This window comes from Cryptomeria japonica, chromosome 11 (assembly GCF_030272615.1).
Source record: "Cryptomeria japonica chromosome 11, Sugi_1.0, whole genome shotgun sequence".
NCBI lineage: Eukaryota > Viridiplantae > Streptophyta > Pinopsida > Cupressales > Cupressaceae > Cryptomeria > Cryptomeria japonica.
This window is the reverse complement of record NC_081415.1, coordinates 465,886,069-466,030,247: the sequence shown is the minus strand read 5'-3', so window position 1 is coordinate 466,030,247 and position 144,179 is coordinate 465,886,069.

The following is a 144,179-nucleotide window of genomic DNA, read 5'->3' as shown; positions in this document are numbered from 1 at the left end:
GAGGATAAAGATTTCAAAAGAAAAGCATTCAGTTTCAGCTCAGTACAAGGAGGCACTACCATCTCATCAATCGGTTGCTTTTAGGGCTTCACTTCTATAAGTCCTTTCTTTCTCATTCTTTTTTTAGTTTTTTCTCTTTGCTTGCAAACACACAACAAATATTGATTGTAACTCAAAATTTTCATATTTTAGAAATATTTTCCAGATTTGTAATAGTAGCAAGTCTTTTTTATTGAATAAAAGAAGCAATTTTCCTCCTTCTATATTTCTTGTCTCATCTTATGATGAATTATTTTGATATAATTGTTGTGATTTGTCTATAAATCCTTCAATTTTGTCTTGTTCATATTAGAATGTATGCAATAATGATATGTTTAATGCAGGTCATGGATTATGATTATAAACTTTAATGTGTGGGAGTTGTGAAAAATAAACATTTTTCCTTCAAACAAGCATTAGAAATCTTGAATCCTTTTCATGAAACACTTATGTGTTGAACATCTTGTGCTCAGTTGTAAAGAAACATCTTTTTGAAACAAATTGTGACTTAGGGCTGCAAGCAAGTCTTTTCATTTAGGTGTATCCCTCCTTTAGAGTAGTATTTTCAGTTTTAGAAGAAAGCTTTCTATCCTTTTTCCCAGATATCCATAGTTTTTAGGAGGTGTTATAAGAGAACAAGCTCACTCTATAGATTTGTAGCTAGGCATTTCTCCTTTCTCATAATTTATTGCTTTAGTATGCATGATTTTTTCTTTGCAGATTTTCCATGCTCTCCATATGTTGCAAAACACATTGGATCATAGTGGAATAGCACTAAAGTTCCCAAATAATATGTCATGAATATGTAAACATTTCCATTTTCTGGCACTTTTGAGAGAGGCATCTTGTATGTTTCTTCTAATCAAAACTTTCCATGGCTCCTCACCTTATAGTGCCTTAACAATCCATTTAGTAGCTAGATTAATTCCTTACTTTCTAAGGTCTTTTAGACCCAACCCTCCTAATTCCTTTCTCACACAACACTAGTCCTAGGTAACAACATGTTTCGTTTATTTCCCTCTCCCATCTAACCAAAATAATTGTCTAATCAATTTATGCAATTTGTTCACTTGATGGCCTAAAAAAAACTAGGTCAAGGCTTAGTAAATAGAGTAGAAGGAGATGGTTTTTTGACAAACTTGAAGTCTACTAGCCAAAAACAAGTAATTTCTATTCCAACCTTTCAATTTCCTTTCAATTTTAGGGAACATCTAGTCCCACGTTTTTGGCAATGAGGGAGAGATAGAGAATGGGATCCCTAGATATCTAATGATTTTATTAGGGCCTCCCCATTGCCATCCAAATATATTGATCCAATTTGAGGGTTCGTCAAACCAACTAAGAAGGATAGATTTGGCTTGAGAGACTTTGGAGCCAAAGGATTTACAAAATAGATTAAGTCTACTAACCAAATTACTCACATTATCTTTACTCAACATTGGGAATAATGCTATATCATCTGCAAAATGGATGTTGAGAAGAGATGTATAGTTTGATAATTTAATACCTTGCAAATTTGGACCAATTAGGCTAGTTCTGAGAGCACAGTATAATCTTTTGTGGCGAATGCAAATAAGGTTGGGGCCAATGGACAATCTTTCTTGATGGATCTTACAAGGGGGGGAGGATTTTGAAAGTTGCCTATAAGATGGTGCAAGTCTTATATGATTCAGGAAATCCCATAACTTTCAGGATGGTTATGATGAAGGACCACTCTACCCAATCATAAAATTTTCCAAAATCAAGTAATAGAAACCCACCTCTTGCCCACTCCTCTTTGCCCAATCAAGACTTTCCCAGCTAGTAGGTAAGTTCTCAAGTATATATCTCTTCTTAATAAACCCTTTTTGGGTTTGGTTTACAATAGCATGCAAAATATTAGTGAGCCTCCTATCCAGCAATTTTGCAAGGATTTTATATGAGATGTTCAGAAGTATAATATTTCTCTAATTCTTAATATTACTTTTATTCCCTTCCTTAGGTAACAACTTAATGATACCTCTATTGATCTTCTCTCCAAGAGATCCTTCTCTAATAGCTTCCTGATAGACCTCAAATAGGTCCTCTACCACCAATTCAAGATTATATTTATAAAACTCTTCTGGCAATCCATCTTCTCCTAGGGACTTGTCATTATGAAAGGAGAGAATGGCCCTGCTTATTTATTCCTTGACAATGCCTCTACAAACTTCCTTATTCGTATCTTGGCTAATATTATTTAGAATGATTTCCCTAAATATATCCTATGCTTGTTTGCAAATAATTTCTTCATCCTTAGCAGTGAAGATTGTTTTGTAATAGTTTAGAAAAACCTCTTTAATTTGTGCATTATTATGAGACCATTTGTCTTTGTCCTGAATTGGTCTAATAACTTCTATACTTTGCTTCTATTTGAGGATATTGAAGAAGTATTTTGTCCCTCTATCTCCTTCCATCCAATTCATCCTTTCTCTAGCTCTTGCCCCTTGATCTCTCTTACATTGAAATTTTTGAGTTTATGTTGGACCATCTTAAGTTGGTTGTTCAGATCATTGTTCCATTGGTCTTCCTAAATTCTATTTTCCACTGCTATCGATTCCTCTTGTAGCTTACATTCCCTTCTCCTATTTTAAATAGCCTTCCTTCTCCCTATAGTTCTTGGGAGCTTCTATCTATTTCCAATTAATAAATTCTAGTATGATCTATTGTCCTCTCTATTATTCACTACCTTTGTAATGATTCTTAGGGCATAAGTGTCATCTATATAATCTTCCTTTTTTAACAGTTCAGTGTTTATCTTGAAAATACCCCTTTTAGTGATCACTCTAGTGGGGTTGTTTCTCTTGAACACAATAGTGGCCTTGATGGGGTGATGATCAGAGAGTGCTCTAGGTTTCACTTGTACATAGTTATTATCTATGTTACTGTCAAAGAAAAAGTTCTCTTTGGGCATAAAACCTATAGTTATTATCTATGTTACTGTCAAAGAAAAAGTTCTCTTTGGGCATAAAACCTATCCAATCTACAATACACTTTCCTTTTTGTCTCTTGGTTGCTACACCATCTGTGCTAAATCCCTTTACTCTCTTTTTTTCACTTTCTAGTGGATTAAAAAGTTTGAGCATTTTCTTCATCCTTACCCAAAAAACTCCTCATTACGTTTCCATCCCCATGGATTACCACCTTTCTTATCCTCTTTGTTCTCTATCATGTTGAAATCTCTCCCCACCACCCATGGTTATTGGGAGATTTTCATTCATCCATTGCCAAAGGGTAGTTCTACCCTTGTGGTCATTTAGAGCATACATTGAACATATACCAAACTTAAAATTATCTTGTACAATCTGCACCCATAGGCACTTATTGTAGGGAGAACACCCATGATTTTTAATATACTTGCTCCAAGAACTACGATTCCCCCCTTCCTTTCCTCATCAGATGTGTGGAAGAGTCTAGCCTCTTTCCAAATAAAATTCAAATTGTTGATTAAGTGAAACCCCATTGCCTTGACTTCTTGGTGAAGTAGAAATTTTATGCTCTTATTTTGATTACAAAGAGATCTAATTATATATTGTCTACCAGGGGACTCCAATCTGTTGATGTTCCAACTGATATATTTGATCATATTTGAATTTGGGTAGGCAATTCATCTTTTCCATTTTTACGCAAATTGTTAAAACATTTAGGAAGTTCAATCCTTTTCACTCTCTTACCCTCTTTTATGGCATTGTTTGTTCTACTTACCACTTTTTTCTTTCTCCTACCCTTTCCTAGTATGATTCTCTTTCATTTCCCACCTTCCTCTTTGCCAAGAGTCAGAGTGAGAATAAAAAAGGCAATATGTATCAATTATCATATCTTAATCCTCACTGTCTATTAGCCCATCCTGTGTTTCATCAAGTATGTTGAGTCAGTTAGGTTTGAGGGAAGGGCAATATCATTATTAAACTCGAAATTAATAATGACCACTGAGGAGGATTTTACCTCTTTAGTTTGAGTTTGTTTTTCAGTATCCTCCTTTAGTGTTGTCCAACTGTTTTTCAATGTGTTCACATCATCAATTTGGCTTGGTTTCTTAGTGTAATGCCCACCAAAATACCCTAGAGAAATATCACTAACTAACATGCTAATAGAGATATATATTTTTTAAACATCATCTAATGCATCACATATAACTAATTAATCGCATGCATTAAACGACTAAATACAAGATATACACAACGTCATCTTTCATAACATAATTACAAAGCATAATAGGCAAGCAAAAATGAACACAATACATCAAATGTCTTTCCCTAGGGTATCTCGATGCCATTACTTAATACAACACTAAGAACGTAACATCACATTCCTTTCCATAATACAAATTTATTCAATCATCTCTTCCTATCTTCATTTCTACAATGCATAGAGAATCATTCATCTACTTAAACTATCAAGAATGCATCCTAATATTATCCAATTACCATTTAAAGCTATCTATTAACACTTATATAATCATAATTTCAAATAGCTTCTTTCCATCAATTACCAATATCCAAGATACATAAAGAAGTATGACAATGGTTACAACATTATCTCCTTATTACAAAATTCATGATCAAAATCTATTACAATCTTTCATTACATACGAAGACAAGATCTCGTTACATCAAATACATAGTTTTTTTTCTACAAATAAAACCATCTCATAAGTCCTACTTTAACAAATGCCAAGTGAATCATAATACATCAATTTGCCACATGAATCCATCCATATGCTAGAGAGATATTGAATCCACATCCACACACAAGAGCATACAAGAAGATGTTGACCACTAGATGTCACTAAGAGGGGGGGTGGGGGGTGAATAAGTGATTTCCAACCTTAGTCCTTTTCTAACCTATGTGTGTAAACCGGTTAACAGATCTAACATAAAGCATACATACCGATTAGATGGGAGACTAACACAAATGCAACCACACATAAAAGGAACATCACATAACACCATATGTATGAGGAAAACCCAAGATGGGTAAAACCTCGGTGAGAAATGTTGTTGGAGACTACTGCTCCAATCCAACCTCACAATGGAACATTCAGTTGCAACATTTAGGGCACCAACCCAAGGAGTACTACTCCTACTTTAGGGCACCAACCCAAGGAGAACGAACCCCTGTTTTAGGGAACCAACCCAAGGAGCACCAACCCATGCACCGAGCTCCAACTCAATGATTAAAATGTCATATTTCAAAAATAAAAGTTAATACCCAGTTACAAATGTGTTATGTAACCTCTGCAATCTTTCTTTCGGTTCTACTCTTCTCAACTAGTCTTCCTCTTCTCTTCTCTCTATTAGTTCTCTTCTCACCTTTTCTCTATAGGAACCTTATCTCTTGCTACAACCCACTCTCTGCTGCACCTTACTCTCTGTCGCAACTTTTCTGGTTCATCCTCTTCTTCTTTGTCGGTTCACTTTTCTCTCTGCCACACTACTGTTATCCACCACTGGTCTTTGATAACTTGGTTAGATGTCTACCATCTGATTCTTGTCAATTCTCAACTTGTCTTCTCTGTAATATTTTGTAACTCTTCTCTGCCGGTTTAGTCACAAACCCGTGTACTCCTTTGTCAGACTCAATGACCGGCTACCGGTTGCCTCATTGTTGTCAGTTGAACTCTTCAACCTGTTTCTCACTCACACACACTCAGTCTCTTTTCTGATTCTCATTGAGCACTTGATTGATTTCCTCTCTTCTACAGTAGCAACACTTTCTCATTCAGCATAAACATACCATATCTTTGGATCACATACTTATAGCTAGATTTTCCCACCAAGAGGTGAGTTTGAACATTGGCACGCTAGGGTTTTCACCACACACTGAATATGCATCCAATCTGATCTCTGATCATTGTGATATATCATATCCAATTTTATATCATGTCCTTGATCAATGTTCAACACTCAATCAATGAGCATCACCCATCTGTTTACCTTGCAAACCACGTCTCCTCTCTTTTGCCGTCTGTAGCATGATTTTCAGCCTTTTGTCTGATTGATCACATGTGTGATGCGGTTTCCTTCACCCTCTTCGATATGTAAGATCAGTCTGTATAGGATCTCTATTGTTTCCTTGATCTCGAGCCGCAATCCTTTTCTTTTCTTCCTTGAGCTTCGCAGTCACCATTAAATGTTGGACCAGTCGCCAACGACCTCACTGACACATCACATTGACCTATGCATGCATTCCACTTCACCTCCATGTGGCCCCTTTGTTGACATCCACCTTTGCTAAGTATTCTATGTCAGCCCAGACAAGATCACCAACCAACCACACAACCGGGTTCATCTACTGGTTCACAGACCCTGTTGGTTATACCCTAACCAGTCTGCCTTCAACCTTGCACTTTGCTTCTCTTCTGGTGGAGCACCTAAACTGGTTAACACACATGCCAACCTACCTCATGATCACCTTCATTAGCTGGGAGCCTTCTGCATCCACACTTTATCGACATTACTAGTGGACATACTTACCGGTAAACACCTTGCTGACATCATGTCATCAATCTTCAACATACTCCATTTGTATGCAACTCCTCAATCTTGCCTTCTTCATTCAATAGATTGGTTCTGCTATTAATATGTTTGTCAAAGTTACAACCATATCCTTCAATATTTATACCGACAACTCATCATTGTCTTCCTGACTGATCCGGTGCATATCTCTGATTTCATGCACCTAAGGCAAATTAGTGTTTCACCGATTCATCTGGTGGGAGCCTTCATTCACTTGCATTCTACTCTTTTGTCCTATCTCAGAGGACTATGATGCATTATATTCATAATAGGGGATAATCTCCACTTACTAGTGGGAGTGGATCCTTGTCATCTGCATCTTGCAATGCACCAATGTGGCTTCCCTTTTTGAGTAGCATATCTTCAAATAGGCACATGTGATCCAGTTGGGGCATATTTACTACTAGTCATCTCTTCAAATGGTGACTACATCTTTATCTGGTGGGTGTCCTACCATTTCACACCCACACAGCATATTGGTGGCCTGCACATACCTCATCTCCGATGTTGATGTGATCTAGGTAACATTCCCCCTCTTCATCACAATCAACCACCCAACATCTTTCTCTCTTGTTGGTGACAACCATGCACTGCCAACATGTCTCTTACTGGTCTACAGTCCTTATGTCTTCAACATAAGTCAACACTAACTTGTGTACTGGTGACTTGCTATTCTAGATGACATCAATGGCACCATTTCCGGTATTCATCAATGCCAACACTTCTCATTAATCTCCTTACCGGTTGTCATCCTATACCAGTTGACATCAATGACAACACAATGCCAACAATCTCCCCCTTTGGCATTGATGTCAACACATGTAGTATCCGACATACTACATATTCTTTGTCCCCCTTTGTGTGATTCATGGATACTCACACATGTAGTATGCGACATATTATAGAATCTCTCTCCCCCTTTGACAATAATGGAAAAGGGTACTGACAGATTTATTTCTCCTCCTTATCTCTATCAGGCACTGACAATTTTCTAAACAACTTTTTCTCAACCGAATGCTCCTCATCCTTTGACCATCATACATTTCATCCTCTCAAATCACAACACTTGAGATGGAGGGCTCAACCACCAACTGACACTAATTGTTCAACAATCAAGTGTATATATAGACCGAAACCCTATTACATATACAAGTCTGAAACCAATTGAAGGCACATATGTCAATGAATACAACATACCTTCCGCTCAGACTGCATCAAATCCCTTTGATATGCAGTAGTTATTCTAACCCCAATTTGTTAATATCAAGTGTTGAAGCTAACACTAATACCAATTGTATCTCTTCCAATACCAACTGCATGTTCTCCTATGTAGGTAACGTTCCCTCTTTGAAGGCAACACTCCCGGTGGTCCAGTTGTGATTTTAGTTGGATAGACATTGAAATATCTCACAACCCCAAATACTTCCAAGGACTCAAACATACCGGCACAACCATAGACACTTGCGGACCCTCTGTGTTTAGCAAGTCTGATACTAGTCAAAAAATATGACTGTCAACTCCCCTTGAGTCATGCATCTCAGGTCCTCATTGTCGATCAGGTCCAAAAATGAAGCCAAACTGCACCATATACCGATTGAGTTGTGCATATATGATCAAATGATGATCTTTCAACTCCATTATAACCATCAGAGTATATGACATGATTCTAGGTGTACACAATGCCATACAATATCATTGTCATGCCATAAATCAAAACCGTTTATCCCAAAAAGGATGCATGCATACATAATCAACAACCGGACCACTATATGTCATTTGGGTCTTCTTTAATACCACCTGAGACATAAACTCCTCATTCCATGCTACCCAGGCTAGTGCAATAATCTCGAATCTCATTGTCTTACATAACCTGCAAGTACCTGTTAGCATACATACCGGTAATATCCAACACATATCGGTTTCTTGTACTGGTCCATCATCACTACCAGAGCACCTACCTGTAACTCCTATCTTCTTGTGTCGATTTGCATATGATCCTAATTACAATTTTTTCAACCATTGGCACATACAATAGTGATCCATCTTTCATTTGTAGATGTGTAGTCAAGGCAACCACTACACACACTTACCATCTCATGTCCTTCCTTTATACCGACATCAACATGTCCTTCCATTTGTCCTCATCCACTAAGGAGGTGAATGATATGGTCAATGTGCTACTCCCCCCAAGGTCTTTCATCTCCTTTAAGCCTTAGAAGATATCACCTGTGCATTGAATGCACAGTGTCAGTCCATGGTTGCATCTTCTTGCTTCTTCCTCCATACCTGCTTGATCTCATTCTTCCTCCCATTTTTAGTCTTGGGAGAAGGTGTTACCTTCTTTTTCTGGTTGGTCCTTGCTTTGTTGGATTCTTCCACATGATTGGAGACATTGTTGTAGAAGCAAATAGTGTTCATGCCAATGCATGATTGGGGAACCTTCTGATATATTGGTTTGCTCCTCCTTTTCTGATCAAGCCATTGTAGCCAGCTATCGGTCTTCATGGATTCCTTGATTGCATAGGAACACTTCTCCTCTTGTATCCTGCAAGTCTTTGTTGCTCATATACCCTGCAACTGCTTCTATAGTGAGCATGATTGTTCAACTGACTACCATAGGAATGAGAATTCTTCCTCCTGCATTCATGACTTCTATGACCAAAACCATTTCCTTAATAATATAAAGTATTTGCATAACTGAAAGAGGGGATATGCATGTTTCTACTCTTTAAAACTTTATGCCCATATATAGGATATCTATGAAAACCTAAATTGTTTTTCCTAGATCCCTTTCTACATTCTTGTGCTCTATGGCCATATCCATTACATGCAAAGCAGTAATTGGAGAAGGAGGACTTATTACTTACAAATTTATTTTTCCAAGCATGAGAAGATCTTACCGGTTTAGTATCTCCATTTCTGCTTCTCCGGGGATGGATTTTGGATTGTCCACTCTGCACCTCTTCCATCTGATCTCTTCTTTTCCCACATTTGCTTTATCTTGTGGGTGGTATAATTTCCTTGTCTTCTATCGGTAGGAGGTCTTCTTTGTTGTCTTCTGATTTTCTTGCTTCCAGTGAAGTTGCCTTCTCCCATCTTCCCTTTTCCTTTGGGATCTGCATTATTGCTCTTTCTTGCAGCACCGGTCATCATCCTTTTCTGCATGTCTTCACCGATTATGGTTAGATCAACCTTCTTCCTGGGAGCATCTCTAATTATGAAGGTTTGACCCTTGCCATTTCCATTTGCAGAGACAAATTTAATATCTTTGTGGGAGGTCTCCTTTCTTGTAGAGCACTCACTGGTACCACATCCTAATCCATCGGTATCCTTGGCATGCTTTTTCTTCTTCAACATTTTGTCTAAGGCATCACTGCTGCCATCAAATCAGATTCTTACCTTAAGCTCATCCTAACATTTCTCAAGGTCATTTTGGAGAATCTCCATTTCTCCTACTAGTTGCTGATATTATTTACCCTTGGCTTCTAGCTCAGATGCTAGATCATTACATCGACACTCCTTGGTGTCTTCTTGTTGAGTCTTTAACTCTGAGATACATTTCTCAAACTCTTCCAGGAATCTGATCAATCGGTTTTGTTCCACAACTGTAGTATTCTTAAATAACTTGTATTCATTCCTCACTCTACTAAGTTCTTTGAGTGCACTTACAAGTTCCCCTTCAAGATCAACTTTTGCTTCTTCTTCTTCTTCTTCACCTTCACTATCACTGCCAAACACATCTCGTCGGCGGGAATGACTTGCATGATCATTCTCATATGTGTACCTTTCATCTTCTAAATCTTGAACCATGAATATGTGGGTTCCTTCTTCATCACTATTGTAGCTGCTAACAGATCTTCCTTCATCATCTACAAATGCATGAGTTGCATTTCTCATCTTTTCTTCACAAACCGGTTTTGCAGTGGTAGGGTCATTTCCATAGAGGTTCTTCAATCTGTCCCATAGGATTTTTGTCGATCTGCATTTGTCCATCTATGAGGAGACATCATCTAATAATCCATAGAGTATAGCCTTCATTACTACATCATTACACTAGTTTCTTCTTTCCGCATTTGAATCGGTGGGAGGATTGACTTTACTAGGGCAGTCATTTACAACCAACATCCACACATCAAACCCTAAAGAGGATAGATAGACTTCCATCCTACAACTCCAAAAAGAGAAATTTGAACCATCAAATATAGGAGTAGGGATTGACACAAAACAAACCATGTGTTCCAATACCATAATCTACCTAAACAAGAGAAATCTTATCAACAGGGAACCCAGACTCTCATACAAATTGTTGAACACTAGATTTCACTGAGAAGGGGGGGGGGTGAATCAGTGATTTCCAACCTTAGCCCTTTTCTAACCTATGTGTGTAAACTAGTTAATAGATCTAATATAAAGCAGACATATCGATTAGATGGGAGACTAACACAAATACAAGCACACATAAAAGGAACATCACATAACACCATATGTATGAGAAAAACCCAAGATGGGAAAAAATTCGGTGAGAAATGCTGCTAGAGACTACTGCTCCAATCCAACCTCACAATAAAATATTCAGTTACAATATTTAGGGCATGAACTGAAGGGGTACCACTCCTTCTTTAGGGCACCTACCCAAGGAGCACTAACCCCTGCATCGAGCTACAACTCAATGATTATAATGTCATATTTCAAATAAAAAAGTTAATACCCGATTACAAATATGTTATGTAACCTTTGCAATCTTTCTTCCGGTTCTACTCTTCTCAACTGGTTTTCCTCTACTCTTCTCTCCGTCGATTCTCTTCTCACCTTTTCTTTGTAGGAACCTTATCTCCTGTTGCACCTTACTCTCTGCTACACCTTTGCTGGTTCATCCTCTTCTTCTTCTTTGTTGGTTCTGCTCTCTACCGGTTCACTTTTTTCTTTGCCACACTGCTGCTATCCACCACCGGTCTTTGATAACTTAGTGAAATGTCTACCATCCAATTCCTACTGGTTCTCAACTTGCCTCTCTACAATTTTCTGTAACTCTTCTCTGTCGGTTTAGTCACAAACCGGTGTACTCCTGTATCAGACTCAACGACCGGCTACCGGTTGCCTCATTGTTGTCGGTTGAACTCTTCAACCCATTTCTCACTCACACACACTCAAGTCTCTTTTTTTATTCTCATTGAGCATTTGACTGATTTCCTCTCTCCTACAATAGAAACACTTTCTCATTTAGATGCAACAAACAATATCTTTGGCTCGCATACTTATAGCTAGATTTCCCTGCCAAGAGGTGAGTTTGAACATTGGCATGCTAGGGTTTCCGCCATGCACTGAATCTACATCCAATCTGATCTCTGATCCAGTTTGATCTCTGATCATTGTGATATATCATATCCAATTTTATATCATGTCCTTCATCAATGTTCAACACCGAATCAATGAGCATCACCCATCTGTTTACATTGTGAACCACGTCTTCTCTCTTTTGTCGCCTGTAGCATTATTTTTGGACATTTGTCTGATCGATCACATGCGTGATGCGGTTTCCTTCACCCTATTCAATCTGTAAGATCAGTTTGTACTGGATCTTTGTTGTTTCCTTGATCTCGAGCCGCAATCCTCTTCTTTTCTTCCTCGAGCTTCGTAGTCGCCATTAAATGTTGCACCAATCACCAACGACCTCATCGACACATCACACCGACCTGTGCATGCATGCCACTTCACCTCCACATGGCCCCTTTGTTGACATCCACCTTTGCTAAGTCTTCTATGTCGGACCAGACAAGATCACCGACCAACCACACAACTGGGTTCATCTTCTATGTTATACCCTAACCGGTCTGCCTTCAACCTTGCACTTTACTTCTCTTTCGGTGGAGCACCTAAACCAGTTAGCACACATGCCAACCTACCTCATGATCGCCTTCATTATATGAGAGCCTTTTTCATTTGCACTTTGTTAGCATTACCAGTGGACATACTTACCGATAAACACCTTGATGACATCATAACATTAATCTTCAACATACTCCATATGTATGCAACTGCTCAACCTTGCCTTCTTCATTCAATAGACCGGTTTTGTTATTAATTTGTTTGTCAAAGTGACAACCATATCCTTCAATTTCTATACTAGCAACTCTTCATTGTCTACCCGGTTGATCCAGTGCATATCTATGATTTTATGCACCTAAGGCAACTTAGTGTTTCACCGATTCATCTGGTGGGAGCCTTCATTCACCTTCCTTCTAATCTTTTGTCTTATCTCGGAGGACTATGATGTATTCTATGCATAATAGGAGATAAGCTTCACTTACCAGTGGGAGTGTATCCTTGTCATCTGCATCTTGAAATGCACCAATGTGGCTTCCCTCTTTGAGAAGCATATCTTCAAACAGATACATGTGATCTAGTTGGGGCACATTCATTGTCAGTCATCTCTTCAAATGGTGACTGCATCTTTATCCAGTGAGAGTCTTGTTGTATCACATCCACATGACTTACCGGTGGCCTACATATAATTCACCTCCGGTGTTGATGTGATTTAGGTAACATTCCCCCTCTTCATCACAATCAACCACCCAACATCTTGCTCTCTTGTTGGTGACAACCATGCACTGCCAACATGTCTCTTATCAGTCTGCAGTCCTTATGTCTTCAACACTAACTTGTGTACCAGTGACCTTCTATGCTAGATGATATCAATGGCACCATTTCTAGTATTCATCAATGCCAGCACTGCTCATCAATCTCCCTACCAGTTGTCATCCTATACCGGTTGACAACAATGACAACACAATGCCAACAAAAGAGCATCCCAATGGAAGAAGGCATCAAAATACCCAACCATGTGGAACCATAAGGAACCGCCCCCACGTGCTAGGAGATGACACAAGATCCTACACACACTCTAAATCTAGGTTGACACCTAACAACCAAGGACATAGACATACTAACAACCACAAGGAAAGGCGACCATATGAACAATATGCCAAACACATCACATGGCAAAATCAAAACACAAGACACAATATAAGCATAATACATGACATAAGAATCCAGAGGCACCATGACAATAAGCATAGGTAACTAGGATCTACATGTAGGGAAGAGTGTCATCACATGCTATCACCAGCAATAAAGGATATCCTATAACTCAGTCCCGATATCTATGATACACATGCAAAACCATCTCAACCTTTGAGAAAATCAAGGGAGTTCAATTTATCCAATTACCAGATCTTCCCATACCTCACTACGGTCTACACTAGCACTTCAAGCCATGAGATGGGGTACCACATATACATTTCTTATCTTATTAAGATGAGTTACTACTGCCCAAGCTACCTATGATTAATTTATTATTTTATCACTTGATTATTACAATAAACTCCCAATGAGTTATCCCAACGGTCTAGACCCTGACTCCTCACACAAGGAATCCTAGCATTTCATTTGTCATGACCTCGACACACTCATGAAAGCCCACTCTCCGTAATCATGCTCCTAGCCCTTAGGGTATCATCACATACATATACAAGATCAAAAGGGCTCACAAAGCATTATCCAAATAACCAATATTCCATTCATAATAATAATCATCAATAAATGCATAACCAATATCACAGCTTGTACATACAATCATATGGCAACAATGTCCACAATATCAAATAGAATCCAATAAGCCCAACATAACAACAAGGCATTATCTTCTTGCTTAATCACATAAGAATACAAATAATCAAATTTATCCAATAATGCACAACAATGACAAAAATGAAATCCTGGTTCACCATAGGATGCTCAGACATCTCAGAAAAAGCCTTTGGACTAACAAAAATACCAAATTGAAAGCTCAGAAATGACCCAGAAATACAAAAACCAACTCAAAAACCAAATAAGATAGTTTAGCGCATTCGCTCAACAGAGCAGTGCATCTAAAAATTAGAACAACGCATTTGTTAGATATTTTAGCGCATATGATTAGTAGAATAGCACTTCTAACAACTGGTACAACACATATGAGGTATATAGTAGCGCATTTCCAAAAATAACTAGTGCATACACTCTAAAGTATAGCGCATCCACTTAGAATAACAACGCATTCACAATATCCATTAGCACAAACATGAGGTGCATTAGCACTTTCACAATTCTAGCGCATATGTGCAAAGGACCAACACATATAATATGCAAACTTAGAAAAATGGATATACAAATTACAACAAAGTCTGAGAAAGCTCTAGGTATATGAAATGACTCAAAAATTGGCCCAATTAAGGCACAAAACAAAGTATAAGCTCAGGCAATACACAAATACAAGGGATATCTAAGTCCCGATACAACATGTGTTTCCACAGCCAGACACAATGTGACTTCCAACAAAGCAATAGGAATCAAAGTTCAAAGGAAATGTGAACCCATAGCCTTCCATAATAATAAATCACAATCTCAATAATTCCTTTAGACATCAACAAGACAAGATACCATGACTTCCAAACATTCATAGCATTCATGGCATTACCCAGAAAATAAATATAGCCATATCCAATAACAAGATGCAAAAACCATCTCCATGAATCACAGTAATCAGAATTCATAAAATACAGTAATTTTCCCCAAATATAATAATGACAATAAACTATGCAAAGAATCTAACACTATAATCATTCTTCCCATTCCCGTAGACAATCTTTCACAAACAATCTTTTCGGAAATGAAATGCGAAGGCAGGCAAAATCTCCAACCTGGAATAACAAAGAGATGGCAAAATAATCTACAGAAGAGCCATTCCAATCACAATCTAGCCAACCAAGCAAGCTCCAAGGAAAACCAAAATCTAGATTATTCAATCGCAAAGAATTTCCCCAAAAATGACCAACCCCGACAATGCTTAGAAACTCAATAAATAGGGCATCAAATCCAACCTATAGAATATGTCGACCGATAAAAATATCTGTTAAAATATATTTCATACCAACCCTCTCAAAAAATCAAGGCAAGAATGTAAAATAATATTTAATTAACTTACCCCCAATATACTCAGCCAATAGTAAAATAGGGAATGTAGAATAAATAATTAATTAATAACCCAAAGTGGTAAAAAGGGAAAATAATAATATAATCAACCAATAATTAAATAAACCGAGGCACAATAAAATATAAAGGCCCAATTAAATAATCCAACCATAGGATCCAAATAATAAAGCCACAACTATATAAATAAATAATAAATAATAATGATATAAAATCATTAATTAAATCTAAATCCAAAGGATAACATTAACGAATAATAATCTCTCAATAATATTAAATATTAATACCAATTATTAATTTACTTTATTATTGTAAACTATATAAACCAATTAATTTATTAATAATTTAATTAATCAAATATCGCAAGTCCTCAAGACAACTCAACACTAGACACCAACCACAACTCAAATTAAGACACTGACTGACAAGGATATCAACTTAAACCTAGAGTATAGAATGGGATGTCATGTCATCTCCAATCAACTTGCCATTGGGATGAAGACACGCTCAGACCTATGAAGCTAGGTGGAGTCAATGTTTAGTACCTGCAAACCTATCACCACGATTACATGTACAACAACATATGCAATAACATATATGATAAATGATCAGGCAAGTGAAGAGAATAACAACATCATATCATGCTCACAATGAGTGATATGACATCGTCTCTATCACAAATACACTAGTAATACAGTCACGACAATCATAGCATCAACTCATCCAACATAATCATAAGGTGAGGTTAGCACATAGCATGAAACCATCATATCATCATAAGAAAATACAAATCTCACATAAGCATATAGATCATCAAATAAGAGTCCATCATAATAATCCATGAATGTCAACTACAAATACGATAAGTCTATCATCAAAAAGTATCCAAGTCATAGATAAATCCATAAACATCTATCAAAAGCATCATAGAATAGTCTATGCTATATCGAAATAGTCTATCGATGCACAAAAAGGAAAGATGAATTAGGGAGGGGCACTACACTCAGTTTCTTTCTTTAGTGCTATCTCATTTTATCTAATGTGTTCATAGTGTCTAAAGCATCAATGAAATAATTTTTAATTCTCTATCTAAGCTTATTAAATTCTTTTAGTTTATATAGTACAAGCTCTTGAGTTCTTTTTTTGTGAGAAATATCAGTTTTATTATTCAGTTTAGTATTGTCTTCCTTCTTAGAGTATTATTCATTTTTCACCCTCTCTTCTTTAGGATAATTTTTGCCCCTATTTCCTTCTAAGGGTTCTCTCATGGGAGCCAGTTGCTCCTAATTTATCTTGTTATGGAGATAAACTTTCTTTGTAGATATTTCTCAAATACATCTCTAGTGGAGTTTGTTCATGAGAGCCACCATTAGGAGAAAATTGAGCATCCATCCTATTGAAGGCAACACTGAGGTGGTTGTTATTAATTTTCTTGTTATTAGGAATTTTGGGACAATCTTTTTTGTGATGGCCATCAGATTTGCACAGAAAGAAAGAGTTGAGGCCTCCAAGAGCCTCAATGTCACATCTATGGACTTGATCTTCCATTGGGAATTCAAGTACCTCAAGTATTTGAACTTCCTCATTAAAATAAATCAAGATTCTAGCATTCGGGTGGGGCAATGTTGATTGGGTATGTTCCATTTGCAGGGCTTTCCCAATAGGATTTAATAATTGGGAGAGAAATTTCCATATATTTTTTTAGACATTCTTCACATTAATCCATCTAGGGGTGGAGCAGAAGAGAATTTCATTTTGTGAGATGTTAAGGGACCAAGCAATGGCCTTAAACAATGATTCACCCACATTCCAATACTTTTTCTCCAATATTCTTTCTTGCATATTGTGCTTTTTAAGAAAAAAGATGAACAAGCCTCTCTGAATCATTTTGCAAAAGGATATGCATATTCCTAATTTGATCTTCCATAAAATATTGAGCCAATTGTAAAAAAAAACCTTATAGCTAGGAGAGTAAATAAAATAGCCACATTTTTAAGCCTTGTCTCTTCTTTCTAAAGAGCTATCGACATTTCTTCATTAGGGTTTACTCTCAGTACCCTAGGCAAGAGAGGGTCCTTACATCATTTAGCCTGGGCATCATTGGATCCTCCTTGATTACCTAGGGCCCGTTTACTATCTCCTCCAAATCCCACATGGAACATTGCTTCTTTCAATGTATCTTTTGGCTCCTCTTATTGTAGGGCTTCCTTGAATGTCTTACCACTTTGGACTTCTTCATTACATCTAACATTTGATGCATTTTTTAGGGAACTCTTTCCCCTTCTTGTCACCTAAGGATTTGTTGTCCATATGATCACTCAAATGGGTAGAGAATTTGTGTAGGATATCAATCACTTGAAATGGGAGGTACACACACCATACAAATACAACTCAAAAAATCAAATAGGACACTAAAACTACAAAAAAAACCAAAAATAATGACAAGGAAGACTAAAGAATCAACACAATAGTCAAGGAAGGGTACTTTTTACGATGAAAAAAAACCTCTGCAATCCATGAGGGCAAGGACAACCTTCAAGTTGCAATGAAATTTCATGTCTTTGAATCATGAGAAATAACTATACGCATCAAAACATTTCTCTTTTTTCATTATACATTGTAATTTTTGGAAAGAACACATGTCTACCCACATCCACAATACAACTTTAATGTACCATGGAAATTTCATATTGACTTATTAGTTAGCTTAAATGGGCAATGGGGATTTTGTATTGATTTATGACTCATCATTAGCAATCCAACAAAATGCACTTTTCCAACTAGGATTAGTTGGTTGACTATTTTACAAATAATAGGTTTAAGACTTGAAAATATTTCATTATGTAATTTGTACATGGGTTAATAGTTTTAAGGGTGAAAAATTGTATATCCATGTTTCCCTAAAAATTATATTTTTTACACATACAAGTGGGTTTTGGGTCCCTCTTTAGTACCATAGGTCAACTCCAAACCATTTGACCATTGTAAAAAATGAATGCATTTTTGCAAAACACATCATTTAAGAGTGGTTTAAATGTGCCAATAGAAGTTTTCTATTCCACACACCATGGGATCAAGTCAGTTGTGTCAAAAAATAACATGGGTGGATGAATACTACTAAAGGACTAGATTCATTCCCTTAGTCTTCTGATCCTTCTAGGCTATATTGCATTGAAGTAGTCTCTTAAGAACATAAAGTGAAAAAAGTTTCCAACTTTTTCTACCTATTCTCTCAATTCATGATACCTAGGAATTTATTATTTGCACATGCAGATGGACATTAGGCCCATCTATAGTATCATATCTGAATTTAGGTCAATTATAAACTATTTGACCATGTCAATAATGAATACATTCTTAGATCATCAAAATAAAAATGTAACGGTGCACTCTAAAAGGCTTGTCATAGTTATCTAACACCTCTAGTCCACATAATTAAGGCTCTCATTAGTAACACTATCATCAAACTTATTTTCTTCTCTAAAGAAATGAGGTATGAAGTAGAGAAAATGATATTTAACATTTTCCTCACTAAAATATAATCCTCAATTTTGCACCCTAGCTTTGAATTTCCATTGAGAATGTATATAATAGATTTGGAGTCTCCCTTGATCTAACTATTATTAATACTAATAGATAAAGGTAGATTCCCCAACACACAACAACCACGTTTTCTTCATTATTGGTTTTGATTCCAAGACTACCTAAATAAGAAACAATTAGATCACCCTTAATATTTCTAATAGCTCACCTTCCCCCCAACAACACCTAGATTTCGTTTTGAGGCCCTATCAAGATTTTTTCAACCATCCCTCTAAGGGGGTCTTCCAAGTAGTAGACTTCCTTAATTAATCCTCACTAGGGCCTCCATTATTGCAACTCTCTTTTAACTCCCTAATCTTTGATGATCCTTGTTTCTTGGGAAGAAGGAAATCATGGATGATTTTATATAATATCTACATCTACGTATTCTACCAATGCGCTCAAATTCATGAATCCCTTCTTCTAGCGCCAATATATTGATAGGTTGTTTGACACTCTAAGGAAATACAAAACACAATGTAGCTCTCCTAAAAGGAAATCAACTCTCTCCAAGGTATACATTAGTGTGACATTTCCATACAAGATAACTCAATGACTATTATAATATTATTCCAATTCAAGGGGCTTGTGCTGTTTTTAGGTTTAGCATTAAGGATAATATTTCTATAATAATTGATTGTGATTTTGAGAAGATAGATCCCTTGTAATTAATATTCCTTGAGCAATAAATACAAAATTAGGAATAAAAGAAGGCGCTACAGTTGAAGGAAAATCAACCTTGAAGAAACATGAACCAAATGACCATATATATGTATAAATAGAGTACACACATTCTCACAAATTTCAATTTATAATATATTTCATTAAGAACTTGGTAGGTACATTTGAGTTGTAAAAATGGATCAAAACAACAGTCATGTTTAGATAACCCAAAAATGAACAAAGAAAACAACTAATTTAGTCTAATAATAAATAATGAAAAATGTTTTCCAATCCTTAGTTATTGTGTCAACTAGTCTAATTTAATAGTCAATCGTTCATAAAAGTTAATTTCAAAGCCCCACCAACTTGGTACCCATATTAGATGATAATTTATAACCAATGGCTCATGTTTAAGCTTCATCTTCATATCATAATGGATTTGGTGTAGGGAACCTCTTCTTTTCACAGTGTTTTCATGCCATTAGGGGTGTCTAGTGTTTTTTTTGAGTTTACTTGTGTTGCCATAGTGGGTTAGATCTCAAGGATCACCCTATATGTAATAAAATGCCTTTGTGTGGTCAATAACCTCTCAGGTGCACATATAAGCCTAGAGGTCTATTAGGCCATGTGGGCTTGAATCATGAAATTTTGTGTTTATGATACTAGAATGTTGTCTTAAGTGTTTTAAAGGTTAATGGTATCCTTAGATATGTTTGATAAGGTTTAGGTGCTTAGGAACCCAACATTGCAAAAGTTGCATACAAGTTGTCATTGTTGTCAAAGCAACTTTTGAAAATTTGTCGGTTGGGATGTAACTTCTTTCCAACGGTCACAACCATTTAAAAGTTGGTTGTGGTCATTGAGAGGAGCCTATTTGTGCTGGTACAACTGATGAGAAAGGTTGGTTAAATGCATAGAATGATTTGGAAAAGTTTGGTGGAGAGTATGAAATGAAACAAATCTGATTTTGCCTTAATTTTGTTACTTTTCCGTACTGTCTGTACAGAACGTTGAATGATTTTGTAAAAATTTGGCTTGGTATAGTAGAAAATTGAATAATATTTCATATGAATCTGGTCTGACCCCTTGAAGTGGTGTTTGGAAGGAGATATTGACAATTTTCTTCTACAGGTTCAAAAACCCTTAATTTCCCTAGGGTGGTGCAAAGATGAGGCCCTAACTTGCAATCTAGTCATTGGGTCTCAATGACCTTTGGTAGGATGCAAGTTAGGTGGGTGTATTATGATATTCAAAAGGGGCGAGATCAAGGGAGTTGGATTGGTAATTTTACCACCAAGGCCTAGCCTAAACTTTGTAAGGGTTTAAACAAGTACAATCAAAAATTGATGGATTGCATGATGCCAGACATTAGAAGGAGTTAGATGGTTTAATTGGTACAGTCAGACATTAGATAATACCTTTGAAGCATTGGATATTACTTGTGGATCCATTCCTATACATTTCCTTTGTAACCCAGGCCTAATCTGATCAACTAGGTCTGTGACCCAAATAGGTGTCTAGGTGTGCTGGAGCAAGTTGGAGATCTGGTACTTTGGAGTCTGAGAGAAGTTCCAAAAGGGTATTTGAAACTATAATTATAATTTACCAGTATAATATTCTGTCGGTGTAAACTGGATGCCGGTGTGAATGAGCCTTTTTGTATCTACCAGTGTCGGTAGGTGAAGTCTATTGCGAGTAGGTGAAGTTTATTGCCAATTGAACCTATGGAACCTTATTGCCAACAAGGATAAGAAGGTTGTGGAAGGTCTTGTGAGACCCTAAGGGCATAGTGAAGGTGTTTTCCAACCCTTGTGAGGGATAAAGTTCAAGTTTTGGTTTTGGTATGAGTTGAGGCCTTCATAGGCTTGAGATTGTGAGAGTGAAAGGTCAGAGAGTGTGTGGGGTTTGCCACACTACTGTTGAAAACCTCTGCATCAGGTGGTATCAGAGCTCTATAAGAACCTTGGGAAGAGTTTGAACCATGGGAGATCAAATAGAGTGACAAAGTGAAGAGGAGATACCCTCTAGAGTTACCAATGTAGAATTGGCTAGGATAGTGAGGGGGCAAATAGCCGAGAACAAAAGGATGGAAGAAGAACTAGCAAAGTTGAAGAAATATCAGGCTGGGAAGGAAGTTGGCTCAAACTCTGAGGAAGAAGAAGAAGGATAAGAACAAGGAGAGAACCCAACTGTACCTGCAAATCAAAGGCAATTCACTGAAGCCCTTAAGAGAGTAGGTGGAAGAGACACTAAAGCAGAATTACCTATGTTCCAAGGGAAGATAAATCCAGAGTAGTGCATGGACTGGATTGAGGCTTTGGAAAACTATTTTGAGTATGAGGAGGTGGTAGAGAACCAAAGAGTAAAGGTGGCTAAGTCAAAATTGAAGGGTCCCTCCCTTAGTTGGTGTATTGTCCTACAAAGGGAAAGAATGGTGGAAGGTAAGAACCCCATCACTTCATGGAAGAGGATGGTGTCAGAAGTTAAGAAGCAATTTGTCCTTGAGGATTATGAGATAATTCCACATAAGAAACTACAAAATATGAGGCAAAAGGATTTGGATGCTAGTGCCTACACCGAGGAGTTCCACAGAATGACACTCAAAGCAAAGATACCAGAGAGAGACACAAAAGTTAGCAAGGTACATGAATGGCCTTAAGTTCAACATTCAAGATGAACTCATTTTGTTTAATCCTAAATCAGTGCATAAGTGTTATCAAATGGCACTTAGGATTGAGGAGAAGCAAAAGAGGCGAGGAGAACACCATAATAGAGGAAGGGGTACAAATTTCATAGGTAAGGGCAGATTCAATGGTAGAGAATCATACCCTAAACCCCAAGGAGAAACAAGCAGTCGGGAACATGAGGGAGAATCAGGGAACAAAGGTAGTTTTAGAGGGATAAGAGCAAATGGAAAAGGAAGATTTGGTGGGAAAGGACCTAGTGTTTTCACCGGTAGGTGCTTCTCTTGTAACCAAGTGGGGCATCAATCCTTTAGGTGTCCAGAGAAGCAAGGGAATGGTGGTCAAGGGGGTGAAAGAAGAACACATTTGATTCAAGAGGAAGATAGTCAGAGCATGACCTCCTACCACACATCAACTTCAAGACCTGTAGACCCGGAGCAAGCAGAGCTCTTGGTGATAAAAACAACTCTCTTGAAGGAGCCCATAAGAAAAGAACTACCTCAGAGGAAGTCTCTTTTTAGAACCACCTGCAAGGTACAAGGTAAAGTTTGTAAGGTCATTGTAGATTCCATATCCATAGATAACATGACTTATGTTGAGATGGTCACCAAGCTTAACTTGCAAATAGTGCTTGATCCCTATCCCTATAAGGTATCTTGGTTGAATAAGGGACAACAAGTGTTGATTAGTGAACAAGTTTGGGAAGATTTTTCAATTGGTGAATATAAGGATAGAGTGTTGTGTGATGTGGTAGAAATGGATGCTTGTCATTTATTACTTGGTAGGTCTTGGAAATATGATGTGGATGCTAGGCATGAGGGTAGAAAGAATGTCTACACCATCACCGAAAATGCAGAGAACTTTACCATGACCCCTCTCCCGGATGACAATAAGGACAGACACATTGTGACTAGTGTCATGCTAGTAGATGAGAAATAATTCATGAGGGATTTGAAGGAGAAGGATACTCCTTGCTTTTCCATAGTTGTCAAGCCTAGGGATGAACCTTAGAAGCATCCTAGGGGCCATTATGCAAAATGAAAATTTGGGCCTAAGGAGGTTCGGGATCTACTAGATAAGTATAAGGGAATTATTGCAGACAATACCACAGATACCTTACCTCCTCAAAGAGAAATTAGTCATTGCATAGAACTTATAGTAGGTGCTACCCTACCTAACAAGGCAGCCTATAAACTGACCCTTGAACAAAATGCAGAAGTTGCTAGACAGATCCAAGAGTTACTTGAGAAAGGGTTCATTAGAAAGAGTATAAGCCCATGTGCAGTTTTGATAGTGCTAGCTCCTAAGAAAGAAGGGACATGGAGGTTGTGTGCAGACTCTAGGGATATCAACAAGATAACAATCATATATAGGTTCCCAATGCCGAGAATATAGGATTTGATGGATTGTCTAGGAGAGGCCAAGTACTACTCCAAAATAGACTTGAAAAGTGGTTATCACCAAATTAGGATCAGAGATGGAGACCAATGGAAGACAACATTTAAGACCAATGAAGGCTTGTTTGAATGGATGGTAATTCCATTTGGACTTTCCAATTCCCCTCGTACCTTTATGAGGTTAATGAATGAGGTTCTTAAGCCCTTTATCAATAATTTTGTGGTAGTATACTTGGATGATATATTGATTTTCAGTAAGGATAAAAATGAACATCTGATGCACTTGGATTTGGTATTGAAAAGGTTGCATGAGAAGCAGTTGAAGGTCAACTTGGACAAGTGTGTTTTCTTGTAGGAGGAATTGGTGTTTCTTGGATTTGTTGTTTCCAAAGGTAATCTAAGAATGGATCCATCTAAGGTGGAGGCAATCCTCAATTGGCCCACACCTAAATTTGCAAGTGAGGTAAAAAGTTTCCATGGCTTAGCAAGCTTTAATAGAAAGTTTATAAGAAATTTTAGTGGGGTTAGTACTCTTATGAGAGATACCATCAAGGGTGGAAGAAAGTGTCAATTTGCTTGGAATGATGAAGCTAACAAGTCTTTTGAGCACTTGAAAACAAAGATTGCAGAGCAGCCCATCTTAGTCCTTCTTGATTTTCATAAGGTATTCACTATTGAATGTGATGCATCTAAAAAATCTATAGGAGGACTCTTGAGTTTGAAGGGTAGGCATGTGGCCTTTTTCAGTGAGAAGTTAAATAGAGCAAAACAAAAATATTCAACCTACGATCTAGAGATGTATGCTTTGGTACAATCTCTCAGGAAATGGAGACACTATCTATTACCAATGGAATTTGTTGTTTATACTGACAACCATTCTTTAAGATTTTTGAACAGGCAGGAGAAACTCAATCACATGCACATGAAATGGATGGAGTACCTTCAAGCTTTTACATTCACTATCAAGCACAAGAAGGGAGTGGCCAAAAAAGTTGTAGATGCCCTTAGTAGGAGGAACTTGGTAATCCAAGAGATTCAATTAGAAAGCATGGGAATCGGTGCTATGAAGGACATTTACCAAGAAGATGTAGATTTCAAGGAGGCTTATGAGGCCTGTCAAGCTATGAATGAAAGGCATCATACTGATTTTTCTGAGTATATGCTTCAAGAAGGTTTACTTTTCAAGGGTAGTCAGCTTGGTATTCCTAATTTCTCAATAAGGGAGAATATTGTCAAGGAAAAACATTGTGGGAGTTTATCAGGACATTTTGGACTTGATAAGACACTTGAGCTGGTTAGAAGGTTTTATTTTTGGCCAAGAATGCAATCAGATGTGAGGAAATTTGTTTCAGAGTGTGTGGTGTGTCAAAGAGATAAAGGTACAATTTTAAATGAAGGCCTCTATACTCCTTTACCCATCCCTACCAAACCTTGGGATTTGGTTAGTATGGATTTTGTCTTAGGCCTTCCTAGGACTAAATCAGGCTATGACAGTGTCTATGTTGTGGTAGACCGGTTTTCAAAGATGGTACACTTCTTACCATGTAAGGTTACATATTATGCTTCTAATATTGCAGGTTTATTCTTCAAGGAAATTGTTAGACTTCATGGATTACCCTTGAGCATTATCTCAGACAGGGATTCTAAGTTTTTAGGACACTTTTGGAGAACTTTGTGGCATAAGTTGGGGAATAACTTGTGTTTCTCTTCTGCTTATCACCCTCAATATGATGGGAAGATTGAGGTAATAAATAGGTCCCTTGGAAACTTGTTAAGGTGCTTGACCAAGGAGCATGGAACTACTTGGGATACCATTCTCCCACTGGTAGAATTTTCCTATAATGACTCTGTGAACAAAAGTACAGGGTTAATTCCTTTCCAAATTGTGTATGGTACACATCCCAGGGGTATTCTTGAACTTAGAGATGTGAATAATATTGATAGAAGAAGTGCTTAGGTAGATGACTTTGCTGAAGTCATGAAGGATACACACCAACAAGTCAGAGACATATTGATTCATACCTCTGAGAAATACAAGCAAGCAACATACCTCAAAAGGAGAGATGTTAAATTTAAGGTGGGAGACATGGTGATGATTCATCTCAACAAATCAAGACTCCCTAAGGAGAAATACATCAAGCTACTCATGAAGAAGATAGGTCCTTTCAATGTCCTTTAAAGATGTGGGAACATTGCATACAAAATAGATGTACCCTCGGATGTGGGATTGTCACCTATATTTAATGTTTCTAATATATATACATATAAGGGTGTTGTTGATGATGTTTGTGATATAGGTCAATCTGCTTCCTCTATTGAAGACATGATAGAAGGACTTCCCACACAACCCAAACCTAAAATTGAGTGTATTTTGGATCAAAGGGTCACCAAACAAACAAGGAGGAAGACTTATTTGGTATACTTGGTCAAATGGAGGAATAAACCTTTAGAAGATGCTACATGGATGACCTCCAAAGCCATTGAGTGGACATGAACCAAAATTGTAGACATCCCCACTCAAGGGACTTGAGTTTCTTTAACCTAGGGAGTATGGTGCAGAGCACCTCTTCTTTTCATGGTGTTTTCATAACATTAGGGGTGTCTAGTGTTTGTTTTGTTTTTACTTGTGTTTCCATAATGGGTTAGATCTCAAGGATCACCCTAGATGTAATAAAATGCCTTTGTGTGGTCAATAACCTATCAGTTGCACATATAAGCCTAGAGGTCTATTAGGCCATGTGGGCTTGAATCATGAAATTTTGTGTTTATGATCCTAGAATGTTGTCTTAAGTGTTTTGAAGATTAATGATGTCCTTATATATGTTTGATAAGGTTTAGGTGCTTAGGAACCCAAAGTTGCATACAAGTTGTCATTGTTGTCAAAGCAACTTTTGAAAAGTTGTCGGTTGGGATGTAACTTCTTTCCAACTGTCACAACCATTTCAAAGTTGGTTGTGGTATTTGAGAGGAGCCTATTTGTGCTGGTACAACCGATGAGAAAGGTTGGTTAAAGGCACAAAATGATTTGGAGAAGTTTGGTGGAGAGTATGAAATGAAACAAATCTGATTTTGCCTGAATTTTGTTACTTTTCCGTACTGTCCGTACAAATTGTTGAACGATTTTGTACAAATTTGGCTTGGTATAGTAGAAAATTGAATAATATTTCATATGAATCTGGTCTGACCCCTTGAAGTGGTATTTGGAAGGAGATATTGACAATTTGCTTCTACAGGTCCAAAAACCCTTAATTTCCCTAGGGTGTCGCAAAGATGAGGCCCTAACTTGCAATCTAGTCATTGGATTTCAACAAAATTTGGTAGGATGCAAGTTTGGGGGGGTGTATTATGATATTTAAAAGGGGCGAGATTAGGGGAGTTGGATTGGTAGTTTTACCACCAAGCCCTAGCCTAAACTTTGTAAGGGTTTAGCTAGTATAGTCAAGAATTGATGGATTGCATGATGCCAGACATTAGAAGGAGTTAGATGGTTTAATTGGTACAGTCAGACATTAGATAATACCTCTGAAGCATTGGATATTCCTTGTGGTCCCATTCCCATACATTTCCTTTGTAACCCAGGCCTAATCTGATCAACTAGGTCTGTGACCCAAATAGGTGTCTAGGAATGCTGGAGCAAGTTGGAGATCTAGTTCTTTGGAGTCTAAGAGAAGTTCCAAAAGGGTATTTGAAACTACAATTATAATTTTCCGGTATAATCTTCTGCCGGTGTAAACTAGATGTCGATGTGAATGAGCCTTGTTGTATCTGCCAGTGTCGGTAGGTGAAGTCTATTGCAGGTAGGTGACGTCTATTGTCGGTTGAACCTGTGGAACCCTGTTGCCAACAAGGATAAGAAGGTTGTGGAAGGTCTTGTGAGACCCTAAGGGCATAGTGAAGGTTTTTGCCAACCCTTGTGAGGGATAAAGTTCAAGTTTTGGTTTTAGTATGAGTTGAGGCCTTCATAGGCTTGAGATTGTGAGAGTGAAAGGTCAGAGAGTGTGTGGGGTTTGCCACACTACTCTTGAAGACCTCTTCATCAGGATTCAAATAAGAATGTAGTTAATTCTTGCAACAAAATTCTCCTAATAACAATTCTCTTAATTTAAGAACATCTTTTTTGATAAGTAGGTGGCATAAGTTCCCAACTAGGTTCATTCTCCTTTTGAAATGTCTTTATGTAGCATGATTCTTTTCAAGTAATTCCTCATGTGGTAGTCAATATCCTAAGATAGGTTCATTGGAATCTCATGTGGAATATTTTACAATAGAAGGCACCCTTCACATTTCTTCTTACATGTTGCACAAACTTTGAAGCTCCTCTCATATAACACAAGTTTAATAGTGTGTCCCCTATGGTAACATGTAAAATTATTCATGTGAATTCGATTTACCGTGATATCCATCCATATTGAACCTCATCATTGATCAATATTTACTAACACAACAATGATTGTACATCTTCTATTATCCTTATTACATGATTTTTCAACTTCGTCACTCATTGGGAAAAGCCTCCTAGTCGAAAATTTTATTTATTTCTTGATAGTAGAACATATAAGAATTGTCAATTCCTCTAAATGTCGTTATGGACTTTCTTAAATATCTCTCCATGTCAAATAATAATCATATATAAGTGAGGGGCTTATTAGGAGAGGGAGTTGAAATAAAACAAGTGTAATAAAAATTAACTTGTTATTTTTACAATATTATCATGTTATATTTTCTCTCTTTGAAATCTTCTCCATAAACTATTTTCATGAGTCCTTTCTAAAAATAAAACCATGTCTTTGATTTAGATACATCATGTGTTTCAAGCCTACAATCACACACAAATACACAAGCATCAAATTCACTATACAAACATGAAATAAATGATAATGCTACACTACTCTCAATTCATGATAATACAGACGTTTTAATCCAAAACAAAATTATAATTCATAGTGTTGGGACTGATTAAAATTGAGTCAAGTTTTGAGGCCCACTTCAAATTTTTGCTTTGCATCTCCAAATAAGTCAGTTTGAATGGCCTAGTTAGCAAGGGGGTAAAATGGAGCCAGTTGATTTTCAGAAGGTAAGGCCCGGGATTCATGTCCCACACCTTTCATTTGGCCTATTCAGTGATGTGCAACTTTCAAATTTCAATTTGGATAAGTTTATGAGGTACCCAGTTTGAGGGGTGAGCTGGAAATGCATTTTAGGCACAAATGCAAATTTTATTAAGTAGCCTACTCTGAGCGATTACATCTTTTGCCCTGTTGATCTTCATGGAGAATTTCAAAATGGATTCAATTCTATGCATAAATATGAGTTAGTCTACAAAATTTCAAGTCTTGACGAATCCATTTGCTCAGTTTTCATAGCCAAATCCGTTTGCAGTTTGTGTGTTTTGGCAAGTCCCTGTTTCGACAGCTAGTTGGAGCCCTGTTTCGCATAAGTTTAAAAGTTGCCTCAGTAAGCGTCATGTCAGAATGTTTGTTCCGAGCTAATGTTGGTATAAATGATGAGCTACATTTAAAATTTCAAGCCTTTATCAATCCGTTTGATCGGTTTTCAAAAGGGTTCATTTAGCCATCATTTTCAGTTATCCGCACTTCCAGTGTTAGATCAATTAATGTAGCCATTTTTGTGAGCGCGTCGTTTGCATCATGTCAGTTTGGTGATCAAACTGAGGATTCGAAGATTTAATATGTACTTCAAGGTACCTATGTTTCAAATTTGAGGGCCTACGGAGGTCGTTTGATATTTTTAAGAAAGGCGTCATGTGTTGCCAGGACATTGACTTCATCAGGTCCGCAGTGTCGACAAAGCCAGTTGGGCATTTTCGGAAATTAATATCTCTTCGCTTGGGACTTGTCTTGAGAAACCATTTGGTAGATTTCATGCTTGCATATCAGAGTACACGCCTATCAGATGGCGAGCTCCAGAAAGGTGTTTTGACAGGTTTGAAAATTACGTCTTCGTGATTAAATGCGAAAATTGTGGCGTAATTGCCTGAAGGTTGTAAAATGCAATTTTATGATCCAAAAACGATGCTGATCGTTTCCAGAGGTGTGTTTAAAGTTCCTGAATCATTCCAGAGGTCAGTTGCATGAAATCAAAAAAAAATTTAGTCGGACCCACTTTGGGGCCCGACCCGGCTCATGCCTTTGCAGTGTTAATTTTAAAGGAAAAGTGTGGGACATCATGCTTAAAGAAAAATATAGCCAATGATGATGGAATTATGTACTTCCTGAACAAAGGGGGGTAATATTGTTGCTTCCGATGTCCAGCGGAGTTTTTCAAAAAAGTATTCTTCTATGTTGACATCAGCAAATGGTGTTCTACAGTGAGAATATGGTGATTTGATGAGGCCAAATCTAAATGGAAGCAAGCTTTAGTAATGCCTGTTTCTATGTGTCATCGATCCTTTGGAAAGAAAGTTGACTTAAACTATACAGCTCATGATAACTTGATGATGATTATGATTGGTACAAGTTCTTGTGAATTCAACAGTCTTATTTTTTGTAATTTTATAGAAAGCTCATGGAGAGAGTTGCTTCTTTGTTCTCTGGCTGGAGACTGTGTTTTCAAAAGGTTTGTATTTACCTTTCCATTTGAAACAAGGCTGGAAACCCCACGTATTACCAGCAATCATAGAAACATCTAAATAAAATGCCAATGAAGTTGAAGCCAGAGAAGATGCTGGAGGTGGTATGCAAAAGGGGGCAACATGTTTAAAACCCAAGCAAATGCTATGGCACGATGGCTGGAGATTGGGCAGGTTGAAGTCTTCAAGCATGTTTAAAACCCAAGCAAATGCTATGGCACGATGGCTGGAGATTGGGCAGGTTGAAGTCTTCAAGCAATGGCAACGTGGAAAATTGCAGCAAGTGCACATTCGGCAGGCACAAAGACATGTAGTGGGTGTTTGGAGTGAAGGATGTAGCTGGAAGGGGCATTTTGTTTTTTTTAAAAACTGCAGCATATGAAATTAGCTACTGCAGACCCAAATACCCTCCTACGTGGTGTGGAAGATGTTGCAGAAGGCCTCCCAACAGTTCACGTGGTGAAGAAAAGGGGAGGGGGGTAGATTGATGTTATAAAACAAATGCCAGAGTGCTGGGGAGTTTGGAGTGTATTAAAACAATTTCTGAGCCAATGCTATTTGCATATCAGCCCTTGCATGGAGTATGGTGTTGTGAGAGGATAAATTTTTCAAATAAAAATGAAATTGGCAAGTTAAAACCCTTGTGAAAGGGAGAAGAGGAATAAGTTTTAAAACAAATGTAATCTGTAGATGCAAACAACAATCAGATTTTCCCTCCACGTGAGCCTTTCAAGAGAATGCAAATCAAATAAGATGCCAAAGACTCCTCCTTTGCCTGAAATTAGAGGCATTCAAGTTACAAATGAAAGGCAGCCATTAAAAACTCAGGAAAAGCTTCAAAAGGGCATTCCCAGGCAAAACGTTTTGTCCCACATTGGCTGGGCGAGAGCATTTTTAAATGTTTAAATGTAAAACCTTACTAATGTAATATGTCTAAGCCATAAAGACTTTTGACGCATGGTGCCTATGGGCGCCCAAGGTGGGCCCACATGTGAGCACGGATTTCGAGGTGACAGAGGAGGTGACTGGGCAGTGACCAGGTGGACGCCACGCAGGCACACTTCCCGAGGGCAGACAGACAAAATTTTGCAAAGAAAGGTCGGCTTAACTAGTGAGCAGGTTCAAGATGGATCAACGGTGCATGCGATTTCGTGAAGGCGAGATGCTCGAACGTTAAGCCTTGCGAAGTTGCGAAAAGGGTAAATGTCGAGCATGTTGGATCAAGATCGACGGCCTGCGTGGTTTCGCAGATTGAACATTGCACGAACATTAGACCTTGCGAAGTTGCGAAAGCCAGGTGGCGCACAGGTGGCAGGTACAGTCAGCGGTTCAGCAAGAAGGTCCCGGTGAGGTGGCGCCTAGGTGGCGATGACGTGGTGCTAAGGTGGCCAAGTGGTAGTGACAAAGCAGATGACGTGGCAGTGATGAGGTGTCATCCCAGGTGGTGTCCGGTCAACCCCATCGACCAATCAGAGGCCGCCACGTGGCAAGGCATCAGAGCACATTCAAAGCAAAAAATTAAAATTAAAATTGTTTATTATATAGTTTAAGCTATATTAATAAATGAAAAATTTAAATGATGTGCACAAATGGGAATTAATTCGCCCAGGGTCTCAGTTTTGGCCAAAATATAAAGTGTTATATATCGTCGGAAAGCTCTCAGAGTGAGGAATCCGATTATGAGGTTAATTTTGATAAATGTGGGATATTTTGGAAGCAGTTTCCACGAGAGTGAAATTCAGTTAGAGAGGAGACACTTGGCAATTCAGTTGCAGATTTGATTTTCTTCCCTCCTCTTTTTATTCCCAATTCTTCTCAGTTGTAAGGGTTCCAAAAATTTGGAGAATGGCTCCATTTTTTCATGGCTTCCAATTCTGAGTATTCTTCAAGATTGTATAGAGCAAGGCTATCCTTTCAGTAATGGAGTTCAATTCTTTGCTATAGGTGTTCTTAGTTGCAGGTTCTTGTGTATGTAAGGCATACACAAATTCACACAGAAGTTGTCTCTGGATTTGTATTTTCATTATATTCAAATCAGATCCTCAAGGAGGCTGAGATTTGTTATCTCAAGGAGGTAATTGTGATTGTTTGCAGAGATTCTTCAAGGAAGAATTTAAATTCTGTAATAAATCATGAATAATGGAATATAGTGTCTGGATTTGATATTTTCTATGAGTGAGCTGAGTAATGCATTTATGCAAGGAATTAAATACATGAATATTTAATAATGAAGATGGATTTGCAGTATAAGCCTTCATTTATAGTGTGATGTGTGACTCTATTGCCCTTGGATAAGGCACTGGTCTTACAAGTTTGGGGATGTCTTTCAGATCAAACAATTTAAAAGATAAATCTGTTTCCCTTTATGTTTAGGGGTTAATGTTTTATCCGTCCAAAGCTCTATTTCACCTATTATTTGTATAAGATCCAGCCCATCTGTACGTGTTACCTAATTTGGGGAGCTTGTGGAATGGTTTGTCTGCTTATTGTTGATGCGGTCTTATGTTTGTGAATGTTGTATTTAATGCATCAAAAAGGGTGTCCCCTCCTAGGTCTAGCAGAACCTGAAGTGCAGGAGGATCATTAGGATCCTATGTTATGTTGTCCAAGCCCTGAGATGTTTCATTGATTGAGATTGGCTATCTCATAGATAGATTTGCAGGTGTTCTTGGGTTATCACTTTTGGTGAACAACACATAGATCCAAAATAAATGAATACAACTTAATCTATTGTGCATATTTATCATATAATAAAACAATTTTAATTTTTCCACTTTAAATCTTTCAATCAAATATCCCTTCCTACAAATGTTTATTCTTAATATCATGCTTAAATTGACATATCCAATGTGAAAATACATTTTAAGCTATTCATTTATGTTTTCAAATATAAGAATCCATTTTCAACAATTCATTCATTTTTCAATTTTGATATATCTAATACACGTAATCTTGATTAACTCCCATGTTTGACAAATAAAAATTTATTCATGTAAAAATATATGCCACATATGCATATTACCTTGTCCATGTAGAACCACTTCTATTTCCATTCGAATATATATGATGCCAAGCATACAACCTAGATTATGTGAGTATTTGTCTTTTTTACACATTGACCTAGACGTACATTCCTATGCAAAAAGGTGGGCAAGAGTTGAGGACGCAGCTAACCTCCACACAAAACAACAATCTGTACAATTTCTAAAATCTGCAAAACACAATGAACTTTCGTAAAATTTTCAATAACTAAATCTTCATGATCTGCATCCCTATTGTTGTAAAAATATAAATAATCGAGAGAAAAAACACTATGATTTACAGATACAGTATCATTTTGTGTGGAGATTAGCCATTGGCAAGAGTTGAATCCTCCTAGTGTTGATGAGGAGCATGGTATGTATTCATAAACGTTGTGGGAAGGAGTTAAACATCATGTACTTTATGTTGATCTAATGGCCAATCGCTAAGAAATTATTACATTGGATGGCCAACACTTAGCGACCAAACTCTGAAGTGCTTGGTTTTTGATTCATTGTTGACTGCTAAAAAATCATATGACTTGGGGTTGGTGGTAGAGCGTTGTATCGGTAAACTGTTGAAGATGTCCACTACTATAAAGAGTATCGCTGTGGCAACATTACATTGTTCTTAGTGTGTTGAGGGTAATGAATTCTATGGATAGTGTAGGGTGACTAATCTAAAACCAATCAACACTTTTTTAGCCACTACATGAGGTTTGGTCACTAGCCCGAGTGAAATGATGTCATTGCCTTGCCCACAAAAAAATCAAAAGTCTCTCCCCTCTTGGTATGTAAAATGAAAGTGATGTAGCTTGAAGCACAAGTCAAGAATTTCTCAAAGGGAACCAAGGTTTACTAGTGATAAAGAAACTTGATACAATAATGAGGAACACAGATTTGGGTTTGAATATGTGTATTGAGACTATAACAAATTAAACCTAGTTAAGAATATGTACGGATGTTTGTAAATGCTCTATCAAAGTAGGTAAATACCAATCCAAGACCAGTTAATTGCAAGTATGTGAAACCTTTCAATAAAATAGACTTGATTTATCCACAAGATATAGGCTAGTTAAAATGTAAACTTGAACTAAAAATGTGTGCACTCATTGAGATGTCTTCACTATCAATGACCCATATAATACCTTTACAACTTAAAAAGAGATTTTAAACTTTTCTTAAACAAACTAAATGTGCACGCTCACAACAAGTCATAAGAACGATTACTTAGGTATTGAAAATGTGAATTTTTAAGCCAACTCATGAGTTCCATTGAAGAAGACGTACGAATCAAAGAATAACAAAGAACCTTATGAATTCCTAATCTAAGAAAGACAACTTGAAAGACTTGACTAAAACTTACACAAGAGCTAAAACATAAATCGAGAGTGAGGTCTTCTATACAAGGAAAGGTAACTGAATCAAGAAATGTAAGATGAACTTGTAGCTTTAAACAAAGAAAGTTATAACTCTCCCATATAAGAAGACTTAATGAGATAATTAGCCAAACCAAAATCATAGTTTGATAAAAAAAGGGTTTCATGTTTTCTTAAAGAAAAGAAGACATGTCATGAAATCAATAATAGCTACCTAGCTCAAAATCAAATGATGGAGAAGTGTTTTGATTAATTAAAAATAGGTTTTTGAAAGGAACCTGGAACCTTGTTACAAAGCAGGAGAAAGATAAAGCATAAAAGAGGCAGAAAACAACAGTTCCTGATCACCCACACATAGAAGAGTTCCGATCCAAAACAAAAAGGGAACACAAGACAAAGGAAGCAACACTAGATAGCCAAAGGAAAGCACAAAGACAACACAAGGACAACTAAATGTTTCTCATAAGTTCTTCAGCATGAACCACCATCTGCTTCATATTGATCGCAAAAATTTTCATTTCTTCCAGCTCTTTTTCCTTGATATCAACCTGTTTTTGAGTGTTGGCCCTTGTTCTTTTTTCGTGACCCTTCTTCTCCATCTGATCCTTATCACCCTCCTTGCCTTTAATCTATTCAAATTTGTTAATCAGGATGTTAATATGGTCAATAGTGGCCTTAAGGATCTGGAAGTTTTGCTCGGTAATCCTCTTCACAGTAAGCTCCATCCTATCCACTCTGTTGACCAGATTGTTCAGGTTAGTATCCAGACCCTTAGCATCTCTCCTCCCTTCCAGCTCCTTCACCTTCTTTTCCATTTCTAGAATTTTACTAACCATAGCCTCAATTGCTTCAGCCTTGTTAATAACAACCATTAATTCTTTTATGTTTTCAAAGAGAGGCTTCTCGCCCATAGTAGCCTTTTTTTATCACATTAAGGTCAATCTTCAAGTCACTAATCTCTTGCCATTTCGCTAATGACCTCACAAAAACCCTTGATGCTATCATTACCAATGTCACCATGACAGTCATTTTGATTTCCCATGTTGTTCTCCTGACCCTCATTTTGCATTCTCTGTGTGCTTGGGTTCTCCCCATGATCACCATCCAACATTTCATCTTCCTCCTTACCCTTCTTATTATCGGTTTTTTCAACCTCAGTATCCTCATCAAAAGAAATAAAAATCTGCTTTTTCACCTTGTTTATCCCCTTACGGGGTCTTCTTGGTCCTTTGGGTTTGCTTACCCATACCCTTTCTCTTCTTTATTTTTATGAATTTATCATCAAAAGACTCGTCCTTAGAGTCCAAAAGGTCAAAATCCATAGCAGTCCCCTTGCTCTTTCCCTTGGTCTTCCCCTTGTTGCTGAAATCCTCAGACTCACCTTCAATTTCAGAGTAGAGATTAAACCCACTATTCTCACTTTCAGTATCATCATCCCTAATTTTTTTGCCTTTACTAATGGATTTCTCAATAGTTTTCCCCTTCAACAGCTTATAAACTAAAACCGTTAAACCCTGGTGGAGGGCATGGTCTCTTTGAGAGTCTTTCAACACTTCTCTAATAGTATGATCCATAGAGAAAGCAAGATAGTAAGGCAGACTGACCTTGTCACCATGACAAAAGTGATTAAGCAGCACAACATGATTCCCATAAGCCCTTGTGAATCTCCCGTCCAGAGTAATGTAGCTGATGGTGGCAAACAACACAAACCTCCGCAGCTTGCAAATACACTTAAGGGAATGGTAGGGATTATCCACCTTCACCAATTTCCTTTTTTCTCCATCAGTGACAAGAAACCTATCCGCAGCCTTGTCAGACACACTTCGATCTTTGTAAAATTTAATATCTTCTTTAACCATACCCATAGCTTCAGCAATGACATCTTCGTCCACCTTCTTCATCTGGGTACCAACAAGAACCTTACCATTCTTCCATTTTTTTTATGAAATGCTTAGTGACAGTAGGGGCTTCGCCGCAGAGCCTTTCCATAAAAACACTCAAGCCTCCCTCTTGAAGAATCTCCCAGACTTCATTGTTTTTCTTCCAGTTCGAGCAAGAAGCCGGTTCAAACCTCTTTTTATTACCTCCCATATTACCCTTAGTTTCACAATTCTTCCTTATCTCAGCTCTGTTATTTTCTCTATGATCTGTGTGAAGAAACCTAACAAATTTGTTGTTGTTATGAAGAACCACCCAGAATCCGTGCAAAGTAAATATGAAATGACTAATAATAAAACAAGCCACGCCGCCGTAGTGAACAATCATAGAAAAATGAGGAAAAGTCATTAGAAATTGTGATTAGCAAAGACAAGTTGCTTCATTTGGATACAGTCCAGTTCAATCATAGATTTTGCCTCACACTTGAGATTACTCTCACCATAAAGGGCAATGATTTTGTCAGAACGACAACCCAAGTTGGCAGCCCAATCAGCACACTTGTGGGCTTCTCTATATACACATGCGAAAATACACATTTCAAAAGTTTCACTAATTTCCTTCGCAGTTTTGATGGCATTGTGTATAGACCAAGAGGGAGGGAAAACATTATTTAAGCAATTTTAGGATTGAGAAGTGTTATAACAATCGTTCGAAGTTGATTTGCGCATTATGATCCTCTAATTTTAGGATTGACTTAGATGAAGACCTTAGGTTTTGTAAAATGATTTTTTTTCACTCTAAATTGCCAACATGAGTATAGATTTGATCTCTCATAAATGCTTTATAACAAGTCCTTGTATAAATACTAGGTTATTTCCAACATGCTTTCAAATAAGTGAATAAGGTTTTTTAATATAACCAAGCACAAATCAACTACATGCACTAAGATGACTCACAAATCATAGTGAAATGGTAGATAAAATGTTGATTTGAATATTACAAATTCAAGGCTTAGATTTGTGAGTACAAAAATGACTTAGGTTAAATTCACACTTTTAATTCTAATCTAAAGTAATAAATAATGAATCTAAAATTCATAATTTAATATGTTTAATAAAAAAAATTAAAATACAATACTACTATAAACCACATTTATATTAAAAAAACTAACCATTAACTATTATTGCATTTAGAACAATATAATCAAAACCAACAAAGAAATTGAGTACAATCATAAAGAGGGATTGTGGTTTGTTGGTTAGCACTTTAATTGGTTTTGACATGGTTCAACTCTTAGATCCCATAGACTATCTAGTCTCATAGGCATCATTAAAAACTTTCATTTCATTTCAAAACAGTTTAAAAATATAGAAGAAAGTGCATGCGTATGCAATTTTCACCATTATAACTATCACCTCATGTACAAATTACATAATGGAAAAAAATTCAATCTTGAACCTATCAATTGTAAAGTAGTCGACCAACTAGTTCTAGTTGGAAAAGTACATTTTGTTGGCTTGCTAATGATGACAAATAAATCAATAGAAAATCTCCATTGCCCATTTGAGCTAACTAATAAATCAATATGAAATTCTCGTGGCACATTCAAGTTCTCTTTTAGATGTGTGTCGACAACATTATCTTTCCAAAAATTACAACATACAAAGAAAGAAGAGAAATGTTTTGTCATGTTATTTCTTGTGATTTGAAGATATGGAATTTTCAAAGTCTATAATGTTAGTTTGCATATTTCTTGTGATTTAAAGACATGAAATTTCCATGGCCCATAATATTAACTTGCACATTTATTGTGATTTATCATGCATATCCATTCCTTGTGATTTTCTTGACAATAACTTGTGAAAATAAGAGTCTTACCCGTTGACTTGTTCATGGCATGAGCAATGTAAGCCACACATGCAATGTGTGAGCATTCTTTCTTGGAATTTGTTGTGTATATCTCTTGTGATTTAAAGACATAAAATTTCCACAGTCCATGATGTTAGCTTGCATATTTATTGCGATTTAAAGAACTGAAATTTCTAGTCCACAATATTAACTTGCATATTTATTGTGATTTATCATGCATATCTAACTCTTATGATTTTGTTGACAAAAAAATGTGAAATTAAGAGTCCCGCTGCTGATTGTTGACTTGTTCGCCACACATGAAATGCATGACCATTCTTTCTTAAAATTTATCGTGTATAATTATTTCTTGTGATTCAAAGTCACAAAAATTCCACAATTCATAATATTAACTTCAAATTTCTTATGGTTCAAAGACATAAAATTTCCTGTGATTAATAAACTTAACCGTTTCTTATGATTTCATTGACATAAAAATAAATATCTGCCGACTGCTGACTTATTTATAGCATGAAAAATGCAAGTCAATGGGTACCAAAAAATATGGCTGCATGTAAAGAAATTTGTAGAGTATTGGTTCTGTTCACATGAAATAAGATTGACAAGCGATTTGGATTTGTGAATGGGCTTTGCTGCTAGAATATAAATCCTCGCTGTTATTTAATGACATGTACCAAAATTTTATGTATTGGGTTGAGTTTGAGTTGATTTTATTTATTTCTATTTTAAATCATGTAAAATGTTGTATTTATATTATTTGGACTATTTAAAGACAATTCATTTTTAGATATTTAATATTATTTAATTTATTTTATAGTTCATCATTTAAGAGTACAATTAGAGTATTGTTAATATATTTATCTATTTTTTTATTATTAATATTAGTGTATTGTTATTATACATTTTAATCAAAGAAAATTAGATGATTTTTTTTATCTTGTAAATTTATTTTGTTCAATGTGAAATAATAGAATATGTGATGTCAAAACTCATTATATCAATATCTAAATTGATCACAATTTTAGATCTTATATGTGTTATGTAGGAGAAAAAAAATGGCTTTAGTAATTGAGATATGACTTGCAAACAAAAAGGAAATGGAAGTCTTGGACTCAAAATAATAAGTCAGTGGTACTAATCAAGCCGTCTATCTTTCAAAATAGTCACCTAGTCTTTGTACAAATTTCTTTAAATGCATCCTAAGGAAAGAGTCATCAATTAAAAAAAATGCAAAGATAGAAGGCTTGATTAGTACCTTTTGATTCCTTTACTTCAATTTAGTATAGGTGAAGGGGATATTGTCTAATAGATTAGGATGTAATATTAAAGATTACTTGATTATGGAAGGATTTATATGATTTGAATGGAGAAATCTATTAAAAAAGATTTAAAAAATTAGAGATTATGCTACTGTTATTTATAATCTTCAAGACTTGCTTAAAGCTTTCAAACTCTCCGTGTTTCAACAAAAAAGATGATATTTTTGGGTCCCTTGACCTGAAGAGAACCTACTCTAACACATTTGATTATTTCATTGAATTGGAAGACTATCTTATCAATTAAGAAATAGAAGAAAATAGAACAACTAACTCTTACCAAAAGTAAAATTATTTTGGTGGATTGTTGTACATGTAATAAAATCATTTTTAATATAACTTATAGTGAATGAGATTTACTTTTTCCTAATTGCTACACATTGTGTTCCTCCACTATTGAATATGCCAATCATCTTTCTTTTTTATTGCAAAATTACAAGAAAATTATGGAAAACTTGTTTAGGAAATTCAAGATTAACTAGATTATGTTGAATGAGATGGATGATTTATTGGAGGGTTGAATAGTCTTCTCCTTCTTTCCACCCAATAATATATGTAATTTGGAACATCGACATCCATACTTAATTTGGGGTGGTAGGAAAAAAATAATAATTACATTTTTAGAAACCTATCTAAAAAAGATCTTATTTTCTAGTTGATTTGTACAACCATGGTTTATTTATATTTTTTAATGTTAATTTTTTTTTTATCAATAAACGACAGAGCCAGAGAAGATTGTATTAAAAGTTAATAATATGATTTACATACAAAATACTAGTGTCCTTAGAGCTAGATATTCAAAAAAGAAGGGCAGATTCCCAGAATAAACCATATTCATCCCACAACAAAAAATGGGAATGATCTTCAAGACAATTCAATAACATCCTAACTACCTTGAGAGTCAGAGAGTATCAACATTAAAGCTACATAAAAGTTTTCATTGAAACTAAACAAAATTTCACATCTAGGAGCAAAAAAATCGTATCTTCTTTATCCATGCTTCAAATTCTGACCCTATGCTTGATCTCCAAACCGTACATGTCCACTTCCTCGCAGTCGGACCCTGCCTCTGCCTAGAACATCCATCCGCCCACAGCCCTGACCCCTTTGTGGAGCATCTCGACCATCTCCACTTGCACACAAATCATCACGCTCTAGTTTTGGAGGGAGGAAGCCATTTAATCTGGAGAAATCTCTAAATTCGTCCTCCTTTTCTTGGTTCTCATCTTCATCACCCAACAGTTTCCATTTGAGAAACTTGAATTCCATTGTTGCAAAGGCCCTATGTTGCAAAAGAGCAAGGTCTTTGAGGTCGAGGAGGAAGGGGTAATAATTGATAGTTTCTCTCAGAACTAAGAGAAGGATCATATCCCTTCGTCGAGGGAGCCCAATACCAAGGATGGCATATTTAAGGACTAAACCAAATCCACCAACACATCTTCTTCGAACAATTGAGAAGTCAAAGCCATTACCGTTGCCTTGGAAACTTGGTTATCAAACAATGAGGCCACGAATCTTGAAGAGATATGAGAATTATCCCTGGGATATTCTTGCATGCTCAAGTGGCCATGACCCAGAATTAATTTAACCGCCAAGATTACTAGCGGTTTCGAATTATGAACAATTCTTTTGAGTCTCTCGTCCGAAATTTCTTTGAAAGAAACTTGGAAGCTCAGACAAGATAGGGAAATAGGAGTATCCGCCCCAAAGCAAGAAATCGGTTCTGGGAATACCCTTACTATGAAGCCAAAAGGTTCTGGCATTTTAACCGAGGAACAAAAGAACACACTCTCTCACTAGTTAAGAGAAACCAAGAATGGAAGAAAGCAACATAAACGAAGCAAGATAGCAAAAAAAAGCCTTGACATAAATAGAAATAACTGCATTCGACATTCTCTCTCCTACCTACCATCATTTATGAGAATTGCATTAAATAATAAAACCCGAGAGGAAAGAGAACAAAAGTTCATTTTCCAAAGTTTGGATTTTTATTAAAAAGTCCTTAGTACTGTGTCGCGAAGCCAACTCGAGCTCTCCAAACTATAATATTCTCAATAATAGAAGCTTCAACTGAGGATAGGACTGATTCTAATTTCCTCGCTTTGTTTTCAAAGAGTCTCCTATTACGCTCTTTCTAAATTTTCCAAACTAGATAGGAGGGAGTCATTTCCCATAGGGGACTTAGGATACCATCTTTGGGTCTTATTGGCCACCCTTTAAAAATTGAAACTATGCCATTTGGTAGGGTCGTGATCCAACCAAGTTTAGCACATAACCATCTCCAACACTTTGCTGAAAAGGGACAATTTAGCAGGAGATGGTCAAATGATTCCTCATGGGCTTTACATAGTATGCATCTAGATGGGCCCTCAAATCCCATCTTTCTGAATTTCTCTGTTGTGAGAATTTTCTTTTTGGTTGCTAACCAAGAAAAGATGCCAACTAAGATTAATCTTGCTACTCCAAAAGAGTTTATGGGGAATTCCCAAATCCTCAGAAGCACCTTGATTGACAAGAATGTTATAACCTTCCTTGGATTTATATTGGCCTAATTTTGATGGGGTCCAAATCAGTAAATCTTCTCCCTCTCTGAAAACCAATTTCCTATCCTTTATGATCTCAAAAAGTTGGTCTAATTCATTGGAGGGAAGGGGGAGGCCATCCAGTTTCTTCAAGCTCCAACCAAGAAAGGAATTCTTCCATGAAATATTTACATAGTCCCTCACATAAATCCCCTAATGTTGTCTTAGCCAGACCCTTGTGGAATGAACAAAAATAAGACTATCTAAGCTTGGATATCCTCCCCATGAGTCTTCCTAGAATAAGCATGATGAACCATCATGGACATCCCAAGAGACAAAGTTTTCTATTAGATTCATGCACCTTAGAATACAATTCCAAATTCGAGATCCTTTTGGAGGATTATTGACTCACAAAAGATTTAATGAGAAAACCCGGTGTGGGAAAAACCTCGGTGGGATTTGTGACCCACGATATTCACTTGTTGGCCAATAAGAGAATATTACTTACAATAGGGGCCTGCACATGCAGGAAGGCCAACTGCCCAGAGCTCACTTCTCAATGGGTAGTATCACTGACTTACAATGTGGATTATACAAATCCAATATCTTGTACTGCTTTACAATAGCATCTATAATGCCTAATCCAGTACCGGTTGCTACTCTGCTTCTTACATAAACCCTTCAACCTATATTTTGCATAATAGGTTTGCCTTAATATTTCGCATACATCATTTTCTTTTCTTACTTCCTTTTTTCTTGAATGTCTACAATGATCTCTTTTATATATAAGAGTCACTTTACAACATGCCAAGTCGGCTTACAAAGTTTTTACAATAATAAACAAAATATAATATAACAAAATCTTGTTGGCCTCTATGCCGGTATACTTCCTTTCTTTGTGCCGGTGTAGAGTGTGATCTGCTGATGTCGGTGCACTAACTTGTCGATGTAATGCCTTGCCAGTGCCATAGGATTGCAAGGTTGCCATCAATGACAAAACCTTCAATCACCTACAATGTCTCATTGGAGTGTGCATATGCCAACAATCTCCCCCTTTGGCATTGATGGCAACACTCATGAGAAATTTCAAAAGTGTGTCCAAAAATTATCCAAAAATGTGTGTGCTCCCCCTGAGCATATGATTCTGTGATGTTGAATTTCTCATCCCACTACTCCCCCTTTGGCATCAATGACAAAGGTTGTCAAGATGTTAGTAGAGTTTGTAGTTTCAACCTTGTAACTGGGTAGTTACAATTTGAAATAGATCCGCCAAAATCAAGTTTATACTCTCCATAAACTTTTTACTATCTCTTATTGTTGTCTTTGTTCTCTTAACTATACCGGTGAGATGTCGCAAATGCTCTGCCGGTGTTTTCTGTCCCTGTAATAGTGCCTCAGATACTTCCTTCCGCAGTGATGCTAGATAGTCCAATCTTGGACTCAGTTTTAATCTTAGATGCTTTGCCTTATTCACTATTCTCTCTTTTTCTCTTTCTAATTTAAGTAAATCTTCCTCAAAATTTGTTATCTTCTGTTCAAAAACTGATAGTGTATCAGGTAAGTTGACAAAATTATCTGCAAGTTTATTGATTTCATCCTGTACCTTGCTCATCTTCTTGTCTATATCTATAGTCAAAAGGTTTGTCTTACAGGTGTCTTTGTACAGAGTCTTGTACTCTTTCAATAAATTACACAATTCTGGTAGAAGTGTGTCAAAATCTCTGTTACACTTCTTTATTTGCTCATCAAAGAATTTCTGCTTTTCAATTTCTACTTTATCCTTCAATGTCTCTTCTTTTATTTTCTCAATGTTTTTTGTGATATATTTACACAAGGCATCAAGTTGTCCTAAAGAATATTTATTGTCTATATTACAGTTAGGAGCAATTACCTTCAAAATTGGTATGGTATCATCTATTGCCTTATAGGCTTGTGAGCTGCAGTCTATTATCTTTTTAATTGAATCTAATAGTACCTCAGTCACATTAGTTGATTTGTAGCCTGATGATGAACCTATATTCTGAGTACCGCCAGTGGAAGTAACCAAGCTTGTATTGACCTCTGGTAGGTCTGTTTGCGTCTGCATTTCCTTAAGCAATGGTTTTTCTACTTCTCTAGTTGTTGATGGCACTGTTTCCTTATGAACCTGTTCTTGTTTCTATTGCTATTCCTATTCAGGAGCCTTTTGCTCTGTTGGTTTCTCTGTTTGTTGCATTGTCTGAGTCTGAGTCTGAGTCTCTACCTTTTGTTCTTTGTCATCTACCGGTTTCTCCTGTGTGTTATCAATTTGCTCAGCTACTAGATGCTCACTAGCCATGTCAGTCTTATCAGCTGTATCTTTGTCTACCACAATGTTGATCTTTTGAGTATCAACATCCACAGTATATAAGACTTCAGGATTAGGATTACCATCTTCTACATCCATACTTTTAGCTGCCGGTCGATCTTTTGTAGCTGTTGTTTTTGCCAGTGGAGTAATCAAAGGACGTGGGGGTAAGTTGTCTTTAACTTTGATATTAGGTGGTCCACCAACTTTACCTTTACCCTTGTCTCTTTCTTTCTTATATACCTTTATAGGTTTGTGACTCATGTATTCTTCTTTCTTTTCTTTTTCCACTAGGAAAATGTCCCATGCATTTTCTATCTCCTCAGTCACCTCATTAACTCTTCCAACCATTAAAGCAATGTGCCAGTGTGCAGTAGAAAATACTGACTGGTTGGCTTGAGCAATTAAGTCATCAATTTCTTTGGGTGAATTCACCAAATATACATCAAGTAGCTTTTCAATCTTTATTTTCTTGTCCAGTTCTATTACTGCTTCTCTCCTTGCTTCCAGTCTCTTAAATAGTTCATTTGGAACTTCATTTACTACTTCCATCAAAAATTTCTTATACATATCCATATGCAATATAACACTGTTTTCTACTTGTTCTTTTTCATCAGCTGTTAGAGTGTCATACAGTTTCTCTATATTCTTCAATTTTCCTTCCTCTGTAATTTCATTCAACAATATGTCAAAAGGGGCCAAGTCCTTGTTTGTCCTCTTCTTCTTCTTGGGTGTCAGTTTCTTCTTCTTTGGTGTAGCCTTTCTTACCGGAGATCTCACTGCTTGTTGTTTTTGTGTTGTCCTCCTAGGTGAGGGTGTGGTTGTCGGTGAGGGATCTCTTTTCCTTACAACTCTTTTGAAAGTTGCAGGCATGTCACTCTCCGAAGAAGTACCTACCAGTGATAGGTGAGTTTCGGGTTGTGGAGCTGCTAACTCATCCTCTGTTATACCGGTTTCCTTTAACACATCTTCTTTAATAGCCTTTACCTGTCTAGAACCTTTTCTTACAACTACCTCAACCTTGTTCACTCTTTTCTTAGATTGTATTTGGCTTTCAATAGTTTCTGCACTACCAAATACTTCTTCCTTAGGTTCTTTAGGGGCTTCCAGAAGTGCTTTAGCATATGTTTCGATTATATGATCATCTGTTTCATAGCCCATCTCTGTTACCCAAACTATCCTAGGGATGATTGCTTCCATCCATATCTCATCCTTCTTGATTACAAAGCATATTTCATCCTTATATTTGTCAACAATCTTTTGTGATAGTCAGATTCTTTTCTTCATTTTGGCTTTTAGTGCTTGAAAGAAATCATGGATATTGTTTTCCTTGTCTTCTCCCATATTATTGAATAGTTATGTTAACTGTTTGCCTACCGGTATATCATATCCAAGTTCTTTGTAGCCTATACCGGGAACCTATTTGGTTATATGTAGCATCAAACATACTAGCATATTTCCAAACCTGAAAGTTCCTTTCTTGTCCTTCTTAATCTTGCCTAAGTTGTCAATTAATTCATCCTTTAACCACTCACATACATCAATCTTTGCATTATCTGTGACCATATCATAAGCACTCTTAATGCATAAACTTGAAACTGAATTAAGTCTATTTGCATGAGTAGCTTTATACCCTAATATCATGCTGATAAATCTCACATTAATGTCTATTACATCATTTACTCTTAAGGACCTTTTATCAGATGTGGCACCAGTTAACTGAGTAACTAGGTCATTGGATACCTTCTTAGTTTTGTCTGGTCTTTTATCGGTGGTCGGTAACCCTGTGATAGCTTTCACAGCTTCCTTGGTGATTTTGTGAATTGCATCTAGCCAGAAAAATTCACCATGTACCCTGCTTAAGACTATCCTAATCACATCCTTGGGGAATTCAGGAATGCTAAGGATCTTTGTAAATCCTAGGGTTTCAATGATCTTATGTTCATCTTTTACATTGCCAGATTCATCACATATGACATTTTTAAACATGGTTTTAATCTCTTCATCTCCTAGTTCCTCAATGTTACAGTGAATGTAAATTCTAGGGTCTTCAGCATAAACAACTCCCTTAGGAATTTGAGAAAAAGCACCTAAGGTATCATCTTTCTTTGCTACCTCGGGAACTAATTGAAATACGGGCCTAGGTCTTTTTATAACTTCGACAATAGTAGGGTTTGCTATATATTCAATTGCAGAGGTGGATGCCATGATAAAATACCTTTTACTGCCTTTAGGATGGATCATTGCTTGAAGTGTTCTTGCCTCTTGCTCGAAATGCCTTAGCTCGGAATCTTCGCGCTCTTTGTAGGTTTGAAATCTCGTTGAAATGAAATGGAGCCAAAACCTGAATTTATAGTGTCTTTTTGCCATCTACCACATTAAATGCATGCCAGTTAAGTATTCACTTAACATTGTCTGCCGGTAATAAGTAATTTCCAACTTCTTATCTCTAACCAAGGGAATAATAGCACATGTGTCATTAGATTGCCAAACCCTCAAGGAAACTTTCTTCAATTAGATGAAGAACTTCCTGTCAGTGGAGCACTGCTCTATCCTGCCGATGAAACATCACTCTGTCCTACCGGTGAAGCATTGACTGGTTCTACTGGTGGAGGAGTATTCCCAATATTTAGATCAGCTTTTCTAAACCATTGTTTTGAGAATTCTTGCTTAACCTCTTCAACTTTTTCTTTACCTTTCAAGCTAGAACTTTTGTTATCTACCAGTGATCCTTTACTTCTACAGAATTTTGCAATATGCCCAATCTTGTTACATGCATAACAAGTTACATTATTCTTCTAAATAGCTTTCCCATAACCTATGTCGGTTTGTGTTCTGCATTGATTAGATAAATGTCCAAATCTTCCACAAACATAACATCTCACATTCATTCTGCAATTTTCAGAGTTGTGACCAACTTTGTTGCATTTTGAACATTGACCGGTGGGTGTGTTGATATTTTGATAATTTCTAGATCTACATTCATTTGCTCTATGACCATATTTATTACAGTTAAAGCATTTTCCATTGAATTTATAAGCATTGGGTTGTCTTACTGGTTTGCTGTGATCCTGAGTATTTGCTGTACCGGAGCTTTCACCAACTTCAAAGCCAATTCCAGAAGTGTCACCTTTAGGTTTTTGATTCTTCAACAAGGTGCCAAGTTCCTCTGAGCTTTTCTTGAATTTTTCTTTATGTTGATTTGCAGTTTCTAGTTCTCTTTCTAAGACCTCTTTCTATCTCATTAGTTTATTGGAGTCATTCTGAGTGTGCATCAGATCTATCTTCAACATGTCATTTTCATAGCTAAGTCTTGTGTTTTCATTTGCTGCATCACTAAGTCTTCTGGTCAATTCTTCTTCATTCTTCTTCCTATCCTCAATTTCTTTACAAAATCTCATAGTCATATCTTGCATCTCATTCTTTGTTGTCATGTTCTCTTGTTTCAGCTTGCTTATCATATCATTAAGTGATTCCTTTTCATCATTCTCGTTTTGCAACTTTTCACAAAGTTCTCTTCTCTTATTTCTTGCAACAGAAGATTCTCTTGAAGTGCATGAATGATATCCCGAGCTACCCTTAAATCATCTTCTAGTTTGATATTTTTCAATTTCTCTGCATCATAGTCTGAGAGAGCTCCTTCAAGCCGCTTGATCAGATTTTCCATCTTTACTGGTGTCAAGATCTTCCTCAAGCTGTTAGGCTTATGAAAATAGAGGACCAAGCTCTGATACCAATTGTTAGGAATCCCACAGATACTGAGAGGGGGGGGTGAGTCAGTATCTAACTGGGAACAAGTATTTTTTAACTTAAAATATGCAGAACATATTATAACAGTGTACCGGTATGCAAGAAATAATGTAATAAATAGAATTAAGAACATCCACATGAAAAGCACACCATAACACAAGGATTTAACGAGGAAACCCGGTGTGGGAAAAACCTCGGTGGGATTTGTGACCCACAATATTCACTTACTGGCCAATAAGAGAATATTACTTACAATAGGGGCCTGCACATGCAGGAAGGCCAACTGCCTAGAGCTCACTGCTCAATGGGTAGTCTCACTGATTACTTAGGTATTGAAAATGTGAATTTTTAAGCCAACTCGTGAGTTCCATTGAAGAAGACCTATGAATCAAAGAATACCAAAGAACCTTAAGAAGTCCTAATCTAAGAAAGACAACTTGAAAGACTTGACTAAAACTTACACAAGAGATAAAACATAAACTAAGAGTAAGGTCTTCTATACAAGGACATGTAACTGAATCAAGAAATGTAAGATTAACTTGTAGCTTTAAACAAAGAAAGTTATAACTCTCCCATATAAGAAGACTTAATGAGATAATTAGCCAAACCAAAATCATAGTTTGATAAAAAAGGGTTTCATGTTTTCTTAAAGAAAAGAAGACATGTCATGAAATCAATAATAGCTACCTAGCTCAAAATCAAATGATGGAGAAGTGTTATGACAATCGGTCGAAGTTGATTTGCACATTACGATCCTCTAATTTTAGGATTGACTTAGATGAAGACCTTAGATTTTGTAAAATGATTTTGTTTTCATTATAAATTGCCAACATGAGTATAGATTTGATCTCTCATAAATGCTTTATAAAAAGTCCTTGTATAAATACTAGGTTATTTCCAACATGCTTTCAAATAAGCGAATAAAGTTTTTTAATATAACCAAGCACAAATAAACTACATGCACTAAGATGACTCACAAATCATAGTGAAATGGTAGATAAAATGTTAATTTGAATATTACAAATTCAAGGCTTAGATTTGTGAGTACAAAAATGACTTAGGTTAAATTCACACTTTTAATTCTAATCTAAAGTAATAAAGAATGAATCTAAAATTCATAATTTAATATGTTTAATAAAAAAATAAAAATACAATGCTACTATAAACTACATTTATATTAAAAAAAACTAACCATTAACTATTATTGCATTTAGAATAATATAATCAAAACCAACAAAGAGATTGAGTACAATCATGTAAATAGGGATTGTGGTTTGTTGGTTAGCACTTTTATTGGTTTTGACATGGGCATCATTAAAACTTTCATTTCATTTCAAAACAGTTTAAAAATATAGAAGAAAGTGCATGGGTATGCAATTTTCACCATTATAACTATCACCTTATATACAAATTACATAATGGAAAAAATTTCAATCTTGAACCTATCAGTTGTAAAGTAGTCGACCAACTAATTCTAGTTGGAAAAGTACATTTTGTTGGCTTGCTAATGATGACAAATAAATCAATAGAAAATCTCCATTGCCCATTTGAGCTAACTAAGTGCATGGGTATGCAATTTTCACCATTATAACTATCACCTCATGTACAAATTACATTATGGAAAAAAATTCAATCTTGAACCTATCAGTTGTAAAGTAGTCGACCAACTAATTCTAGTTGGAAAAGTACATTTTGTTGGCTTGCTAATGATGACAAATAAATCAATAGAAAATCTCCATTGCCCATTTGAGCTAACTAATAAATCAATATGAAATTCTCATGGCACATTCAAGTTCTCTTTTAGATGTGTGTCGACAACATTATCTTTCCAAAAATTACAACATACAAAGAAAGAAGAGAAATGTTTTGTCATGTTATTTCTTGTGAATTGAAGATATGGATTTTTCAAAGTCTATAATGTTAGTTTGCATAATTCTTGTGATTTAAAGACATGAAATTTCTGCCACCATTATAACTATCACCTCATGTACAAATTACATTATGGAAAAAAATTCAATCTTGAACCTATCAGTTGTAAAGTAGTCGACCAACTAATTCTAGTTGGAAAAGTACATTTTGTTGGCTTGCTAATGATGACAAATAAATCAATAGAAAATCCCCATTGCCCATTTGAGCTAACTAATAAATCAATATGAAATTCTCGTGGCACATTCAAGTTCTCTTTTAGATGCGTGTCGACAACATTATCTTTCCAAAAATTACAACATACAAAGAAAGAAGAGAAATGTTTTGTCATGTTATTTCTTGTGAATTGAAGATATGGAATTTTCAAAGTCTATAATGTTAGTTTGCATAATTCTTGTTATTTAAAGACATGAAATTTCCGCCACCATTATAACTATCACCTCATGTACAAATTACATTATGGAAAAAAATTCAATCTTGAACCTATCAGTTGTAAAGTAGTCGACCAACTAATTCTAGTTGGAAAAGTACATTTTGTTGGCTTGCTAATGATGACAAATAAATCAATAGAAAATCTCCATTGCCCATTTGAGCTAACTAATAAATCAATATGAAATTCTCGTGGCACATTCAAGTTCTCTTTTAGATGTGTGTCGAAAACATTATCTTTCCAAAAATTACAACGTACAAAGAAAGAAGAGAAATGTTTTGTCATGTTATTCCTTGTGATTTTCTTGACAATAACTTGTGAAAATAAGAGTCCTACCCGTTGACTGGTTCATGGCATGAGCAATGTAAGCCACACATGACCATTCTTTCGTGGAATTTGTTGTGTATAGCTATCTCTTGTGATTTAAAGACATAAAATTCCCAAAGTCCATAATGTTAGTTTGCATATTTATTGCGATTTAAAGAAATGAAATTTCTAGTCCACAATATTAACTTCTATATTTCTTGTGATTTATCATGCATATCTAACTCTTATGATTTTGTTGACAAAAAATTGTGAAATTAAGAATCCTCCTACTGATTGTTGACTTGTTCGCCACACATGAAATGCATGACCATTCTTTCTTAGAATTTATCGTGTATAATTATTTCTTGTGATTCAAAGTCATAAAAATTCCACAATTCATAATATTAACTTCAAATTTCTTATGATTCAAACACATAAAATTTCCTGTGATTAATAAATTTTACCGTTTCTTATGATTTCATTGACATAAAAATAAATATCTGCCGACTGCTGACTTATTTATAGCATGAAAAATGCAAGTCAATGGGTACCAAAAAATATGGCTGCATGTAAAGAAATTTGTAGAGTATTGGTTCTGTTCACATGAAATAAGATTGACAAGCGATTTGAATTTGTGAGTGGGCTTTGATGCTAGAATATAAATCCTCGCTTTTATTTAATGACATGTACCAAAATTTTATGCATTGGGTTGAGTTTGAGTTGATTTTATTTATTTCTATTTTAAATCATGTAAAATATTGTATTTATATTATTTGGACTATTTAAAAGACAATTCATTTTTAGATATTTAATATTATTTAAATTTTTTTATAGTTCATCATTTAAGAGTACAATTAGAGTATTGTTAATATATTTATCTATTTTTTATTAATATTAGTGTATTGTTATTATATCTTTTAATCAAAGAAAATTAGATGATTTTTTTATCTTGTAAATTTATTTTGTTTGATGTGAAATAATAGAATATGTTATGTCAAAATTTATTAAATCAATATCTAAATTGATCACAATTTTAGATCTTATATGTGTTATGGAGGAGAAAAAAGAATGACTTTAGTAATTAAGATATGACTTGCAAACAAAAAGGAAATGGAAGTATTGGACTCAAAATAATAAGTCAGTGGTACTAATCAAGCCATCTATCTTTCAAAATAGTCACCTAGTCTTTGTACAAATTTCTTTAAATGCATCCTAGGGAAGGAGAGATCAATTAAAAAAAATTGCAAAGATATATGGCTTGATTAGTACCTTTTGATTCCTTGATTAGTATATGTGAAGGGGATATTGTCTAATAGATTAGGATGTAATATTAAAGATTACTTGATTATGGAAGGATTTATATGATTTGAATGGAGAAATCTATTAATTTTTTTTTTTTAAATTAGAGATTATGCTATTGTTATTTATAATCTTCAAAACTTGCTTAAAGCTTTCAAACTCTCCGTGTTTCAACAAAAAAGATGATTTTTTTGGGTCCCTTGACCTGAAGAGAACCTACTCTAGCACTTTTATTTATTTCATCCAATTGGATGACTATCTTATCAATTAAGAAATAGAAGAAAATAGAACAGCTAACTCTTACCGAAAGTAAAATTATTTTGGTGGATTGTTGTACATGTAACAAAATCTTTTTTAATATAACTTATAGTGAATGAGATTTACTTTTTCCTAATTGCTACACATTGTGTTCCTCCACTATTGAATATGCCAATCATCTTTCTTTTTTATTGCAAAATTACAAGAAAATTATGGAAAACTTGTTTAGGAAATTCAAGATTAACTAGATTATGTTGAATAGGATGGATGATTTATTGGAGGGTTGACTAGTCTTCTCCTTCTTTCCACCCAATAATATATGTAATTTGGAACATCGACATCCATACTTAATTTGGGGTGGTAGGAAAAAAAAAAAATTACATTTTTAGAAACTTATCTAAAAAAGACCTTATCTTCTAGTTGATTTGTACGACCATGGTTTGTTTATATTTTTTAATGTTAAACATTTTTTTAATCAATAAACGATAGAGCCAGAGAAGATTGTATTAAAATTTAATAATCTGATTTACATAGAAAATACTAGTGTCCTTAGAGCTAGATATTCAAAAAAGAAGGGCAGATTCCCAGAATAAACCATATTCATCCCACAACAAAAAATGGGAATGATCTTCAGGACAATTCAATAACATCCTAACTGCCTCGAGAGTCAGAGAGTATCAACACTAAAGCTACATAAAAGTTTTCATTGAAACTAAACAAAATTTCACATCTAGGAGCAAAAAGATTGCATCTTCTTTATCCATGCTTCAAATTTTGACCCTATGCTTCATCTCCAAACCGTATACGTCCACTTCCTCGCAGTCGAACCCTGCCTCTGCCTGGAACACCCATCTACCCATGGCCCTGACCTCTTTGTGGAGCATCTCAATCATCTCCACTTGCAGACGGACCATCATGCTCTAGTTTTGGAGGGAGGAAGCCATTTAATCTAGAAAAACCTCTAAATTCATCCTCCTTATCTTGGTTCTCATCTTCATCACCCAACAGTTTCCATTTGAGAAACCTGAATTCCATTGTTGCAAAGGCCCTATGTTGCAAAAGAGCAGGGTCTTTGAGGTCGAGGAGGAAGGGATAATAATTGATAGTTTCTCTCAGAACTGAGAGAAGGATCATATACCCTGGTCAAGGGAGCCCAATAGCAAGGATGGCATATTTAAGGACTAAACCAAATCCACCAACACATCTTCTTCAAACAATTGAGAAGTCAAAGTCATTATCTTTCCCTTGGAAACCTGGTTATGAAACAATGAGGCCACAAATCTTGAAGAGATATGAGAATTATCCCTGGGATATTCTTGCATGCTCAAGTGGCGATGACCTAGAATTAATTTAACTGCCAAGATTACTAGCGGTTTCGAATTATGTAAAATTCTTTTGAGTCTCTCGTCCGAAATTTCTTTGAAAGAAACTTGGCAGCTCAGACAAGACAGGGAAATAGGAGTATCCACCCCAAAGCAAGAAATTGGTTATGGGAATACCCTTACTATGAAGCCAAAAGGGTCTGGCATTTTAATCGAGGACCAAAAGAACACACTCTCTCACTAGTTAAGAGAAACCAAGAATGGAAGAAAGCAACATAAACGAAGCAAGATAGAAAAAAAAATCCTCGACATAAATAGAAATAACTGCATTCGACATTCTCTCTCCTACCTACCATCATTTATGAGAATTGCATTGAATAATAAAACCCGAGAGGAAAGACAACAAAATTTCATTTTCCAAAGTTTGGATTTTTATTAAAAAGTCCTTAGTACTATGTCGCGAAGCCAACTCGAGCTCTCCAAACTATAATGGTAGTTTCCTTTTCATCTTTTGAGGAATATATGATAGATTGCAGTGACCTCATCAAATCTTCTTGAAACACACCAATACTAGGTCATTTAATGATGTTAGACATTAATAACCGATATTTTAAAAAGTGCCCAACATTTTAGAAGATTCCTCCATCTATTTAGCGAATGTCTTATCAAAATAGTTGTGACTTGGCAAAAAGAAATAGCAGCTCCCAGCTCAATATCTCCAGTGCAACCCTTAGTTCAGCATGTAGGTATCCTATTTCAAAGAGAAAGACATTGTTAGGCTTAATGGGTCAATTCATTCGAATTAAAATTTGAAAATCCAAACAAAAGAAGGCACACAAAACGAATGAAAGAACATATGAAAAACATTAATGCTTGTTGCTACCGTTGGAAATACTCCCTGTTTGAATCAATAGGACCTTGAAATGTTCAAATCATCAGCTCACCAACTGATAGCAATCCCATCAGATGCAACCTTAGAAAGGACACCCGCATCAATATTAGCTTCCCTATAGATGTGCTTACAAGTAAAATTTTCAAATTTAGGCAGAGTCGCTAAGATTTTTTCAAGCAGAACTTGTAACCTCCAATTTGGGGAATTTGCAGATCTTACTTCATTGAGAGTGATTGTATATTCCCCTTCAATTTCTAGGTTCTTAATTCTTCTTTTAGAGCACTCCATGAGACCTTGCAAAAGAGCCTTGAATTATGCAATGTTATTAGTGTCTGGAGGTATAGGCACAACCAGCTTGCCTTTAATAACTCCTCTGAAGTCTCTAACCACACATCCAATTCCAGAAGTACCTGGGTTTCCTTTTGAAGCCCCATCAAAATTTAGTTTTAACCAACCAACTTTGGGGGATCCAAACTGTACTTCCTCTATCATTGCTTTTCTTCCCTATATGGAGGAAGTTTTATGCCATTCCATCTTAACCTAGTTCTGCCATCCCAATCAGTGAAGTCTTTATTTAAATTTGGAGTGAGAGCTAGTTTGGTATTAATATTCTCAATAATAGAAGCTTCAACTGAGGATAGGACTGATTCTAATTTCCTCCCTTTGTTTTCAAAGAGTCTCCTATTACGCTCTTTCCAAATTTCCCAAACTAGATAGGAGGGAGTCATTTCCCATAGGGGACTCAGGATACCATCTTTGGGTCTTATTGGCCACCCTTTAAAAAGTGAAACTATGTCATTTGGTAGGTTCGTGATCCAACCAAGTTTAGCACATAACCACCTCCAACACTTTGCTGAAAAAGGACAATTTAGCAAGAGATGGTCAATTGATTCCTCATGGCCTTTACATAGTATGCATCTAGATGGGCACTCAAATCCCATCTTTCTGAATTTCTCTGTTGTGAGAATTTTCTTTTTGGTTGCTAACCAAGAAAAGATGCCAACTTTAAGAATAATCTTGTTGCTCCAAAAGAGTTTATGGGGAATTCCCAGATCCTTAGAAGCACCTTGATTGGCAAGAATGTTATAACCTTCCTTGGCTTTATATTGGCCTAATTTTGATGGGGTCCAAATCAGTGAATCTTCTCCCTCTCTGAAAACCAATTTCCTGTCCTTTATGATCTCAAAAAGTTGGTCTAATTCATTGGAGGGAAGGGGGAGGCCATCCAGTTTCTTCAAGCTCCAACCAAGAAAGGAATTCTTCCATGAAATATTTACACAGTCCCTCACATAAATCCCCTAATGTTGTCTTAGCCAGACCCTTGTGGAATGATAAAAAATAAGACTATCTAAGCTTGGATATCCTCCCAAGGAGTCTTCCCAGAATAAGCATGATGAACAATCATGGACATCCCAAGAGACAAATTTTTCTATTAGATTCCTGCACCTCAGAATACAATTCCAAATTTGAGATCCTTTTGGAGGATTATTGACTCACAAAAGATTTAAAGTTTCCTCCGCTGCTATATATTTAGTATGCATCATTCTTACCCATCTTTCTTTGGGGTCCATAAGCATTTTCCAAACTAGTTTTGCCCCCAAAGCCTGATTTTGGATCTAAAGGTTGTGAATTCCTAGCCCTCCTGATGACTTAGGCTTACAAAGTTTATCCCAAGAAATTAGTGTTATTTTGTGCTTTTCCTCCATATTCTTCCAGAAGAAATTCCTCATTTTTTTGAATGATAAAAGAGTTTATTGCTACAAAGAGAGCTAAAAATGACATTAGATATATTGGAAGAGCTAAAATTACTACCTGAAGCATTATCAATCTATCAGCCCATGAAAGCCACTTTCCTTTCAACGAATTAACATTCTAATCCATTTTTATCTTCAAAGGATCCCAAAGGTTCACATTCCTCAAACCCCTATCAATGGGAATACCCAGATATGTGCAAGGCAGAGTGTCCTTCTTGCAATTAAAGATTTTAAGAATCCTATTTTTTATGGACAGTGGGGTGGAGAAGAAATAGATCTTTGATTTTTCCTTATTGATTACCTACCCTGAATCTTTTCCATAAGAGTATAGGAGCTCTTGGAATTGAGTTTCTTCCTTAGATTTTGTTGTGCCAAGAAGAAGATTATCATCAACAAATTGTTGATGAGTAGCAACAAAGTTAGTGGTGATCTTGATACCTTCCAATTCCTCTCTAGAGTGCTTATCTTTAATGGCTCTTCCCAAGGCTTTTGCCATTATGATAAAAAGGAAAGGACAAATTGGGTCACCTTGACATATACCTTTGGAGGATGAAAAACAACCCTCCATTTTTCCATTTATGAGAATTGAAAATCTTGGAGTGGAGATGCATTCAAAGACCCAATAAACCCATTGCTTGCTGAAACCAAAAGCTTGCAGGATTTTGCATAAAAAATGCTAGTCCACATTATCATAGGCTTTGGATATGTTCAATTTCAATATCATACCTGGTGTGTTCATAATTTGAAGAGTATGAATAACCTCCCGAGCCACAATTACCCCATCTAAGATTGAATGCCCTAGAACAAACCTAGTTTGTTCTTATGAAATAATGTTATCCATAAGGGGTTTCAATCTATTCATCATAACTTTTGAGATAATTTTGTAAATTCTGTTGCAGAGAGAAATTGGTCTAAAATTCCCTAAATGGACTGCTTTCTCTTTCTTTGGAATAAGGGCTATAAAATTATTATTAATTTCCTTTAGGATATTGCCTGATTTTCTTGAGAATTCTAGCGCCTCCACTAGATCTTTCCCTATAATCTCCCAATATTTCTTGAAGAAGCCAGTCAGGAAGCCATCTGGCCCTAGGGCCTTGTCAGAGGGGAGTTGATTTAGGTAAATTGACACCTACTCCATTGAAAATATTTCATTAAGCTTCCTGTTTTGATCATCTAAGATCACTTTTGGGATCATTGAAAAAAAATTCCTTTGTTCTCTTAAATCAAAACCATCTTCATTATTAAGCGACTTAGAGAAGAATTGGACAATTTCATTTCTTATGGCTTGTGGGTCCTCAATGGTTTAGTTTCCTTGAACCTCCAACCTAGTTATTTTAATTTTATTTCTCTGGATCCTCATAACATTATGGAAATACTTTGTGTTCTTATCCCCAACTTGGAGCCAATCCTCTCTTGATTTTTATTTTCAGAAGATTTCTTCTTTGGAGAGGATCCTCATACTCTAGCAGCAAATGCTTTTCCTTGACAAATAAGGCTTGCAACATTCCATCCTTGATAACATTTTCATTCAATTATTCTAACTGAGCTTCCAGGTCCTTTTTAACAACAAAAATATTCTTAAAATGAGCATCATTCCATTCTAACAGTTTCCTTTTAACATATTTTAATTTAGACACAAAAAAAAAGCTTAGAGCCCTCAAAGATAACTTTTTTCCATCATTGATCAATAAGATTTAGGAAGTTTGAGTCCTTCATCCACATATTCTCAAATCTGAAGGGCGGTTTTGAAAAATTTGAATCACCGTGAAGAGTAAGAAGAAGAAGATAATGATCAAAGCCAAAGAAGGGTAAAACATTGCACTCCAGATAAAAGGAAAAGGATGAGAGGTCTCCCAACCAAAAGAATCTATCTATTTTCTTTGATATATTGTTAAACCCTTGCCTTCGATTATTATAGGTGAGGATGCTTTCACCTGATTCAATCTCAGGAGACCATTTGTATCAATCCAGTCATTAAAATCCTGTTGAGATCTGCCAAGTCTGGAGATGCCTCCTCTTTTATCCTTGAAGCTTCTAATGGCACTGAAGTCCCCTCGAATGAAGAGATGTTGGTCCTGATTCTGATAAATAACCCCATCTAGATCTGACCAGAGAGGACGTTTAAAAGAAAGAGATATTGGCCCATAGATATCAACCAAAAAAAAAGAAACATTTGTTGGCAAGTGTGTGGCATTCACAAGCAACCAATTTCTGTTGGAAGCTACTCCTTCAATTTTATTAATGAAAGGTTTTCAAACTATTAGGAAACCCCCTTGACGCACCTTTTGCTGACACAACCACTTGCTTGCTACCAAGGTATTGATGACCAAGCCCTGCACCAAAGGATTTTGCTTACTAACAATCAAGTTTTGTTTCTTGTAGTATTATAATATTGTTATCTCCTAGAAATGCACCCTATGCCAAGTTATAAAACTAAGCTTTCTAGAGAAACATGGGATCACTCCAAAGTTGTGGATCACCTTTAACTCCACTGAACCTTCGGATAAGGCTGACTCCTAGTTGGTTATTACTTAAAGTCACTATTAACTTGCAAGGAAAAGGGAGGGAGAAACTGAAAATCACAAAAGTATGATTGAAAACTAAAACACTAACTAAGTGATACACCAAACTTCAAGTTATGATACTCATAAAACCAGACACTTCAATACTATGATGACAAAAATGAACTTACACATCTCATTCTAACATGCACATACATAAACATTTCATAGAAATATTTGAATGTACTTGTTCAATAATGGAAGAAAAACTTCACAATAGAGAACTCATAACATTTATCTAAATACAATCTGAAACCTGCATAATGCACCTCTCACAAAGAAGCTATGAAAAATGAGATAGAATCATAAGGAAGATGAAAACACTTCACTAATAATTTGATCAATCACATAAAAGTACACAACTCTGCAAATGATAAGAAGGTAATGATATTATCAAAATAGTCTTCAAGGTAGCTTCTTCATATATCAAAATAAATGAGTTACAAAAATATGTCAAAACTGGACAAAGGACTGTCAAAAGTCACTAAGGCTCAAATCTACATAATCAAGAACTAACTAAAAAATTAGTTACAAACATGAATATATCCTCTTCTGTCTCCCTCCAAAAATCCATGAGAATAGGGATCTCCAACAAATTAGGGTCGGATGTAACAATAACCCTCAATTCTAGCAAGTGAATCCATCTCCAAAAGTGATCAAAAAGGTTGAAATGGTCAAATTTGACCAAGTCCTCCCTAAAGGCAAGCTAAAAACACTCAAAAATGCTCTCAAAAGTGCTTTTAAAAGGTCAAAACAAACCCCCTAAATCTTTGGCATGTGTTGGCTAATTGAAAACAATTGCTCCTATATCTTGGCACACATAACCTATATGCTTGGCATCTCTCAATAATTCAATCCTCACCCCTTCTTTGACTTGAACACTTGGAAAAAAACCTTTATCCACCTCTACTCTCTACTCAACACATGAATAGTACGTACAAGTGCTGAAGCATGACTCTCCAAAAGTATGATATGGCATTTACAATACTCCTTTATGTGACACTCTTGCATTTAAACATAACAATCGCCTATGTGTTTTATAAAACAACACTCCAACTGTTGCTTACAAATGAGTGATATGCAAAAGGAGACAAAGTCTTAAACAAGTAAGGCATAAGTTATAAAACTTAGCCCATAGGAGCATTAGTTGAAGAGTTTTTTTTTTAAATACAAAGGCAAAATGCCTTGAAGGCCGAGATTCTTCTTAGGGAATTCTAACCCTAAAACATGCTTTTGTGGCTTCTAAACCTTCATTTCACATTTCTGTTATGTTCACCACTGTGAGGGTTTACTGGATGATTTATGGAAACATTCTTGCAGGTCGATATGTATCTACAAACTGAAATTTGGTGAGTTCTAGCTTATGGTTATATTTGTTGCTTCCATTGGGCTCAGACTTGGTTGTATTTCAACTCCATTATTGGCTAATAATTTTTTAATGGCATTACAATACCATCATGCTCTACTTCTAATATCTCAAAGACTTGTTTTCTTGACTATCTTTCTCTGTACTTTGACTATGTTTGGCGATTTTTCCTGAAGCTCCCTCTATGCATGGTGATAATAACTTGGCTTAAGTAGGGTTTACTGTATATGCTGTCACTTTTTGTCTCCATCCCTATAGCTTCTCTTTATAGATGTGTTAGCACATATTTTTACAAAATATTTTGTGCTATATGGAGGCCTTTTCTTTTATCATATGAGTATTTATTGCTGGTTTGCATGTGCAGGAACCTTATTAGCAGGAGTAAAGTTCTCTAAGGATCAATTGTTTCAAGAATGTCAAGGTATCACTTGGGCACACTAAGTGCATGCACTAAGTATAGACTACACAAGGAACCCAATATGGAAGCATTTAATTAGCAGAAAAGTCATTACGGTATAATCTAAGATTGTTTTCTAGTATGTATCAGACCCTGTGGGATAGTTGCGATCACTAATATTTAAGGTGGATGGCTCATTTGTTCAAAAGTGTAAAATTTCAATTATCGGCATAAGTAGTCCCAATGAAACAACATTGCCAAGCAAAAGAGGATTATTGGCATGACATATACCGATAAATCAGAGGGTAGATTCATTGAGGCACTTAAGTAATATTCAACACGGTGTGCGCTGTTGGAAAATCATACCATCATGATAGCTTGTTCCGATGAGGCAGAAGGTGGGTATTTTCTATCAGTATATATCATCTTATCGGAAATAACGAAAAAAATCTATCCCGATACCCAATGACTGAAGGGAACTAAATGCGGGTCCATCAGAGAAAAAGACCATATCAGGATAGTGCAAAAATAGTTGGCCCAATCCCCAATGACATGGAGAATAGGAAGGCGGAACTATCGGTATTACCTATACCGATAAAACAGACTTGGAGGTATAAAGCATAAAAGTGCATCAGAGACTCATCAAGACTTTGGGAGGAATAGAAAAAGGCTATTCCGACCCCCGATGAAGATAAAAGCGCATGCAGGGATATCGGTGTAAATTATACCGATAAAGTAAACATTAAGTGAGGACTCATCAGGACATCGGAAGAAGAACTTTTATGTTATGCCGAATCTTGATAGGATTGTTAAGGTGGATGGTGAGTTGCAAGGATTTCTTTAGGGTGAGCTATGCCGATAACGTGGGGGGCCTAGTCAAAATGTGGATTGGTATATTGAGATCGTCGACGCATCGGAGGGACATAAAATGAACTATGTCGATACCCGATGGGTTAAGTAAAAGAAAACCAAAGGCGAATGCATCGAGAAGTTATGTTGATGGAGCGTGAAAATAAAAAGCAAAGCCGAAACTGAAGGAGTGCCCATCGGGATAAAGTGAACCATCGGGATAGGAGAAAAATTGCTATCCCGAGACCTGATAAGTCAGTCCGGATAACTTGTGCTGATCAGAAGGTAAGAAGCAGTAAAGTCATAACGAACAACGTCAAAAATTGAATCATTAGGAAAAGTCTTGCCAATTAGTCATTGAAGGTCTTGATGTGAAAAACTAGCAAAATGGCTTCCATTAAATGCATCCATTCAGTAGGTCTGATGCCACATGAAGCAGATCCATCAAGACTGTAGTAATTAAGTACAAGATTGGACTCCTTGGGAATATATAGCTAGTGTTGCATAACAACATTTCACACAAAGTTATTGCAGAAAGTTATCAGGTGTTCATTAAAGAAATATTTTGAGTTACTGAGCATAGAGTAGAAGAATTTGCAGAGATGGAAGGGTCAAGCTCAAAAGGGAAGCGAAAGGTCATTGAAATATCTAGTAGCCCGTCAAAAAAATCGAAGGGTGAAGTCAGTGAGGCTTGAAGGAAATTAAATCTAGACATGATAGATCAGATGGGCTCTCCAGGAGATAGGTCACACAAAGATAAGGTAAATTTTCCTATTTGCAACCAGTTGGAAGACAGCTACAGAAAAATTGGAGATGTACTCACAATAGTGGGAGGGCACAAGTTGTTTCCTTTTCATTACCTCCACAGGGATGAGCCTATGCCAATTTCAAACCCATGTAGTACCAATTTAGGTAAACTCATGGTACCTAATGTCTTTGTAAATATTGATTTATTGAAGCTACTGGTAAGATATAATGATACAAACAAATGATGCATTTTGTTGCCCGACGGGACTGCTTTAGTTGACTTTGCAGTAGCCACAATTCAGGAATTTTTTGCAGTAGATCTGGAGGTGAATGTGCCCTTATCATTTGTGTATTTGGAAGAGGAATACAAAAAAATGGATACTACATACCAGGGTTGGAACCTCGCTATCCACAAAGCAGAGAAGGGGAGGCTACTAGAGGAAGATGGTCCTCCTTATGATATGACTATTTTCAAGAAATATTTACAGTATACATATATGGCATGTGGTCAGGTTTGAGGAGTTGAAGCTCTTGATGTGGCAAACATAGGACCAGTGGTTTTAGTAGCAGATATTCAGAGACATGAGCCTAGAGCTTTTGATTTTGCTTCATACCTAGTGAATACACTTCATGAAGGCTTAATGAACTTGAAAGACAATCCAGACAAGCATTTCAAGTATTATTTGTTGTTAATGCATATTATTTTATTTTATGGGAAATTTAGAGGGTTATGGTCAGAAGGTTTGAATGTAAGTAAAGTTGGGAAGAATGGACAGGATCAACCAGTTCAGTTATGGGTTTCTCTATGGGATTACAGATATGTAAATTCTCATTTTCTCAAATTTGAAGAATTCTTTTTTAAGTTGATTTTCTTTCTCTTTGGTGAGCCTCTGCATGGATCATTTTCTGAGGATGTAAACAATTTTCTTAGGCCTCATGAGCACAAAAATCCAAAGGTTAATCACAATTGGGGTGATTGGTACTCATGCCAAAACTTCACTTTTGATCCGAAGGTTAATCACAATTGGGGTGATTGGTACTGAAGCCTGCACCAGATAGGATTGCTTTTTTGGAAATTGTAAGGCAATTAAGTGTCTCTAATGCCAAACATTTCAAAGGTGCACATAAGCAAGCGTTCCTCCTCAACACACTTCATAAGTGTGGATGACAGCTGGATCAAAAATCTTAAGGCATTGTTTAGTTTTGTATTTATAGTGCAATTGATGTTTTAGTTAGGTTTGTTTAGTTGTTGTTCAACTAGTTGTTTAGGATAATGAAAGGGTGTGACCTTTCATTTGTATTTCTTAGCATGTGTATTTATAATGAGTCATTTTGTATGTAAAGGCATCTTGGATTCAGAAAAACATACTTCCTGGAAGGACTGCAAGTTATATGTATTAGGGAAGTCTATAGGAAGAAGAAGTATCTTTTTTGTGCAAACAGACTATAATGGAGTATTTTCAAGTGCTACTTATGTATGCAATCATCTCCTAAGGATTAATATATAAAGGTTCATTGTTTCTTTTTATAAATATTGTGCATACTTCTGTGTTGATGAGTTATCTTTGTCCTCTTGATAAATCTGACATTTGATTTGCTATGATGTGCCATCACATGTTGTTACATTAAATGTGAGATTGGTTTTTCATTGTTGTGTAGCACATACTGAAACATTCATAGTTGATGATTAATATTGTCTCGGGAGTTGATAATATTTTTTGTCCATAAAGTGTCATAAATATCCCTAGATAGAGGCATTGGTCTGTTATTTATATTTTAAGGTCCTGGTTGGCCATGTATTTAAGGTCCTTGATAGAGAAACATTCTTCCCAAATTCTATATGAACTAATCTTTGCATATTTCTTTCAAGTCCTGAAAGCATTCTTATTCTTAATAAATTATCATAATCATTTTCATTTCTTTTCAAAGGCATTCACTTAAAGCACATAATAAAGCATAATTGCAGCACAACAATTTGCCAGTTTTGTAATTTGCTGAGAGGCTTAAATCCACTTTAAATAATATCTTTGTGCTTGAGAGGAAGAGGTATACCCACCTAGGTTCAATGGACCCTTAAGTGCATAGGGATTTGGTCTTCGACCATCCCTATTCATTGGCCAAGGCTAGTTGGATTAGTTGAGGATTGACCATCCCTATGCAGGGGAGGAGGTCTTTGCACAAAGGACAAGAAGATCTTATTTAGTTGAGTCCCAAGAAAAGGAACAAAGGGAAAAAATCAAACATGGCATTTGAAGGATATAAGAGATTTCCTAGTAGGAGGAAGATTATTCATCTGCTGGCAAATCTGAGAATAGAGAGGAAAATCCTTTTTATAAAATAAATTCAAAGGATAATAGACATAGCCATGATGAGATCATGACTGCTGAGGAACATGAAGCAAAACAATGGGATGAACTTATTCTTAAGATGGCTGATATGAATGCCGATGATGCCAAGATGGCGAGGGCACTTAAAAGGCAACCAGATTTGGTGTTATAGAAACTTGGAATAGAGAGAAATAATATTTCAATCCCCAAGACAAACAAGGTAGGAGAAGAGAGAGATGAAACAAGTAGACAAGTAGTTCCAAAATATAGTCCCCCTCATATGAGAAGAATGGACCAACCTTTTGTAACTTATGATAACCCATTGGTAAATGAAAATAAAATATGGAGGGATGTGCATAGGGATCAAAGTGAAGAGAGGCATGAGGATGGAAGAAGGAATAGAGATAGGGGAAGTGATGTGAACTAGATTAACACAAATAGGGGCAACCATGTAGTAAATAATGGACATAATAGAGGTAACAATGGTAATTATGGAAGTGGCAATGGTGGAGGTAGGAACACTAATAATGGTAATCATAATGGAAATAATAATGGTAGTGGAAACAATGATAACAACGGAAACTATGGCAATAATGGTGGATTCAATAGAGGAATTATGATCAATCAAAGCAACCATCATGTTGGCAAGCAACCCTTAATCATTGAAAGATACAGACAATTGGATTTCACTGGTATTGTTGGTTATCTGAATTAGATCACTAGTGATTTGAGATTAGCAATCCCCAAATTCTTAGGAAATGGAGTTGATTCAGCAGAGCAACATGTAATTAATGTAAAAAATATTATCGAAGAATTTGAGATTCCTCATGAAGATGTATTCATGAAGTTGTTTGTTCAATCTTTGACAGAGGATGTAGGGGAATGGTATAGAAGCCTTCCTGATAGATGTATTTGTAGCTGGCAGGAATTTGTAATGCTATTCTTGGAAGAATTTGGAGATCACTATGATCCTTCATTTGCATCCCATGAATTAACAAGCATAAGGAAGAATCAAAATGAATCAGTTGCTGAATTTAATAAAAGATTTAATAAAGTATTAAATAGAATACCCAAAGATGTTAGACCAGTTGATTCATTTTTTATTAAATTTTATTTGAGTGCTTTTGACAACAAAACTCATTATGAGATTTTGTCTCATAGACCTGACACTTTACAACAAGCATTCAAGACAGCTGCTACTATTGAAAATAATAGGAAGGTGGCTAGGAAGGTTGCTAAGAGAGATTATCCAAAGTTGTACAACTCCGGGATTCCCAAGAAAGATGATCTTACTCAGATCATGGGCATGCTTAAGGACCTAAAGGGTAAGCAAAATCAAAATGAAAGGCCACCATACAGGAACAATAAGCAAATAAATTACAATAGGCTGAGGTTGCATGACATGCCATATAACACAAATTGGAAAGATGGAAAACCAGTAAAACCAAGTACAAACAAAGAGACTCCTGGCCCATTAAAGAAAGCCACAAACTTTGTAGATGAGTATCCATGGTGTGATGTATGCAAGCTGCCTCATGCTACAGAACATTGCATGATTGCCTAGGGCTTGATGGAAGAGGAAGATAAAAATGAGGATTATGAGCCAACTGTGAATGCCCTTTCATCTAATCCATATTGGGGAAGGAATGAGGATTTATCTGAAGAAGAAGAAAATTTTGATGTGTATCAAAGAAGAGAGAATTTGCAATATAGTATACAACAGGTTTTTTCTGATGATGATGAAGATGTCCCTGCTTTGAGAAAATTATTTCAGGAGGAAGTAGTGCCTTCTTTGAGAAATTTAACTGAAGAGGAGAAGAAAGCTTTCACTGTTGCAGCTGTGAAACAAGTGAAAAGTAATTACCATCTAAGGAATAGGAATGTAAATAATGAGCAGGGAAAGCCAGTAGGTATTTTTGCCAAGGCTACAAAATCTGGTGGAACCAATAGTAACCCAGCCAAGGGCAAGGATGCAGGTACCAAGAGAGGGATAGAACCAGAAAAGACTAAAAAAATTGAAATGCCAAAATTGTCAAGCCAGTGGAGAGAAAACAAATCAGTAAGCCTTCTTCAAACTGTGGAACTTTTATGTCTCAAGCATTGTCTTAGGTAAAAATTTCTATGCCCTTGCTTGGAGTGATGAAATTTCCAGAATATAAGGATGAGACCTTGAAAATTATATCAAATGTTGGTGATATAAGCAAAGATGCTTCTAGGTTGAAAGAGGATCCTCCAGTGATTTACTTATGCACGTCTATCACAAAAAACCTCACACAAGTTGATCCATTCTATTTGACATTGTTAATTAACAATAAAATGGTTAAGAACTGTATGATAGATTCAGGGGCAGCAGTGAACATCATGCCTGAAGATGTCATGAGAGAGCTCAGGATGCGTGTTGACACACCTTATATGGTAAGTGTTATGCCATGGACAACAGGCTTGTACCTCTAGTGGGTATTATGAAAGATGTAGAGTTCAGGTTTTTAGCTTGCCCAGATACCACATATAAGACAAACATCACAGTGGTACAAGTTCCTGCAAACTACAGAATGTTTCTGTCCAGGCAATGGTCAAATTTGGTGGGTGGTCACGTTCAGTTCGATCTATCCTATGATACTATTCTAGTAGAAGGGACATCGGTGACGATAAATAGAGAGCCAAGATCTCCATATCTCATAGAAGAGGTTGATCCTAATGAAGCAACTTGCTTTTGCCATTCTGATATGGACAACTTTCACGTAAGTATTTCTAAACCTTTAGAGATCAATAAAGTTACACAAACAATTAAACAAAATGAAAACTTAATTTGGAAATTATACTTTGATGGTGCCTGCAGTAAGGAAGGAAATGGAGTAGGAGTTGTACTTATTTCACCTAATGAAAAAAATTTAAATGCTCTTTCTTATTAGCTTTTGAATGTACTAATAATGTTGCTGAATATGAGGCCCTCTTATTAGGACTTAAACTAGAAAATAAACATGGTATTAAATTACTAATGGTTTATGGTGATTCAGAATTAGCCATTTCACAAGTTAGAGGCAAATTTGCTGCAAAAAATGAAAAATTAAGAAACTACAGGAACGAAGTTTGGGATTGCATTGAATTATTTGACGCTTTCTCCATCAATTGGACTGAAAGATCAAATAATATTTGGGCAGACTTCATGGCTAACCTGGCTATCAAGCACAATGACATCCCTTTGGATGACATTACCCAAGGGGAAATCAAGACCAGACCGTCAGTGCATGATAATGTAAAAAGTTGGCAAGTCTTTGATGATTACAAGGATTTACTAAAATTCTTATTTTGTGAAGATCAATATGAGCACTAGCGAATTGATTGGAATGGACTTGTGGAGGACAAGGATGACAAAACAACTGTACTTGGGCAAGAAATATTGCAGCTAAAAACTAATAAAATCCCAAAAGGATTGATAGAGCTTGAAAGAATGTTTGATGATAAAGATGTAATGAATTTTAGGCCTAATTCAGAAGGATGTGAGGAAGTTGAAAAGGTAAACTTAGGAAGTGAAAGCAACCCAAGAGAAGTATATATTGGAAAGAAGCTCACACCAAAAATCAGAACAAAATTGATTAATCTGTTGAGGAAGTATAGGCACATTTTCACTTGGTCATATGATGACCTTAAAGCATACAGGGAAGATTTGTTCCAGCATGAGATGCCTTTGAAGCCTGATGCGAAACCTTTTAGACAAATCCAAAGGCCTATAAACTCTACCTTGGCTCCTAAGATGAAGGAGGAGTTAATGAAAATGAGAAATGCAAGGATTATTGAGCCTATAAGGCACTCAACATGGGTGTCAAATTTAGTACCAGTAAGAAAGAAAAATGGTGATATTAGGTTATGTGTAGATTTCAGAAATCTCAATGTTTCATCTTTGAAAGATAACTATGCTTTGCCTAACATGGAAGCTCTGTTGCAGAAAGTCACAGGGAATGAATTGTTATCTATGATGGATGTCTTCTCGGGCTATAATCAAGTCAAAGTTAGGGAGGCAGAAAAGTTCAAAACTGCTTTCACTACACCTTGGGGTACCTATATTTATGTTAGGATGCCTTTTGGACTGACAAATGCAGGAGCTACATTCCAGAGGGCTATCGACATGACCTTTGAGGGTATGATTGATTGTATCTTGGCAGTATATCAAGATGATATGACTGCTTATTCTAAAAAGGCAGAAAATCATTGTTATGATCTAGGAAAGATTTTTATTAGAGCACTAGAATATGGCATATCTTTGAATCCTAAAAAATGTCATTTCGAGGTTACTGAAGGAAAATTGTTAGGTCATATTGTCTCAAAAGATGGAGTTAGAATTCATCCAAAAAGGATTGATGATATTGATAAAATTCAAATCCCAAAAACTGTTAAAGCAATCCAATCTTTCTTTAGTCAAATCAACTTTGTGAGAAGGCTTGTTTCAAATTTCTCTGAAATCATAAAGCTTATTGCTAAAATATTGAAAAAGGGTGCTGAAATAAAATGGACTAATGAAGCTCTTGAAGCCTTTGTAAATATAAAAAGAGCCATCAAGGAAGCCCCTATTTTAAAATCACTTGATTTCTCTAAACCTTTTCAAGTATTTTCATTTGCCTCATTCCATACTATTGATGTTGTCATGTTACAAAAAAATGGTGAGGGTCATGAACAACTAGTGGCATTTTTTAGCAAAACATTGCAAGCATCAGAATTGAATTATGATTTGAATGAAAAATAGGCTTATGCTCTTGTGAAAGCTGTGAAATCGTTTGGACCCTATCTAGTTGGTGCCACTATTATTGCCTATGTACCAAATGTTGATGTTAAAGACATCTTTAGACAATCAGAAACTACTGGAAGAATATGCAGATGGATAAACCAGATCCAAGAGTTCAATATTGATCTACAAATCACAAAATTGGTAAGAGGTCAAGGTCTAGCAAAGTTGATGGCAGAATCCAATCTTGAAGCAGCACAAGTAAATCAGGTAGAGTTGGAGGATGTACAAATTAGCATTGAGAGGTGTCTCTGGTATGCAAATATTGTATATTACCTGAAATACATGAAATGTCTGGATAGCTTAAATGATAGTCAGAAGAGAAATTTAAAGCTTCAAACATCTAGGTATGTATTACTTAATGGAGACCTATACTGGAAAAACAACGATGGTGTTCTTCTATTATGTCTAGATGAGTGTCAAGCGTCTATTGTTTTAAAAGATTTACATGAAGGTGTATGTGGAGGTCACTTCTCAGCTACCACTGCTCATAAAATTCTTAATACCGGTTATTATTGGCCTCAATTTTTCAAGGATTTCCATACTTATATCAGGAAATGTGAGGCTTCTCAAAAATTTTCAAGGAAGCTTAAGTATAATGGAGTCATTCCTCTCAGACCCATGCATACAGAGGAACCATTCCAGATGTGAGGTATTGACTTCATAGGTGAGATAGCAAACAAATCTAGTGGTGGGCGTAAATGGATTTTGGTGGCTACTGATTATTTTACTAAGTGGGTTGAAGCCATTTCCATAAGACAAGCTACCAGTAAAGTTGTGATAAAGTTTCTTTTGGAAAACATTTTGACTAGATTTGGGGCACCTCAAAAGATTGTGGTAGATAATGGGATGTGTTTCAGATCAAATGATTTTTTTTATTTCTGTGAAAATTATGGCATCACTTTTTCATATTCACCACCTTATCATCCCCAGAGAAATGGACAGGCAGAATCTAACAAAAAAAACTTGTTGAAAATTATCAAAAGGATGTGGGTAATAATAAGAGAGCTTGGGATTCGAAATTGACATTAGTAGTATGGGCTGACAGAGTGACAGTTAAGAAGTCCACAAGATTCGCTCCATATGAGCTTGTATATGACAAAGAAGCACAATTACCCTTGAATAATCTGCTCCCAATCTATAAATTTGTTGCGGAAGAATTTTCAGAAGAAGTAAACTTTATGGGAGACAGATTGATGGTGTTGGCTGAGTTGGATGAATGTAGAAGAGAAGCTCAAGAAAGAAAGTTGCAAAGATAGCAAATGGTAAAGGCTTTACATGATAGGAAAGCATGTGACAAGTCATTTGAAGAAGGGGAATGGGTGTTAAAATGGAATGCCAAAGATCAGGATAAAGGGAAGCATGGCAAGTTCGATGTGCTTTGGCTAGGACCTTTTATCATTTCAGAAAAAGGTGGAGAAAATTCTTATTTCTTGAAGGATATTGATAGTCAGGTGCAGGAGTTCCCGGTTCATGCTCAGTATCTTAAGTATTTTTTCTTTTGATGAGCAGGAAGTATTTTTGTATCATAATAGTTTAAATTTCTTTTTGCTTTCAATTTTAAATTTTCATTTTTGGTCTGCTTTCCAGAGATAACTACGATCTTGCTATGTCTTTAAATAGAACATACATCCCCAAAAAGAGCCACTGTTACCACATATTCTTACAAAATATTTTGTGCTATATGGAGGCCTTTTCTTTTAACATATGAGTATTTATTGTTGGTTTGAATGTGCAGGAACCTTATTAGCAGGAGTAAAGTTCTCTAAGGATCAGTTGTTTCAGGAATGTCAAGGTATCACTTGGGCACACTAACAACATGCACTAAGTATAGACTACACAAGGAACCCTATATGGAAGCATTTAATCAGCAAAAAAGTCATTACAATATAATCTAAGATTGTTTTCTAGTATGTATCAGACCTTGTGGGATAGTTGGGATCACTAATATTTAAGGTGGATGGCCCATTTGTTCAAAAGTGTAAAATTTCAATTAACGGCATAAGTAGTCCCGATGAAACAACATTGGCAAGAAAAAGAAGGATTATCAGCATGACATACCGATAAATTAGAGGGCAGATTCATTGAGGCACTTAAGTAATATTCAACACAGTGCATGCTCTTGGAAAATCATACCATCGAGATAGCTTGTTCCGATGAGGCAGAAGGTGGGTATTTTCTATCGGTATATATCGGTTTATCGGAAATAACGAAAAAACTCTATCCCGATGACTGAAGGGAACTGAAGGTGGGTCCATCGGAGAAAAAGAATAGATCGAGATAGTGCAAAAATAGTTAGGCTGATCCCTAATGACATGGAGAATCGGAAGGCAGAACTATCAGTATGATCTATACCAATAAAATAGACTCGGAGGTATAAAGCGTAAAAGTGCATTGGAGACTCATCGGGACTTCAGGAGGAATATAAAAAGGCTACTCCGACCCCCGATGAAGATAAAAGCGCCTATGGGGATATCGGTTGAAATTATACTGATAAAGTAAACATTAAGTGAGGACTCATCGGGACATCAGAAGAAGCACTTTTATGCTATGTCGAATCTTGATAGGACTAATAAGGTGGATGGTGAGTTGCAAGGAGTTCTTCGGTGTGAGTTATGCCGATAACGCGGGGGGCCTAGTCAAAATGCGGATTGGTATATTGAGATCATCAGGGAATCGGAGGGACATAAAATGAACTATGCTGATACTCGATGGGTTAAGTAAAAGAAAAATGAAGGCGAATGCATCGGGGAGAGTTATGCCGATGGAGCGTGAAAACAAAAACCAAAGCCAAAACTGAAGGAGTGCCCATCGGGATAGAAGAAAAATTGCTATCCTGAGACCCAATAAGTCAGTCGGGATAGCTTGTGCTGATCAGAAGGTAAGAAGCAGTAAAGTCATAACGAATGATGCCAAACAATTGAATCATCAAGAAAAGTCTCGCCGATTAGCCGTTGAAGGTCTTGATGTGAAAACTGACAAAATGGCTTCCGATAAATGCATCCATTGAGTATGTATGATGCCACATGAAGAAGATCCATCAAGATTCTAGTAATTAAGTACAAGATTGGATTCCTTGGGGATATATAGCTAGTGTTGCATAACAACATTTCGCACAAAGTTATTGCAGAAAGTTATCAGGTGTTCATTAAAGAAATATTTTGAGTTGCTGAGCATAGAGAAGAAGAATTTGGAGAGATGGAAGGGTCAAGCTCAAAAGGGAAGTGGAAGGTTGTTGAAATATCCAGTAGCCCATCAAAAAAATCGAAGGGTGAAGTCAATGAGGCTCGAAGAAAATTAAATCAAGACATGATAGATTAGATGGGCTCTCTAGGAGGTAGGTCACGTAGAGCTAAGGTAAATTTACCTATTCGCGACCAGTTGGAAGACAGATACAGACAAATTAGAGATGTACTCACAACAGTGTGAGGGCACAAGCTATTTGTTTTTCATTACCTCCGTAGGGATGAGCCTATGCCGATTTCAAACCCATGGAGTACCAATTTAGGTAAACTCGTGGTACCTAATGTCTTTGTAAATATTAATTTATTGCAGTAGATCTGGAGGCGAATGTGCCCTTATCATTTGTGGATTTGGAAGAGGAATATAGAAAAATGGATACTACATACCATGGTTGGAACCTCGCTATCCACAAAGAAGAGAAGGGGAGGATTTTCAAGAAATATTTACAGTATACATATATGGCATGTGGTCAGGTTGGAGGATTTGAAGCTCCTGATGTGGCAAACATAGGACTGCTGGTTTTAGCAGCAGATATTCAGAGACATGATCCTAGAGCTTTTGATTTTGCTTCATACCTAGTGGATATACTTCATGAAGGCTTCATGAACTTGAAAGACAATCTAGACAAGTATTTCAAGCATTATTCGTTGTTAATGCATATTATTTTATTTTATGGGAGATTTAGAGGGTTATGGTCAAAAGGTTTGAATGTAAGTACAGTTGGGAAGAATGGACAGGATCAACTAGTACAGTTATGGGTTTCTCTATGGGATTATAGATATGTAAATTCTCATTACCTCAAATTTGAAGAATTCTTTGTTAAGCCGATTTTCTTGCTCTTTCGTGAGCCTCTGCGGGGATCATTTTTTGAGTATGTAAAGCAGTTTCTTAGGCCTCATGAGCACAAAAATCCAAAGGTTAATCACAATTGGGGTGATTGGTACTCATGCCAAAACTTCACTTTTGTTCAGTGCTATGGATTTGAAGGTTACCCCTATGTACTACCGAAGCCTGCACTGGACAGGATTGCTTTTTTGGAAATTGTAAGGCAATTAAGTGTCTCTAATGTGAAACATTTTGGAGGTGCACATAAGCAAGCCTTCCTCCTTGGCACACTTCATTTCTTAGATTTTAAAATTGTATCTACTAGAGCATACGAGGTTATTGAAAGGATGTTGGTGGATGAGTACAACCTGTTCCACAACACATATAGAACACATTATGATCCTGAGGGCTACATCCACACAAGCAGGAAGAGACAAGAGTTGGGAGATTACTTTCATCAGGAGGATGAGTTTGAAGACATGTGTAAAAATAAGGAAGTAGACGAGCTTGGAGAGGTTATGGAGACCTTGGAGAAGAAATTGGAGGAGAGAAGGCAGAGACTAGAAAACATGGAGGGAGACCAAGCTCAAAGTGATTCAGGGGAGAATGAGGTAGTTTCCAAGCTCTGTGCACCTGAGAAAGAGAAGGAACCAGAAGCACAAGATAATCTCCTTGTTGTGCTAAATGAAGAAATAGATGAAAGGATGACATAGCACACTTCATTTGTTTTAGATGATCAATTCATCAAGTCTAAAGAGTTTAAATCCTTCTTATACCACTTCAAAGGGAAAAAGCTGAGGGAAGCAATGCCAAATATCACACCAGAGAATGAGGAGGAAATGTTGTAGAAGCTTAAAGCTGATATTGATGCAGAGATGGAGACAATGATCCCTCGGAGAGGAGGGCAGTTGCTAGTGGAAGGAGGTATTATTCGTTTCCTAGGATGGGATTTGAGTGCATAATTCATTTTTGATAGTTTATTACATGCAGACAATAAAGACTTCAAGTTGAATGTCCAAGGGGTTAATGATATATTCATTGGATCGAGGTATGATCTGGATGAATAAGCAATGTTGTTATGGGCATTGTACCCCCCGAATAAAAGGCCAAAAGTCATAGATGTGGATAAAGCTTGGTCACATGATGACCCTGAAAGTTGGAGAGGTAGATCCTATGGTCACTGCTAACATAGGTATTAATATCTCAAAATGCAATAAGGCTCAGATGAAACACAAGATAGCAGAGAAAAATATATATAAGGATTTATATGAGGAAACTCTTAAGAGGAGTGGGCATCCAATCCCTTAAATTACTGATTCAGGAGGCAACTGGAAGAAGAAATTTGAAAAACTAGCTTATGAGCACACTAAGTTGAAGAGGGAGATGAAGAGCATCAGGGCTGATACTGCTTGTGTATTGATGAGTAAAAGATATGATAACATGGAGAAAGCATTGAATGAATTCTAGGATTTATATCAGAGGTACATGGACAATATGGTGTCTAATACAAAAATTTGAGATAAACTCAACCTGTTGTTACAAGATGCATCGACTAGGGAAAAGGTAAAGAAGGTTCAGGGTTTTCTTGTCACACATGATGAATTTACAAAGGAATTGAAATCTGAATTTGATGAGTTCCAGCAAACTGTTCAGCATTGGGTTCCCAGTTTTGTAGATGATGCAGGTGTAATCAAGGATAAGACCGTATGGCTTTTTGAGTGTAAGTCTTTGCTTAGTATGACACAACCGATTGGTTGGATAACTTTTATGTGATAGAGAACGCAGCCAAGGATGCAGTATTCAATGCTACAACCTACAAAGACACAGGCTATTTGTGGCACATTCAGAAGTGCGAACAACAGATGGATAAAAAATCTTAAGTTATTGTTTAGTTTTGTGTTTATAGTACAATTGATGTTTTAGTTAGGTTGTTTAGTTGTTGTTCACCTAGTTGTTTAGGATAATGAAAGGGTGTGTCCTTTCATTTGTATCTCTTAGCATGTGTATTTATAATGAGTCATTTTGTATGTAAAGGCATCTAGGATTCAGAAAAACATACTGCTTGGAAGGATTGCAAGTTATATGAATTAGGGAAGTCTATAGGAAGAAGAAGTATCTTTTTTGTGCAAACAGACTATAATGGAGTATTTTCAAGTGCAACTTATGTATGCAATCATCTCCTAAGGATTAATATATAAAGGTTCATTGTTTCTTTTTCTAAATATTATGCATACTTCTGTGTTGATGAGTTATCTTTATCCTCTTGATAAATTTGTCATTTGATTTGCTATGATGTGCCATCTCATGTTGTTACATTAAATGTGAGATTGGTTTTTCATTGTTGTGTAACACATACTGAAACATTCATAGTTGATGATTAATATTGTCTCAAGAGTTGATAAGATTTTTTGTCCACAAAGTGTCATAAATATCCCTAGATAGAGGCACTGGTCTATTATTTATATTTTAAGGTCCTGGTTGGCCATGTATTTAAGGTCCTTGATAGAGAAACATTCTTCCCAAATTCTATATGAACTAATCTTTGCATATTTCTTTCAAGTCCTAAAAGCATTCTTATTCTTAATATATTATCATAATCATTTTCATTTTTTTTCAAAGGCATTCACTTAAAGCACATAATAAAGCATAATTATAGAACAACAATTTGCCAGTTTTGTAATTTGCTGAGAGGCTTAAATCCACTTTAAATAATCTCTTTGTGCTTGAGAGGAAGAGGTATACCTACCTAGGTTTAGTGGAGCCTTAAGTGTAGAGGGATTTGGTCTTCGACCATCCCTATTCGTTGGCCAAGGCTAGTTAGATTAGTTGAGGATTTGGCAAACCCTTAAGTTTTCCAATCTGTGGTTTTGGGCACCAACAAGATGAATGTTGCTCTTTTATTCTGACTATCATGAGATTCTATGGTGATCTTGGTCCACACACTTTTTTCATTACACTCAATCTTCCAACTGTGTATGCAACGCTGTTCTTTTCTTTGCCTTAGATTGCACTTTGTCAATGTATTATTTGGCTGCTATGACTTTGACAATGATTGTGTTGCTAAAATTATCTTCTTTCTTCAATATAGCTAGACTTTGATTCTTCTTGCAAGTATAGAAGATAAACTCCATGGTCGTTGGTACCCTAAATGGGCTAGGGTTTTGAAAATTGTTAATTGTACTCTCTGTGATAGGGTCAAAAATAGGAATGTAAATCTTTCTTGTTATAACAGATGCCCTGTGATGCTGCCTTTGGTAATGATTTGCATATCATTCATGCTCTTGTTAATTATATCTTATCATCATGCTACTTTTGAGAAGAGAATGTCCAAAAATTGCCATCTACATGAAAACCATCGCCATGACTGAGATTGTACTCATTGTCATTTCTTTCCATATCTATTGTTTCTCAATGGGTTTATTGCTCACTGTCGTCATGTCCTTGCAAATAGCTGATCTCAGAATGTATCATGTATTTGCTGCTATAGTACATTGCACAGGTGACCGTCTCTTCAATGGATTGTAGCTATGATCATTTAAGATAGTGTTTTGGGCTTTATCTTGGAACTCTAGGGCTTCTTGTAGATTAGAGATACTATCCTTCCTGATGACCTCAATCTTCATTTTCCTGTGATCTTTTGAAGCTTATTTGATGTGATTTTAATTGCTATTACAATATCTTAAAAACCCTTGTGGCTTCAAGGCTGCTATGATAGTGTTAATGACAATCTTGTGTTGTGACTGCAACTTCTGACATATATATATTGCTCTATGATCATCTTTAGTAAGGACTGCAATAATCTATCTTAAAGCTAGCTCTAGTAGCCTTCTGAAACTGTCAATTTGTAAGTAACTTTTGAGTCAAATGATTTATATTACTGCTACTAAGACCCTTGTTAGATTGTAGTTTATCATTCTAGAGTTGTTCATGTTTTTCATTGTTATGCATATCCTCCAAAAGGAATTCATTTTCTCCATGTCTCTTCTTTTTGCAACTTAAATCTGCTATCACTTCACTCTTATTTTTGTGAATATAAAGATAATGAGACTTTTCCTTTGTTGATTTGTTGACTATTTACCTTAGTGATCTTCCTAAATAATTGTCTTTCAGCTCTTCACATCTCTATTGTACTATGCAATAGATGAACCCCATGGTTTACTCTTGCCTTATCTTCTATGGCTGCTTGAAAGCTTCTACACATATCATTAATGTGTTTTTGACCACCTCATTACATTGTCATAGTTTTCATTGTGACATGACTTTTATTGTGACTATTATGACACAATGCTACCCCTTTGGTTGCTATGAAGTATAGAATGTGAATGATGTTACTCTTTCTTAGCTTGCATAGACTAAATTCATGTCTTTTCCCCATGGCATGTATTTTAACTACTCTGATCACTGTTCTTAGACTTTAGCACCATACTTCATGTTGTTCTTTGTGACTGAAAGTGATTTCACTTTTTTAGCTGATATACAACTATGATAGGTCTGTGATCTATCTTTGATACTTACTATGAGTAGTGAGTACAGTCTTCATTCATATATTACTCTATACAAACCTCTACAACTTTGATTGCTCTTAAAGATAGCTACACAAAATCCCTTTAGCTCTGATGGACTGTGATACCCTGATGCTCTTTGTATCTGCCATATTGATCTATCCAAGTGACTATGATGTCATATGAAAGAACTGAAGATGTCATTGCCCTCACAGTTTGGCCTTTTGTGTTTGATGCTCACTGTCTTTGTACATAATTGAAGATCTAATGCTCAATAAGATGAAATTATGTGTCTTAACTCTGTGATGACAGAGGCTTGATACTCAATGATCTCAAACTGCTCTTTGTCTTTTGTATGAATGTGACTATACTACTATGACTATAAACTCTATCACCTATATAGTTTCTGCTTATCTCACTATATTTTAGAGCTACTCCACTTTCTTATGAGATTTTGGAAAATTGTTATACATCTTTGTTCTTTTCTTTAAAGCATCTAATCTGATGTATTACACTTGACTGTCAATCCTAAATCCGATCTAGAATGGAACAATGTCAATGCCTTTAAAACAATGTTCTACCTTGTTTTCATATTGACCACCTCTTCATATTGACCACCTCTTTCTCCTTCTAAGGAAAAGAAAAAGGAGGCCATGTGAAAACAAAAATAGAATATTAAGTCTACAATTGATCTCTACGATAATCAGTCTGTCATTACACCATTTGTTTTTATATACTAGCATGTTGGGCTCAACCCTTGTGGGAGCCACATTTTACGCCACATGCTGAAAATGAACATGATTATACCTGTATTTGCACATGACACAAACATGTTAGAAAAAAATATGCCTATATGAGGTATGCATGATGACTCTTTATTTGATTTTGGATACTTAAAATAGGCACTACATTTGATATACATGGGGATTAGCATATGCATGCATGGATAAATGTGCATGTACATGATGTAGCCTTTCATTGCTTAGAAATTTTGTTATAACTCATTTTTTTCACTTAATGCAGGACACAAAGGCATCTAAAGAACAATGAGCTAGCAAGGCAAGACAATCAAGAGCAAATCAAACCAATAATACCAATCAATCATGCAATGACTGGTTACCTTCTCCACATGTTTATTTTTTCCTCTTCACATTTTCTCATGCATGTATATGTCCATTCTTATTTGTATCAACTAAGTCAGGTCAGTCTCATGACTTGTTGTGTGAGACATGCATTTTATTTCATTCAATAAGAATTACATTGTTTTCAAAAGATTGTAAAATCTTTTATCATTCACATGTATGAATGCAATGATTTTATATCCAAGTAATCTTGTAAAGCTATTCCATTTATATGACTTAATGTATCATAAAAGGTTAAGTAAAATGTATCATTTGATTTGAAACTTAGTGGCTCTACCTGATTGAGCTTGTAGGTGAAAATTTGGTAACAAATCTCTGCATTGATCAAAAGAATTCTTATTTTGATCAAGCACCTCTTGTTAGGGGCATTAAGGCCCCTAACATCCCATGCTAGGATTTTCATTTTTGTTCAGGAAGGGGGGATCCTTGTTAGGTCCCGAAGACAATTGAGAGGGGGGGGTGAATCAATTGTCTAATAAATTCAAACCAAAAACAACTTAACCAACTTAATGCTTAATACCGATAAACCAGTTCAATATACCGGTAGACAGTTTTAACAGTTAATTGCTATACCGGTAAGGATTAGTGCATGAAACATAAAGACAAAGTCATCCATAACACATAACACCATTATTTGTACGTGGAAACCCTATAAGGGGAAAAACCACAGTGGGAAACCTTACCCACAATCAGATGATACTACTGCAGATAGTAAGTGTACATAAATGGGGTCTGCACATGCAGAAAGGCCAAGTGCCTAGAGCTCACTGCTCAATCACAAAATGGGAGTCACACTAACTACAGTTGGATGGTTAAATCCAATAATAATGTACTCTACAAAATAACATCTTCATATGCTGGATTTAGTACCAGTGTAGTTCTGATTGTCTTCACAAAAACCCTCCTTCAATCTTCAAATGATGTCTGTGTGTATAGCTCTGCTTATTCTCGCATATACCTTCGCACAATCCTTTTTTGCATTCCACATCTGATCTTATAAATAAGATATTACATTTATACCATAACCTAAGACCAATTTTAGTAGGTCGGCTCTACAAGATATTACAATAAAACATTTTACAAACAATACAATATCTAATGCAATAACCAATTGAACATGTCGGCTTAATGTATTTACAACAATAATTAATCATCTCCATAGCGTGCCATGCTGATCTGGAAAAGATAAACCTGTCGGTGTAACCCTGGACCTATTTGTCGGTAACAAAAAATATGCAAATATGAATATACCAATGAACAAAACTCCAGGACAAGATCTCCAAACAATGTCTTCAACATTACCAAGTGTTTTCCATATCATTCCAAGTGTCGGTGATCATTATATCTTGCCGGTGTACCAGATACCGGTGACTGTGCATGAGTCACTTGCTTGCCGGTGAATGTTGTTGATTCTCCAAAGTGCTAGAGTTGATAAGTGTTTAGTAGGTGTTGACATCAATGACAAAACCATACCAAAATACCAACAATCTCCCCCTTTGGCATTGATGGCAACACAAGATGGAAAAACCATCAAAGTGCCAAAACAGAAATGCCAAATACCAAAAACCAACAATCTCCAAAAAGAGATTATAACCAGAAATCAAAATATAGATACAAAGCGTAATAATCTCTCCCAAACAACAATCTCTCCCCTGGGAGCAACATGTGTTTTCCTTGTATTTTTCAAAGTTTTTCCATACCAATCTCTCCCCCTTTGACATCAAATGCCAAAGTTACAATAAAAACCAAGTTCATATACAAAATACCAATTAATTCAATATACCAACTACTCCCCCTGAGAAGTAGCTACCCATCAAAGCCGGAAAAAAGATTTCTCTGTTAATTCTGTTGGTTGATGTCAATCATCAACTTCCTAAGTCTCTATCGGTGGTGGTATGACTCCAAGCTAGTCTCTGAGATATTCAAAAGTCTCATTTAGGCAAAGGTTTAGTGAAATATCTACAATCTGCTCTTTAGTATTCACATAAACCAGTTTTGTCTCCTTTACTTCAACATTTTCCCTTAGAAAATTTAGTTTGATAGAAACATGTTTGTGTAGCGTCCTAAAATTGCGACACTTGCAATTTCGACTGCATTTGGGTCTTCACGATGGCGGCGCAATGTTGAACCTGAATGGAGACCCTGAAACCTACTTGCGACATCAAAAACTGCATCTTTCTGCACCTTGGCCTGATCCTCCTTGCACCTTGCTATCCCGGGAGGTGGGACCATGGCACCCAGCGCCCTGGTCCTTGGCCCTATTTTGGGCCCGGTCTCTTGTTGGGCATCGGGTCTTTAAGTTTGCAATTTGGAAAATGATGTTCCTAGGTCGGCCTAAGGTTGGAAAAATTAGTCTCCTAACCCTAATTGACAAGTATATAAATTACATTTCCCCTCCTAGAAAGGGTGGTAGGAAAAAAAGAGAAAAAAACATATGTGTGCAAGACGCGGAAGCGATAGGCAAACATTCAAACATTCAAGCATTCCTTCAAGCAATTGAGCATTCTAGGTCTCCATTCAAGGCTAGGTGTTGCATTCAAGACAAGGATTCAACCATTGAAGAGGAGATCACCTACAACATATAACATACAACATCATTACACCTTCGCATGTGAGAATACAAACATTCTTACAACAAGTTTGCAGGTACGCGGCTGTAATTGAAGATCTGGAATCCTTGTGCAGAGACGGACAGATCCTCCTTCGTTTCGCGGATTTTTCGGAGGACCGTGTGCACTCCGGGCGCCATCGTCCCGTCAACTTTCGCTCAAACTTGCAGGACAGCATCGTCTCGACATTTTACTACTAATTTCAGGTCTGTAGCTTCATCCTGTGTCCCAATCTCCGTCTACAAGCGAATCTTTCTTACTTTTACATACATTCCTAGTTCAATCCTTCTATCTACATTCTTTACAAAAGAGGGTATCCTTGTTGTCTCAACCCTTGAAACTCATTTAGAATCCAGTCTTGCATTGTGTGGGATTGGATCTTGTGGGTTTCAACCCCTCTTTTGAATGTAAAGTCTCTCCTAAGTGAAAACCGTCAATCCTAGTGACCTCCTTTCTCTCTCCTTGGAGTGGGGGAACACCTAGGGTTCGATTTTGCGCTTTACAATTTGGTTTTAGAATGTAATACCGGATTCTTAGATATATCAATTGCTGCAGTGTTATCACAATAGATAGTAATAAGTTCTTTGCAGTTTACCTTTATGTCTTTCAAAATTTGCTTAAGTTATAGTACCTATGTACAATTAGTTGTTGCTGCAACATATTCTGATTCTATTGTTGATAAAGATGTACAACTTTGTTTCTTACTCAACCAAGAAATTAATCTGTTTCCAAGAAAGAATGCTCCGCCGATGGTGCTTTTTCTATCATCCACATCTCTTGCCCAATTTACATCTGTGTATGCACATAATTCAAAGTTTTCATCTCTGGGGTACCATAATCCAAGATTTATAGTGCCTTGTAAGTACCGAAAAATCCTTTTTACTGCTGATTCATGACTTTCTCTAAGATTACGTTGAAATCTTGAAACAATACATACTACATTCATAATATCAGGTCTAGTTTGTGTCAAATACAGTAAACCTCCTATCATAGATTTGTATCTAGTTGGATTAACAGGAATAGATTCATCCCTTTGTAATAATTTGTCATTTGTTGTCATAGGTGTGCTTATCGGTTTAGAGTTTTCCATTCAAAATTTCTTTAGTAACTCTTTTAAGTATTTGGATTGACTCAAGAATATACCTTTATCAGTCTGTGAAATCTGCAATCCTAAAAAGAATTTTATTTCTCCAATCATAGATATTTCAAATTCTTGTTGCATTTTAATAGAAAATTATTTACATAATCCATCTTCTCCTCCAAAGATTATATCATCAACAAATACTTCTATAATCAAGATGTCATCGTTAGTTACTTTATAATATAGATTGATGTCTGCATTTCCTTTAGTAAAACCAATCTTTAAAAGATACTTATCCAATCTTGCATACCAAGCTCTTGGAGCTTGCTTTAATCCATACAGATCTTTTCTTAACCTGCAAACCATATCATTGTCATCTGTCAAAGAAAATCCATCAGGTTGTTCAATGTACACTTCCTCTTCAAGATCTCCATTAAAAAATGCACATTAAATATCCATTTGATAAACTTTGTAGTTCTTGTGTGCTGCAAAAGCCAAAAATAATCTAACTGCCTCAATTCTAGCTATTGGTGCAAAGCTTTCATTGTAATCATCTCCTTCCTTCTGAGAATATCCCTTGCACACTAGTCTTGCTTTATTTCTGGCAACCTTACCATCTTCATTAAGTTTGTTTCTAAAAACCCATTTGGTTCCAATTACATTTTTATCTTTAGGTCGGGGAACTAATGTCCAAGTGTTGTTTTTTTCAATTTGTTCTAATTCTTCTTCCATAGCTTTAATCCAAAATTTATCTTCATATGCCTCATTAATAGATGATGGTTCAATTTGACAAATAAGAAATAACTCTTTATTTTCCAATCTTCCTCTTGTCATAACTCCTTTAAACTTGTTTCCAATTATCTGATCTTCAGAATGATTCAGTCTTACATACCGGGGTGTCTTTGTTTGTTGTTTTTCCTCAGTTACTGTGGAATCCTCAGATGATACCGGGGTAACTAGATCTTCATTCTGTACTGGTGGATTTAGTGTAGGTTCATTTGTCAAAATTTTTGTTGCCGGTTCAGAGTCTATATACCTTGAAGTTCCTCTGAACTGTTCATCAATATTTACATTTGTACTTTCAACAATTTTCTACAATCTTTTGTTAAAACATCTATATGCCTTTCTCTTAGATGAAAAACCAAGAAATATTCCTTCATCGCTTCTAGGATCAAATTTTCCAATATACTCATCTCTTCTGATATAACATTTACTTCCAAAAATTCTGAAATATTTAAGAGTAGGAGTATTACCAAACCATAGTTCATGAGGGGTCTTACCGGTTTCACCTTTGATGTGAACTTTATTGAATGTATAGACCGCTGTACTGACTGCTTCTCTCCAATATACATGTGGTAGGTTTGCTTCTGATAACATACTTCTTGCAACATCCAAGATAGTTCTATTTTTCCTTTCAACAACTCCATTCTGCTGTGGTGTCCGAGGTGCTGATAGTTGTCTTCTGATTCCATTCACTTCACAGAATGTATTAAATTCCTTAGATGTAAATTCTCCTCCTTGATCTGATCTTAAGCATTTGATTTTCTTACCGGTTTCATTTTCAACCATTGCTTTGAACAGTTTGAACTTTCCAAGTGCTTCTGATTTTTCTCTGAGAAAAGTAACCCAACACATTCTAGAATAGTCATCAATGATTAGCATGAAATATCTATCACCTTGTAAGCTTTTAGTTCTAGCTAGACCACATAAATCAGTGTGAATTAAATCAAGAGCATTATTGGATTTTTCTGGAATACTTTTGAAACTAGCTCTAACTTGTTTTCCAAATTGACATTCCTTACATACTGTATTCTGAGGTTTGACAATTTTAGGTAAATCTCTAACTGCCTTAGTAGTACTGATCTTTACCATGCAATCAAAGTTTACATGACAGAGTCTCTTATGCCATAACCAACTTTCATAAATATGTTCAATTAAGCATGTCTTTTCACTGTTATTCAAATGAAAGATATTACCTCTAGTCTGATTACCGGTTGCAATTTCCAAACCAGTTCTATTCATGATTTTGCATTTTCCATTTTTTAATTGTAACTGAAATCCTTTCTCAACTAATTGACCAACACTTAAAAGATTATACTTGAATCCTTCAACATAGTAAACATTGTCAGTGTTATGCTTACCATCAAGAGATATTGTACCCTTACCTTTGATTGAACAAGCTTTGTCATCTCCAAATCTCACTAAGCCTCTATTGTATTCTTAAAAGTTCAAGAATTTACCTTTGTCTCCTATCATATGATGTGAGCATCCTGAATCAATGATCCATTCATCCTTTACTTCAACTTTAGCTGCCAAGGCCTGTACTACCGGTTGAGCAGTAGGTGTCGGTTGATCTTGTGTTATAGCAACAAAAAACCATCCATTGTCTGTTGGATCCTCATCATAATCATCAGTCACACCTTCATCAACAATGTAACAAGATTTGTCTTTATTCTTCTTAAATCTGTATCTTTGATATTCAGGGTTAGGCTTGTATGTTCTTCTAGCTTCTTCTCTTAGTCTAGCATGTCTATCAGGGCATCTTGAAGCCATATGACCAATCTTATTGCAGTTAAAACATTTAAAGGGTGCTTTACCTTCATACTTACTTCCAATTGGACCTTTAGGCATTTTCCTTGCAAATAGTGCTTCAAGTTCTTCAAGTTTTTCATTTTCTTTCCTGCTTTCTTCAAGTTCTCTTGCATAAAATACTTTCCAATCAGATTTGTCAAATGATGGAGCAGATGATGTTGATGCTTTAAAGGCCAAATCTGTCTTTATAGTAGCAACAGGACCAAATTCTTCAATTTTAAAAGTTGAAAGTTTCCCAATTAATGTATCCCTAGTAACTGATGTATTAGGCATTGTTCTTAACTCATTTATAGCAGTGACTTTCATTTTATATGCCGGTGGCAGTCCTCTTAAAACTTTTGAAACAATTTCATCTTCACTTAAGGTTCCTCCACAACATTTAATACCCAAAACAATCTCATTTACTCTTTCCATAAAAGAAGAAATCCTTTCATCTTCTTCCATTTTCAGATGTTCATACCTTACCTGGAAGCTTTCAAGTTTTGCAATTTTGACTGTGGAATCTCCTTCATTCAGTGTTTCCAAATGATCCCAAATAGCTTTAGCAGTAGACCTATCTGATAGTCCCATGATTTGTTGATTTGATAATACACTCAAAAGTGCTTCTCTTGCTTTGCAATCATTTTTCTCATCTTTAGTCAAGTTGGGTGGAGTGGGCTGACTATGAGTAGGAGCAGTATAACCATTATTTGTAACATCCCAAACGTCTTTTCCAATACAATTTAGATGTGTCTCCATTCTGATCTTCCATATGCCATAGTTGGTTCCATCAAGTTTAGGATTGTCCTTCCTGAAATAGTTAGTAGACATTAGATCTCCTCAAACTGTTAAACTTCTGCAAAAAGAGGACTAAGCTCTGATACCAATTGTTAGGTCTAGGAGACAACTGAGAGGGAGGGGGGGGTAAACCAGTTGTCTAATAAATTCAAACCAAAAATAACTTAACCAACTTAATGCTTAATACCGGTAAACCAGTTCAATATACCAGTAGACAGTTTTAATAGTTAATCGCTATACTGGTAAGGATTAGTGCATGAAACATAAAGACAAAGTCATCCATAACACATAACACCAATATTTGTACGTGGAAACCCTGTACAGGGAAAAACCACGGTGGGAAACCTTACCCGCAATCAGATGATACTACTGCAGATAGTAAGTGTACATAAATGGGGTTTGCACATGCAGAAAGGCCAAGCGCCTAGAGCTCACTGTTCAATCACAGAATGGGAGTCACACTTACTACAGTTGGATGGTTAAATCCAATAATAATGTACTGTACAAAATAGCATCTTCATATGCTGGATTCAGTACCAATGTAGTTCTGATTGTCTTCACAAAAACCCTCCTTCAATCTTCAAATGATGTATGCATGTATAGCTCTGCTTATTCTTGTATATACCTTCACACAATCCTTTTTTGCATTCCACATCTGATCTTACAAATAAGATCTTACATTTATACCATAACCTAAGACCAATTTTAGTAGGTCGGCTCTCCAAGATATTACAATAAAACATTTTACAAACAATACAATATCCGATGCAATAATCGATTGAACATGTCGGCTTAATGCATTTACAACAATAATTAATCATCTCCATAGCGTCCCATGCTGATCTGGAAAAGATAAACCTGTCGGTGTAACCCTGGACCTATTTTCCGGTAACAACAAGTATGCAAATATGAATATATCGATGAACAAAACTCCAGGACAAGATGTCCAAACGATGTCTTCGACATTACCAAGTGTTTTCCATATCATTCCAAGTGTCGATGATCATTATATCTTGTCGGTGTACCAGATATCAGTGACTGTGCATGAGTCACTTACTTGCCAATGAATGTTGTTGATTCTCCAAAGTGCCAATGTTGATAAGTGTTTAGTAGGTGTTGACATCAATGACAAAACCATACCAAAATACCAACAATCCTTTCATTACTTTTAAAAGATCATTGATCTTAATTTGGCCATCATTTTCACCATCATAGACTAGGTTCTCATTGAGAAATTTTTTGCCTCTCTTTGTGGAGAAAAGGCCAAAATCAAACTTTTCTTTGCTAGGAATCATTTGCTTAATTGTCAGTTTCCTTTTTTCTTTGGCTTTGGAATAAAGGGATACAAGAGGGGTCTCCATAACTTGATTTGGCTCATCCTTTTCATCCATATAATCATTGAGAATATTTTGAGTATCAGAATCTAGATTCATCTCAAAGAAGGAAGCCTACATATTAGGGGAAACAACAAACGGAACTGGAGACTCTGAAGAGAGATCAACAAGTTTTTGTCTTCTTGGGAGATTCTCTCTGAGGAGAGGCAAAAATAGCTTGGGGACCCTCACACAAAGGCCTCTCTGGGATTGATTTGGAAGCTAGGTCATAATGAGACTTACCTGGGGCCAGATGAGAAACAAATAGGGGAAATTGCTTTTGAAGCCTCGAAGCCTTGAAGAGGAGAATCTTTGGAAGCATTCAACTCTTGAATAATATCTTCTTTAAGAAGCTATGTCTCTGTAAGAAGATTGGATAAAGCTACACCCTTTTCCTTCTTTACAGCTCCCAGACCAAAATTCCCCCCACCTTCAACCTTCTGACATGATTTTTTTTTTTGGAAACCTTTCTGGCTTTAGGAAGGAAAATATTAAACGCACCCCGATTTAAGATAGATTTCTTTCTAAGACCATGAGGCCTCCTGGAGACATTAAGAACATTCGGCTTTGTCCTAGGAGAAAGAATGAGCTATGGATCAATAGTTATATCCTCTCATGAAGGTGAAACTCAGATCATACAAGGAGAAGAGCCCAAATGAGCTTTGCCCATTTTGATTCTGATTTTCCACAATTGGATCTTGTTCAAGAATGCCATTTGAAGCTGCTTGCCCATTTTGATTCTAATTTTCCACAGAGGGATCATGTTGAAGAATGCCATCAGAAGCTATGTGAGGAAGGAACTCTTTTTGCTGAAATAACGAACCAATAGTACCTTTTATCGAATTACCAGATATTATCTGATTTCTTAGAATACATTTTTCGGGGGTTCTATCAATCAACCTCTTGTCTATTTGTTTCCATCTACCTACCTCAGAGACTATTTCCACTTCACCATAAAAACCCAGTTCCAGATTTATTTCTACATAAACATTAGCGACATCCCCTTGTTTCCCATTTAAGAAATCCTCTTCTATGCCAACCAGGAAGCCTAAAGCATCTCCTATCTTCAAAAGGGCCTCCACACACCAAAATTCTGAGGGGAGCCCAACTAGACTGAGCCAAGTTGGGGATTTTTTAATTATGTGATTTACAGGGTCAAAACCAGGCTTCTAGTCAATCAAATGGAAGGATGACCCAAGATAAAGGATAGGGATACCATGGATAATGCTTTTTGTAAGGCCGAAATCTATACATTCTATGAAGAAAAAGTCATTTTGCAAGGGCGAACAGAAACCATACCAGAAAGGAACGTAACCATGAGTCCATTATTTCTTGACTGTCACCTCCAATACCACACCATTTAGCAAAGAGAGCATTTTCCTCGAGATGCCCAATTGTAGGGTACATAACATTTGATGACAAAACAAAAAGTTTGCTACCATGACCTTTCTTCTTCCAATATACGGACAAAAGTTTTGTTCCAAACTGTTTTGGGCTAGTAGAAGGAAATCTCTTCCATCCCGCATTCAGACCTTTCTTTCTGAATCCTTTCGTGCCTTTAGATGAAGGACTTACCTTGGCCAGAGAGGCACTTCCTTCAAAAGAGTCATGTCCCTTGCTTTCTAGGCCAAAGAAACTATGGCCTTGCCTTCCCTTAAAGCTACTATGGAACTTATTGTAAGGACCATTTGCACGGTGAGAGCTATAAGAGAATGACCAAGCCAAAGGATTTGCACGTTTAATTCTATAAGAGTGCGTCTCAACCAAAGAAAGAGCCCCCATGATTCCGTTAGGTGTCTTTTTAGATCAAAATCTATTGCTATTCTATAAGGGGATTCTATTCGCACCAGTAGCCACCTTGTTTGTCCAAGAGATATGTCCATCCAAGCCCCTATGGGCCCTTGAAGGGAACTTCAGACTTTTATCTAACTTAAAAAGGAGATTCCCAGGGACACTCTTAATGTTTTGATAGTTTCCTCCAGGAAATCGTCTAAAATTTCGCGATTGATTCCAATTAGTAGGGAAAAATTCTAACCCGATATGAGGGGGAGATCCAGGAAAGGAGGAGGGATGCAACCGAGAGTGAAAATGGGAGTTCCTATTCCTGTGCATATCCACCGATTTTCCTTCATATTCCTGAGCGCATGCGCTATTTTTCCTATTCTTGTGCACATCCACCATTTTAGATTACTTCAATTTCTACTTTTTACTAGCTTTGGCCTAATGTCTTAGTTTTGCTGATTTTGCAAGATTTGAATTGAGAATATGACAACAATCAATGTTAAACAATTTTTAATTTATTTTCATTTTTTTAAGATATCTCTTGATGTCCTCTACCTAATTTTTTTCAAATATAGATATACTAGATAATAACTCAAATATATATTTCTTGTCTTGAATTAATTACTTATTTTTGCTAATGGGTGCTTCTACAACACCATGTTCTTTGGATTCAGGAGTCGATAATTTTATGATTTTGTAAGATAAAACCTAATTTGGAGGATATGGCCAAAGAAAATATTGTGCAAGCAATGCTAGACATGTACATGAGAATTTTAAACTTAACTCAATACACCAAATTTTGGTGCATATCATTACATAAAACAAATGGATTTATATTCTACCATCAAAGCCCATTCACAAATTCAAATCACTTCTCTCTCTTATTTCAACTAGATAGAACCATATAAAGTTAGCGAATATTTATTTTTATGTAAAGAAAAAAAAAAACAATTATGTTTGATAAATCACATGAAATTTATTGATGGGAGAAATTTCATGCCTTTGAATCACAAGAAATCTACAAGTTAAAATTATGGAATTGTTAGTGAATAGATTTGTCCTCCTGAAATACCTTCACAAATGACTCCTAGATGCCCAAAAGTTGGAAAACAAACTAGAACTAACAGTTGAGTCACTTGCAATGCAGATGTGCAAGTGCTCTCTGAATTTTGATGAGAAGGTACAACTCCCTTCGTTTGATTTGCAAGGAATTAAAGATGAGTTCTTTCACTAGAAGACACAAAGGCACTTTAACATCCACCCATCACCATGGTGTGAACACAAATTTTGGATTTAAAACTAAAAGAAAAGATCAAATAGACAATGCAAAGCCCATCTATTTGATCTTCTAACTAAAAGATAACAAAGGGAAGATTTTAAATATAATTTTCAGGTAGATGCATAGATGAAATTCAAAGCTTTCATCATCACCATTCACACAAACAGATTGCATAGGACTATATAAAAAGAGGGCTGAAACAACACAAAGATTGGCTCAATTAGAAGGAAAAATATCTTAAACTCAAAGCTTTACATATATTCCCTCCTTTTCTTTCAACACAAAATAAACAGATCAAAGTCCATATTACCCCTGTACCCCCAAAATAATGTCTGAAAATATTAATACTCTCTTCCCTTGCCCTATTACAATTTAGAAAATATAAATTATCCCACTATCCTATAGCACACAGACTGCTGGAAAAAAAAAAAAAAAAAGAACCCTCTTTTCCCCTTTCTTTTGCATATTTATCCTTTTTTTCCTCTTGAGACATTTTCAGTTCCAAAAACTAAATCCTGGCATATCATATGCTGACAACTGGATATAAATATCTGTCTTCATTCTTTCAACACTTTCTTGGCTTCAATGTATTTTTTAATCATTATGTTTTCATCTGAAAACATTATAACTTAAAATACATAAGATTTATGAATTAATTATGGGCTCCATCGTTACAAATATAAGTCGTGCCTTGTTAATATTTGAAAACAAGAAACTTGGTTGATGTTGGTCACTTTGGACAGACCCGCACTCAGTCAACCATATCTTTTAAAGGAGACATAATTCGGTTAATATCTCTGGTGGAAACATGCGTAACTTTTCTGTTCACAACATATCAAACAATGGGAAAAATCCAATGGTGGAATGAAAAGATATGCCCCCCGCAACATGATAGTTTTTCTGTCACAAAAATCAGAAAATGTTCTTTCTTCTAGACTTGTATTCTGTTAAGTGTATCTTGCAAACTAGATTGAATTTCCATAATTCCTTTGGTGAGAACTTGTAAAAATAGGTTTCATAAAACATATCCAAAATCCAGCTTGATCCAATGATTGAAGTGAGAGATATACCCCCTGCACAGAGATTGATTTCGCCATCTCAGAAAAATTGTATTTACAGGCTTCATTGAAATTTATAAGCATTCTTCGTGCTAACTCTTTCACAATCCTCTAAGAAAAATAATCAATTTATGCATGAGTAAATGGTGAATATATATTCCTCTTCCAAACTTTTGTTGGTTGACCAAATTTGTCCACTGATTGCTTTGCCTCTCCATTTTGGTTGTGCGTTGAACCTTTGAACTTCATTGAACATGTTGAACATCCCTGAACTGTTTGAACTTTTGGAACCTGTTGAACTACTTTGAACCATTTTGAACCCCGTTGAACTTATGAATCTGATTGAACTGAATGAACCCGACTAAACTTATGAACCTGATTGAACTGCATGAACCCGATTGAACTGAATGAACCCAATTGAACTGAATGAACCTGATTGAACTGCATGAACCCGATTGAACTGAATGAACCCGATTGAACTGGTTCAAGGGGGTTCAATGGTTCAGAGAGTTTTAAGGACGTTCTTTTTCACTTAACTGGAATTTAACACAGAACTTTAAAGGGAAAAAGTCTATGGAGACATGATACACAACTAGAGGGGGCCGACTTAAAATTTTTCAATTGGGTGGACCACAAGTGGGCCAACAGGAATATGGGAATTTCGTACCTTTAAATCATAAGAAATAGTTATACATGACAATTTTCAAGAAAGTATGGTCACACATTGCATGTGTGGCAATGTGTGGCTTACATTGCTCATGCTATGCACAAGTCAACAATCAACGAGACTCTTATTTTCCCAATTTATTGCCAAGAAAATCACAAGAAACGAATATGCAATATAAATCACAAGAAATATGTAAGTTAATATTGTGGACCACGGAAATTTCATGTCTTTAATTCATGAGAAATAAGTATGCATGACAAAACATTTATCTTTTTTATTTGTATGTTATTTGGAAAGAGCATGTGTCTACCCACATCTACAAGATAAGTTGAATGTGTCATGGAAATTTCATATTGATTTATTAATTAGCTCAAATGGGCAATAGGGATTTTGTATTGATTTATTAGTTATTGTTATAAAGCCAACAAAATGCACTCTTCCAACTAGAATTAGTTGGCCGAATACTTTATGATGATATGCAATTGTACATGGGTTGATAGTTGTGATGATGAAAATTGCATACCCATGCCCTTTGTTTTATATTTTGAAATAACATGTAAGTTTTTAATGACACCCACGAGACCAGACAGTCTATGGGATCTAAGTTGAACTATGCCAAAACCAATAAGAGTGCTAGCCAATAAACCACAACCCCTATTTCTGATTGTATCACATTTCTTTGTTGATTTGGATTACATTGTTTAAAATGCATTAATAGTTTATGATTGGTTTTTTAATGTAAATTTGGTTTAAAAAATTGTTGTATTTTAAATTTTTTATTATTAAAAATATTTAATTATGAATTTGAGATTTATTATTTATTATTTTAGATTAGATTTAAAATTATGAATTTAACCTAAGTCATTTTTGTACTTGTGAATATAAGCCTTGAATTGTAATATTCAAATTAACATTTCATTGACCATTTCACTCATGATATATGAGTCAACTTAGTGCATGTTTAGTTGATTTGTGTGCTTGGTTATACTAAATAACATCCATTCACTTCTTTGAAAGCATGTTGGAAATAACCTAGGGTTTATACACAGACTTGTTATAAAGCACTTATGAGAGTATTCTAACAAAAGCATTATTAGAGCATATCATTCTAAAAGAGGTCTATTGTGGGCTTGCTTGTTGTCTTTAATATTTTTCTCAAAGTCACAATTATTGTATGTTAGGGTTCCAATTGAGAACTTGAACCTCATGATCTGGTAAATTCCTCAAAAGTGTTTCTAAACATTTCTTATCCTTATGAATATTTAGGTCCAATGAAAATTGAGGCAAAGTTTTCAATATTCTACAATATGCCAATTTAGAAGATTTGAGAGTTTAGAATAAGGTTCACAAGCAAGAGTATATTTGCACTTATAAAGATCATGTATATATTCATGTTGGTGTTTTAGAGTGAAAACTAACCATTTTACAAACTCTAAGGTCGTTGTCTAAATCAATCCTTAAATTTGAGAATATTGGCAAATCAACTTCAACCAATTGTCACAACACTTCTCTATCATTTGATTTTGAGCTAGGTATTTATTACTGATTTCACAACATGCCCACTTTTCTTTTAAAAATTATGGAATCATTTTTTTTAAATTGTGATTTTGGTTTGGCTAATAAGGTTATTAATTCTTCTTATATGAGAGAGTTATAACTTAAATCTTTGTTTCAAGCTACAAGTTCATCTCATCTATTGATTTAGTTACTTTTCCTTGTATATATGACCTTAATCTTAGTTTAAGTTTTAGATCTTGGGTAAATTTTAGTCAAGGCTAGCAAGTTGTCTTTCTCGAATTAGGACTTCATAATGTTCTTTGGTATTCTTTGACTCATATGTCTTCTTCATTGGAACTCATGAGTTGGCTTACACCTTCAAATTTTAAATCCCTAAGCAATTATGTTTATGATTTGTTGTGAGTGTGTAGGTTCAATTTGTTTAGAAAAAATTTAAAATATCTTTTTTAAGTTCCAAAGGTATTATATGGGTCATTGAAAGTGAAAACATATCATTGAGTACACATATTTTAGTTCAAGTTTAAATTTTTACTAACCTATGTATTATGGCTAGATCAATTTTATTTTACTTAAAGGAGTTCATGTACTTGTAATTAACAAGTCTTGGATTGGTAATCACCTAGTTAGGTGGATCATTTACAATCATCCATGCATATCCTTAATTAAGTTTAATTTGTTATTGTCTTAATCCACATATCGAGATTCAAATATTTGTTCCTCGTTATTGTCATAGCCTTATCAATTTCCTTTGTCACTAGTAAACCTTGGTCCCCGTTTGAGAAATTCTTGAATTGTGCTTCATGCTGCACCACTTTCATTTTACATGCCAAGAGGGGAGATATTTTTACTCTTTTTAGTAGGCAAGGACACATGGCATCATTTAACAAAGGTTAGTGATCAAACCTCGGCTAGTGGTTAAAAACGTGTTAATTAGTTTTAGATTTAAGTTTGTAATCCATTGAATTCGTTAACCTCAACATGCTAGTCATTCATGAGATTTAAGTTTGTAATCCTTTATTACTTTTCACCTTAAAATTGACATCCTAACATCTTTATAAATGACACTTGTAGGTACTGACTAATCTATTGGTTAATGGTGTTGATCAATTTCCACGTACTTTGTATTGCATAACATTCTATTTTAGGTGATTACCAAGTTCCATTATGCATAGATGTTTTGACTCTATTTACACATAGTTGTATTGACTTTTGAGACTATTCATTATTTCTATAAGTTATGTATGTAGTACTTTCAAGGGATGTCTAGTAGAATAAGAACAATGTAATGTTGCCATAATGATATTCTTTGTAGCTGAACTTGATATGGACCAATTAAAAAAGATGTTAGAATATTTAACAAGATAATTCTCTTATTCCTTATCTTGATGATGGTGTTGGCCATTTGGAGGAATTGATTATGTGTTGCATTGATGTTTTGTCATTGATGTCAACACTAGCTATTTTGGCCACTTTATCGGTATCCTTCTGGTCCTAGTAGGTTGTTTGGTTTCTCATTGGATTAGATCATGATGATCTGGTATGCTCCGGTATGTTTTGGCTTATGGAATTGACTTAGACATGCTACTCAGATTCACGCTTAGTCAGTTGGTTTTTGATCTGGTGATCGGATGTTATCATGTATGTTGGTAAGCTTGGTTTGTTGATTCAGTGAGGGCTTCACCGGCAGAGATTTGTTGAAGATCTTTGATGTTATACAAAAATGGGTGTTGGTGTGGCTTCTAGTAGAGATTTGGGATGTTGATGGTGATCATGTTCGAGACTTGGTTGATTGGGATAATTGCTTTAGTGTGTGTGGACATAAATTGGGTCCCGGTTTATCTAGGTTATGGACTGGCTTAATGCAACATGTTGATTGGACCTCTCGATGTGGTTTTGGGATGTCTTATGGGTTGAAATTTATTTTTTTGGTATTAGGCCGACATGTTTTGTAATTATGTAATTGTTTTATTGTCTGGTGGTCGACCTTATTGTTTGTGGTCGAGGGTTTGTATATATATGATGTAAGATCTCATTGTAGATCATGTGTGAGGGATATGTGAGGATGAAAAGGATGTATAGGAGCGAACAATGTAATAATCATTCATGCAGAGGATTTGGTTGATCATTGGTGGTCGAATTGGGTTTATGTAAGAGGATTTAGTCCTTCGGTATTGAGCTTAACCATAAATGTACTCAAGCATAGGAGATGCTATCATTGCAGTTCATTCTCTCTTCTGAATTGTAGTCTGGATTTTTATGTAGTCAATGAGACTCCTTTTGTGATGAGCAGTGTGCTATAGGCTACTGGCCTTCATTGAAGTGTAGGCCCCTCTATTTGTAATCACATACTGCAAAATTATTATCTGACTGTGGGTAGGCTTCCCACCATGATTTTTTCCTTTACCGGGTTTTCCATGTACAAATCTTGGTGTCATGTAGATGGTATTTATTCTCTAATTATTGCTTGTACTTAATTGATATATCTGTTATCTCGATAATTGGTTTATGCATTCCGGTATTGATCTTTTGGGTTCTGGTATTAAAGTTTTAATTGTTTGACATTCTGGTAATTTGGTGACAACTGATTCACCCCCCCCTCTCAGTTATCTTCCGATTATTTGAACTATCTAAAAAATGGTATCAGATCTCTGGTCTTCTCTGCAGAAGCTTAACCACTTGAGAAAGATCATATGGCGACTAACAGTTCAAGTTCATATAATTCATCTGTTGCTATCTTTCGGAGAGATATTCCTAGGCTTGATGGAACAAATTATAGAGTATGGAAGATTCAGATGGAGACTCATTTGAGATGTATTGGTAAGGAAATTTGGAAATCACAGAGAATGGAGTTACCCCTTTTAATCTGGCATCCGACAATCCTCCTCCGACAAACTTGGATAAGGAGCTTGAGAATGATTGTAGAGCTAGAGAATCCCTCTTGTGTGTACTTTCTGATCAGCAAATAATGGGATTAAATGACAAATCAACAACAAAGGCTATATGGGACAAGTTGGAGACTCTTAATGAAGGTGACTCTACTGTTAAGACTGCTAAACTTGATGGTTACCGAGTGAGATGTGAAAACCTGAAGATGGAAGAAGATGAAAGGATTACTACATTCATGGAAAGGGTAAATGAAATTGTCATGGGAATTCAATGTTGTGGTGGAACTCTGAGTGAAGATGAAATAGTTTCTAAAGTTCTGAGAGCTTTACCACCGACTTACAAGATGAAGACTACTCCAATTAATGAATTGAGAACAATGGCTAATACTTTTGTCAATAGAGATACCTTGGTTGGGAAATTATCTTCTTTTGAGCTTGTAGAATTTGGACCTCTAGAGCTGTGAAGTCTGAACCTACTTTTCATGCATCTACAACATCAACTGGAAAGCAAGATTGGAAAGCTTTGTATGCAAAGGAATTGGATGATATGAAGAGAGAAGATGAAGAATATGAGCAACTTTAAGCCCTATTTGCTAGAAGAGTACCTAAAGGACCAGTAGGAAGTAAGTATGAAGGAAAAGAACCTTTCAAATGTTTTGCATATAATAAGATAGGTCATTTTGCATCTAGATGTCCTGAAAGGAATTCAAGATTTGAAGAAAGAGATAGAAGATCTCTTAAGCCTAACCCTGGATATCAAAACAAGTATAAGTACAAGAAAAAGAGAGATAAATCATGCTACATTGTAGATGAGGAAGGTGTGACTGATTCTGATGATGAACTGACACAAGACTCTACTAGTGGTTCCGACAATGGAAAGGAATGAGTGTTCCTGGCTATCAAGGAAGATGTTCCGGCACTGGAAGAGAATGTACCTAAAGAGAAGGCACTTTCTGTTAAAATTGAAGATAAAGATGAATGGGTAATTGACAGTGGATGTTCACATCATATGATTGGAGATAAAAGGAAGTTTCTATCTTTGTAAGAATTTGATGGCGGTCTAGTTATATTTGGAGATGACAAAGCATGTATGATCAAAGGAAAAGGAACTATATCATTAGATGGTAAGCACAATACTGATAATGTTTATTATGTTGAAGGTTTGAGGCATAATCTTTTGAGTGTAGGACAATTGGTGGATAAGGGATTTCAATTACAATTCAAGGATGGAAAATGCAAAATCATTAATAGATCTAGTTTGGAGATTGCAACCGGTACTCAGACAAAAGGTAATATATTTCATTTGAATTCTGGTGAGAAGACATGTTTGATTGCACAAATTGATGAGAGTTGGCTATGGCATAAAAGGCTATGTCATGTGAACTTTGTTTGCATGGTAAATATTAGCTCAACTAAGGTAGTTAGATATATACCTAAGATTGTGAAGCCCTATAATCCGGTATGTAAGGAATGTCAAATGGGAAAACAAGTTAGAACCTCTTTTAAGAGTATAAAAGGCAAATATATTGATGTTCTTGATATTATTCATATTGATTTGTGTGGCCCTACTAGAATTTAAAGTTTTCAAGGTGATAGATATTTTATACTAATCATTGATGATTATTCTAGAATGATGTGGGTTACTTTTCTAAGGGAGAAATTTGAGGCTTTTGAAAAGTTTAAAATCTTTAAAGCTGTAGCATCCTAAAATTGCGACACTTGCAATTTCAACTGCATTTGGGTCTTCACGATGGCGACGCAACACGGAACCTGAATGGAGACCCCGAAACTTGTTCATGACATCAAAAACTGCATTTCTCAGCACCCTGGCCTGATCCTCCTTGCACCCTGCTGTCCCTGGAGGTGGGACCATGGCACCCAGCACCCTGGTCCTTCAGGACTAGGGCGCCCAGTGCCCTGGTCCCTGGCCCTATTTTGGGCCCGGTCTCTTATGGGGCTTTGGGTCTTTAAGTTTGCAAATTGGAAAATAATGTTTCCTGGTCGGCCTAAGGTCGGGAAAATCAGTCTTTTAACCCTAATTGACAAGTATATAAACTACATTTCCTCTCTCAAAGGGAGGAGGACATGTATGGAAAAAAGGCGGAAATGATATTCAAGCATTCAAACATTCAAGCATTCAAGCATTCCTTCAAGCAATTGATCATTCTAAGTCTCCATTCAAGGCTAAGTGTTGCATTCAAGACAAGGATTCAACCATTGAAGAGGAGATCACATACAACACATTACATGCTACATACATTACACCTTCGCATGTAAGAATACAAACATTCTTACAACAAGGTATCAGTACTTGTTTACATTACAAACATTTAAATTTACAACATTCTCATTTCTTGGTTAATTCCAAAACTGGGGTTTGACCTAAAGGCAAACCCCTCATCCCTAACCCCCCAATCGTCCTCTCTTTTCTGTGTGTAGGTTGCAGGTACGCGGCTATAATTGAAGATCTGGAATCCTTGTGCAGAGACGAACAGATCCCCCTTCGTTTCGCGGATTTTTCGAAGGACCGTGTGCACACCGGGCGCCATCGTCCCGTCAACTTTCGCTCAAATTTGCAGAACAGCACCGTCTCAACATTTTACTGCTAATTTCAGTTTCGCAGCTTCATACCATATCCCTATCTCTGTTTATAAGCGAATCTTTCCTACTTTACATGCATTCCTAGTTCAATCATTCTTTCCACATTTCTTTACAAAAGAGGGTATCCTTGATGTCTTAACCCTTGAAACTCATATAGAATCCAATCTTGCCTTGCGTGGGATTGGATCTTGTGGGTTTCAACCCCTCTTTTGAATGTAAAGTCTCTCCTAAGTGAAAACCATCAACCCTAGTGACCTCCCTTCTCTCTCCTCGGAGTTGGGGAGGGGAGAACAACTAGGGTTCGATTTTTCCGCTTTACATTTTGGTGAACCCGACGTGAACATCCTCATTCTGATTATTCATGGTTAGATCTGAAAATTTTGTTTCCTGAATTACATTTCCATGTTTGATCTTTTGCAAATTTTAGAGGTTGATTGCATGAAAACCCTAAAATTTTCTTTTTAGTAATTAAACTTGTGGAATGTTTAATTGTTAATGCTTGTTTCAGATCTACCCTTCTATTGCAAATTATCAATTCATATTTATGCTTTAATTCTGAAAATTAAGTGGTTAAGTGTCAAAACCCTAATTTTTAAAACCTTCTTGATTCAACCTTTGACTGATAATTTCACTGATCAAAACACCTCCAAATCAGCTGTAACTTTGGATTCCGCAATAAAATCACAATATCTTTCATCCCTGAAAATTTGGAAAAAATTTGCGAGGACCGTGTGCACCCCGAGCGCCATCGTCCCCGACATTTTTTCCGAAATTTCGGGAGCTAGATCTTACTGTATTTTTCTGCTAAAATCCAGAAATTTGGCTGATTTTACAAATTTAACACTTTCAAAATTAAGGTCAAAGTTGGTCTAGTGATTGCTTGGATTAAGGCTTCTAATCATTCAAAAATTGGTGAAATTGAAATTTTTATCAAAATTGTGTTTCTTGCTGTCCTAAATCTGAAAAGTGTGTTAGCATTCATTCAAAATTTCAGTGCTTTATTCAAATTTTTGCAATTTGTGACTTCTGAAATTAAGTCTTTAATTGCAACAACTTTGATTTCCACTTTCAAATTCGAATTTTGCATGAAATCGAGTCAACTTTTAAATTTCAAAACTTGCATTGCTTTTAGTATTCTCTCTAAAATCATAAAATTCAAAATTTCAGTTTCCCTCTCTTTTTCAAAATTCAAAATTTACATTTTTCAACAATCTTGGTAGGGTTGAATTTTGAGATTGCAACTTTAATTTGGCCTATCTACAGATCGTAAAATCACTCAATTTTTTCAGATTAGCTTTAAAATCATCATAACTTTCATCCCTGAAAATTTTGAAAAAATTTGCGAGGACCGTGTGCACTCCGTTCGCCACGGTCCCGGACATTTTTTCCAGAATTTTGGGAGATTGTCCTGATTGCATTTTACAGCTTAAATCTAGGAGATTGGCTGATTTTATTGAAATTTGCTACCTCTAAAATTCAAAATCTTCTCTCTCTCTTTAGTGCATGAGTTTTACAACAATAAGCCCTACTTACACTATTCCCGTTAGACGAAGCCTTAGAATTAGGTCTTTCCAAGGTTTAATTACTGAGGAGATGGAACCTAATTTGAATGGCCTTTTTAACGAGGACATGGGTAATTCCTCTAATCCTCTTAATGATGAAGAAGCTCTCCATGAGGTTTCTGTAGAACAACTTTCAAAATTGGATAATCAATTTGATGATTTTCGACAATGGATGTCTCAAGAATACCCCGATAGTGAAGCTCTTTCCTTAATTGAGGGTCTAAAACATATGGTTCAAAGTGATAAGAATGGAATTGATATTTTGCGTGGTATTGCACACATTGTGGATTCGAATGTGATGCCTATGAAGAGTTGTGCCGAAACTTTAGGTTATACACAACCTCCTACTCAAGTCAATCATTCTATTCCTTTGACGACTCCTATTGCTAGTATACCTACTTTTACATCAAACATAATGACTACTTCAACACAAGATATTCCCCCTATGATCACCAGTCATGGGGGCAATCCCTCTTCTTCAATCAACCCTCTTCCTTCATTCAATCCGACTTCTTCATTCATTCCTTCAATGAGTGTCCCTATTTCATCTCCACAAATGAACATGATGCAAGGGGGCAATTCGTTTAATCATTCTATTCCTCCTTGTAGTGTTCCTCTTGTCCAATCATCTCCTATGACTAACTATCATAGTGTCCCACCACCTTACTCTCTACCTTCTTTCAATAACATAACACCTCCATCACAATCTAACACGTCTAATATGAATTCTTCGACTGAAGCGACCATTAACAATCTTGCACAAACTGTCTCTTCTTTACAGCAACAAATTGCCTCTATGAATCAATCTAAGTTTAGTGTGCCCACATTTGATGTTGCGAGCCCACTTTCTCTTGACATTGTCCGAGCTATTCCCCCTAAACATGTTGAAATTCCGCATTTGGAGCTTTATAATGGTAAGGGTGATCCTCTAACACATGTTAAGACCTTTCAAATGATATGTACCGATTTTGCTTATGACCAGAGGTTGCTTGCGAAACTGTTTACTAGAACATTAAGAGATAAAGCCCTACAATGGTATTGCTCGTTGCCTTCTTATTCTATTACTTCTTTTGAACAACTTGCAAATGCTTTAATTCAACAATTTCAAAACAATATAAGTCTTAAAGTTACTTTGATTGATTTAATGCATTGTAAACAAGGTGTTAAAGAAAAAGTGACTGATTTCATTGGTAGATATAAGCATTTGTATGCTCAAATTTCCTTTCCAGTGCCTAACAATGATATTCAAAGAATCTTTATTTCTAATTTACAAAAAGATATTAGAGAAAAACTCCTGTTTTCTGAGTTTACTTCTTTCCACCAGTTGCGTGCAACTCTTCACAATTATCAACTGACTGTGAGTCAAATGGAACAAGCAAATCCTATGACTCCGAGTGATAAGGGTGATAGTAGTCAACAACCATTTGGGAAGTTTAAACCGAACAGAGAGTCAATTAAATTCAATGAAAACATCATCAACAACAATGTGAATACAGCATCAGGTGTGCCTCCTATTTCTAAGTTTTTCAAGAAAGAAAGAAAGTTTACTCCTTTGAATGAATCATTGCATAGTATTATGAATAAGTTATTGGAACAAAATGTGCTTACTCTTCCTCCTATAAGGCAAATAGATCCTGCAAAGATTAATTCACCCTATTTTGATAACAAATCTTTTTGTCAATTTCATCATCATCCTGGGCATGATACTGAAAAATGTTTTGCTTTAAAGGGTAAAATTCAAGATTTGATTGATAATAATACTATTTCTATTTTTGGAGTGAATGATAAAGGCAACACATCTGTAGCTCCTCCTAACGAAAATCTTAAGATTTTCACTAATCCATTGCCTTCTCATACCTCTAATGCGATTGATACTACTGATTCCTCTGTCTCACCTAATGATCTTGTGTCTATGACTCCTAATGTGATTAACTTTGTGGAGCAGCAGAAAATCCCTAAAGAACCTTCCATCACATTTGATTCCAGTGAAACTATCAGGGCACCTGATGGTCCTTTATATATAGTTGCAAAAGTCAAAAATACACCTTGCCGTGGAGTGCTTATTGATCCTTCTTGCATGGTTAATGTCATTACTGAAGAATTTCTTTTTACTTTGCAATTGAATCAAGTGATCTATGATGAAACAAATGTGGTTGTGAAACTATTTGATGCATTTTATTCTCCTGCAGTTGGTTCTATTACATTACCTATTGAAGTTCATAACAAATCCCTTGATGTGGACTTTGCTATTATTCCATCATCCGAACAATTTCGTGTGAAGCTAGGCTATCCTTGGCCATCTTCCATGAAAGCTATTGCTTCTCCTATTCACAAGTGCTTGAAATTTCTCCATAATGGTGAAGTTGTTACACTCAATCATAGTCTCTTTAAACCAGCTGAAAGAATTTCTAGCGTTCCTATTGATTATTTTTGGCCTAAACAATTCCAATCTCTTCCTCCGCGAAGTGATCATCTTTTTAAATCTTATCAAAAGTGGAAAAAAGATATGATCCCATCTCTAAGTGAACCTAGAACACCCAAACTTGACATTCCTATCGTTCTTGAGAAGGAAGTTCTTCCTTTGAAAGATAAAACTAATGTCTTTCCTCAAGAAGATTCCCAACCCATTCCTCTGAATGTGATTATGCCTACATCTAATAAACTTCCTAAAAGTAGACCTATCTCTCCTCGTCATGATGGGCTTGGTCTCCTTCCTAAACCAAATATTCCTCCTTTGTATGGAGCAGTTCCTCCTCCTTCCTCTTATGGAGAGAAGAGACCTTCCTCTTCTCCTATTGTTCAACCTAAGAGACCACAACCTAAACACCCAGGTGATAAGGATGAGAACATTCCTCCTCCTTAGTCTCCTCAACTTCCTACTAAGACTAGATGAAATCATTCTGCACGTGAATGCCGACGAAAGCGTCGTCTTAGAGCTCAGGCAGCTGCTTCTCAAACTTTGCAATCCCCAAAAACACCTTCAGCTAGTATTATTCCATTTTCTCCTCAGCCGAGAATCGAGCCGAAATCTCCTAAACATAAGATGCATGATGGTCTTGATCCTGTGCGGGTTAAAGATCCTATTTTTATAAATCTTGATGATGATATAGATGAAAATGTTATTCATGATGAAAATGTTACTCCTGTTCATTCTGATAGTGAATATGAATATGTTGATGTTGATAACCATTTATCTAACGCATTTTCTAAAGCACTTATCCTAGCTCCTAGACAAGAACACCGCGGCTTGGGACATGAACATAGCCCTTGTTTGGATCTTGTGATAGCTCCATCTGCTATGTTGGATGTTCCTCCTCTAGCGTGTTTCCTACCTTCCCGAAATATTGATCAGCAAGATCGGGGGGTAGATGACGTGCTAGACTAGTTTCATTAGCATAGCAGATTCTCTCCTCCTCTCTTTTGTTACTTCTTCTATGTGTTATTCTCATTCTTCTATTTGTTGTCCTTAGTGTTGTCTACTTGAGGACGATGCAAAGCATTGAGATCTCTTTTGGTCTCTCTCATGTTGACTCAAAAGACACATGTGTTCCCTACTTCTAGGTGACCTTCCTTGATTGGGGAATGAAGAACAATTATGCATACATACATATGATATACATGAATTATCATACAGCATATTGACCTCGAGGAAAGCGAAGTCACCTCGTGCTTTGTGTTTTGTGTCTATTATCCTTGGGCTTATCTCACACTTGGGGGCTAAATCCTTGTGATAACGTGCTCCTTTCCCTTCTCATTCTTATATGTATCACTACCTTAAAGCAATAACCCCCGGTGAGGCATGTGTGATCGCTTTAACGTAGGGGGGCATACATCCCGTCCATATCTTTTCAAGATACTTGAAAATTTCTTGACAAATTTAGCTTTGCCTTCAAAATTTTGATATCTTTCTTGCATGACTCATAGTGAGGGAACCTTACTACTGACAGTCATGGTTCTCCCTCGTGATCTTCCCTTTTACTTTGTCAATCGAAGTCGTAAGATCCTTAGTCCACTGGGGGCTTGGTGTATCTTGCCTCCTTGACATGGTGAAAGTTTTTCAATGTTGTTTCCTTGTACTTTACCAGAAGTATTGGCGTACGCTTATACTCCCGCTAAAGTGGGGGCTAAACGTAGCGTCCTAAAATTGCGACACTTGCAATTTCGACTGCATTTGGGTCTTCACAATGGCGACGTAACACGGAACCTGAATGGAGACCCCGAAACTTGTTCATGACATCAAAAACTGCATTTCTCAGCACCCTGGCCTAATCCTCCTTGCACCCTGTTGTCCCTGGAGGTGGGACCATGGTGCCCAGCGCCCTGGTCCCTGGCCCTATTTTGGGCCCGGTCTCTTATGGGGCTTTGGGTCTTTAAGTTTGCAAATTGGAAAATAATGTTTCCTGGTCGGCCTAAGGTCGGGAAAATCAGTCTTTTAACCCTAATTGACAAGTATATAAACTACATTTCCTCTCTCAAAGGGAGGAGGACATGTATGGAAAAAAGGCGGAAACGATATTCAAGCATTCAAACATTCAAGCATTCAAGCATTCCTTCAAGCAATTGATCATTCTAAGCCTCCATTCAAGGCTAAGTGTTGCATTCAAGACAAGGATTCAACCATTGAAGAGGAGATCACATACAACACATTACATGCTACATACATTACACCTTCGCATGTAAGAATACAAACATTCTTACAACAAGGTATCAGTACTTGTTTACATTACAAACATTTACATTTACAACATTCTCATTTCTTGGTTAATTCCAAAACCGGGGTTTGACCTAAAGGCAAACCCCTCATCCCTAACCCCCCAATCGTCCTCCCTTTTCTGTGTGTAGGTTGCAGGTACGCGGCTGTAATTGAAGATCTGGAATCCTTGTGCAGAGACGAACAGATCCCCCTTTGTTTCACGGATTTTTCGGAGGACCGTGTGCACGTCGGGCGCCATCGTCCCCTCAACTTTCGCTCAAATTTGCAGAACAGCACCGTCTCGACATTTTACTGCTAATTCCAGGTCCGCAACTTCATACCATATCCCTATCTCTGTTTATAAGCAAATCTTTCCTACTTTACATGCATTCCTAGTTCAATCATTCTTTCCACATTTCTTTACAAAAGAGGGTATCCTTGATGTCTTAACCCTTGAAACTCATATAGAATCCAATCTTGCATTGCATGGGATTGGATCTTGTGGGTTTCAACCCCTCTTGGGGGCTTGGTGTATCTTGCCTCCTTGACATGGTGAAAGTTTTTCAATGTTGTTTCCTTGTACTTTACCGGAAGTATTGGCATACGCTTATACTCCCGCTAAAGTGGGGGCTAAATGTAGCATCCTAAAATTGTGACACTTGCAATTTCGACTGCATTTGGGTCTTCAAGATGGCGATGCAACACGGAACCTGAATGGAGACCCCGAAACTTGTTCATGACATCAAAAACTGCATTTCTCCGCACCCTGGCCTGATCCTCCTTGCACCCTGCTGTCCCTGGAGGTGGGACCATGGCGCCCAGCGCCCTGGTCCCCCAGGACCATGGCACCCAGCCCCCTGGTCCCCCAGGACCATGGCGCCCAGCGCCCTAGTCCCCCAGGACCATGGCGCCCAGCGCCCTGGTCCCTGGCCCTATTTTGGGCCCGGTCTCTTATGGGGCTTCGGGTCTTTAAGTTTGCAAATTGGAAAATAATGTTTCCTGGTCGGCCTAAGGTCGGGAAAATCAGTCTTTTAACCCTAATTGACAAGTATATAAACTACATTTCCTCTCTCAAAGGGAGGAGGACATGTATGGAAAAAAGGCGGAAACGATATTCAAGCATTCAAACATTCAAGCATTCAAGCATTCCTTCAAGCAATTGATCATTCTAAGTCTCCATTCAAGGCTAAGTGTTGCATTCAAGACAAGGATTCAACCATTGAAGAGGAGATCACATACAACACATTACATGCTACATACATTACACCTTCGCATGTAAGAATACAAACATTCTTACAACAAGGTATCAGTACTTGTTTACATTACAAACATTTACATTTACAACATTCTCATTTCTTGGTTAATTCCAAAACCGGGGTTTGACCTAAAGGCAAACCCCTCATCCCTAACCCCCCAATCATCCTCTCTTTTCTATGTGTAGGTTGCAGGTACGCAGCTGTAATTGAAGATCTGGAATCCTTGTGCAGAGACGAACAGATCCCCCTTCGTTTCGCGGATTTTTCGGAGGACCGTGTGCACGCCGGGCGCCATCGTCCCGTCAACTTTCGCTCAAATTTGCAGAACAGCACCGTCTCAACATTTTACTGCTAATTCCAGGTCCACAGCTTCATACCATATCCCTATCTTTGTTTATAAGCGAATCTTTCCTACTTTACATGCATTCCTAGTTCAATCATTCTTTCCACATTTCTTTACAAAAGAGGGTATCCTTGATGTCTTAACCCTTGAAACTCATATAGAATCCAATCTTGCATTGTGTGGGATTGGATCTTGTGGGTTTCAACCCCTCTTTTGAATGTAAAGTCTCTCCTAAGTGAAAACCATCAACCCTAGTGACCTCCCTTCTCTCTCCTCGGAGTTGGGGAGGGGAGAACAACTAGGGTTCGATTTTTCCGCTTTACAAAAGCTAAAGTGGAAAGTGGGATAGGATTGAAGATTAAATGTTTAAGGTCAGATCATGGTGAATAATTCACATCCAATGATTTTAATAACTTTTGTGAGAAGAATGGCATAAGGAGACAATTTTCTGCTCCCCGGACACCCTCAGCAGAATGAAGTTGTGGAAAGGAAGAACAAAACTATCTTGGATGCTGCTAGAACAATGATGATGGAAGATAATATACCTCATATCTACTGGAGAGAAGAAGTAAGCACATCAATTTATACATTCAATAGAGTTCATATCAAAGGAGAAACCGATAAGACACCTTATGAGTTATGGTCTGGCAATACACCTACAGTTAAGTATTTCAGAATCTTTGGTAGTAAATGTTATGTCAAGAGAGATGTTTTCATTGGAAAATTTGATCCTAGAAGTGATGAAGGAATATTTCTTGGTTATCTAATGAAATCAAAGTATATAGATGTTATAACAAGATATTGCAGAGAATTGTGGAGAGTGCTAATGTCAAGGTATATAAGCTGGATAGAAGTCAAATTAGAGTTTATGAGCAAGAACCGATAGTGGAAATGATCATAACTGAACCGGTTACCAGAACATAATGTTGAACTAGTTACTCTGGTAGTATCAAAAAATTCAATAGTAACTGAAGAACTGGGAAGAGGAATAGAGAGTCATAAGACTCCTAGGCATGTAAGGTTGAATCATTCAGAAAATCATATCATTGGGGATAAGAACAATGGAGTGATGACAAGAAGGAGATTGGTAGCTAATGAGGTATGTTTAATTTCTCAAGTTGAACTGGTATCAGTAATTGAAGCATGTAAAGATGAATGTTGGATGAAAGCTATGGAAGAAGAATTAGATCGGATAGAGAAGAATAACACATGGACTTTAGTTCCCTGACCTAAAAATAAGAATGTTATTGGAACTAAATGGGTTTTTAGGAATAAATTAAATGAATATGGACAAGTTGTAAGGAATAAAGCTAGATTGGTTTGTAAAGGATATTCTCAAAAGGAAGGAATTGATTATGGCAAAACTTTTGCACCTGTAGCTAGAATTGAAGCTATGTGATTATTTCTTGCCTATGCTGCACATAAAAACTACAAGGTTTATCAGATGGATGTTAAGTGTGGCTTTCTGAATGGGGATCTTGATGCGGAAGTTATATTGAGCAAACTGATGGTTTTTCACTTTCAGATGATAAAAACATGGTTTGCAGTTTAAGGAAAGCCTTGTATGGATTAAAACAGGCACCCAGAGCTTGGTATGCAAGGTTAGATAAATATCTTTTGAAGCTTGGTTTCACTAAAGGTAATGCTGATAGTAATCTATATTATAAAGTCTTTGATGATGATATACTGATTATTGAGGTCTTTGTTGATGACATCAATTTTGGAGGAGAAGATAAGTTGTGCATGGTATTTTCTAACAATATGGAGAAAGAATTTGAAATGTCTATGATTGGGGAAATACAAAATTTCTTAGGTTTGTAGATTACTTAGACTAATAAAGGTGTTTTCATCTGCCAAACAAAGTATGCTAGGGAATTATTGAATAAATTTGGTATGGAAGACTCTAAACCGGTAAGTACTCATATGGTTACAAGTGAGAAATTGACAAGCAAAGATGAATCTGCACCAGTAAATCCTACAAGATACAAGTCTATGATTGGAGGTCTGCTATATTTGACTCAGACTAGGCCTGATATAATGAATGTTGTTTGCATTGCATAAAGATATCAAAGTGATCCTAGAGAAAATCACGAGAGTGCAGTGGAAATAATTTTTAGATACTTAAATGGTACATCTGAATATGGTTTGTGGTACCTAAGGATGATGACTTTACTTTATATGCATATACATATGCAGATTGGGTAGGTGTTGTTGATGACCGGAAAAGTACTTCCGGTGGAGATTTCTTTCTTGGAAAGAAAATTGTTTCATGGATCAGTAAGAAACATTCATGTACTTCTTTGATGACCAGAAAAGTACTTCTAGTGGAGATTTCTTTCTTGGAAAGAAACTTGTTTCATGGATCAGTAAGAAACATTCATGTACTTCTTTATCTACTACTGAAGTTGAGTATGTTGTTGCTGCTACTAACTATACACAAGCTCTATGGATGAAGCAAATGTTGAACACCATCAAAGTGAATTGCAATGGACTGGTAGTTATTCACTGTGATAACTCTACTGCTATAGACATATCAAAGAATCTGATATTTCATTCTAAGACAAAGCACATATCTATCAAGTATAACTTTTTGAAGGAGAGGGTGGAAGAAAATGAGGTTAGACTGGTTTATGTGAACACTAAAGAGAGGATTACAGATATCTTCACTAAACCTTTGCCTAAAGAATCGTTTGAGTACCTCGGAGACAAATTATGGGTTTTTGACCCTCCGGTAGAGAACTGATTGATGCTATTCGGCATCAGTCCAGTATGCATTATCAAAGATATTATTCATTCTGGATTGATGTGAGGATGCTACTACTCAAGGGTAGTAGTTAGTTTTGTGATTCAGTGGTTTTTATTTTTGCTTTGATATTTTTGTCAAGTTTATGGAATTGATGTCAAAGGGGGAGAGATATTCATGTGAAAATCTTAAGCGATATATACATTAGGGGGAGAAATTTCATAACTTTATTTCTATATTCTTTTGTGGGAGATTTATTTGGCATTTATTGGAACTTGGATGTTTTTCACATCTAGTGTTTTCATCAATGCTAAAGGGGGAGATTGTTAGCCATTTGGAGGAATTGATTATTTGTTGCATTGATGTTTTGTCATTGATGTCAACACTAGTTGTTTTGGCTGCTTTACCGATATCCTTCTGGTCCCAATAGGTTGTTTTCTTTCTGGTTAGATTAGAGCATGATGATCTGGTATGCTTTGATATGTTTTGGCTTATGGAATTGACTTAGATATACTACTTATATTCATGTTCAATCAGTTGGTTTTTGATCTAGTGATCGGATGCTATCCTGTATGCTGGCAAGCTTAGTTTTTTGATCTGGTGAGGGTTTCACTAGCAGAGCTTTGTTGAAGATCTTTAATGTTATGCATAAGTGTTGTTGGTGCGGCTTCTAGTAGAGATTCAGGATGCTGATGGTGATCATGTTCGAGACTTGGTTGATTGGGATCATTGCTTTAGAGTGTGTGGACATAAATTGGGTCCCGGTTTATCTAGGTTCTGGACCAACATAATGTAACGTGTTGATTGGACCTCTCGATGTGTTTCTGGGATGTCTTATGGGTTAGATATTATTTGTTTGGTCTCAGGCTGACATGTTTTGCAATTATGTAATTATTTTATTGTCTATTGGTTGACCTTATTGTTTTTGGTCGAGGGTTTGTATATATATGATGTAAGATCTCATTGTAGATCATGTGTGAGGGATATGTGAGGATGAAAAGGATGTATAGGAGAGAGTAATGTAATAATAATTCATGTAGAGGATTTGGTTGATCATTGTTGATTGAATTGGGTTTATCTAAGATGATTTAGTCCTCTGGTATTGAGCTTAACCTAGAACTGTACTCAGGCATAGGAGATGCTATCATTGTAGTTCATTCTCTCTTCTGGATTGTAGTCTAGATTTTTATGTAGTCAATGAGACTCCTTTTGTGATAAGAAGTGTTCTCTAGGCTGATGGCCTTCATGCAAGTGTAGGCCCCTCTATTTGTAATCTTATACTTACTGTAGAAGTATTATCTGACCGTGGGTAGGCTTCTCACCGTGGTTTTTCCCTTTACCAGGTTTTCCACGTACAAATCTTGGTGTCATGTGGATGAAATTTATTATCTAACTGTTGCTTCTACTTAATTGATATATTTGTTATCTCAGTAATTGGTTTATGCATTCTAGAATTGATCTTTTGGGTTCTGATATTAAAGTTTTAATTGCTTAAGGTTATGGTAATCTAGTGACGACTGATTCAACCCCCCCTCTCGTTGTCTTCCACTTATTTGAACTGTCTAACAGATAGATCATATAATGTGATCCAAAATGTTGATTCAAAAACTCTTACATGGTTCTTAACTAAAATCTCAACATTTGAATTTTAATGAACCATAGAAATATCATATCTTTAAAAGAGATTTAAAGATTTAAGAGAATGACCTCCAAGTCAAACCAGTGGCCTTAAGGCATTTGAACAAGAATTGGACACCTCCACAAGGAATGGTATTGAATAAGAATTAAGAGTTTATAGATACAATGCTCTACCACCAACCTCAAGTCCTATGATTTTCTAGCATACAACAATGAATCAAACACCAAGCACTTTACAGTTTCGTCACTAAGTGTTCGCCATCCAAGATAATAATTGCTTAGCCCTATCCATTATATCAACATAAATTACACACCATTTAACTTCTCCCCACAGTGCTTATGGGGTCCCAAGCCTTTGTGTGCCCATCCTAAAGAAATTTGGAAACTTGAAGAAGCTTTTTCCTACATAACAATGCTCCTTGTCAACACTAGGAAGATGGTATGTAGTTAACTCTTCATGACATTAAGGTTGAACTCTTCACCATATATTTGTATCAAGAATATATAACTAGGTCAACGAGGAGAAAATGTGTGAGAAAGAGAGATTCTCACATAGTCTGGTTGTATTCTTGTCAAGCATATGTTCATATGTATTCTTGGTTGTAGTTTGGTTATATAATGAATGTAAAGGCTTGTGTATTTGTGTGTGATCATATGCCTAAACTACATGATGTTTCTAAATAAAAGATATAATTATGTTCATATAAAGGACTCATGGAAAAGGTTTTTGAAGAATATTTTGAAGATAGAAAACATATCAGAATAATATTGTAAAAACAATGTTCTATTTTCTTAAAATTGTTTTGACTAGTTCAACTCCCCCTCCTAAAAAGTCCCTATGTTATATATGACTATTGTTTGGAAAGGAGAGATGGTTAAGAAAATCCATAACAATATATGGAGGAATTGAAAATTCTTATTTGTTCCAATATGAATAAATACATTAAAAAAATTACTAGAAGGCTTTGTGGGGAATGAGTGAGGAAGTTGAAAAACCAAATAATAAGGATCATTTTGGACTTGCAATTACTGTTGGTGTTAATAAATATCAATCAATGGTTGAGAAAATTTGATGGCTATCATGTTTGATTGAATTCACATGACTATTTTTACATGCAACCTTAGCAGATAAGCTATGTGTGGTGGTGAAAAATCAGGGTTTTCACCACAAGAAGGATGAAAACCACTAATTTTATGACTTAGAGACCATCACATTCAAAAGAGGGTCCAATCTAATAGATCTAGTCACAAACCAACAAAGATTGGGACTGATAATTTTGATTGGATTGGGCGGGGGGAGTTGATAAATCTTCTTTTGTGAGTTGAATTGCTCAAATTAGGGTAAAAGTGTTGGAAATTGAAGTAGGAATTCATAAACAATAAGCTACAGTCGCAAGATTGTGCCATAAACTTGGATATGAGAAATGTAAGAAGATTCGAACCTATTCCTAGAAATATCTCCTAAAATGTCAGGACCATGGTGCCCGTCACCCTGGTCCTCCGAACTTTTCACACTCCAATAGGGGATCGATTCATCACTATAAATAATGCTTATTCTGAAGATCACAACTTTGTACATGTTTCATGGATAGATAAAGAAAGGGAAATAGGTTGGGATAGGGGCTTGCCTAGGTCAAACCCCAATTTTTGAATTAACCATGAAATAGAAATAAAAGATAATTAAGTTGCAGTAATGCAAATGTTCTTTTTTTGATGGAGATGTTGAATAATGACTGAAAACACAAATGATATACCTCCTTGTCAAGTTTTTTTTGGTCTCCACATAGAATTAGGGTTTCATGAAATATATTCTTCAACAACATGGAACATGAATGTCAACTATAATGCTTGAATTTTGAACTTATTGTTGCTCCTAAGCTTGAAGGAAGATTGATTGCTTGCTTACTTGAATTTGGATGCTTGATTACTTGATGTCAAATTGAATTTCATTTGTGTGTCTCCTAAAATGGGAGGGGAAAGCCTCCTTTTATACTTTCCAATCGAAAAATATATTAATTTTCCGACATGAGATGGCATGCGGCTAGATTTTCGGCTCACTTTTTGAAATGGACAAGAAATCCAAAGCAAGGCTCTATTTGAGAGGACCAAGGCGTGGAGCCCTAGTCCTATTGGGGACAAAGGCATGGAGCCCTAGTCCTATTGGGGACCAAGGCGCTACGCCCTGGTCCTACCCAATTTTGGGGCCAAGACAAGGGTCTTAGATGATGCACAAGGTCATTATGAAGTCATATTTGCATGATATGAGCAAAATGAGGTCCTTATCAGGCCTAGGGGTGCAAACGCTAGGGTGAGGACCCAAACATGGTCAAAATTATTAGGGAGTACAATTTAGGATGCTACATTTATCCCCTACTTTAGCGAGAGTATGACATTAAGCATACTCTCATTAAAGTAAAAAGGTTCACATTGAAAGGCTTTCATCAAGATGCTAAGGAGGAAAGACACACCAAGCCCCCAGTGGACTTTAGGTATCTCACAACTTCAAGATCAAGATAAAAGGGACATCATAGGAAAGAGAAAGAAATTCATGACTGCAAGCCAAGTAAGGTTCACATACCATGATTCATGAAAAGAAAAATACCAAAATTACAAAGCAAAAGGCTAGGTTTTCAAAGTAACTTGAGTATTGATATGTGCAAAAGAGAGAAACATTGAGCGGAGTGTATGCCCCCATGTTAAAGTGATTGTGTATGCCTTATCGGGAGCAATTTCTTTAAGGTAGTGTACATTCATCCAAAAGAGAAGCACATTATCACAATAATATTCCCCCAAGGAGGATACAAATCAAAGGATAATGATCACAAAATACAAAACACATAAGGGTTCTACTTAACTCTGGGGTCAATATAGTTTATGATAAATAATGTATATCATGTATATATTTGCACTGAATTGTCCTCATCCCTCAAAGAAGGTAGAACCACTATGGAAGAAGCGCACATGTGTCTTTTGAGTCAAAACATGGGAGAGACCAAACGAGATCTCAACACTTTGCATCGTCCTCAAGTAGACAATACTAGGGACAAAAATAGAAGAATTGAGAGACAAATAGAAGAAGGTTACGAAAAAGAAAGAGAGAGAAAGAGAGAGGATCTACGACATGAATGAAGCTAATAAAGAAATTCATCCACCTCCCAATATTTCTCAATATTATTTAGGAAGGTGGACAATATGCAAGAGGAGCTACCACAAGTTGCAACAAGGACCATTCTCTAATGATGGATCACTTTTTTTGTTACTAGGAGCTAGGATTAATGCTTTTGAAAATTATTTAGATAAGTCATTGTCAACATCAACATATGTATATTCATCACTTGAATCAACATTGTTAGCATGAACATCATTTTCATCCATTTCCTCACCAAGATTAATAAAAATAGGATATTTGATTGGAATAGAGCATGAACCATCATTTTTCTTAAGCATTTTATTTTTTAGAGATTTAGGTTTAACTTCCTCCCTAGTGTTGGATGAAGGCTGGACAAATGAGATCATGTCAACATTTGGAGTCTTTGGGGAGGAAACATTTTGAGAACAAAGTTCACAAGCTCTAAGACGGTGTCTTCATTGGTGTTCTCTCGCACAACGGTCTCTTTTAGTTTTAGCAAAAGGTTGTGAAGGTTTGGGATCAATAGGCATAGAATTCTTCTCTTCCTCTAAAGAAGGATGCAAAGGAGAAGTTTTTCTAGGTTGAAATATGGGAGATGTTGAGTGATTTCCTTTGTAAGATGTAGGAGGCAGAACCAAAACATATAAAGGAGGAGTAGAAGGTGTAGGAAGAAGATTTGATCCATCACGAGGAGGAGGAATAGGTCTATTATGAAGAAGAGGAATGGGAATAGGATCTCTAGGATTTATTAAGGATAGGATCATCTCATTATTCCATCTTTGATAAGATTGAAAAATAGAATCACTTAGAGGATTAAGAGGCCCAAATTATTTAGACCAAAAGTAATCAAGGTTAATATCTCCTTGCCTAATCGTGGGTTGGTACATGATATGATTAATTGTTGTGATTTTCTCATCATGAGGTAATTTCAAGAATTTATGAACAGTAGAAGGGATCTCTTTCATGGAAGAGATCCAAGGATGTCCCAACTTCACACAAAATTGTTCTGATATAGGAATAATAGAAAAATTAACATATAAAGATTTAGTACCAACCTCAATGAGAAGGGTAATGGAACCAATAGTGGAACAAGAGAAACAATCAAGGATCTTAATTACCGTATTAAATTTATCATATGTCACTTGATGCAATTATAACTTGGCATAAATATATTCTTCAATTATCACATTCACCAGGCACACAGGATCAATGAGCACACCTCGTGAAAGCATGTTTTTAATCCTTGCAGTGATGTATAGTGGGCCATAAGGTGCTTCAATAGTATCACTAGGATCAAAGGTAATACATATTTCTTTAAGAGATGCAGGTTTATCAATAAGATTCACTACACTATTAGACTCAAGGCCAAGATCATTAGGAGAAAACACAAGATGCTCGGACTTAATCACATTAGTAGAATGGGAAGGAAAAGGATCAATGAAGATTTGCAGATTTTGATTCGGAGGAGCTACGAATTTGTTTCCTTTGCCATTCACACCAGCTACAAATATGGTATTGTTGTCAATAAGGTCTTGGATATTACTCTTTAGGGAATAAAACTTTTTCAGTTTCATGACCAGGTTGACGATGATACTGACAAAAGGATTTGGCATCATAATGAGGTGGAAAAGGTTTGGTTGTGTCAATTGTCTTGATGGGAGGAATTTTTAACACCTTCTTACTCAAAATTTGTGTCATAATGCTATGCAAAGATTATTTAAGAGGAGTAAATTATTTTCTAAAATACTTGGATAAAGGAGGCACACCTGTTGTTGCGGCTACTACCTATGTATTATTATTGTCATTGAACTTGATGTATCCTTTGTTTGGCTTAAACTTTTCAAAAGGTTGTTGAGCACTTTCATTCTTATCAACCGGAGCCATTGAAGGAGATGATTCAAATTGACTCACTTGAAGCTGATAGTTATGAAGTACTACACATAATTGCATAAAGGAAGTAAACTCAGAAAAAAGAGAAGCTTATCCCTAATATATTTTTGCAAATTAGAAATGCAAATTATTTGAACATCTTGATTAGGCATTGGATAAGAAATTTGAGAATACAAACGCTTATATCTACCAATAATATCAGTCACTTTTTCTTTAGCACCTTGCTTACAATGCATTAAATCAGTCAAAGTAATCTTAGGACCAATATTATTGTGAAATTGTTGAATGAAGGATTAGCCAATTGTTGAAATGATATGATAGAATAAGGAAGTAAAGAACAATACCATTGCAAATCTTTATCTCTAAATGTTCTAGTAAACAATTTAGCCAAAAGTCTTTCATCATAGGCAAAACCACTACACAAAGTTTGAAATATTTTCACATGAGTCATAGGATCACCTTTTCCATTATAATTCTCCAATTGAGGGACTTATACATGTTTAGGAGGGACAAAATAAATAATATCATTAGACAATGGGCTTTCTACATCAAATATGGGCACATTATACTTTGATTGGTTCATGGAAGCTATTTTTTGTTGCAAGGATGACACGGTTTGAGCTAGGCTATTAATGATTACTTTAGTGGATGGGTTGAAATTGGACATGTTTGATTGTGATGGAGGAGTAATATTATTAAATGAAGGAGGAGGTTGAGAATAAGGAGGTGGGACACTATGATAGGTAGGTATGGGAGATGATTGGGTGACAAATGGAAGACTCACGGAAGGAGGTATGAAAGAATTTTGATTATTAGTATTTCCTCTCTGACTAACATGTGTAGGAATAAAATTTTGTGTGGAAGTATCCATGATGTTGGGTGTGAAAGTAGGCACAATAGGCATAGAAGTGGGCATGGCAATAGAATGATTAACTTTAGTAGGAGGTTGAGTGTAACCAAGGGATTCAACACAACTTTTTAAAGGCATGATATCAGTGTCAACAATATGAGAAAGTCCACACAAAAAATCAACGCCAATTTTATCACTTTGAACCATTCCTTTTAATCCTTCAATTATTGGGATGGCCTCACTTTTCAGGTATTGTTGACTCATCCATTTTTGAAGATTTTCAAACTCATTGTCAATCTTCTCCAATTGGTCAATGGAAACTATAGTTAGTGATTCACCCTCATCATGAGAATTATGTAAAGAATGGGAATAAATGACATCATCTATTGGAATAGAAGAACCACCCACATTCTCATGAAACAAGTTATCCAAAATAGGCTCCATATCTTTAGTAATTAAACCTTGGGAAGTCTTAATTTTACAACTTCTTCATGGAAATATTATAGGTAGGACTAATAGTAGTAAAACTCATGCACAAAGGAGGGAAATTTCAATTTGAATTTTAAAATTATGATTAAGAAATACCAAATTTTGTGAAAATGGTTGATTAACCAATTAATTAAGCAATTTGATTTGTGAATTTGAGAGATAAATGCATCTAAAGTATAGCATAACATTCATAAAAATAAGATATGAAAATTAAATTGAAAATTTATGCAACACTCATGGTAAACTTTGGAATTATAAATTAGGGTTTTTATAAATTCAACCACTAAATTTATGTAATTCAATTTGAAAATGAGATCTAGGAGGGAAAATTTAGATTTTAAATTAGATGAATAATCAGATTTGAAATGATGGATCCAAATTAGACAACCCACAAGCTCAATTTTAGAATTAAAAATTAGGGTTTTTGTGAATTTAACCTCTAAATTTCAAAATTCCATAAAAATTTAAACTTGCAAATGTAAATTTGAAATTGAAATTGCATAAACACTTAGATCTATAAACATAAATCATAATTTCAGGTGTAAGGAGATGAGTTCACCAAAAATGTGGTGGTAAAAAATTAGGGTTTCTACCACAAGAAGGATGAAACCCACAAATTTTGACTTAGAGACCATCACATTCAAAAGAGGGTCCAATACAATAGATCTAGTCGCAAACTAGAAAGGATTAGGACTGAGAATTCTGATTGGATTGGGGGAGAGTTGATACACCCTCTTTTTTTAGTTGAATTGCTCAAATTAGGATAAAAGTGCTAGAAATTGAAGTAGAAATGCATAAACAATAAGCTACAGTCGTGAGTTTAAGCCATGAACCTGGATCTGAGCAATGTAAGCAGATTCAAACTTATTCCCAAAAAGAGCTCCTAAAATGTTGGGACCATGGTGCCTGTCACCCTGGTCCTCTGAACTTTTCGCACTCCAATGGGGGATCTCTTAATCACTATAAATAATGCTTATTTTGAAGATCACAACTTTGTACTTGTTTCCTACAATAGAAAGAAAGGGAAATAGGCTAGGAATAGGGGTTTGCCTAAGTCAACCCTTGGTTTTGGAATTAACCATGAAATAGAAATAAAGGATAATTGAGTTGCAATTACGGAAATGTTTTCCTTTTGATGGAGATGTTGAATAATGACTGAAAACACAAATGATATACCTCCTTGTGAATTTTTGTTTGTTTCCACACAGAATTAGGGTTTCATGGTCTTCAACAACATGGAACATGAATGTCAACTTCAATGCTTGACTTTTGACCTTATTGCTACTCTTATGCTTGAAGGAAGACTGATTGCTTTCTCACTTGAATTTGGATGCTTGATTTCTTAATTTCGACTTAAATTTCATGTGTTTATCTCCTCAAATGGGAGGGGATAGCCTCCTTTTATACTTTCAAGTCAAAAAGAATATTATTTTTCTGACATGAGCCGACACGGGACTAGATTTCCATCTCACTTTATGAAATGGCCAAGGGGCCCAAAGCAAGGCCCTAATTGGGAGGACCAAGTAATGGTTCCCTAGTCCTATTGGGGACCAAGGCGCCATGCCCTAGTCCTACCCAATTTTGGGGCCAAGGCAAGGGTCTTAGATGATGCACAAGGTCATTATGAAGTCATATTTGCATGATGTGCACAAAATTAGGTCCTGATTAGGCCTAGGGGCACAAACACTAAGGTGAGGATCCAAACACGGTCAAAACTGTAAGGGATTACAATTTAGGATGCTACACTATGAAACTTATTCTATGTGAAAGAAGCTTTGAAACTTGTGCAACATTTAAGGAGAGATGTGAAGGGGTGAAACTATATTAGGATGGGGACTTATTGAAAATAAGTATGCTTCATGAGGGAGCATGAGGTATTGATTATAAATTGTCATTTAATATGTGTGCCAAGTTGTTGGGTCTTTGAAACTCTTTTTTCAACTACTGTATATTTAAGACTAGTTGACACATTAACAAGTATTGGAAAAACATTTTTTCTTTATGCAATTTTAGACTTTTAGTTTTATTTATTCATTTTTTAGTTTTCTAAACACAACTAAGGTTCTGGTCCAATTTTACAAATAAAATGAATGTTGATAAACTCTACCAAGTTCTTTATGAAATATCCTGTGCATTTAAGGTTGTAAGAATTTGTGTACTCAAAATATATATGTATATGTGGTCTTGTTCATGTTTCTTAATTGTTGATTTTCCTTCACCTTTGGCACCGTCTTTTGTTCCTAATTGTGTGTTTAATACTCAAGAAAAAATGTTTAAAAGTCATCTAGCTTCTCAAAAGAGATCAAATGCTTATTATAAAACTATGTTAAATGTAAACATAAAAATGCCACAAGACCCTTGAATTGGAACAACATTATAATGGACATTAAGAACTATCTTGCATGGCCATGACATAGTGAGAAACATTATTTTCTAGTAGAATTTCAATGCATTTGTTATTTTCTTAAGTCAATGAGTGTCAAAAAACCCATTGATATATTGGTATGAGAAGGAGGTTGCCATGAATTCGAGTGTTGAAATATAATTGTAACTAGGAAAATGGGAATAGGCATCAAATCATATAAATTAGCTAACCACAAAAGCTAAAATGCTATGAAATTGAATATTCAATCAATAGAGCTATGAAGACAAATAACTTTAAAAAAAATGCAAACCGTCACAAATCACTTCCTCCATGATTCTCCATTGTCCTTCTTTCTCCTTCAAATTGGATGTGGGTCTCACCTACAAAGCAAGTGTATTGAAAGCAAGATGATGAGATGATAGCAAAATGATTTAGGCAACATAAGGATACTCAAACCATGGTTGTCGAAAATGAGCAATAAGAGCTCAATTTATAGAAAAGAGGATTTTGAAATATGAATCTAAGCTACCACGAAAGCTTAATTGAAACAAATTAACCTTAATGACAATCAATGAAAGTGGAAACAAGAATTGAAACTAAAACCTTTATGCAAACCTACTCTCAATTTTTTCACCTCACTTCCATTGTCTTTCTTTCTCTTCGAATGCAAGTCGAATGTCGCTCTCAATAGATTGTGCACCTGTGATGAAAGTCCGACAGCATAATTACAAATATATTCAACAATTCATGGTCTTGATTATGGAAAAGATTCATGAATTTATAGAACATTGAAGACAAGATTAGAGAATCAAGATGGATTCAAAAAGATGGCATAAAGAGGCTTTTGACTGGGCATATCTCCTTTTTCAAAATTTAAATTAAGATTAAAGAAATATTTTCCAGGAAGATAAATCAAGAAAATTAGAAGTTGACTGGTTACTTTCGTTTTCAATTTTTAGGAAGATATGATAATGATTTTTTAAAATCATATAAAGCAAATGATGACATACTTTCCATTTTCAAAAAAATGGGAGAATATGAGAAAAATAATTGATTTAAATTGGATAATGATTTATTTTAATTTTAAATCATTTTTTTGGTTTATTGACATTTTTGAATTTGGAGGAGGATACAAATATTAAAAAAAAAAAAATAATGGTTTGTTTCCATTTTAAAAAATTAGGAGAAAGGTAATTAAGATTTTATTAAATAAATAAAAATTTATTTAATTTATGATGAATTAAATAAAAATAAATAAAGATTTGTTTCCATTCTTGATTTTTGGAAGAAGATAATTAAGATTTTATTAAATAAATGGAATTTTATTTAATTATGATGAAATAATTAGCTAATTGAATAATTTAAAGAAATTATTCGATTATGAGAAAATTGAAATTGAATTTAATTAAATAATAAAGAATAGTAATTAAAGTGGGACTGAACTAATCAAATAATAAAGATTATACAATTAATGATAGGAAATGATTGATTAATGATGAAATGATTCAAATGATTAGAAAAATAGAAAATTTGAATTAGAAGAATGACACTTGATCAATTAATCGATTAGGGAAAAAATGTTAGTAAGTTAGTGTGTGCAAACATGGTGCTTTTGGGTGTCTACATTTGCCCCTCTTTGATACAATACAATTTTGAGTGTTTGTGTCAAATAATAATTGAAAGAACATGCCCCAGTAGACTGAGGGATTGAGGTAGGATGCCCCCTTGAGAGATTGTTGATGGATGAAAGAAATGAATGATTTCTCGAAAGAAGAGAAATAATGTTAGATGAAAGAGGAAATGCGATGAAGAAAATAATATTTAGTTGATTATAGATAACATGAGATTGATTGATATCAGATGAAGAAATTATTGGTAGATTAGGTAGAATAGAATAGATAGGGTGAGGTTGATTGATTGATAGAAGTTGATGAATTGATTGACTGATTGATGTATTGATTGAGCGTGTTTGGTTTCAGTAAGGACACATCCTGTAAAAGGCAAGTGATAGTTGAAATGATTTGATGATTAATATTGATAGATAGAATGATTGATTGATTGATAGAAGAAATGTTAGCAAAAAGCAGAAATTGGACAGGGAATAATTAGTGATGATGAAATCTTGCTTTCACAAGTGCACTTTATCTTAGAGAGCTTTTTTGATATAGCAAAAATGTATGCAACGCACCATGATATGAGGTCAGGGCGATAATGCAATCCCTTTACATAATACATAGACATTGCAGACAAGTAATGGTTCAACCATCCTAAGACATTACGTGTGTCAAAGGTCAAGGTATGTGCAACAACCACAAGGGGAACATGTCAACATGGACACCCAAGGCATACTTGCTCCAAAATTTTATGAAACACTCCACAAACATAAAACAAAAAACAAGAAAAAACATGAGCCATCCTGACCACCCTAAATCACTCAGTGACACCATTGAGTAGCATAGGAACATGATCAAAGATAAATCAACAAAAAATAAGATTCACAAATCCAAACAAGTTAAACAACCATTATGATGTTTGTCGTCAAAGTTGATAATTTTTTGGTGATAGGACGATCATGATACTTGGTTTCAAGGAACATAGTACCCCGTCTAAGATAGGACATAGTTTGGTTTCAAGTATACCACACCCTGTATAAGCCCCATGATAATATTTAAAAAGGACTGATGATATTGATGTTGATTGATTGATACGACAATTAAATCAGTTTAAATGCTTTCCTTGTTGAATAGTTCATCTGTTAATGCGTGATTTGTTAAGTGCAATGTTTTATTGTGTAATTTGTTCAATGTTAGCTCAAATGTTTGTCTATGTACAAAAGAGCCAATTTATTGATGAAATGAAGATGATTGTTTTTGGATTTTGATTGTTTTCCAATTTTTAGGGTTTTTTAAGTTTGTTTTTTTTTTATATTTTTGTGCGTTTTCCAAGAGATTTTACAAATGTTTTTGGATTATTTCAGGATATTTTTCGATGTTTTTTTGGAATTTTTTTTAGGACTTTATTTGATTTTTTATTTTTTTTTCAAGACTTTATTTGAGTTTTAGTTATTTTTTCAGGACTTTATAAGTTATGTACATGTTGTAGCTTCCGAGCTATTCACAATGATATCTCCATCAATTGATCATGACAAGGGATTTGCCCCCAATTGAGGTCCCAAAATATGTATAGTGACCAGGACTGAAAAACATATGTACATGAATTGGCAATTGACAAGAAGAAACATTTGATGCTAACCAATCACAAGCCTGGACAGGGATGTTGGCGGAATAGATAGGCATGTTAAAGCATTGTGTTATGTACAAATAAAATCAAGATAGACGGTGGAGCAATGACCTTGCTACACTTGGTGCCCATTTGATAGGTTTTTGCCATGGTACTTGCCCAAAGTGCCTATTTGCCAGGTTTTCACTAGAGGGCGAATGATTTTTCTTTACTATTTTTGTCTTTTTTTCACATTTTCTCTTTTTTGTTTTTTTCCAAGATCATATTGCAAAATTGCAAAAAGAAGCTTATGTATAATATTTCTTGAGGTGCATTTTTTTCACTGGATCTGATAGTGGTTCTCCCTCTAGGGTTGTGAGTTGATATGCACCTAAGCCATATGTTGCAATGACAACGAAAGGCCCAACCCAATTAGGTTCAAATTTTCCCTTGATAATCTCAGGTGAATTCTTAGGGTTAGCTTCCAGGGCCAAGCCTCCCACTTCGAAGTGTCGCCCTTTGACTTTCTTGTTATAGGTAGGGATAACTTTAAGAAACCCCACTGGGTAAAGATGTAAAATCCTGGCGAATCTTTCATTATTTTGGGGGATTTTTTAATTTTTTTTGACGATTTTTTTTAATAAGGAAAAAATATTAAATTCTTTTGGCGATTTTTTCTCAGCTACGTAAGAATTGTAAAAAAATTAAGGCAAATTTTTCATTCTGTTAGGGAAAAAAATTTAATTTTATTGTCGAATCTTTTTCTATTGCGTGAATTTTTTTGAAAACTTAAGGCGAATATTTCATTTTTCGGGGAAAAATAATAATTACATTGGCGATTTTTTTCATATTGCATGAAAACTGTAAAAAACATTAAGGCTAATCATTCATTATTTTTGGGGGAAAATAATAATTACATTGGTGAATGTTTTTCAATCACATAAAAATTATAGAATAATTAAGGCGAATCTTCCATTACTAATTGGATAAAAAAAGTAATATAGCAAACACATAAAAATAATTGTAAGAGCCTTGCATATTTGTATGAAATCTTTTAGAAAGTTGCTTTTTGGCACGCATGAAATCTTGATTGAGGATTCTCTGGTATCCTTTTGCATAGAAAACACTGCATGTGTCAGAGGAAGAAAAATACGTAGGATAACAGAAATTTAATATTCAATGAGAAGCTACAAGTATTAATCTATGTTGAGGTTTGTGAGTCATGTATAGGTGTTAGGAATATTGAAATGAAAGATTTCTTTTGGAATGATAGAAAAGTACATCTCACACAAATTAATACAATATGTGGAATAATCCAAAGTATAGACCTGATTGTCAGTTGTCGCCACTTCACAAATCGAGAAATAGGATCATTATTCGCATGCTACATTTCAAAATGTAGAAGATAGAAGTTATATGATTCACATCTTGCATTTCCAATTGTATAAGATAGACATATTTCTAGGATAAAATTTTAGGAAGTGTTGTTGCCTTGCTTGCGGAGGATTTAAAATGAAGTCAATAGAGGGTGCAACTGAATTCTGGCATAAGGAGATATGGATGAAGGTTTGTAGATGCCACGAATTAAAGCATATTGATGACTTGCCTTGTAGCCAAAGGGTTATTAAAAGGCTTGAGTGCAACTACATGCTTCAGTTGCAGTTGCAAATAATTCTGATCTCTCTTCCAACTGCCATTTCCACCTTATAATGGGTGGAATGTAGAGAGAAAGCTAGGTGAAGACACAAAAGATGCGGTATTGGAGTCAAGCATCCTTGCTTGATCAAAACTCTCAAAGTTCTCCCCTACCGGGAAATGCAATGAGAATCTTGTATCTTGGTATCCTCTGCATCAATAGCCACAAATGTGCGATAGTGGCATGGCTCATAAGGTAGTTGGCATTCATGGAAGCTTTCTATGTCTCAACATCAAAGCTTTCATGTATACTGGTCTGGAGGTTTTATGACATCCTATACATGCAATACATGTTACACATTCTTGTAAATGACCGCTAGCTTGTTGCATTCCTTATGATTATACGAGGAATACCAAGGCTGTAAAGGACTCTAAAATTTTCTTATCTCTGGGGAGAGTAGAAACAAGGATTTGTCTTGTCTATTTGTGTAGGGTGGTTTCATGGTGAAAGAAATTAGAATGTACACTTTCTCTCAGCATTTATTCAATTACTTAATGAATAGACTACTATATTGTTGCCAAGATTGTCTCCATTTGTACTTTTAGATGTTAAATGAATTATGAATGATAATATTAAGGATATTTGGTTTTATCTTGGCAATTTCCTTATCATTGTGTGATCCTTGTCAATGTGTTAACGTTAGGCATTAATGCTTGAGTGGTTCACTCATTTGAAATGATTTGTTGTTTGGGGTTACATTCTTGATCTCGGATTCGACTCTGTGTCCTATAAATAAGCACCGGTCTATTCAAGCCATTCACTATTTTTTTGGATAAAAAAACATATTAAAAACACGCCATGGTCGTTGTAACTTATATCAAAAATTAGAAAAATAATAAAAGAAGATACTATTAGTATATATCGTAGAAAACAACTTATGGTAAGTGTGCATTTAATGACACATTTATGATCATTGATGAAGATGATTGAAGAGCTTTAAATTGTCCATTGGGGTATTACCGTATTTTCACATTACATGTTCGAGTTGGAAACGCAAAGGTGGGAGTGATGGACATGTCGATTATGCTTAGGGCAATGAAAAAATAGACAATGTTTGTAGGTGAAGTCACCGATAAATGGTTAGGAGGGTTCTTGGTGAATGATCACCCGTGTATAATGCATGTGGTCAAGACAGGGCTAGGGTTGGATTTTTTGATGGCATATCACATGCATAGGGTCAGTTCAGACATTCTGGCCTTTTTTCTTGCCATGATGTTATATGTGAGGGTTTCCAAGGAGTGGGCAAAAAAACTCACCCAGATGCTATTTGAGCATACATATTTGTGCGACATTGATGCAGTGATAGATAATGTGGATGAAAACCTCCTCATTCCCCTCCCACATAAATATTACATTGGGGGGGTTTCTAAATTTTTGACTGTGCAAACACAAGATGCCTAGTTGCTGAAGGGGCAGAGGAGTGATATACTATGTAGTATCAATTTTCCCCTGTATGTAGCCAAAATCAAGGAACCTGAGGAGGACGATTGGCATTAGGACTACTTAAAGGGTTGCTAGATGAAGACAAAATTGATGAGGCAGATGCAACTGAGATTGTAGGGCCATTGCAGCTATGGAGCAGAGAGGAATGGATTGAGGATTACAGATGCAGTGTGGAGGAAATTGTAGTAGACAAAGCTCATGTTAACTGCGAACAAGACTACCCACTCATTTTACAAGCCACGAAAGTCAAGCATGATAGAATAAAGGAGGAACATGAAGTAGCAAGGAAGGCTTGAAATGTCTCCTAGTCCTAAAGCATGGTGCAGCTGCTTCGTTCTATTTTGAATTTTGTGTCGTATGTAAAATTCATCATTATTCAATTAGAATCAAAGGGCAATCACGAATCCCTATCTAATCAAAGAATCCTGAATAAACCAATGTATTAGAGTTGAGAAATACAACACCACATGAGCCTGAAGATCTTTTGCAAGTTGAATAACCTGTTACAAGGAGAAGCAAGGAAGCAATAATCTGAAGAACACACAAAACACGGGAAAAATATTCTCAAAAGATGAGAGCTCCAATTCACCAAAAATGTATTGTGAATAATAATACAATGAAAAGGAAAATTAACCTCTAATAGGTCAATAAACCCTAAAAAGAGAAAACCCTAGGCTTGCACATAATAATTAATAAAATAATTAATTAATATGCACCTAATGTTAGCTTAAGTGTAAAAAGATAATTGGGAACTTAAAGAATTAAACAAATATTGTTTAATTAATCAAGTAAAAAACAATTACTCTAACACCCCCCCTTAAGCTAGATTTAGGGAGAAGCTAAAACCTAGAACAACTACTGAAAGCATGAAAGATGGGTCCCGGCAACAAGGCCAGATCAGGTATCCAAATACGATGAAATCTCTATGAAACAGAGACAAAGGAGAAAACCCAGTGGGAAAAAACTCCTCTCCAAAAAGAGATAAAAGAACATGCTGAAAGAAGAAGAAGGAAGGAAGGCCTCATAAAGACCCCCAAGGACAACTTCCTTCACCCCAAGCATAGAGTGCAATTGAAGATAGCACGGGGATGCAAAAGGTTTTGTGAAGATGTCTGCAATCTGCTCGATAGTGGGAATGTACTCCAGAATGAGAACACCATCATGAATCAACTGGCGGATGAAATGCATGTGAAGCTCAATGTGCCTCATCTGCTAATGCTCTACCGAGTTGCGAGAAATACGAATAGCACTCTGATTATCACACCAAAGAACAGTGGGACTATCAGAAGGAAAACCAAACTCAGTCATCAACTGTCAAAGCCATAAGATCTCCTGACTAGCGAGCACAGCAACGAGGTACTCAGCCTCTATAGATGATAATGCATGAGCAGTTTTCTTCTTGCAAGACCATGTGATAGGACCAAAGCCAAGACAAAAAACAAAGCCAGAAGTAGACTCCCGATCAGTGACATCACCAGCCCAATCTAAGTCAGTGTAGCCAACAATGTGAGGTTCCCCTGATGTGAAGTGAATGCCATGAGAACTAGTGCCCTGAATGTACCTCAAAATATGTTTGGCAGCTTGCCAATGACTCTCATGAGGATCATGTGAGAATCGAGAGACAAGACCAACCGCAAAGGAAATATCAAGATGGGTGTGAGTTAGGTACAACAAACTACCAACCAACTGCCTGTAAAGTGTAGAATCGACTGAAGGAGTGGGACAAGTAGTAATCAAAACAACCCCTGACTAAAATGGAGTGGGAGCAGGCTTGCAATCAAGCATGCCAAAGCACTAAAGCATGTCAAGAGAATACTTCTGCTAGTAGAGGGAGATCCCATCAGAAGACTGAATCACCTGAAGACCAAGGAAATAGTGCAAAAGACCAAGATCTATCATCTCAAACCGGTCCATCAAGGCACGTTGAATATGCTGAATCATAGAGGATGAGCTACCCGTGATGAGGAGATCATCAATATATAGCACAAGAATCATTATTTCACCCTCAAGAAGCTGAATGTACACTGTGTGATCAGAATGACTGTGGGAGAACCCAGTGGAGAGCAAGAAAGAATCCATCTTCTCATACCAACCCCGAGGGGCCTATTTGAGACCATACAATGAATGCTAAAGTCTACAAACCGAAGAACTATCCTACACAAATCCCTGAGGCTGCTCCATGTAGATTTCCTCCTGTAGATCCCCATGCAAGAAAGCACTTTTCACATCCATCTGAAAAACAAGCCAACTCCGAGAAACTGCAAGAGATAGTACAAAGCGAATGGAGTTCATCTTGGCGACAAGGGCAAATGTCTCAGAGTAATCAATACCCTCAACCTATGAAAACCCCTTCACAACAAGATGTGCTTTGTACTTATCAATGGAACCATCAATAGCATACTTAGTGCGATACAACCAACGACACCTATCCATCTTTCTACCCTTAGGAAGAGGACAAAGATCCCAAGTATGATTCCTCATTAAAGAAGAATACTCCTCCTCCATAGCACAATCCCACTCAAGGTGACCTATAGCCTCTGAATACTTCTGAGGATCATCTGATATAGCATGACTCAAAAGAATAGAACCCATAGTATGAGAACGGGTGCGACGAGTATCTGAAGGATCACCGGCCATAGGACCTGCCAACTCAATAGTAAGGCAAGCCCATTTGGGCATATGAGGTGGAGCAGGTGGAGGTGGGGATGGTGGATCATCAGCACCATCATCAGAATCATCCTCAAAAAGATCCTGAAGAGATGTAGTGGTCGGAGTAGGCAGAGGAGTAGACACTGGAGTCGGGGTATCCATTGTGGGAAGGCACTCATCAAACTGAACATCCCGTCGAAACAGGACCTCTCTGGAATCAGGATCAAACAACCTGCATGCCTTAACATCCTCATAGTAGCCAACAAAAATGATTGGTCATCTCTTCCGCTCCATGGCTTTCCTCTGAGCATCAAGAATAAAAGTCCATGCCTCACTGCCAAATACCCAAAAAAAAGAAACATCAGGCTTGTCATGAGACCAAGCCTCCTTAGAAGTCATATGTCGAATAGCCTTGTGAGGCATCCAATTCTGAATATAATTGGCACAATTGACTGCCTCAGCCCAAAAAGATGAATCCATGGACCTGGACTGAATCATACAATTTGCCATCTCCCGTAAAGTTTTGTTCTTGTGTTTAGCGACACCATTCTGCTGAGGGGTGTAGGGAATAGTAAACTGATGCTGCAAACCATGCTTAGTGTAAAAATCTCTGAAAGACTGCTTCACATACTCCCCCCATTATCTGTACATATCCGCTAAATATAATAGCCAGACTGCTTCTCTACATATGTCTTGAAGATTTGAAATGAATCAAAGACATCAGACTTGTACTTAAGAAAGTACACCCATGTGCGTCTGGAGAAGTCATCAATAAAAGTGAGTACATACTTGGCCCCTGAAAAAGAAGGAATGGGAAATGGCATGAGATCACTGTGAATCAACTCCAAGGGTGCCAAAGCACGAGAGGCTCTTCCCTTCGGAAAGGGATCTCTGTGATGCTTGCCAAGCACACAACCATGACAAACTCCATCAGTGTAGGAAATCTATGGGAGCCCAAGAACAAGTGCTTGTGTACTCATCTGCTAAAGATATTTGTAATTGACATGGCCTAATCGCTCATGCCAAAGCTTACTCACAGAATCTGCATGTGCTATAAGAGAAGAACTTGCACCCTCAGAGGGCTCAAATCCATCAAATTTGTACAAACGAGATGCAACGTCAACACTCCCAGTAGCAACAACTAAATCAGAGTCATGCAGGTCTCGAATAACCACATCATGTGGTGAGAACTCAACTATCTTACTAGAGCCAGAGTGGCAAATCTGATAGATGGACAGGAGGTTCGTCGAGATGTCAAGGACAACTAGAACATCCTGCAGAGTACCCCCATCCAATGAGACAGAACTTGAACCCAAGACTAAAAGTTGAACTGAGTCACCCACTCCAATCTATGAAGTACCACAAGAGGCAAGAGAGGTAACCATCTGTTGAGTGTGAGTCATATGGTGAGAAACACCATAATCTAGAATCCATGTGGACCCATAGGTCAAAGCTCGAGCAATGAGAGCATGACCTTTCCCTATGGAAGGAGAAGATTCCTGAGGTGAGGAGATGTGATGCTACTGCATGGCTTCCTCTAAAGCCTCTAAACATTTCCAACACCTGGAAACTGGATGTCCTTCCTTGCCACAAAAACTTCAAGTGTTTCTTGATTTCTTCTTAGTCTTGGAGGAAGACTCACTAGTCTATGAATATTTCCCTTGCTTGGGAGGAAATGGAGGTGTAGAATCAGACTTAGGAGGTGGCTTGGAGGAAGACTCACTGCCTGAAGAATTCTTCTTGGGCTTTGGTTTTTGCTTCTGTTTCTCCTTCTCCTTAGAGGGCTAAGCAACCAATGCTTTGTTCTTGGAGCCTGAGAGCTTATCCAGGTGAGAAAGATGAGACTTCTCATGAGACAATCGCTCACAAAAGACATCAAAGGTAGGCATGTTGAAATGAGCACCCAAGCCATCCATGGTGGAGTAGAAAGCAGAGGCAAAAAATTGAAAGTGACCCCGAAGCTTTGAAAGAATCAAATGAATGCACTCTATATCTATCTTGATCTTTCCACATCCCTAAAGAATAGATCTAGTAGTCTTAAATTTGTTCAAAAAATCCTCAATAGTGGGAAAGGAATCAGGTGACAAAGAAACCAACTCTGCCTCAATATGTAATGCCTGAATCTCATTGACCCTCCCGAAGAGAGAATCAATCTTCAACCACATATCCCGAGGAGTAAGCAACTCATCAAGGTGAAATAGAAGACTGTCGGAGACGTGCAAAGAGAGCAAACCCATGGCCTCATCCAACTTGTTCCTGTGCATAAGAAGCTCATAAGGACGCTGCAGTACTAGCTGAACCTCATCCAAATAAGACCACAACCCTCGTGCCCTGAGAAGCCTCGTGATGTGGGGCTTCCAGGTGTGATAGTTGTGTGAAGTCAACAACTCAACTGAAGGATCTGTCATGAGAACAAAAAAACTCTGCACCTACACCTGCTTGTTGGTTTGTTTATTATGTGATCTTTTAGAATAGATAGAAGATGCAGAAGGGTTTTTTTGTTTGGAGATTTTAGGTGTTCTTTATTTCTGATATAAATGATAGAAAGTGAGAAAAAAAAACACCCCCCACAATAGAGAAACTCAAACCCTAGTACATAGTAATGAGAAGGAAGTAGTGCATAAGCAAAAAAAACTTCAAACTGATATCTCATGTACCTGCTATAAATTATGAGAAAAATGATCACAAATCTGAATAGATCATGCTGATAACTTTCCAACGCCTATTCATTTTTTAAAAACGGAGTCCGTTTGCCCATTCTATGGCCCCGGAAGAGCAAAAAAGAAGCCCAAATTTGACTTGTAAAAAGTATAGTCAAACAGTAGATTCAAGAAAAAAAATCCACCACCAAAAGGTCCGGCTCAGAATCACCTTTCTGACGCCTATTCGTTTGCCAAAATCCGACTCCAGATGCGCAAGATAGAGCAAAAAAACCAACCCCTCCTCAAAAAAACTAAAGGGTGGTGCTCTAGTGGAAGAGCTACACTCCAATGGTGCACCAACGGTGCTCCAACGATGGGGTTGGTTGTCAGACCGGGTGGCGGTGGAGATCACCAGGCGATGGTGGAGGATTTGGGCGATGGTGGTGGAGAATCCGGGCAGCGCGGGAGCGGGGGCCGGGGACGACTCCGGCAGCGACGATGATAGGGAGGACTCTGGCAGTAGCGAGGGGAGTTGTTGGGCGAGGTCGGTGTTGGCAGGGGGCCAGACTGACAGGTGTGGTAGGCCGTATGGCGACCAGACTGTCACGTCTTGTACCCTGCGGAAATCACACGCCCTAACAAAAACTTTGTAGCTCTCTTTGTTTTTTTTGTTTTTTTAAATTTTTAATCAAAATTACGACCGGCATGTCATAAAAAGGCCAAAAAAAAATTTGAATTTTTTTCTCGATTTGCGTGCCAGGGTCGTACGGCTTGGTTGTGAGAAAAAAAATCACCCAGGTGCTCAGGAACAAAAATAGGTCAAACTTTATATGAGTATAGAGGTTTTTGGGTCTTCTGAGCATGATGGTGAGGTCTGTTTAGGCCCAAAGTGCTCAAAAAAAAAGGCCTAACCCTTAGCACACAAAAAAATTGCTTGAAACCCCAGATCTGCTTCCAATGCAAAAATTCTCAAAAACAGGAACAGGTAGCTGTAGATCTGGCTCTGATACCATATTGGAGTTGAGAAATACAATACCATAGGAGCCTGAAGATCTTCTGCAAGCTGAATAACCTGTTACAAGAAGAAGCAAGGAAGCAATAATCTGAAGAACACACAAAACACAGGAAAAATATTCTCAAAAGATGAGAGCTCCAATTCACCAAAAATGTATTGTGCATAATAATACAATGAAAAGAAAAATTAACCTCTAATAGGTCAATAAACCCTAAAAAGGGAAAACCCTAGAGGAGGAACATGAAGTGGCAAGGAAGGCTTGAAATGTCTCCTAGTCCTAAAGCATGGTGTAGTTGCTTCGTTCTATTTTGAATTTTGTGTCGTATGTAAAATTCATCATTATTCAATTAGAATCAAAGGGAAATCATGAATCCTTATCTAATCAAAGAATCCTGAATAAACCAATGAAATAATGCAAAGCAAAGTAATAGGAATATAAAATAATCAATTAAGACTCCCTATTCCATGACTGCATATGGCTTCTATTGTTCTTCTCTTTTTCGTGGTGTGATGGCTCTTAGATATTGTGTTGGCAACTTGTAAATAACACAAAGATTCAAAGTTTGTGATTTATCATGATTGTGATTGTATTGTGATCGTGATTGTATTGTGATCGTGATTGTATTGTGATCATGATTGTTGAAAATGGAGATTGAATGCTGAATTTATAGATTATTGGAGAGGATTTATTGAGAGGTGGAACATATTGATTAAAAGGTGGAACTTAGGTGAGCTCACATGCTGATTGATAGTTGAACTGCTGATTTGGAGGTGGAATAGAATAGATTGAATTGTTAAATGAGTTAACTGATTGAGAAAAAAGCTGATTGAAATATGAAAAAGAATGATTGGAGAATAATTGAAAAATGATGCAATTAATCAATTAAAATAGATGGAATAGTTAACTGATTGAAAGTTTTTTAGAAAAAAGCAAAGTGGAAGATAGAAATAGAGATTGAAAAGATAATTGAATTAATTAATTAAACATGTGCTTGAACTTTGACTTTGATTTTCAATTTAATGTTTGCATGAGATTTAATTCAATTATTGAATTTATTTAAATTCAATTTGTTATTTGAATATATTTAGAACTTGACTTTGATTTTCAATTTAATTTTTGAAATCATGCACATGTATTTGAAATTGGAAGAAATTGGAAGAATATGAATTTGAATTTGAATTTGGAGAATTAATGAAATTAAATGAAACTAGAATTTGGGGATTTGGAATTGGAATTAGAAGAATTAATTAGTTAATTAAATAATTTTTAAAAAATATTTAATTATTTAAAAATTGAATTTAATAAATAAAAAAGATTATTTAAATTAAAGGATTAAATAATAAGTAAATTTAATTAAATAATAAATATTTAATTAATATTTAGAAGAGGGTTAATGATTAATTGATTAGAAATAGAAATTGAGAATGAATTTGTTTAAATAATAAAGATTATTTAAATTGAAAGATTAAAATCATAATTAATTAAACAATAAATATTTAATTAACATTATAAAATGGTTTAAATGATTAAACGATGATAGAATTGAAAATAGAATGATTAGTAAGATTATGAGGAAATATGAAATTAGAAGAATAAGATTAATTAACTTAAGTAAATAATTAAAGAATTATTTAACTAATTTAGACGAATAATTAGTACATGATCAATGAGACATTTATAGGTGTCTACATTTTGTATTGTGGGTTACGGGTTATTAAGTTTTTTTGTTAAGTACTTGTGCCATATTTTATGTCACTATTGGACATTCAATTGGAATATATTTTCGGCTACAAGCCAAATACTGTTGTATCTTTATTTTTAATGTTATCTTAATATAAGGGGTGTTGGCCCTACCCATCTATTAACCTATCATATGCAAGTTCTTTCATGATAATATCATTTGTATTAATTTTTGATCTTTAATTTGCTTCATTTTGGAAGTTGGTGAAGTTGTATTTGTAGTTTTGTATGAGATGGGTTTCAATTTTGGTTTTGTTATTGGATTTTGCCCTACTGCATTGTTAAACCAATACAAGTTATAGCTAGGGTTTCAAAATAAAACTTAAAATGATTAACTCTACAACTCTGTTATTGTAGATGATCAATTATAGGCTCATAAAATTGAAAGACATAAAGAATTTAAGAAAGCAGTGATTAATGTAACAAATGCAACTATAGCCCACACAGAAAACCCTAGAGCATAAACCCTTACAATAGTAAATTCAAAATTACAAGCATGTGTATTGGTTTAATTTCTTTAATTTTATTATTTTTTATTTGTCATAGTTTATAAAAACCTTCGACATTGTAGAGTTAGCTTCATCAAGCACTTCCGGCTAACTCCGCAATCACGTGAAGATCCTGACCATTGATCTTACAAAAGATAGTTTCACATTATTGTTAGACAGTTCAAAAAATAACCGGAAGACAACTGGGGGGTGAATCAATTGTCACCAAGTTACCGAAACCTTAAGCAATTTGAACTTTAATACTAGAATCCAAAAGATCAATATCAGAATGGATAAACCAAATACTGAAATAGCAGATAAACCAATTAAGCATAAACAACAATCAGAGAATAAATACCATCCACATGACACCAAGATTTATACGTGCAAAACATGGTAAAGGAAAAAACCACGGTGGGAAGCCTACCCATAGTCAGATAATACTTCTACAATAAGTATGTGAATTACAACAATAAGTATGTGAATTACAATTGAGGGGTTTGCACTTGCAGGAAGGCGAACAACCTAGAGCACACTGCTCATCACAAAAGGAGTCTCACTGACTACATAGAAATATAAACTACAATCCAAAAGAATGAATGAATTAAAAATATAGCATCTCCTATGCCTGAATAAAATTATGGTTAAGCTTAATACTGGAGGACTAAATCCTCTTACATTAACCCAACTCGATCTCCGATGATCAACCAAATCCTCTGCCTGAATGATATTACATTATTTGCTCATTACATATCCATATCACATTCCCATGATATGATCATGATGATCTACAATGAGATCTTACATCATATATATACAAACCCTTGACCATAAATAATAAGGTCAGCCACCAGAAATAATTAAAAAACATGTCAGCCTAAGACCAAACAAATAATATCCAACCCATAAGACATCCCAGAAACACATCGAAAGGTCCAATCCATATGTTACATTAAGTCGGTCCATAACCTAGACAATACCGAGACCCAATATAGGTCCACACACACCAAAGCAATAATCCCAATCAACTAAGTCTCGAACATGATCACCATCAACATCCCGAATCTCCACTAGAAGCCGCACCAACACCACTTATGCATATCATCAAATATCTTCATCAAAGCTTTGTCGGTGAAACCTTCACTGGAACAACAAACCAAGCTTGTCAGCATACATGATAGCATCAGATCACTAGATCAAAACCAACTGACTAAACATGAATCTGAGTAAGCCAATTCCATAACCCAAACATACAGGAGCATAAAGGATCATGATGATCCAATCTAACCAGAAGCCAAACAACCTACCAGGACCAGAAGGATATCGGTAAAGCATCCAAAATAGCTAGTGTTGACATCAATGACAAAACATCAATACAACACATAATCAATTCCTCCAAATGGCCAACAATCTCCCCCTTTGGCATTGATGAAAAAAATAGATGTGAAAAACATCCAAGTGCCAAGAAATTCCAAATAAGTTTCCCCCAATGGAAGGGAACCAACAACTCCCATACAAAGATATAGCAATGAAGTTCTGAAACAAAGACCAAACTCCCCCTGTGAATGATATCTCTGTAAAGCTCTGTTTTTCACATATATCTCTCCCCCTTTGACATCAATGCCATAAATCTAACAAAAATATCAAAGCAAAAATGAAAACCACTGAAACACAAGGCTAACTACCCCCCCTGAGCAGTAGCATCCCCACATCAATTCCAGAATGAATAATATCTTTGATAATACATACCAAATTGATGATTCTTTAGGCAAAGATTTAGTGAAAATGTCTACAATCTTCTCTTTAGTGTTCACATAAACCAGTCTAACTTCATTTTCTTCCACCTTCTCCTTCAAAAAGTTATATTTGATAGAGATGTGCTTTGTCTTAGAGTGAAATATCTGATCCTTTGATATGTCAATAGTAGAAGAGTTATCACAATGAATAACTACTAGTCCAATGCAATGCACTTTAATATCCTTCAACATTTGTTTCATCCATAGAACCTCTGTACAACTAGTAGCAACAACAACATACTCAGCTTCAGCAGTAGATAAAGAAGTACATGATTCTTTCTTGTTGATCCATGAAACCAACTTCTTCCCAAAAAAGAAAGCTCCACTGGAAGTACTTTTCTGGTCATCAACATCACCAGCCCAATATGCATCTGTATATGCACATAAAGTAAAGTCATCATCCTTGCAAGTATCTAAAAATTCTTTTCACTGCACTCTCGTGATTTTTTCTAGGATCACTCTGATATCTAGATGCAATACAAATATCATTCATTATGTCAGGCCTAGTCTAAGTCAAATATAGCAGACCTCCAATCATAGATTTGTATCTTGTAGGATTTACCGATGCAGACTCATCTTTCCTTGACAATTGCTCACTTGTAACAATAGGAGTACTTACCGGTTTAGAATCCACCATACTAAATTTCTTCAACAATTTCCTAACATACTTAGTTTGACAGATGAAAATACCTTTATCAGTCTGAGTAATTTCCAAACCTAAGAAAAAATTCATTTCCCCAATCATAGACATTTCAAATTCTTTCTCCATATTCTTAAAAAATTCCATGCACAACTTATCTTCACCTCCAAAAATGATGTCATCAACAAAAACTTCAATAATCAATATATCATCATTAGTTACTTTATAATATATATTATTGTCAGCATTACCTTTAGTGAAACCAAACTTCAAAAGATATTTATCTAACCTTGCATACCAAGCTTTAGGTGCCTGTTTCAATCCATATAAAGCTTTCTTTAATTTGAAAACCATGTTTTTATCATCTGAAAGTAAAAAACCGTCGGGTTGCTCAATATAAACCTCCTCATCAAGATCCCCATTAAAAAATGCAAACTTAACATTCATCTGATAAACCTTGTAGTTTTTATATGCAGTATAGGCAAGAAGTAATCTTACAGGTTCAATCCTAGCTACAGGTGCAAAAGTTTCACCATAATCAATTCCTTCCTTCTGAGAATATCCTTTCCAAACCAATCTAGCTTTATTCTTTACAACTTATCCATCTTCATTCAATTTGTTCCTAAAAACCCATTTAGTTCCAATAACATTCTTATTTTTACTCTGAGGAACTAAAGTCCATGTGGTATTCTTCTCAATCTGATCTAATTCTTCTTCCATATCTTTCAGCCAACATTCATCTTTACATGCTTCAATTAATGATACCGGTTCAATTTGAGAAATTAAACATACCTTATTAGATGCCAATCTCCTTCTTGTCATCACTCCATTGTTTTTATCCCCAATGATCTGATCTTTTGAATGATTCAATCTCACATACCTAGGAGTCTTCTGACTCTCTATTCCTCTTCTTGGTTCTTCAGTTACTGTTGAATTTTCTAATTCTACCAAAGTAATTGGCTCAACATTATGTTCCGGTAAAGGTGTTACCGGTTCAGTTATGATCATTTCCACTATCGGTTCTTACTCATAAACTCTAATTTGACTTCTACTCAACTCATCCACCTTGACATTAGCGCTCTCCATAATTCTCTGCAATCTCTTGTTATAACATCTATATGACTTGCTTTCATTAGAATAACCAAGAAATATTCCTTCATCACATCTAGGATCAAATTTTCCAATGATATCATCTATCCTGATATAACCTTTACTACCAAAGATTCTGAAATACTTAACTATAGGTGTATTGCCAAACCATAGTTCATAAGGTGTCTTACGAGTTTCTCCTTTGATATGTACTATGTTGAATGTATAAACCGTTGTGCTCACTGCTTCTCTCTAGTAGATATGAGGTAGACTAGCTTCAATCATCATTACTATAGCAGCATCCAAGATAGTTTTGTTCTTCCTTTCCACAACTCCATTCTACTAAGGTATCCGGGGAGCAGTAAACTCACCGGATGTGAATTCTCCACCATGATGTGACCTTAAAAATTTAATCTTCAATTCTGTCTCTGTCTCAATTTTAGCTTTAAAGATTTTAAACTTTTCAAAAGCCTCAGATTGCTCCCTTACAAAAGTAACCCACATCATTCTAGAATAATCATCAATGATTAGTATAAAATATCTATCACCTTGCAAACTTCTAGCAAGGCCACACAAATTAGTATGAATAAGATCAAGAACATCATTAGATTTGTCTTGTATACTCTTAAAAGAGGTTCTGACATGTTTTCCCATTTGACATTCTTTATATACCAAATTATAGGGCTTCACAATCTTAGGTATATCTCTAACTACCTTAGTTGAACTGATCTTTACAATGCAATCAAAATTCACATGAAATAAGATTTTATGACATAGCCAACTCTCATCAATTATGTAATCAAACATGTCTTCTCACCGAAATTCAAATGAAATATATTACCTTTTGTCTGAGTACCGGTTGCAATCTCCAAACCAGATCTATTTATGATTTTGCATTTTCCATCCTTGAACTATAATTGAAATCCCTTATCCACCAATTGTCCTACACTCAAAAGATTATGCTTTAAACCTTCAACATAATAAACATTATTAGTATTGTGCTTACCATCCAATGATATAGTTCCTTTTCCCTTGATCATACATGCTTTATCATCTCCAAATCTAACCAGACTGCCATCAAATTCTTGCAAAGATAGAAACTTCCTTTTATCTCCAGTCATATGATGTGAACATCCACTGTCAATTACCCATTCATCCTTATCTTCAATTTTAACAGCAAGTTCCTTCTCTTCAGGTACATTCTCTTCCAGTGTCAGAACGTCTTCCTTGATAGCCAGGAACACCCATTCCTTTTCATTGTTGAAACCACTAGCAGAGTCTTCTATTGGTTCATCATTAGAATCAGTCACACCTTCCTCATCCACTATGTACCATGATTTATCTATGTTTTTTCCTGTACTTATACTTGATTTGATATCCATTGTTAGGCTTAAAAGATCTTTTAGCTCTCTCTTCAAATATTGAATTCCTTCATAGTTACTTCCTAACTGTCCTTTAGGTACTCTTCTAGCAGATAGAGCTTCAAGTTGCTCAAATTCTTCATCTTTTCTCTTCATATCATCCAGTTCCCTTGCATATGGAGCTTTCCAATCTTACTTGTCGGTTGATGATGCAAATGCATGAAAATCAGGTTCAGACTTCACAACTCCAGAAGGTCCAAATTCATCAATCTTAAAAGAATATAATTTCCCAACCAAGGCATCTTTGTTGACAGAAGTATTAGCCATTATTCTCAATTCATTAATTGTAGTGGCCTTCATCTTGTAAGCTAGTGGTAAATCTCTCAGAACTTTAGAAACTATCTCATCTTCATTCAAAGTTCCACCACAACATTGAATTCCCATAACAATCTCATTTACCCTTTCCATGAATGCAATAATCCTTTCATCTTCTTCCATCTTCACATTTTCATATCTCACCCAGTAACCATCAAGTTTAGCAATCTTCATAGTAGGGTCACCTTCATTAAGAGTCTCCAACTTATCCCATATAGCCTTTGTAAATGATTTGACAGTTAATCCCATTATTTGGTGATTGAAAAGTGCACACAAGAGGGCTTCTCTTTCTCTATAATCATTCTCAAGTTCCTTATCCAAGTTTGCCAACATACAGGATAGCATCCGATTACCAGATCAAAACCAACATACTGACTGAACATGAATCTGAATAAGCCAATTCCATAACCCAAACATATCGGAGCATACCGGATCATGATGATCCAATCTAACCAAAAACCAAATAACCTACTGGGACCAGAAGGATACCAATAAAGCATCCAAAATAGCTAGTGTTGATATCAATGACAAAACATCAATGCAACACATAATCAATTCCTCCAAATGGCCAACAATTATCACACTTAGGAGATGAACATGCTAGACCCACATCCCAACCATGTTATGGGCCTTTCCACATGTCATTTGTTTATTTTTCAAGTGTATGTCATTACTGTTTGTAGGGCCCGTGTAGGTGGAGTTGTGGAGTTAGTTTTTGTGAGAAATTTTGATTAATTGTGCAACTGCACAATCATTTGGGTCATCAAATAAATAAGAGGTGACCACTTAATATTGTGGCTTACGACGAGGATAGATTGGGCCAACCATTCCCAATGTGTCCTTTGACCTCCAACATGCAAAATCATATTGGTCCACTTAATAAGAGATTGACGTTAGCAGGAGCCATTTGCCATGTGTGCAGGTGGGCTACAAAGTTAAGACCTGAACGAGCATCTTGATCTAACTGCACAGTCGTGCGGTGATCTATTTATAATATTTCTATTTTTGAATATTTTTAATATTTTAATTAATAATTTAATTTATTGGTCATAATAATATTTAAAATATAATTTTTAACAATATTTGTCTGGTGTTGTGGTGTAATATTTGAAATTTAATATATTATTTATATTTTAATAGTAATTTATAAAATATAAATAAATGATATCATTAAGGACAATCAAGTTATATCAATTTTTTATTGTAAATTCACTTACATTTGTTTTAGAAATTGAGAGAATTTTTTATTTTTTTGCTTTGTAATAATATGTTATTTTATTCATATTCAAAGAGAAAAACATCTCATAAGTAAACTTTCCTGAAGAGTCCAGAAAAGTCCCAAAAACACCTAAAAAACTAAACCAAACATCCACCCAGCAACCACAATACCACTACATATGAAAACACTGTATCCACCATTATCGAGCTTTTTCAAAACAATCGCTCGTAGTATGCATGTATTTTATTAATTTTTAAACAATAATATTACAAAAAGTATAGTATATCCACCTGGTTCATCCAAAAAAACCACCTACCAGATCTAATTTTGAAATCAACACCAAAAGACCCCCATATGACAGACGCCAAAAAATGGAAAACAACAGTTCGAGCATGTATTCTACTTAATGACAGTCAACATACATCCATACATTAAGTAACAAAATCATAGACTTAAATTGAGACGACTAGCAAAACAGAGAGACACAACATATCATTATGCAATTAGTTGTTTTGAGCAAACTCATCTTCAAACTTCGACAAAGCCATCACCACATCCAATATACATTTCCTCGGCCTCAGCTCATGACTCGCCTCCACCTTAGCCACCTCGTGTGTTGCCTGTAGTACCTCTTCCACGTGCATCAACACTGAAAAGGTTTTCAAAAGCCTCCCAACCACATCTAGCTAGAGCCCTGAATCTTACTTTCAGTTCATCTTCTTGCCATCGTACAAATGGCATGGGATTCACCGACACATTCAAACCTTCAGAGACATCAATATTCACTCTTGGGATGACCTATTCAAATATAGAGTCCATGTCTTTCAAATAATCGTCAGCAATTAAATTTTGCAACACCCGCTTCACCTTATCCACCAAGTCCTCAAATTCTAATCCCCACATTGCAATTGGGGAATAAATCTCCATATTTGTGCAATACCGATGACCCACATGTGCAATTTCCTCTCCAATAATTAGCTTCACCGCCTCCATTAGTCTCTCATCCTTGAAAAGAAATAGACCCCACAATCGTCTATTTGTGACGTTGCCCACAAAAGGAACCAGCTTCTTCTTTGTTTTGAAAGTAAAACCTGCCTCCATTACACCAGTCTCTACAGTGGCACCAGCTTTTACTACTTACCTTTCAAGCAATACAACTCAACCTCTGATCAAGCTATAAAAAGGCAAATGAGTAATGTGAGGCTGGCAAATTCATCAATGCATTATCATAAATGCATTGTCCTTGCTTTACCCTCAAATTTGTCCCCTCAATACGACATTAACTCCACTACCACTATACACCAATTAGATTGGCCAATTCCCATCACTTTGAACTTGCATAAATATAGGAGTTTCCATAAAATTATTTTCTACCACCATGTCATCCGCTGACATACTACGAAAATCTTCAAGTTGATATTCTTGTGTCTCTCGAAAATATGTAGCCCATTTGGACTACACATCAGCTACTTTGCTCCCAGTTCGTCACACGGGAAAATTTAAAATTTAATTAATCAATAAATTTAATGACCATTGGATGATCGCGGATCAACGACATAAGCTCAATTTCGGTCTGAAGTTCTGAAGGACAAAGGTTTCTTCAAAAAGTACAGAATACAAACATGTGTGTGCATTGTCTAATTAACTTTTATAAACCATATACTTAATTAACTCTAAGTATATGCTTAATTGATTTTAATCAATTTAGTGACCATTTAATGATCACAAATCAACGACATAATCTCTATTTCGGCCCGAAGTTGTAAAAAAAATAAGTTTCTTCAAAAAGTCATCGGAATAGAGACACGTGTGAGCATTGTCAGGAATGAAAGGTTTAACAAATGAATGTGTGAATGTTTTTAATAAAAGAAATAAAAAGAAACAAATTTTAACCATGGTTTTACCCTTCGAGGAATCCCTATTGCTCTTGAAATTAAGGGAGATTGGACTTTGGAGTAACCAGTTAACTAGGGAGATTTAGAAATTAGAATCCAGATTCGGGGATCCAATAAAGTCTATCTACACTAGTCTATTTCTTCATCATTTCAAATTAAAATTTTCAAGTAAGTTCCTAAGAAAAATACAAACCGACACCCCATATTTTTTAATTTTTCAATCTGGT